Below are 144,179 nucleotides of genomic sequence, written 5' to 3'. Positions count from 1 at the left end.
ATATTTAGGCCTAGCACACAGGCAGAGGAGAGGTTCATTCAACTTTGGGTAGCCTTGCAATATAATGGTAAAATGAAAATAAAAATAGGATTGAATGAGGAAGTGCCCTGGAGTCCAATAATATATGGTTATGGGGAGGTAGTTAATGTCTAATCTGGACAAGGGACGGACAGGTCCTGTGGGATCCATGCCTGGTTCATTTTTATGAACGTCAGCTTGTCCACATTGGCTGTAGACAGGCGGCTGCGTTTGTCTGTAATGACGCCCCCTGCCGTGCTGAATACACGTTCAGACAAAACGCTGGCTGCCGGGCAGGCCAGCACCTCCAAGGCATAAAAGGCTAGCTCTGGCCACGTGGACAATTTAGAGACCCAGAAGTTGAATGGGGCCGAACCATCAGTCAGTACGTGGAGGGGTGTGCACACGTACTGTTCCACCATGTTAGTGAAATGTTGCCTCCTGCTAACACGTTGCGTATCAGGTGGTGGTGCAGTTAGCTGTGGCGTGTTGACAAAAGTTTTCCACATCTCTGCCATGCTAACCCTGCCCTCAGAGGAGCTGGCCGTGACACAGCTGCCTTGGCAACCTCTTGCTCCTCCTCTGCCTTGGCCTTGGGCTTCCACTTGTTCCCCTGTGACATTTGGGAATGCTCTCAGTAGCGCGTCTACCAACGTGCGCTTGTACTCGCGCATCTTCCTATCACGCTCCAGTGCAGGAAGTAAGGTGGGCACATTGTCTTTGTAGCGTGGATCCAGCAGGGTGGCAACCCAGTAGTCCGCACAGGTTAAAATGTGGGCAACTCTGCTGTCGTTGCGCAGGCACTGCAGCATGTAGTCGCTCATGTGTGCCAGGCTGCCCAGGGGTAAGGACAAGCTGTCCTCTGTGGGAGGCGTATCGTCATCGTCCTGCCTTTCCCCCCAGCCACGCACCAGTGATGGACCCGAGCTGCGTTGGGTGCCACCCCGCTGTGACCATGCTTCATCCTCATCCTCCTCCACCTCCTCCTCATCCTCGTCCTCCTCGTCCTCCAGTAGTGGGCCCTGGCTGGCCACATTTGTACCTGGCCTCTGCTGTTGCCAAAAACCTCCCTCTGAGTCACTTCGAAGAGACTGGCCTGAAAGTGCTAAAAATGACCCCTCTTCCTCCTCCTCCTCCTCCTCCTCCTGGGCCACCTCCTCTTCCATCATCGCCCTAAGTGTTTTCTCAAGGAGACATAGAAGTGGTATTGTAACGCTGATAACGGTGTCATCGCCACTGGCCATGTTGGTGGAGTACTCGAAACAGCGCAACAGGGCACACAGGTCTCGCATGGAGGCCCAGTCATTGGTGGTGAAGTGGTGCTGTTCTGTAGTGCGACTGACCCGTGCGTGCTGCAGCTGAAACTCCACTATGGCCTGCTGCTGCTCGCACAGTCTGTCCAGCATGTGCAAGGTGGAGTTCCACCTGGTGGGCACGTCGCATATGAGGCGGTGAGCGGGAAGGCCGAAGTTACGCTGTAGCGCAGACAGGCGAGCAGCAGCAGGATGTGAACGCCGGAAGCGCGAACAGACGGCCCGCACTTTATGCAGCAGCTCTGACATGTCGGGGTAGTTGTGAATGAACTTCTGCACCACCAAATTCAGCACATGCGCCAAGCAAGGGATGTGCGTCAAATTGGCTAGTCCCAGAGCTGCAACGAGATTTCGCCCATTATCACACACCACCAGGCCGGGCTTGAGGCTCACCGGCAGCAACCACTCGTCGGTCTGTTGTTCAATACCCCGCCACAACTCCTGTGCGGTGTGGGGCCTGTCCCCCAAACATATGAGTTTCAGAATGGCCTGCTGACGTTTACCCCGGGCTGTGCTGAAGTTGGTGGTGAAGGTGTGTGGCTGACTGGATGAGCAGGTGGAAGAAGAGGAGGAGGAAGCCGAGAAGGAGGAGGTGGCAACAGGAGGCAAAGAATGTTGCCCTGCGATCCTTGGCGGCGGAAGGACGTGCGCCAAACAGCTCTCCGCCTGGGGCCCAGCTGCCACTACATTTACCCAGTGTGCAGTTAGGGAGATATAGCGTCCCTGGCCGTGCTTACTGGTCCACGTATCTGTGGTTAGGTGGACCTTGCTACAGATGGCGTTGCGCAGTGCACACTTGATTTTATCGGATACTTGGTTGTGCAGGGAAGGCACGGCTCTCTTGGAGAAGTAGTGCCGGCTGGGAACAACATACTGTGGGACAGCAAGCGACATGAGCTGTTTGAAGCTGTCTGTGTCCACCAGCCTAAATGACAGCATTTCATAGGCCAGTAGTTTAGAAATGCTGGCATTCAGGGCCAGGGATCGAGGGTGGCTAGGTGGGAATTTACGCTTTCTATCAAATGTTTGTGAGATGGAGAGCTGAACGCTGGCGTGTGACATGGTTGAGACGCTTGGTGACGGAGGTGGTGGTGGTGGTGTTGGTGGTACATCCCCTGTTTGCTGGGCGGCAGGTGCCAACGTTCCTCCAGAGGCGGAGGAAGAGGCCGAGGCGGCAGCAGCAGAATAGGCCGAGGCGGCAGCAGCAGAAGAGGTAGCAGGGGGAGCCTGAGTGACTTCCTTGGTTTTAAGGTGTTTACTCCACTGCAGTTCATGCTTTGCATGCAGGTGCCTGGTCATGCAGGTTGTGCTCAGGTTCAGAACGTTAATGCCTCGCTTCAGGCTCTGATGGCACAGCGTGCAAACCACTCGGGTCTTGTCGTCAGCACATTGTTTGAAGAAGTGCCATGCCAGGGAACTCCTTGAAGCTGCCTTTGGGGTGCTCGGTCCCAGATGGCGGCGGTCAGTAGCAGGCGGAGTCTCTTGGCGGCGGGTGTTCTGCTTTTGCCCACTGCTCCCTCTTTTGCTACGCTGTTGGCTCGGTCTCACCACTGCCTCTTCCTCCGAACTGTGAAAGTCAGTGGCACGACCTTCATTCCATGTGGGGTCTAGGACCTCATCGTCCCCTGCATCGTCTTCCACCCAGTCTTGATCCCTGACCTCCTGTTCAGTCTGCACACTGCAGAAAGACGCAGCAGTTGGCACCTGTGTTTCGTCATCATCAGAGACATGCTGAGGTGGTATTCCCATGTCCTCATCATCAGGAAACATAAGTGGTTGTGCGTCAGTGCATTCTATGTCTTTCACCGCTGGGGAAGGGCTAGGTGGATGCCCTTGGGAAACCCTGCCAGCGGAGTCTTCAAACAGCATAAGAGACTGCTGCATAACTTGAGGCTGAGACAGTTTCCCTGGTATGCATGGGGGTGATGTGACAGACTGATGGGGTTGGTTTTCAGGCGCCATCTGTGCGCTTTCTGCAGAAGACTGGGTGGGAGATAATGTGAACGTGCTGGATCCACTGTCGGCCACCCAATTGACTAATGCCTGTACCTGCTCAGGCCTTACCATCCTTAGAACGGCATTGGGCCCCACCATATATCGCTGTAAATTCTGGCGGCTACTGGGACCTGAGGTAGTTGGTACACTAGGACGTGTGGATGTGGCAGAACGGCCACGTCCTCTCCCAGCACCAGAGGGTCCACTAACACCACCACGACCATGTCCACGTCCGCGTCCCTTACTAGATGTTTTTCTCATTGTTATGGTTCACCACAACAACAAATATATTATTTGGCCCAATGTATTGTATTCAAATTCAGCGGGATATAAATTTGAGGCCTAGTATTTAGGCGCTGGGTGACCGGTATGGATTTAGTGACAGAATTAGACTTGGAAATGCACAGAAGCGTGTGTGTGAAGTTATTCTGAATGACCCTATGTGCACCTTGAATATTATATACCCTTTTTGGGATAGATTTCAAATAGCTCTGATATAGCAGGAACCACTAAATTATGAAATTGCTAAATTGGGAATTGTATTTCAACCCAGAACAAAAAATGTGCTTTGACGGACACTAAATATCTTGCCCAGCAACAACAGGACAGCGGTAACGAGAGATTTAGCAGGATATAAATTTGAGGCCTAGTATTTAGGCGCTGGGTGACAGGTATGGGTTTAGTGACAGAATTAGACTTGAAAATACACAGTAGCGGGTGTGTGTGAAGTTATTCTGAATGACCCAATGTGCACCTTGAATATTATATACCCTTTTAGGGATAGATTTCAAATAGCTCTGATATAGCAGAAACCACTAAATTATGAAATTGCTAAATTGGGAATTGTACTTCAACCCAGAACAAAAAATGTGCTTTGACGGACACTAAATATCTTTCCAAGCAACAACAGTACAGCGGTAACGAGAGATTTAGCAGGATATAAATTTGAGGCCTAGTATTTAGGCGCTGGGTGACAGGTATGGGTTTAGTGACAGAATTAGGCCTCTTTCACACTACAGTATGTTGAATTCAGTGTTTTGCGTTCCGTTTTTCACGGATCCGTTGTTCCGTTTTTTGCTTCCGTTGTGGTTCCGTTTCCGTTCCGTTGTTCCGTTCCGTTTTTCCGTATGGCAAATACAGTATACAGTAATTTCATATAAGAAATTGGGCTGGGCATAACATTTTCAATAGATGGTTCCGCAAAAAACGGAACGGAAACGGAAGACATACGGATGCATTTCCGTATGTGTTCCGTTTTTTTTGCGGACCCATTGACTTGAATGGAGCCACGGACTGTGATTTGCAGCCAAATATAGGACATGTTCTATCTTTTCAACGGAACGGAAAAACGGAAATACGGAAACGGAATGCATACGGAACACATTCCGTTTTTTTGCGGAACCATTGAAATGAATGGTTCCGTATACGGACCGTATACGGAACGCAAAAAACGGACCGTATACGGAACGCAAAAAACTGTAGTGTGAAAGAGGCCTTAGACTTGGAAATACACAGTAGCGGGTGTGTGTGAAGTTATTCTGAATGACCCAATGTGCACCTTGAATATTATATACCCTTTTAGGGATAGATTTCAAATAGCTCTGATATAGCAGAAACCACTAAATTATGAAATTGCTAAATTGGGAATTGTATTTCAACCCAGAACAAAAAATGTGCTTTGACGGACACTAAATATCTTGCCCAGCAACAACAGTACAGCGGTAACGAGAGATTTAGCAGGATATAAATTTGAGGCCTAGTATTTAGGCGCTGGGTGACAGGTATGGGTTTAGTGACAGAATTAGACTTGAAAATACACAGTAGCGGGTGTGTGTGAAGTTATTCTGAATGACCCAATGTGCACCTTGAATATTATATACCCTTTTAGGGATAGATTTCAAATAGCTCTGATATAGCAGAAACCACTAAATTATGAAATTGCTAAATTGGGAATTGTACTTCAACCCAGAACAAAAAATGTGCTTTGACGGACACTAAATATCTTTCCAAGCAACAACAGTACAGCGGTAACGAGAGATTTAGCAGGATATAAATTTGAGGCCTAGTATTTAGGCGCTGGGTGACAGGTATGGGTTTAGTGACAGAATTAGACTTGGAAATACACAGTAGCGGGTGTGTGTGAAGTTATTCTGAATGACCCAATGTGCACCTTGAATATTATATACCCTTTTAGGGATAGATTTCAAATAGCTCTGATATAGCAGAAACCACTAAATTATGAAATTGCTAAATTGGGAATTGTACTTCAACCCAGAACAAAAAATGTGCTTTGACGGACACTAAATAACTTTCCCAGCTACAACAGGACAGCGGTAACGAGAGATTTAGCGGGATATAAATTTGAGGCCTAGTATTTAGGCGCTGGGTGACAGGTATGGGTTTAGTGACAGAATTAGACTTGGAAATACACAGTAGCGGGTGTGTGTGAAGTTATTCTGAATGACCCTATGTGCACCTTCAATATGATCTACCCTTTTAGGGATAGATTTCAAATAGCTCTGATATAGCAGAAACCACTAAATTATGAAATTGCTAAATTGGGAATTGTATTTCAACCCAGAACAAAAAATGTGCTTTGACGGACACTAAATAACTTTCCCAGCTACAACAGGACAGCGGTAACGAGAGATTTAGCAGGATATAAATTTGAGGCCTAGTATTTAGGCGCTGGGTGACAGGTATGGGTTTAGTGACAGAATTAGACTTGAAAATACACAGTAGCGGGTGTGTGTGAAGTTATTCTGAATGACCCAATGTGCACCTTGAATATTATATACCCTTTTAGGGATAGATTTCAAATAGCTCTGATATAGCAGAAACCACTAAATTATGAAATTGCTAAATTGGGAATTGTACTTCAACCCAGAACAAAAAATGTGCTTTGACGGACACTAAATAACTTTCCCAGCTACAACAGGACAGCGGTAACGAGAGATTTAGCAGGATATAAATTTGAGGCCTAGTATTTAGGCGCTGGGTGACAGGTATGGGTTTAGTGACAGAATTAGACTTGAAAATACACAGTAGCGGGTGTGTGTGAAGTTATTCTGAATGACCCAATGTGCACCTTGAATATTATATACCCTTTTAGGGATAGATTTCAAATAGCTCTGATATAGCAGAAACCACTAAATTATGAAATTGCTAAATTGGGAATTGTACTTCAACCCAGAACAAAAAATGTGCTTTGACGGACACTAAATAACTTTCCCAGCTACAACAGGACAGCGGTAACGAGAGATTTAGCGGGATATAAATTTGAGGCCTAGTATTTAGGCGCTGGGTGACCGGTATGGATTTAGTGACAGAATTAGACTGGGATATGGCCAAAAAATAACCACACTATTGCTGGTTAAATGCACTTGGTGACGGGCGCAGCTTGCCCCTGATGTAGTATATGGCCAAAAAATGAACAGACTATTGCTGGTTAAATGCACTTGGTGTCACAGCTTGACCAACCACACTACTGAGGGTTAAATGCACTTGGTGACGGGCGCAGCTTGCCCCTGATGTAGTATATGGCCAAAAAATAAACAGACTATTGCTGGTTAAATGCACTTGGTGTGACAGCTTCACCCTGATGTAGGCTTTAGCCAGAAAACAACCACACCATTGAGGGTTAAATGCACTTGGTGACAGGCGCAGCTTGCCCCTGATTTTGTATATGGCCAGAAAATGAACAGACTATTGCTGGTTAAATGCACTTGGTGTGACAGCTTCACCCTGATGTAGGCTTTAGCCAAAAAACAACCACACCATTGAGGGTTAAATGCACTTGGTGACAGGCGCAGCTTGCCCCTGATTTTGTATATGGCCAAAAAATGAACAGACTATTGCTGGTTAAATGCACTTGGTGTGACAGCTTCACCCTGATGTAGGCTTTAGCCAAAAAACAACCACACCATTGAGGGTTAAATGCACTTGGTGACAGGCGCAGCTTGCCCCTGATTTTGTATATGGCCAAAAAATGAACAGACTATTGCTGGTTAAATGCACTTGGTGTGACAGCTTCACCCTGATGTAGGCTTTAGCCAAAAAACAACCACACCATTGAGGGTTAAATGCACTTGGTGACAGGCGCAGCTTGCCCCTGATTTTGTATATGGCCAAAAAATGAACAGACTATTGCTGGTTAAATGCACTTGGTGTGACAGCTTCACCCTGATGTAGGCTTTAGCCAAAAAACAACCACACCATTGAGGGTTAAATGCACTTGGTCGCAGCTTGTGCTGGCGCACCACAAGACACAAAATGGCCGCCGATCACCCCAGAAAAATGTGACTGACAAACGGTCTGGGCAGCCTAAAAACAGTGAGCAATTGAGGATCAGCAGCTCAATGATCCACAGCTGCAGATCGATCAGTTAATCAAGTCCTTTGGAGGAGTTAATCTGCCTAATCTCGCCCTACTGTCGCAGCCGCAACCTCTCCCTACGCTAATCAGAGCAGAGTGACGGGCGGCGCTATGTGACTCCAGCTTAAATAGAGGCTGGGTCACATGGTGCTCTGGCCAATCACAGCCATGCCAATAGTAGGCATGGCTGTGATGGCCTCTTGGGGCAAGTAGTATGACGCTTGTTGATTGGCTGCTTTGCAGCCTTTCAAAAAGCGCCAAGAAAGCGTCACAAAAGCGCCAAGAAAGCGACGAACACCGAACCCGAACCCGGACTTTTACGAAAATGTCCGGGTTCGGGTCCGTGTCACGGACACCCCAAAATTCGGTACGAACCCGAACTATACAGTTCGAGTTCGCTCATCCCTAGTCCCTAGTTCTATTTTTTTAAATCTAAAGACGTTGTAAAGACGATATTTTTAATCGTGATGCGTTCCACTGTGAAACGCACCGCCATTTACTTCTGGTTGTTAGATGTAGACAGGGGAGCTCGATCTAAGAAATTAATGTGTAAATATGGGCCTTTGGGGGAAAAAAGAGAGGGGAGAGAAGGGCCAAGTCTACTGTGATTCAGTGGCTCAGTTTATCCCCACAATTGGTGTGCCGGCACAATCAGTAGTTGCGATGCGTTCCACTGTGGAACGCACCGCCATCTTCTTCCGGTTGCAGGACGAAGTGAGCGAAAGTGAGGCCGGCATCCGTATGGTGGGTGGGTACATGTGCAATGCGTTTCACCCTGGAACGCAACCACCTCCTAGATGGCTGTGTAATGTGGATATCTACTTGGTAGGGGGGATGTATCTTAAATAAATAATTAATTAAATAATTGGGTGAATAGATACTAATAATGAAACATTGGATTTAGGAAGTTTATGTTCCTACTGTAAAAAAATTATAAGTAAAGGGTGGATCTAAATGAAAGCATGATCAGTTTGGGAAGGGGGAGGGGGGGTTAAATGGCAATAGTGCTAATAATCATGTGTATAGACACATTGATGGACATATATCTATATATGCAGTACATCCATATATAGAAGGCAGATACATGAACTATATACACCATAGGGAATTGTGCTACATATGGAATACATGAAACCAGATATTTGTTATATTAAGAAGTTCAGATGTTATTTTCAGTAGTTTATATATTCAAGTGATTCATTCAAACCGAATGGTGTTAAAGTGCTGAGACGAAAGATCCAATACATCTCCCTGCGGCATAGAGATTGGTAGGATTTCATGTCCTTTTCTAATAGTGTGACTGTTAGGCCTGATGGGTCTCCCTCATGGAACATCGCAAAGTGCCTGGATACACTGTGAGTTGTGACCTTCCTTGCAATGTTCGACCGGTGTTCGTTCATCCTTTCACGTGCAGATTGAATGGTAAGTCCTACATAGAAAAGGTTGCAGGGACAGCGTAGGAGGTAGATGACATTAGTTGACCCACAATCTAACCTGTGTTTAATGTTAAAAACTTAATTGTTGGAGGGAATGGTTACTTCTTTTCTACCGTTCGTTAACATATTGCAGCAGTTACATCTTATGTTGTTGCATTTGAAATTTCCCGAATTTTTTTTTGAAATTTTTACGATGGTTTTTTTGCAATGGGAGGGGCTTCTCTCTATTTTGGGACAAGAAGGGGCTAACAAATTCTTCAGGGTTTTTGCCCTTCTGAATATCAGAATTTTCCCAATATGGGGTCCTTTAGTAGGATTGGCCAATTTTTTAATAGGGTCTGCCTGATAAGAGAGTGTTGGGAACGAGTAATTAGACTTGAACCCTGAAACTTATCATTATTTTTTTATTTTTTCCAGTGTGGAGAATTTGGGTTTGGGTTTAAGACTCTCCTTTTGTAAAATTTGGTATATTCTTTTGCTGGAATCCATTAGCAGTTTTTTTGGGTAGCCTTTTTCTTTGTACCTTTCCTTTAATTCCCTAACCTGGGTCTTCATAGTTCGGTCATCTGTGCAGTTTCTCCTGATCCTTTTCATTTGACTATAGGGGATGTTGCGTTTCCATTTGGAATGGTGGCAGCTCCTATAGTCAAGAAAACTATTGGCATCTACACTTTTGAAGTGGGTTTTACTAATGATTTTCTTATTTCTAATACTTAGATGTAGATCAAGAAACATCACCTCCACTGGATTTTGTTCCATAGTGAATGAGAGATTCCAATGGTTGGAATTGATATGTTCAATAAATTGGACTAAGTCGTTACTGTCTCCTTGCCAGATGAAGATGATGTCGTCTATGAATCGACGGTAGAACTTTATTTGTGGATGTGTCAGCAAGCCAAATCTCTGTTCGAACACCCCCATAAAAAGGTTTGCATAGGATGGGGCAAACGTAGTGCCCATCGCTGTTCCCTGTGTTTGGATATAAAATGTATCATTGAATGTAAAATAGTTGTGTTGGAGTATAAATTCGATTGATTTAAGAAGGAATTCTTTTTGATGATCTGGCATATAGGGATCCTGAAGTAAGGTCTGGGAAATGGCAGCAATACCTAAAGTATGTTGCTATACAGAGCTGAAACATCAAGGGTAACCTAGATATAGTTCTCCTCCCACTGAAAAGATTATAAAGAATCTATGAGGTGTGATGTATCTCTTATATTCAATGGGAGTAGGGGTACATACTTCTGTAAATAACTATCTACATATGTAGAAAAATTAGCTGTCAAACAGCCCACTCCTGAAATGATCGGTCTTCCGGGTGGGTTTTGGAGATTTTTATGGATTTTGGGTAGAAAGTAAAACCTAGATATTGACGGATGTGCAGTTTTTAAAAAGGATCTTAGTTTTTTGTCGATAATTCCCCCGGAGTATCCTGAGTCTATTAGATCAAATAAAGATTTCTTGAAGGGTTTTGTTGGATCTTCTTTTAATGGTTTATAGTAGTCAGAGTCTGATAAGATTCTTAGGGATTCTGTCAGATAATAGTCAGAATTCATAACTACCACCCCTCCTCCTTTATTCGCACTCTTTGTAACAATTTCTTTATTGGCCTTAAGGCTTTTTAGTGCTTTCTGTTCATTTGAATCTAGGTTTTTTCAAGGTGTTTTTGAATATGGGTCAGAGGGACCTTTCTTACTGTCTCATTTTTGTTCAGTGAGTGCAGTCTTGTTCCATAGCTGCAGACGAGCATAACTCCTATACATATATATATATATATATATATATATATATTGTTCTCTATAGAACTCACCTCCAACCCCTGGCGCCTCTGATAGCCTCTATTCTAGGTACCTATTTCGCGATTCCTGGTCCGCTCCTAGGACCAGAGAGTTCAAATTGTACCGTAATCCTCTTTTTGTATTTCTACATTTTGCTTTAATGGAACAAGAGCACAGGGGGCCCCCTGGTCAGACCTGCAAGAGGGTGGACAACGGAGCAGATAGGCAGCGGCCAAATGACTACATAGGATGTCTCTATAGTAGTTCAGTTTGTCCTTTCTCTCAGCGGGTGTATAAAAGGCCCACAAGGTAGCGAGGACCCAACAAGGTGGAAAGCCAGAAGTCATACCTCTGCCGGATGGTATCTATTCGCCTGTCACTACCCAAGCAAGTGAGCATGCAGCGGGCCATATGCACAAGTGACTAGGAGGGACTCCCTGCCTCCATCTTCACTGCATACTGCCACGGTGTGCCTGGATTATCTGTGTCGACTTCCTCATATCCTCTTCCTCATATCCCTCTTGCTCCTCCATCTGCTCGTGCTCCTCCTCTCCTGTCACCTGTGTAGAAAAACCACCTATTTTGCTAGACATTGCTTGTGCTCCAATGTCATCCTCCTCCTCCAGTTCAGCCCCCACAGTGCTCTTGTGGCCGTGAGATATAGGAACCTTGTCTCCAGTACCCTGACCAGCCAAATTTACCAGCATCTGTACCAGGATATGAAGCAGTGGAATGACGTTGTTAATCCCGTAGTCCTGGTGACTGACAAATTCTGTGGCATTCTCAATGGGCCTGAGCAAATGGCAGGGTGTCACACATGAGCTGCCACTAGTTGACAACAAAGTTACACAGGGGAGTACTCCTGGCCGCTTGGTTCATTAATAAATTGTTTATGACCTTTCTCTGTTCGTATAGTTGTTCCAAGATATGGAGGGTGTAATTCCAACGGGTGTAAACGTCGCATATCAGCCTATGTTGGGGGATGCCGTTCTGCCGCTGCAGCTCAAGAAGGCTGTGCTGGGCGGTGTACGAGTGGCTGAAGTGCATGTAAAGTTTCCTGGCCATTTTTAGGATGTCTTGCAGATGGGTGGAAGACTTCAGGAACCGCTTGACAACCAGATTGAACACGTGCGCCATGCAGGGCGCATGGCTCAGCTCTCCTTGGCGCAGCATCGACACCATGTTCTTCCCGTTGTCGTTCACCATGGTTCCGATTTTTAGTTGTCGCTGAAAAAGCCAGAATTTGATTTCTTGATGAAGGACACGGAGCAGTTCCTCCCCTGTGTGACTCAGTTTACCCAGGCAAACGAGGTATAGAACAGCTTGACACCGCTGTGCTCTGCACATGTGGTATGGTGGAGGAGCATTGTCCCTGCAGTGGAGCCTGAGTACACAGTGGTGGATGGACATTGTCGCAGGACCAATGGTGTGATAATATGGTGGCAGAAGTGGCGTCACCACTTCAAATTGCTGGTTTGGCTAGGAAGTAACCACATTTACTGTCCTCTAGTAGCTCATCTTCGCTACATAGTGGAGCTGAGCCCACAGCATATAATACTTGTCTGGCTAAGGGAACAGAAAATGACAGAGGCAGGTTTAGGACAGGTGAGGGCACAGGGCTTGCTCCTGGGCCATGCCAACTAAGGTTGTGTCTGACGAACCCACAGACTCTTGTCACTTGGGACAAAGTGGATGACCAAGTCAACCATTCAAGAACCGCTAGGTTGCTGGTCAAGACACAACCGCTAGATGACACCGGGAGCTCAGGCCTCTCGAAGTGACCCCTGCTGCTACAACCCCTTACTCTGCTGTGACCTATGTCTGCGCCAGAAACATTTAGGCCTCTGCCCCTCCCCTGTGCAGGGCCTGTCTGACATACTGTTAGATCAAATAAATAAATAAAAAGAAAATTTATACACCCCAAAAAAGTATTTTCTCACTTCACCACACAACAAAAGGGCTTTAGAAAATATATCTGTAGCGCTGAAGGACTAATAATCCCTTTTCCCCACTAATACACACCAAAAAAGGCTTTAGAATATATAACTGCACCTCTGAACGACTAATAAGAACTTTTTTCGACTATTCCAACCCAAAAAAAGGGTTTAGAACATATAACTGCACCGCTGAATGGCAAAGAATACTTTTTGTTTTCCACTAATACACCCCAAAAAAGGCTGTAATTTTCTCACTTCACCACACAATGGATAATCCCTTTTTTGCACTAATACACCCCAAAAAAGGCTTTAGAACAGACACTGTAACTGCACAGCTGAACGGCTAATAATCCCTTTTTTTTTCTACTAATATACCCCAAAAAACTCTTTAGAACATGTAACTGTATTGCTGAATGGCTAATAGGCCCTTTATTCCCACTAATAAACCCCAAAAAAGGCTTTAGAACATATAACTGCACCGCTGATTGGCTAATACTTTTAGTTTTTCACTAATACACGCCAAAAAGGCTGTAATTTTCTCACTTCAACACACAACGGCTAACAAGCCCCTTTTTCCCATTAATGAACCCCAAAAAAGGCTTTAGAACATAGAACTTCACCACTGAATGGCTAATAAGCTCTTTTTTGCACTAATATACCCCCAAAAAGGCTTTAGAACATATAACTGCACCGCACAAGGGCTAAAAAGACAGAGAAATTCCTAGTAATACACCCTGTTAATGGCTGTATCACACAGCACTTACACCCCAATAAAGAGTAGAGATGGCCTTGCAGTTCACCCGGCGGTCGTTTTGCAGCGAACTTTGCATGTTCGCTATTCGCCGAACATGCGAACATATGGAGATAATCGCACCCATCATATTCTTTTACATTGTGAAGAACTTTGACTCATGACACATCCATCAGGTGGTACAGGACAGCCAATTGAGATGTTTCAGCACAAAAACATACCCTCTACCTTATAAATAAACCTGATCTGGCCACCATTTTGCATTCAGTGTTTTGCCAGTGTAGGGAGAGGTTGCTGTGTGGAGCAGGGACAGGCTATTAGGGACACCAAACGCTAGCTAATAGGGCCACAAAAGTCCTTTTAAGGACTGGTATAGGTGTGCTATCGATAGGTGTGATACACAGAGGGGTGCAATATACTTATAATATACTTTTATAATGAGTCAAAAACACATAGATCTATATAGTGATCACCTGGAAGTCAGGGGCCTAGGGGCTTACTAGGGCCATTTTTATATAGGGAAAGGTTCCGGACGGGGTCGCTGTTATCAGGGCGAGTGGTCTGTGGTACGCGCTTTGCGTACAAGAATAGGCAGTTATATTAAAGGCTGTCCATGCCATTCCTCAAATTGCGGAACGCACACGGATGCCTTCCATGTTTTGCCGATCCGCAATTTGCGGACCGCAAAACACAAAACGGTCGTGTGCATATAGCCTAAGAGTCAGTCACTCACACACATTGTGATCACGATTGCTGCAGTAGACCTCCAGCCTTTGCTACTCACTGAGTTCGAGCAGTCCGAGCATTCTCATTTTTTATACTAACCTTTTATGCGGTACAGTGTGAAATGCTTTGGAGAAGTCCAGATATACGACATCCATTGATTCGCCGCTGTCAAGTCTAGAACTTACCTCCTCATAGAAACTGATTAAATTAGTTTGACATTACCGATCCCTTAAGAAGCCATGCTGATATGACATTATTTGATTATTTTCATTGAGGTGCTCCAGGATAGCATCTCTTAGAAAACCTTCAGTTTACCCACAACGGATGTTAAACTTACTGGCCTATAGTTTCTGGGCTCTGTTTTTGGAATATTGGCACTACATTTGCTATTCACCAATCCTGTGGAACACTCCCTATCAGTATAAAGTCCTTAAATATCAGAAATAAGGGTCTGGCTATGACATTACCTAATTCTCTTAGAATACTGGGGTGTATGTCATCTGGACCTGGCGATTTGCATATTTTAATCTTTTTTAAGATGCTTCTGTACGCCTTCCTGGGTCAGACAGCTCACTTTTAATGGGGAATTTACTTTTACATTCTGAATTTCATCTGACAGTTTATTCTCTTCAGTGAATACAGTGGAGAATTTTTTTTTTTATAATTTAATTTCTCCTCATTGCTCTCTGCAACTCCTCCCTCATCACTCTGTAAAGGGCCGACACCTTCATATATATACTTTTTACTATTTATATAATTGAAGAACATTTTAGGGTTAGTTTTGTTCTCTGGCAATTAATCTCTTGGTCTCTAGTTTGGCTGCTTTTTTTTTTTTTTTTACATATTCTATTTTTTTCCTTAGTTTTTCAGTGCTTTTAGTGTTTTAAATTCTTTCTTTTTGTCATGTATTGCTTTCTTTACAGTTCTATTTATCCACATTGCTTTCTTCTTGTTCCGTAACCTTTTATTCCCATAAGGTATGCATCTCTCACAATTAGATTTTAGGATGCTTTTAAAAATATCCCATTTTGTGGCTGTATTTATATTTTTGAGGACTTTGTCCCAGTCAGTTAGGCCTCTTAGTTGGCAAAATGTAGCTTTTTTGAAGTTAGTTATTTTTGTTCCTCCCTGAAGAGACACTCTTCTGGATGATAATTGGAAGATTATTACGTTATTGTTAGTATTTCCCAGATGTCCCCCAACCGACACAGGTCTATTGGTTAATATTAAGTCTAGTATGGCCATCCCTCTAGTCGGGTCCTGAAACAGCATAAGACATCAACTTAACATCAAGGATACGGTTTTATGACCGCAAGGGTGGCCCTTACTGGAAGGATGGTAACAGGATACCAGTAGAACGACTCCAGCAACATGCCTGGAGAACCCATCAAGCTTCTGCCATCCAGCAGGAAGCTAACTTGCCTAAGCGGCCACACCCACACACACACTAGGAAAGGAGTTTAACCCTTCCATCACCAAACCAGGTGAGTGTCACTTAAAGGGGAAGTGTACAGACATCAAACTCCCTTTCACCAAACATAAAAAGTGAACACTAAAACCACACGTTGCCAGAGGCAACCGCATGCCGTGACAGCGAGCGCCTAGCAACCGCTCAGGCCGCTCCACTGCCAACAACCTTATGTTGCCAGCGGCAACCACATGTGAGGCAGGATACAGAGCCCACACCTGTAGAAGACAACATAAGACAAACTGCTGACAACAGCATGCGGACCAAGGAGTCACGACCACAACCATGGTCGTGACACCTCCTCACACATCACTAATTCCAGTTCCCCATTTTTAGTCACTGGCTTCTGACCTTAGTATACATACATTTAAGAGGTTTATGTATATTTTTTTACCCTACACCTTTCCTTCTGAACTGTTCTAGTCCCTCCTTCCATTCCTCCCCCAGTTCCATTACCTTGCCCCAGGTTTCTATCTGCACTATCTTCCCCTCCTATAACGTAATTACCCCCCCCCCCAGTCCTCATGCTCTTTTATACTTTATAAATAACAAGTAGTTATAAAATATCTGCATCATTTTGATGAAAACTGAATAATGTACATTTTAGAGACGAGTCAATCAATTCTAAACTAATTTGATTAGTTACAAATTTCACAAAAATTCTGTTGCTAATCAAATCAAACGTTTTGACAATTTTCTTTAGTACAATCGCACATGTCTACGCCATTTTACTGTGAAAATTCATGGGCTAAATGGCAGGATGAAGATAGGGATCACATTATCTTGGCAGGGACAGGGGTAGCCCTGATTGGCTCAGAAGTTGACAGACGGGATGTGAGCCCATCAGAGGGAAGATTTTGGCAGGTCCTTCAGTCTCTGGCTTGATCTGAAGCCTTATTTAAAAATCAAAAGAAAATAAACAAAATTTTCTATAGTTCATAAGTGATTTATGCTTTTTCTTTCCAAGCACCACCTTTTGATGCAAATGCTGCTTGATCGCCTCTTTAGTTCACTGGTTACAGATTCCCTTTGAATGCAATACCAGAAGCCTCTATAAAACTGAAATACAAGGTGTGAAAATGCCAAAGTCAAAGGTGGAGATTTATCAAAACTGGTGAATAGGAAAACTGGCTTAGCTACCTATAGCAACCAATCAGATTCCACCTTTTATTTTCCAAATGAGCACTGAAAAATTAAAGGTGATTGGCTGCTATGCACAACTAAGCCAGTTTTCCTTTACAAATTTTGATAAATCTGCCCCAAAAACTACACTAGTTATCATTAGTCACTGCTTATTACACAGGAGCTAGATGAAGTAAGAAATAGCACCCGCTGCTATTGACAGGTGGTGTTTGGTACTTCAGATCAAAATTTTCAAGAGAATGATTGAAAATCATTCATTTATCATTCTTTGTTTATTCAGTCATTGATATAAACATACTACTTAAATCCAGTTACCTTCTTGTTCGTAGTCATGTTTGGTTATGAATATTCCATAGATAGAACTTTTTTTTTTTTTGCTAAGTAAACAAAATAAACTAAAAGCAGCAATTCTTATTAGAACAAACGGGAAGAAAAATAATTTAAATGACAAGGAAAATATGTAACAGATGCTTTTGAAGAGTGGCTTACACGTTAACTACAAGAAGTCTGTTGGTTCAGTGCTGCAGAACATATTGTACACATTTGACCTTTTCTGCTCTCTCCAGAAAATAAAGATGTTATAATCAGTTTTTGCGATACATGGCTAAGTACACAATGTTAGTGATTTGTTCGCCTCTTGGTGCTTCAGACAAAAAATAATAGATATGCTCTGAAACACTTATGTTGCCATAAGTCAGGAAACAGAGCTTATGAGAGCTACTGGCTAATGTTCTATATAATAAACATTTCAGTGCTAAACCCGACTTAGAACAAAATCTCCAATGATTTAGAAATCTGCAATTAAATCTGATATGCACAGTATGTATATACACCTGATAATAATTTTATAACAAATGGTTAGCAATAGGCTGCTTAGAATGACACAGAGATATAGACTGAGGCTTATAGGCTCTGAATTCTCTTTCCCAACCGATGCAAGCAAATGATGTAGCTAAAGTATTCCAGCTCATCTGTCTAAACACATGTCAGATTTGTTGTGGATATTTTGGCCTAATGCCTTATTTCCAGTGGGGCCACGTGTATCTCATAGGCTTATTATGCGCGATTCCTCTTTTCCCATCTCTGTGATTTCCACTATAGCCTGAGATAAGAACCCAGGTTGTTACCTGGTAACAACAGTTTTTTTGCTGGGGGCGACTTTGCCAACTCTTACCCTCCTCAACTTCAGTGACTCCAAAATAAAACGCTGCAGAGTGAAGATCTGAACTGCCCACCAAAAGTCAGCTGTTAAAGTCTGAGTTAAAAAAAAATAATGGCTGTGCTTCTTAGTACCATCATATTTGTAAATGAACACTTACGGTATGTTTTGGGCTTCCATAATATTCTTTTTTCAGCCATAGTATTCCCTTTTTCAGCTGAACAGCTAGATGCATTTCATTCAGAAGCAGGGGGCTTCTCTCTTCTGCCAACACTGTACGACTGTGAATTATTTTCTCTTCCCACTATGTTTGTTTTCAGCTCCAGAGCTCACAGAACAGATTGGGAAGCATGAATCACGCAGAAAGGCAGGAGGCTCCTGTGATGTTCAGAAGCAGTGTAGAAGTAGTTATTTTATCAGGCTCAGGATCTCAGCTAGCTTTTTGTGATGAGCGGCAGGGGCAATATTAGAATTTGTGATATTTCGCAAATATTTTGTAGAATATTCGTCATATATTCGTGAATTTGAGAATTAGAGATTATATTCTTGATTGTGAATATGGGCAATGTATTTTTTGCGTAATGCGCGTGAAATACTGGCATGAGTCACTTATGCTACATTTTTCAAGCTGGTATACGTTTCCTGAGACTGGAGAAAATGGTTGACATGGCAGAACATTAGAATAGCTTTATATGCAGATAAAGTGCTCCAATATATTTGCGCTTGCAATTTTTCAGCAATTAATGATGCACATATTTTTTTGAATTTGTGAAACTTGTATAGTAAGGGGCAGGCAACTTTTGTATTGGTTGCTAGGGATGTTGCTAAGCTGTGACAAAGCCTTCTCATTGGCCCACAAGCTAGAAGAAGGGAGGGATGACCACCTGATGTGTACTCTGTTAAAATAAAAAATGAATATTTGTCATTACGAATATATAGCACTATATTCTAAATATTTGCAAATTCTCAAAGTGCCGATATTCGCCATAAAATTCACTTTTTGAATATTTGTGCTGAACACTACTAGCTTTAACATGACCCCACTTAAGATCTTCTGTGTCTCTGTTACCAAGGACGGATCTTGCAACAGATCCTGAACTGCAAAGTAGGTGGAAGCGAAATTTGCTAGTTACTCCCTTTTCCATTAAGTTGCACTGTTTCTAGCACAAATGATACCATTTTCATAATTTTTTGCTTCCACATATTCCACATATCCCCCCTTGGAAGTACTACTAATCTGTGTAACTGGGAACAGAGAGTCTCCTTCACTCTCTGGCATCTGACTTTCTCCTTTCCTACTTAGGCTGCTTTCACACTAGCGTTCGTTGGTCCGCTCGTGAGCTCCGTTTGAAGGAGCTCACGAGCGGACCCGAACGCTTCCGTCCAGCCCTGATGCAGTCTGAATGGAGCGGATCCGCTCAGACTGCATCAGTCTGGCGGCGTTCAGCCTCCGCTCCGCTCGCCTCCGCACGGACAGGCGGACAGCTGAACGCTGCTTGCAGCGTTCGGGTGTCCGCCTGGCCGTGCGGAGGCGTGCGGATCCGCCCAGACTTACAATGTAAGTCAATGGGGACGGATCCGTTTGAAGATGCCACAATATGGCTCAATCTTCAAGCGGATCCGTCCCCCATTGACTTTACATTGAAAGTCTGGACGGATCCGTCCGAGGCTATTTTCACACTTAGCTTTTATATGCCAAAATAATGCAGACGGATCCGTTCTGAACGGAGCCTCCGTCTGCATTAATATGATCGGATCCGTTCAGAACGGATCCGATCGAACGCTAGTGTGAAAGTAGCCTTATCCTGCAGCTATACTGTTATGTTACTAGAGAGGCTCTGCTGCTTTCCTGATAAGCCGAAAAAAATTCTATTGGTTACTTTTCAGCAATAATCAGAGGAGCACTTTGAAGAGACCTTATTGTGGTCAAAGTGACTAGCATGCGTCCACCAGAACACAGCTCAGTAGATAGGTATGTGCATTGCTGTGCAGAGTGAATACCAGATGTAAGAATATGTCATAACTCTTAACAAATAATAATAATGATAATAATAATAATTAGGGTTAAGCTAACACCTGAAAGTTTGGGTTCGCAGGGTTCGGCATTACTTCGGCCAAACTTTGATGTAAAGTTCGGGTTCAGGACTCAAACTTGACCCCGAACCGGAACCCCATTAAAGTCAATAGGGACCTAAACTTTGGGGCACTAAATGGCTTTAAAAAGTCATAGAAAGCGCTAGAGGGCTTCAAAAGGAAGCAAAATAGGGGTAAGAGCAGGGCAATTACCCTACAAACAAATGTGGATAGGGAAATTAATTAAAATAACAGAATAAAAAAAAATGTTTAAAATAATGATCTTGAACTAGGAGGCAGAGGTGAAAGTGGAGTAGACAGTGGACGTGGTGGTGTAGGTGGAAGCAGTGGTGGAGGAGGAGGAGGAGGTAGCCAACACTATTTTTTTATTTTTTTTAAAAGATTATTATTTTTTTTAATAAATTTGGAAAGACCCCAAAACATTGGGAAATATAAAAAGAAAACAAAGATAAAGTGCGCTGGAGTATAACAATGGCTGGTTGCGGCCAGTATACTTGTCTATTCTGCACAAGCTACGGACAAGTCCTGTGGGATACATGCCTGGTTCATTTAAATGAACGCGAGCTTGTCCACATTGACTGTGGACAGGCGGCTGCGCTTGTCTGTAATCATACCCCCGCTGTGACGAACACACGTTCGGACAAATCACTGGCTGCAGGGCAGGCCAGCACCTCCAAGGCGTGAAGGGCAAGCTTAGGCCATGTGCCCAATTTGGAGACCCAAAAGTTGAATGGGGCAGACCCATCAGTCAGTACGTGTAGGCATGTGCACATGTACTGTTCCACCATGTTGCTAAAATGCTGCCTCCTGCTAAGACGTTCCATATCAGCTGGTGGTGCTGGTTGTTGTGGCGTGCTGACAAAGCTTTTCCTAACCCTCCCTTTGGAGGTGCTGGTTGTGCCCCAGCTGCATTGGCGACTTCTTTCTTCTCCTCTGCCTTCGCCTTGTGCTTCCACTGAGCCCACGGTGTCAGGTGGGAATGCAATCAGCAGCGTGTCTACCAGCGTGTGCTTGTACTCATGCATCTTTCGATCATGCTCCAGTGATGGAATTAGGGATGGCACGTTGTCCTTGTAGCAGGGATCCAGCAGGGTGGCTACCCAGTAATCAGCACTGGTTAGAATGTGGGCAACTCGGCAGTCGTTGCGCAGGCAATGCAGCATGTAGTCGCTCATGTGTGCCAGGCTGCCTAGAGGTAACGACAAGCTGTCCTCTGTGGAAGGTGTATCGTCTGTGTCCTTTGTATCCCCCCAGCCACGCTCCAGTAATGCCCGTGAGCTGCTTTGGGTGCCACCCTGCAGTGAACTCGGTTCCTCCTCCTTATCATCCTCCTCATCCTCCAGAACTGTGCCTGGCTGGACAACTGTGTACCTGGCCTATGTTGGTGCAGGAGGCCACCCTCTGAGCCACTTGTGTATGACTGGCCTGATAACCGTGGAAATGATCCCTCTTCCTCCTGTGCCACATCCTCTTCCATCATCACCCGAATTGTTCATTCAAGGAGACATAGAAGTGGGATAGTATAGCTGAGGATGGCGTCATCGACACTGATCATGTTGGTGGAGTACTCAAAACAGCGCAACACGGCACACACGTCCCGCATGGAGGCCCACTCGTTAGTGGTGAAGTAGTGGTGTTCCGCAGAGTGACTCACCCATGCTTGCTTCAGCTGAAACGTCACTATTGCCTGCTGCTGCTCGCACAGCCTCTCCAGCATGTGCAATGTGGAGTTCCAACTTGTGAGCACGTCACATATGAGGTGGTGAGCGGGAAGGCCGAAGTTACGCCGCAGCGCTGACAGGCAAGCAGCAGCAGGATGAGAACGCTGAAAGAGCGCACACACGGACCGAACTTTCTGCAGTAGCTCTTACATATCGAGTTTTTTTTTTAGGAACCTCTGCAACACCAAATTCAGCACATGCACCAGGCAAGGAATGTGCGTCAATCTCTTCCACTTCTGGAGCAGGGCTATATGGACGGCCATCTGAAACCCTGCCAACAGAGTAATCAAAAAGTATAAGAGACTGCTGCATGACTTGGGGCTCAGACTGTTTGGCTGATTTGCAAGGGGGTGAGGTGAAAGACAGATGCCCATAGGCTCCAGGTGCCAATTCTGTGCTTTCAGCAGGGGACCAGGTGGGAAACAATGTGAAGGAACTGGAGGCACTGTCAACCACCCAATCTACAACCGCCTCTACTTGTTCTGGCCTCACCATTCGTACACTGGTATTCAGGCCTACAAAATAACGCTGAATGTTCTGTTGCCTACGTGTGTAACGGATCTCCTGGCACCCTGACTGGGTACCTCCATTGATGGATGCTCCCAGTGCCTTCCAAGGACTCCAAGCACTCCGCTCGAGACCGATACCACCTCAGGAACAAGGAACAGGAACAGCTCTTACAAGAGCTAGGGGTTATAGCCAGGGGAGTATAGCAAATCTTCAGCGTATAGCAATCCCCACACACATGAGACGAGACTCTATGTTGAATGTAAAACAGGAACTCTTTAATGGATTGGTTGTCAGCCCTTTATTCAGGTCTCCCCCTGGGGCCCTTGTAGAAGACTGTGACAGTTTATATTTTAGCCAATCACATGCATTTACAGTATTGAAAATTTCCCAGCAATTGTACACAAAACCCCCTTTCCTCTGTCTGTAACACAATTAACAAAATGCAATGAGCATTGTCTTAGACGCAATCAACAAAATACAATGGGCATTGTCTTTGATGCAATCAACAAAATAAAACACACTGGGCTCTGCCTGTGATACAGTTACCAAACATAATGGGCTAAATTAATCACTCACAGGCAGAAAACACAGAAAACACCTCAAAACCCCACCTATCCCCATAATTTTATACATCCATGGATAGCTCTGATCTGGGTGAACAACATATCCAAAAATCACCCAGATCCGAGCAGGGGTTCCCGAATTCCATGGAAGTCACATTTGGCCGACCGCAAGCATGGCTTTCCTGCCCAAAACAGTTCCACAGATTTAAGCTGTGTGGCCGGTCTGTCTTCTCCTTCAAAGTTGGTATATGGGCCATAATCCTCAGGCAAGAGGCTGGCAAACAGGCCACTCCATAACCCAGTAGCGAGGTTATTTTCGCCACAACGTGCACCTGAGGAAGGTGTTTCATTTGGGCTTGTAGCTGGCACAGATAGAACATGTCCTCTCCCTGCACCCCTGTGCTCCACCAACCCCATCAGCACCACGACCACGGCCACATTCCTTATTTAATGCTCTCCTCATTCCTTGAGGTCACCCACTGAATTAACAGACAGATTAACTATATTATTTTCCCTGTCACGGATGCAGTGCAGGTGTACTTTACGCAATAAATTGATATATGGCACGCACCTAACAGACGGATTAACTATATCAATTTTCCTGTCATGTATGCAGTGCAGGTGTACTTCACGCAATAAATGGGTATGTGACGTGCACCTAACTAACAGATGGATTAACTCTATTATTTTCCCTGTCAAATATGCAGTGCAGGTGTACTTCACGCAATAAATGGGTATATGACGTGCACCTAACTAACAGATTAACTACATCAATTTCCCTGTCGCTTATGCAGTACAGGTATACTTCGCACAATAAATGGGTATATGACATCCACCTAACTAAGGGTCCATTCACACGTCCATAGTGTATTGTGGATCCGCAAATTGCAGATCCGCAATACACCTGGCCGGCACCCCTATAGAACTGCCTATTCTTGTCCGCAATAGGATATGCTTCGACAGCACACTGTGTGCTGTTCGCATCCATTCCTGCCCCATAGAGAATGAATGGGTCCGCAAATTGCGGAACGGATGCGGACCCATTCTGCGGATGTGTGAATGGACCCTAACAGATGGATTAACTATATTATTTTCCCTGTCACGTATGCAGTGCAGGTGTATTTCACGCAATAAATGGGTATATGACGTGCACCTAACTAACAGACGGAATAACTATATTTGTGTGTCAGGAGTACAAAGTTCAATGTTGTATTGTACCCACAAGAAAATCGCTGTAGGTCACCCACAGAATTAACAGCCATATTTATGATTAGCTTACTATGTCAGGGATGCAAAGATGGTGTATTTCACCCACAAAAAAATCGCTGTAGGTCACCCACAGAATTAACGGCCAGATTTATGATTATCTTTCTGTGTCAGGGGTGCAAAGATGGTGTATTTCACCCACAAAAAAAATCTCACTACTCACTAACACTGTCCCTCACTTCAGCTGCCTGCTTTCTGTCCCTTCACTACTGAGAGCGGATGGGCAGTACTACACATGATCCAGCTTATATACACTACGTGCAGAATTATTAAGCAAATGAGTATTTTGACCACATCATCCTCTTTATGTATGTCCTTTATGCATGTTCTTTATGCATGTTGTCTTACTCCAAGCTGTATAGGCTCGAAAGCCTACTACCAATTAAGCATATTAGGTGATGTGCATCTCTGTAATGAGAAGGGGTGTGGTCTAATGACATCAACACCCTATATCAGGTGTGCATAATTATTAGGCAACTTCCTTTCCTTTGGCAAAATGGGTCAAAAGAAGGACTTGACAGGCTCAGAAAAGTCAAAAATAGTGAGATATCTTGCAGAGGGATGCAGCACTCTTAAAATTGGAAAGCTTCTGAAGCGTGATCATCGAACAATCAAGCGTTTTCATTCAAAATAGTCAACAGGGTCGCAAGAAGCGTGTGGAAAAACCAAGGCGCAAAATAACTGCCCATGAACTGAGAAAAGTCAAGCATGCAGCTGCCAAGATGCCACTTGCCACCAGTTTGGCCATATTTCAGAGCTGCAACATCACTGGAGTGCCCAAAAGCACAAGGTGTGCAATACTCAGAGACATGGCCAAGGTAAGAAAGGCTGAAAGACGACCACCACTGAACAAGACACACAAGCTGAAACGTCAAGACTGGGCCAAGAAATATCTCAAGACTGATTTTTCTAAGGTTTTATGGACTGATGAAATGAGAGTGAGTCTTGATGGGCCAGATGGATGGATTGGTAAAGGGCAGAGAGCTCCAGTCCGACTCAGACGCCAGCAAGGTGGAGGTGGAGTACTGGTTTGGGCTGGTATAATCAAAGATGAGCTTGTGGGGCCTTTTTGGGTTGAGGATGGAGTCAAGCTCAACTCCCAGTCCTACTGCCAGTTTTCTGGAAGACACCTTCTTCAAGCAGTGGTACAGGAAGAAGTCTGCAAGGTAAGAAAAACATGATTTTCATGCAGGACAATGCTCCATCACACGCGTCCAAGTATTCCACAACGTGGCTGGCAAGAAAGGGTATAAAAGAAGAAAATCTAATGACATGGCCTCCTTGTTCACCTGATCTGAACCCCATTGAGAACCTGTGGTCCATCATCAAATGTGAGATTTACAAGGAGGGAAAACAGTACACCTCTCTGAACAGTGTCTGGGAGGCTGTGGTTGCTGCTGCACGCAATGTTGATGGTGAACAGATCAAAACACTGACAGAATCCATGGATGGCAGGCTTTTGAGTGTCCTTGCAAAGAAAGGTGGCTATATTGGTCACTGATTTGTTTTGTTTTTGAATGTCAGAAATGTATATTTGTGAATGTTGAGATGTTATATTGGTTTCACTGGTAAAAATAAATAATTGAAATGGGTATATATTTGTTTTTTGTTAAGTTGCCTAATAATTATGTACAGTAATAGTCACCTGCACACACAGATATCCCCCTAAAATAGCTAAAACTAAAAACAAACTAAAAACTACTTCCAAAAATATTCAGCTTTGATATTAATGTTTTTTGGGTTCATTGAGAACATGGTTGTTGTTCAATAATAAAATTAATTCTCAAAAATACAACTTGCCTAATAATTCTGCACTCCCTGTAGAGGCCGGGTCATATGATGCACCGGCCAATCACAACCATGCCATTAGTAGGCATGGCTATGATGGCTTCTAAGGGCACACAGCTTAAAAGCTTGTTGATTGGCTGCCCTGCAGCCTTTCAATAAGCTTTATTAAATTCCAGAGCACCGAACTCAAACCCAAACTTTTCTGGCAAAGTTCGGGTTCAGGTCCGGGTACCAAAAATTTAAAAGTTCAGTAAAGAGAACCTGTCATCAACTTTATCACCTTTGGGACCTGCACCTACAAGGAGAACGGAGCCGGGGAGAGAGTTGTGGCTGGAGGACCCCGGGTTTCCCGGTGTCCATCCACCACCAGGTGTAGCTCTCCACCTCTCCCATTGAAGTGAATGGGAGCGCACTGCACAAGCGCGGCCACCGCTCCCATTAATTTCTATGGGGCCGACGTAAATAGCCGAGCTGGATCGGCTATTTTTGGTGGCCCCATAGAAATCATTGGAGGGTGGCTGCGTATGCGCAGTGCACCCTCCTTAACTTTCTACGCTCTGTTCTACTTGTAGGTGCCGGTCCCAGAGGTGGGACCTGCACCTATCAGACAATGGGGGCATATCCTAGCGATATGCCCCCATTGTTTAAGATGAAATAACCCCTTTAAGCTGATATTTCCTGTTTCTGCTGTTCACCTTTTAGCTTTACCGTGTAGACTTGAACATGATTTTCATAAGGGAGAGAATTTAATTACAGTTCTATTGTACTGCTGGAGGCCCAAAACAACACTACACACAGTGAAAGAATCCCTCTTGCTATGCCCTGGTCTCTATGGGAGAGGGCAGTGATCTAAGTCTAAGCATAAGGTTTCTTATGCTGCCAAAGGTTCATGATAATGAGTAAGCTTTAGAAGATTTAGACCTGAAAATGTACTTTGGCATCTATTTTAATAATTTGTAGGTCTCAAAAAGGAATTGGGTGTTCAGTCCTGTAGGAGCAATGAGCCTTTAGGAGCAACAAAGTTGTTGCCATTAATCCTAGAAACTCAGCTCTCTCTCTCTCTCTCTCTCTCTCTCTCTCTGCAACTCTTCCCTTTTATTGGCTTTATGAGAAGTGAGGTCCAGGTGTAATCAAGTTAACACCACCTGCCTTTGTCAATCAAAGTGGAGAAGATGCGGCAGTTGCAGAGAGAGCAGATCCTCTAGGTATAACAAAAACTTCATTTTTCTCAGCAATGCGGGCCATATGAACATGGGACCAACACAGATGCCTTCAGCTGTCATATGCACATGTAACAGGTCAGCAAGGTACAAATCTGGTGACAGATGCCCTTTAAGGGGACACCATCATACATGACACTGTTATTGAGCAAATGAGGTTGGCAGTGCTATGGGAGCAATGTGTTTGGCATTTGTTTCTGTGTGTGAGGATGCTCAGGTTTGCTCATCAATGGCTATACTCCAGACCTTGACAAAATTCTACATATGGCAACACCTGTCAGCATTAATTACATCTAATTCAGAAAGATTTCACTCTTGCCTTCTTTTGGGTTGATACATTAAAAACGTTAAGCAATTTTTTTTGTAAGGACTCGGTTTTGAACCGTAAAACTGCTTACAGCACTATTTAGGTGATTGGGAAAGCAGTGCAGGTGTATCTACAGCGATGGTCGTGCAAGTTGCATGACTGTAATGTTTTCTTCTCTTTGGCTCCTTGATGCAAGTGTCCAGGAGGTGGTCCATTCATGTTCAGAACCCTAGGCTTTCTGCAGTAAATTCTTCCAAGACCCTCCCCTCTGCTCCGAGTGACAGCTATATTAGTACTCTCAATGCCTGCTAGAGCTGTCACTCAGAAAAGAGTGGAATGGCTGGGACCCATTCAGAGTGGAGATTGCTGAAAGTGAAGGGACTGTCACCTGGGCACTTGCAGGTAGAGCACTAGAGGGATATAAACTTTGATTTCTTTGTCATGCAACTTGAATGCCCATCACTCTAAATATGTCTATACTGCTCTCCCTGTCATTTGAGAGCTCAAAAGCTGACAAACTCCCTTTTCAATATAGTACTTAAGAAATTAATAGTCTACAGGAGACAGTATAATGCAACGATTCTGTATGATTTTGACATCCACAGTCCATTAGTCTATAGTACTAGTCTAAACAAAGATAATTTAATACAATGTGCGATAAGAGCCACAGGAGTAAATGACCTGACTTCCCATAGCCTTTTATATTCGTTATGAAGAAGGGGACAGGGGCAGCTTGAACACTAATGGAGTTCATGTTGTACTAAACAGAAACCCCTCTTGACTATGGCTGGTTTAGATTTACATAATCTAAGTGCTGCTCTAGAGGGCACTAAAATGTTCACGATCACTTAAACATTTATGAGAATGGCACACAAGGAACCTGATGGCTGTTCTAAAGAATAAAACCTGAATTCATGAACTGTCCTTAAAGTACATTGAAAGATTGGTAAGGGGGGATATGAAGTGTGGAAGTGAGCTCTCAGCAGGCATTGCAAATTGTGAGCTAAATATAAAAAGAGTGACAGCAGTTTACCACGCTTGCCTTTAGCACAGGATGTGTAGTCAATGATCCCAGTGGAAAAAATAACAAGCAGGTAGTAGTTATCAGTATTCTGTGCAACTCAGAGAGACTCATTGAACTACAAGAAATCACTGCAAAAAGTAATAATGATCTACACCACCTAATCTATCTGATATATAATATCTATCTATCTATCTATTATGTCACATATGACTGGCACACTGATGCAGTAGCTGACCACAACACTAGTAGTGACTGCAGCATCTAAGTGGTTTCACAGAGAGAGAAGGCAGCCTCTATACACCCATTGACCCTCCTGCAGCATGATCTGATTTGTTGCTATGGTATTTGAAGGTCTAACAATGGCTTCCAGGTTTGCAGTGTTCCCTAGCCCATTAGGCTTTGCCTATGGCAGTATCTTAGGCTTGTTTCACATTTGCCAATCCAGCAAGTTGTTCCAGCTGGGAGCAGCCTACCGGATCCAGATGCAACCGGAATGCTGCCCTATTAACTATTATGGGGTTTGGCAGTGATCCAGCCGCAATCAGGAAAATATACCGAGAATTGGGCGGACAAATATCACTGCACGCATTCTATGCTGGACAGCCCGCAGGCAGTGTGAAACAAGCCTAATAGGCTGATTGTCAATTTAACACTGACAATCATAATCAATAAAGAAGTTTTGTAGTGTATTTGAATAGAAAAAAAAAAGTTTTAAAAATATCCTAACCCAATGGTCCACATTTGATGCACTTACATTATTTGCATAAATTGTGCCCAAAAAGTGGCAGCATTTTGCATCAAAATTACACCACAATTTTAGCATAAAATTATGTGTTAAACAATGCCAGCCAATGGACCACAGTGTCTCTAGCTACACCAGATTTATCATCCAGCCTGAGCCTCTGTGATAAATCCGGTGCAGGTCTAAACAGCCTTTCTACGGGGGTAATGTATCAGGTGTGCTAAAGAATATGCTGGCACTACAGTCCCTGACAAAAGTCTTGTCGCTTCTCTATTTTGTAGAAACTCCTGCTATTAACCTGACTTTTAATTAATCAATTGGTGTTGATATGAAAAGCTAAAGCCCTCCCAAATGATGTTTAATGCACTGAAATAAATTAGTTTCACAGAATTTTTTGAAATCATTTAATCAAGACAGAAAGGTCAAATTTTGGCAAGACAAAAGTTTTGTCGCCTATACAGAAATTGAACAACTTTACTGCAAATCCAAAAATATATCAGCAAATTAAGTAGTGGTGCTGTGAGATCCAAATTTAATATCTTGCATGACTTCCATGAGCTTGAAGGAAAGCATTCATTCGGTTTGGCAAGGATTCATACAATTTATTGATGAAGTCATCAGGAATAGCAAAGAAAACAGTCTTGCATGCCTCCCAGAGTTCATCAATATTCTTTGGTTTTGTCTTCCATGCTTCCTCTTTCATCTTACGCTCAAAGATGTTCATGTCTGGAGACTGGGCTGGCCAATCCTGGAGCATCTTGATCTTCTTCGCCTTATGGTTGGGAATATAAGAGGTAGCTAAGATTTCTTGGTATTTTAGACTATTGATGTTGCCTTCCACCCTGCAGATCCCTTGCACACCCCCATACTGGATGCAACCCCAGACCATGATTTTGCCTCCACCAAACTTCACTGTTTTCTGGGTAAATCTCGGCTCCATGCGGGTTCCAGTAGGTCTCCTGCAATATTTGCGGCGACGGTGGTGTAATTCAACAGAAGATTCATCTTAAAAATCCACCTTCTGCCACTTTTCCAGAGTCCATCCTTTTAGCAGGCTGTGGGCCTTGGCAAATGCCACACGGTTTTTCAATAGTCTTTTGTTTAGTGCTGGCTTATGGGCACTGATTCGACCATGGAGGCCATTTCGAGACAGAATCCGACAAACTGTTCTGGTTGACACAGGGACTTCAGGTGACCAGGTCTCGTGGAGCTCTGCTGAAGTGGAAAATGGCCTGGCCTTGGATTTTAGAGCCAACAAACGGTCCTCTCGTGCAGTTGTTTTGCGAGGTCGGCCTGACCTGGCCTTGTCCAAAACGTCTCCAGTCTCTTCAAATCTTTTTTTTTTATCCTCTGAACTTGACGCTGAGACACATTGAAGGTGTCTTCCACATCAGCAGTGGATCTGGTCTTCAGCCTCTTGATAATCAACACTTTAGTCTCTGGGTGAATCTTAAGCATGTTTGCAGAGGTCTAGTTGCAGTTGGTGTGAAGGTCTAGTGTACAGAGGTTCTTTTTATACACACCTGATACCTTATTGATCCATTATTAGTCACAGGAGAAGCTCATATGACAAGGCGACAACACTTATGTCTTGGCAAAAATTGACTCAATGGGCTTTACCAAGCTGTGAATAGTAGAATACTTTTTGTCAGTTTTGTTTTGCACTGAAACATTATTATAAAAGCTGTTGGGATTAAAATGACCCATTCCTTGTAACAAAATCTTGAATAGAAATATATTTTAGCGGCACTTCAGGTCAATTTGTACACAAGCGACAAGACTTTTCACAAGGACTGTATGTAAATAAAGATTATTATTATTATTACTTTAAGTGAAGTGATTTTGACTGTATTATCGGTGAAATAGACATTTGCACCAAATGTATCATATATTTGTGTTTTAGGGCAGTGTGAGGAATATGGATTAATATTTACTGTCAGCCATGTCCTTACACCCCCCCATTTGCTGACAGACAGCAGAGGTAGGGATTTCCCTGCTTCAAAGCCCCCCAGCCCTGATTGTAATTTTATGCACCTCTTGACATGCTTCAGTGGATATGCAAAATAAGTTTCCAGGAAGCAAAATAATTGGCCAGGAAGACACCCCTCAGGGGGTCCCAGCTTCAAGGAGAAGTTCGCACCTCTGTGCAGCAGTTGAGAGCCACCTGAATCAGCAGGATAACCCCCTGCTGTGGGTATCTGCTTTTGCCTGGATCAATGAGATTTCCTAGACATATTGGCACCTACCTCTCATAAGGAATTATGAATCACCTGGCCATCGCAGGTGCAAACCGGATACATATTTGTGTCACGGTGGCCACGAGGTAAGGTCCCATGGTCTTTGTTTGCTCGTACCCAGTCGGGGTAGGGAGATACCCATATCTCCCCATAGAAGCCACCTACCGGTACCAGGTTTGGGCTCTACTTGTAGCCGGAACCCAGGCAGGTCCATTAGTCCCAGAACCATCTCCCTGTGACCCTCTGGTCTGGAGCTATGACCCCTAAAGGGTTTTGTGGGTCATTCACCGTCAGCCCAGAAGAGGGGGAGTTGACCCCTCCCTGAGGCAGGGAGGGGATGGGCCAGCTACAGGTTAAAAGCCTGGTGCCAGCAAGTAGGCGGCGTCTTTTCTCTGAAGAGGGGTCACATTCTACACATGTGTTTAGAGGGACCCAGGAATTAGCAGGAGATCACAGCCCCTCGTGTGGCCTCCGGCTCAGGACATCGCCAAGGAACTTTCATCATACTTGGTAACTTACTTTCACACTGCTTAATCCTATTGTAACCATATACCCTGTAATCTGTAACCTCAGACCACTGTATATATATTGTCTGTGTATAGTGTGCTATATCTAGTGTGCTCTTATAGCGATTAAATCTATAATTTAATCTTGTGCTATCTTGTATCTCGATTACGAATCCCCACGTCCGTGTTTTGGCCTAGTTATAAGCTACCGTGGGTTGGTTTCTGACCCTATATAATCCCGTTAGCGGACCGGGCTTATATCAAACGAGAAACTGGTGGCAGTTACCCGGGCTGAGTGTGGGCTGTTTTCACTGCGGCAGTGAAAAGGCCCTTCCAGCTTGTTGCCTCTCGGTGCCCGCGTGGACAGGAGGTGTGTGTGTAAACTATACCAGCCTGACCTTACGTGCTCCTCTGGAGGGCGTAACTTCACGTTTTGGTAAACCCCGTGATCATACCAGGTCTCGTGAGCTCGACGTGGTTGACGTCAGCGGACACGAGGGGTGGTATTCATCACAGGCAGTTTATGCTAAACTTGGTAGTTTGCATTTATTAAGGGGCGGCCAGATGTTTTGTGGCGGGACTATATTTAGAGCCAGATTTATTAATGTAACTCTTTGCAAACTGATGGAACCATTGAAATAAATATTATTAGAGTTCAGGCTGAACAATCCGTAAATAATTTGTGCAACAAATGAGCTGCAGAATTTTCTTGTTACAAATATTGACTTGACAGGTCAAACCAAGCAGACATTGCAAAAAATTGGCAAAAAGTAAAATTTTCATACATCACCCACTACATTTTGCTATCTGTAAGTTTAATAAATCTGTCCCAATGTTTTCCTTAAAAAAAAAAAATTAATAGAATAAAGACTCATTGGGTTTGCCAAATTTGTAACGACTCATGCTATAGCAGTAATGTAACTCATTATTTATCCCACATGTTAAATGCTGAAAGTTTATGAAACTACACCACCAGAATTGCTGTTTTCTGTTCATCACGCCTCCCAAAAACAGTAGTAAGGGTATGAAACCTCACTGCTCGTCAAATCCAGAAAGAATCTCGGCCGCAGTTGGGCTAAAAAGCAATGGCCTGATGTAGTCAATCACTGATGAAATGGGCAGATTCCACCCTCCTCCTGTTTCCACATCCTATACACTACCGGAAAAGAGGAGCACAAATTGTAAAGCACCGCAGATAAGAAGCAAACCTCCAGCATTTAATATACTTACAAAATCCTTAAAAATCAACAGTATATCATGATTAAAAGCGGTCTCCCGTCTCTTGCCCAACCTAGGTTTCACCTTCGCTTTTTCAGGGGTATATGGGACCTAGGTTGGGCAAGAGACGGGAGGCCGCTTTTAATCATGATATACTGTTGATTTTTAAGGATTTTGTAAGTATATTAAATGCTGGATGTTTGCTTCTTATCTGCGGTGCTTTACAATTTTGCATCTCTTTCCCGGTAGTCTATAGGACGTGGGAACAGAAAGGAGGGGGGAATCTGGCTATTTAATCAGTGATTGACTAAATCCGCCATTGCTCTTAGCCCAACTGCTGCCGAGATTCTTTCTGGATTTGAAGAGCAGAGCGGATTTATTTTGTGTCTTTGTCTAACATTTGGTGCGAATTGGACCTAACTCACCCTGCGACCTGCAGCACTCACAGTAGAAACTACAATTGGGAATTTGACTGTGTTTTTCTAGTAGTAAGGGTATGCTCACATCTGCGGCAGGTAAATCTGATAATTATTCCGGCAGAGGAGCAGACTACGGAAGTTACAGTATCCAGCTTAGGTGGACACCACCAGTCACTGCTGGATCCCCATTTACTATAATGGGATCTTGCAAGTTTCCAGCATAAATACAAGCATTCTGCCAAAAAAATACAGCTGCATACAGCGCTGTTTTTCTGCCAGAAACCCACCAGATCCCAGACGCCATTATAGTAAAAGGGAATCCGACTGTGTCACTACCCTAAAATAAAGCAAAAAGTCCTATAAACTAAAAAATTGCACCAATGTAAACTATTCAGATGTATATAAAAAATGTTGTGTTTATTCATTTGTTTATTCACTTATAGTATTTTTTAGGAGCCTGATTACCATTTTTAGCAAAATTAAATTAAACTTTTACCTTTGAAATATACTGGTGAATACTGATTTTATTGTACTTTTGCAAATTGGATGTACAGGTGAAACTCGAAAAATTAGAATATTGTGCATATTCTAGAATAAAGTTCATTTATTTCAGTAATGCAACTTAAAAGGTGAAACTAATAAATGAGATAGACTCATTTCATGCAAAGTGAGGTATTTCAAGCCTTTATTTGTTATAATTTGGATGATTATGGCTTACAGCTTATGAAACCCCAAAGTCACAATTTTGAGGTCCCCTTTGCTCCGGGGATATGGATTAATTTGCTGACTAGAGTATGACACTTTGAGCCTAGAATATTGAATCTTTTCACAAAATTCTAATTTTAAGCTGCATTAATGCAATTCCTTTTAATTTGAATAACTGAAATAAATGGACCTTTGCACGATATTCAAATTTTTCGAGTTTCACCAGTATATTGTTATATTCCCCACTAATATGTATTTCCATCAGGTAAATTCTAATGAGCAGGAAATTCAGACTATTGATATTCTTTTCGTTGCAGTTTGCACAGGTTGGAGGCTTTCCCTAAAGGGAGTCAAGAAAAATAATTATGTTCTTCAACTTGCATAATACATACACATTTGAAACCGGTGACTCTGCATGCGATTTATAGCTCAGCTAGTAATTTTTTAGGATGTATTCAATATTAATGATCATTGGGACCGATCCTGAATTTTCTTCTCCTAAGTGTGCAGAGTGTACCACTTTGTTGCTCCTGTTAAACAGCCAGACTGCCATAAAGAATCGGCGAGCGCAATCAGATAACTTGATTAAACGCACACAATGGCATACAGATAGATTGTAAGTCAATATCTGCAAAACCAGTGCAGATCCCACAGCATTTAATGCTGAGCTAAGACCTTGTTACCAACTTACACAATTAATCAAGCAAATCAATCCACTTGAATCAAATGAATATCTTACTAGCAATAATATGTTAATGTAATGTGCTTGTGAACAGTGGTATTGTTTGGTACAATCAAATAGTCTCTAGAGAAATAGCATAAACTAACAATTAGAACAAATAGACAATAATGGTGAGACTTTCCTTCACCCAGGGTCAAGATCAAATTTACTGCATTATCCCTGCATCTAAATAATCAAGGTAAAGAAGTTTGTTGGTTGTTTCCATGCACCCAGCACATGTTCAAACGCCCCCCCATGCTACACCAAGATGATGTGCTAAATACATTTGATTTTTAGCAATATAAAAACCAAATGTTCAAGGCTTTGTGGACATCAGATTCCTATTGTTCATTTAGCATTAGTGATGGACGAACATCTGCCGAGACAGTTCGCAAACGCGATCAAATGTTCGTGAACTGCAAGTTCGCGGTGGGTCTTATTCATTTTAATGGCAGGCGAACCTGAAAAACCTTCAGCTCATATTTGCAGCCAAGAAATTATTACTAGGAGTGCACAAATAGTCCCACAACATGGACAGTAACATACCAAAAATCGGCAATATAATTTTCGTGCACACACATGCTCAAATGCACTATACAGTACCCAAATGCACTATAAAGAAAGTATATTGGTATATAACACCCTGCTTTAATCAGTTTTATGGGGGGGTGACTGGTATATTACACCAGTAAAAAATTATTTGTTCCAATAACTCTTGTCCCTCTATATACCTGCAGTATCGCAGCAGAACCGCACACAACTGCCGCACAATTCAAATGCACTATAATATACTTTCTAACATAGAAAGTATATTATAACATTGTACAAGGAAGGCAATCCATTAGAATATACATTAAGATAAAACGTAACCTTTAATAATGTTACTTTGAGGGTCCATTCATACGTCCTTAAGTGTTTTGCGGATCCGCAAAACACGGACACCGGCAACATGCATTCCGCAATTTGCGGACCGCACATCGCCGGCACTATAATAGAAAATGCCTAATCTTGTCTGCAATTGTAGACAAGAATAGGACATGTTCTATTTTTTTGCGGAAACGGAAGCACAGATGCGGAAGTGCGGATCTGCAAATACAGATGCGGACAGCACATTCCGCCCCATTGAAAATGAATGGGTCTGCACCCGTTCCGCAAAATTGCATAACGGATGTGGACCCATTTTGCAGACGTGTGAATTGAAAAGATATCCCTTAAAATGAAAATTATTAAATTATTAAAGTTAGGCAAAAAGCATAGATGTGGTAGGCAATAACAAGTGCTCGGCCGCACTAAATCAGGTGCTCGGCGGCACCAAATTAGAAATTATGTCCTACCACAATCCGGGGGGTTCCAGTGCACATCGAAGAATCCCGGAGGGAAAGCAAAAAAACATCCATCCCTGGGCTAGATGATAATGTGGTGGGCAAAGAACTGTCCCTGATATTGCCCTACAGGGGGTGCTATTCTGGCTCTGATAGCCTAACCACAGACCAGCCGCCCTGATAAGAGCGACTCTGTCCGGAACCTTACCCTATATAAAAATGGCCCTAGTAAGCCCCTAGCCCCCTGACTTCCAGGTGATCACTATATAAATCTATGTGTTTTTGACTCATTATAAAATTATACTATAAGTATATCGAACCCATCTACACCTATACCAGTCCTTAAAAGGACTTTTGTGGCCCTATTAGCTAGCTTTTGGTGTCCCTAACAGCCTGTCCCTGCTCCACACAGAAACCTCCCCCTACACTGGCAAAACACTGAATGTAAAATGGCGGCCAGATCAGGTTTATTTATAAGGTAGGGGGTATGTCCTATGTGCTTAAGCGTCTCAATTGGCAGTCCTGTACCACCTGATGGATGTGTCATGGGACAAAGTTCTTCACAATGTAAAAGAATATGGCGGGAGCGAATGTCTCCATATGTTCGCATGTTCGGCGAATCGCGAACACGCAAAGTTTGCCATGAAACGACCGCCGGGCGAACCGCAAGGCCATCTCTATTTAGCATATACCATAGGGGCACTATCATTAGCCTTAGGGTTGTATTATAATAAAAGACAGAGCAGAAGTTTGTTGGGAAGGAAACCTTTTTTTATTTTTTATTGCACCTTGACAGCAACACCTTGATAATTGTGCTTGGTCCTGCAGGTGAGCCTATTTAAGTTTGCCAACTGCCCCTTTGTTTCGCTAAACAGTGAGGGTCGCAAGGACTGGACCACCACTGATCATACAGAGATGACCTATCATAAGGATACAACCATCAACATTAAAGATGACGCTTCCAGCTTACCTGACATGTCTACATTGGAAGATATCCTCTTCATAATATTAGAATTCTGGAGCTTCTTGTGTTATGCCTCTTCTTTGTTAATAAGTTGACAATGGGTTGTGACCAGTTGGAGATGTGTCCTTGCTAAAGATACGCAGATTAATTCTAAGTGAAATCAAATTCAAGCCAGATTTTCGAAAACATTGTGCAAATTCCAAACCTAAATTTTTGACGATTCTATTTGGGGAACTACTAAAAATGACCTCAGCCATTTTTAAGATCAGAAGACAGAAAAGATGAAGAAGGAGGATAACAAAACCCCAGACCATTTGTGTGTATGCACGCCGGAAGGCATTTGCCACCAGAAAGCAAACATTTTTATGACCATGTTTTTTCAAAGGTAAAACTCCTACAGGGCATTTTGTTTGTAAATAGTCTGTTTGTTACTAGAGTTGAGCGAACACCTGGATGTTCGGGTTCGAGAAGTTCGGCCGAACATCCCGGAAATGTTCGGGTTCGGGATCCGAACCCGATCCGAACTTCGTCCCGAACCCGAACCCCATTGAAGTCAATGGGGACCCGAACTTTTCGGCACTAAAAAGGCTGTAAAACAGCCCAGGAAAGAGCTAGAGGGCTGCAAAAGGCAGCAACATGTAGGTAAATCCCCTGCAAACAAATGTGGATAGGGAAATGAATTAAATTAAAAATTAAATAAATAAAAATTAACCAAAATCAATTGGAGAGAGGTTCCATAGCAGAGAATCTGGCTTCCCGTCACCCACCACTGGAACAGTCCATTCTCAGATATTTAGGCCCCGGCACCCAGGCAGAGGAGAGAGGTCCCGTAACAGAGAATCTGTCTTCATGTCAGCAGAGAATTAGTCTGCATGTCATAGCAGAGAATGAGGCTTCACGTCAGCCACCACTGCAACAGTCCATTGGCATATATTTAGGCCCAGCACACACACAGGCAGAGGAGAGAGGTCCCGTAACAGAGGATCTGGCTTCATGTCAGCAGAGAATCAGTCTGCATGTCATAGCAGAGAATCAGGCTTCACGTCAGCCACCACTGCAACAGTCCATTGTCATAAATTTAGGCCCAGCACCCAGGCAGAGGAGAGAGGTCCCGTAACAGACAATCTGGCTTCATGTCAGCAGAGAATTAGTCTGCATGTCATAGCAGAGAATGAGGCTTCACGTCAGCCACCACTGCAACAGTCCATTGGCATATATTTAGGCCTAGCACACAGGCAGAGGAGAGAGGTCCCGTAACAGACAATCTGGCTTCATGTCAGCAGAGAATCAGTCTGCATGTCATAGCAGAGAATGAGGCTTCACGTCACCCACCACTGCAACAGTCCATTGGCATATATTTAGGCCTAGCACACAGGCAGAGCAGAGAGGTCCCGTAACAGACAATCTGGCTTCATGACAGCAGAGAATCAGTCTGCATGTCATAGCAGAGAATGAGGCTTCACGTCACCCACCACTGCAACAGTCCATTGGCATATATTTAGGCCTAGCACACAGGCAGAGCAGAGAGGTCCCGTAACAGACGATCTGGCTTCATGTCAGCAGAGAATCAGTCTGCATGTCATAGCAGAGAATGAGGCTTCACGTCAGCCACCACTGCAACAGTCCATTGGCATATATTTAGGCCCAGCACCCAGGCAGAGGAGGGAGGTCCCGTAACAGAGAATCTGTCTTCATGTCAGCAGAGAATTAGTCTGCATGTCATAGCAGAGAATCAGGCTTCACGTCACCCACCACTGCAACAGTCCATTGGCATATATTTAGGCCCAGCACCCAGGCAGAGGAGAGAGGTCCCGTAACAGAGAATCTGTCTTCATGTCAGCAGAGAATTAGTCTGCATGTCATAGCAGAGAATGAGGCTTCACGTCAGCCACCACTGCAACAGTCCATTGGCATATATTTAGGCCCAGCACACACACAGGCAGAGGAGAGAGGTCCCGTAACAGAGAATCTGTCTTCATGTCAGCAGAGAATTAGTCTGCATGTCATAGCAGAGAATGAGGCTTCACGTCAGCCACCACTGCAACAGTCCATTGGCATATATTTAGGCCCAGCACACACACAGGCAGAGGAGAGAGGTCCCGTAACAGAGGATCTGGCTTCATGTCAGCAGAGAATCAGTCTGCATGTCATAGCAGAGAATCAGGCTTCACGTCAGCCACCACTGCAACAGTCCATTGGCATATATTTAGGCCTAGCACACAGGCAGAGGAGAGAGGTCCCGTAACAGACAATCTGGCTTCATGTCAGCAGAGAATCAGTCTGCATGTCATAGCAGAGAATGAGGCTTCACGTCAGCCACCACTGCAACAGTCCATTGTCATAAATTTAGGCCCAGCACCCAGGCAGAGGAGGGAGGTCCCGTAACAGACAATCTGGCTTCATGTCAGCAGAGAATTAGTCTGCATGTCATAGCAGAGAATCAGGCTTCATGTCAGCCACCACTGCAACAGTCCATTGGCATATATTTAGGCCTAGCACACAGGCAGAGGAGAGGTTCATTCAACTTTGGGTAGCATCGCAATATAATGGTAAAATGAAAATAAAAATAGGATTGAATGAGGAAGTGCCCTGGAGTCCAATAATATATGGTTATGGGGAGGTAGTTAATGTCTAATCTGGACAAGGGACGGACAGGTCCTGTGGGATCCATGCCTGGTTCATTTTTATGAACGTCAGCTTGTCCACATTGGCTGTAGACAGGCGGCTGCGTTTGTCTGTAATGACGCCCCCTGCCGTGCTGAATACACGTTCAGACAAAACGCTGGCTGCCGGGCAGGCCAGCACCTCCAAGGCATAAAAGGCTAGCTCTGGCCACGTGGACAATTTAGAGACCCAGAAGTTGAATGGGGCCGAACCATCAGTCAGTACGTGGAGGGGTGTGCACACGTACTGTTCCACCATGTTAGTGAAATGTTGCCTCCTGCTAACACGTTGCGTATCAGGTGGTGGTGCAGTTAGCTGTGGCGTGTTGACAAAAGTTTTCCACATCTCTGCCATGCTAACCCTGCCCTCAGAGGAGCTGGCCGTGACACAGCTGCCTTGGCGACCTCTTGCTCCTCCTCTGCCTTGGCCTTGGGCTTCCACTTGTTCCCCTGTGACATTTGGGAATGCTCTCAGTAGCGCGTCTACCAACGTGCGCTTGTACTCGCGCATCTTCCTATCACGCTCCAGTGCAGGAAGTAAGGTGGGCACATTGTCTTTGTAGCGTGGATCCAGCAGGGTGGCAACCCAGTAGTCCGCACAGGTTAAAATGTGGGCAACTCTGCTGTCGTTGCGCAGGCACTGCAGCATGTAGTCGCTCATGTGTGCCAGGCTGCCCAGGGGTAAGGACAAGCTGTCCTCTGTGGGAGGCGTATCGTCATCGTCCTGCCTTTCCCCCCAGCCACGCACCAGTGATGGACCCGAGCTGCGTTGGGTGCCACCCCGCTGTGACCATGCTTCATCCTCATCCTCCTCCACCTCCTCCTCATCCTCGTCCTCCTCGTCCTCCAGTAGTGGGCCCTGGCTGGCCACATTTGTACCTGGCCTCTGCTGTTGCCAAAAACCTCCCTCTGAGTCACTTCGAAGAGACTGGCCTGAAAGTGCTAAAAATGACCCCTCTTCCTCCTCCTCCTCCTCCTCCTGGGCCACCTCCTCTTCCATCATCGCCCTAAGTGTTTTCTCAAGGAGACATAGAAGTGGTATTGTAACGCTGATAACGGTGTCATCGCCACTGGCCATGTTGGTGGAGTACTCGAAACAGCGCAACAGGGCACACAGGTCTCGCATGGAGGCCCAGTCATTGGTGGTGAAGTGGTGCTGTTCTGTAGTGCGACTGACCCGTGCGTGCTGCAGCTGAAACTCCACTATGGCCTGCTGCTGCTCGCACAGTCTGTCCAGCATGTGCAAGGTGGAGTTCCACCTGGTGGGCACGTCGCATATGAGGCGGTGAGCGGGAAGGCCGAAGTTACGCTGTAGCGCAGACAGGCGAGCAGCGGCAGGATGTGAACGCCGGAAGCGCGAACAGACGGCCCGCACTTTATGCAGCAGCTCTGACATGTCGGGGTAGTTGTGAATGAACTTCTGCACCACCAAATTCAGCACATGCGCCAAGCAAGGGATGTGCGTCAAATTGGCTAGTCCCAGAGCTGCAACGAGATTTCGCCCATTATCACACACCACCAGGCCGGGCTTGAGGCTCACCGGCAGCAACCACTCGTCGGTCTGTTGTTCAATACCCCGCCACAACTCCTGTGCGGTGTGGGGCCTGTCCCCCAAACATATGAGTTTCAGAATGGCCTGCTGACGTTTACCCCGGGCTGTGCTGAAGTTGGTGGTGAAGGTGTGTGGCTGACTGGATGAGCAGGTGGAAGAAGAGGAGGAGGAAGCCGAGAAGGAGGAGGTGGCAACAGGAGGCAAAGAATGTTGCCCTGCGATCCTTGGCGGCGGAAGGACGTGCGCCAAACAGCTCTCCGCCTGGGGCCCAGCTGCCACTACATTTACCCAGTGTGCAGTTAGGGAGATATAGCGTCCCTGGCCGTGCTTACTGGTCCACGTATCTGTGGTTAGGTGGACCTTGCTACAGATGGCGTTGCGCAGTGCACACTTGATTTTATCGGATACTTGGTTGTGCAGGGAAGGCACGGCTCTCTTGGAGAAGTAGTGCCGGCTGGGAACAACATACTGTGGGACAGCAAGCGACATGAGCTGTTTGAAGCTGTCTGTGTCCACCAGCCTAAATGACAGCATTTCATAGGCCAGTAGTTTAGAAATGCTGGCATTCAGGGCCAGGGATCGAGGGTGGCTAGGTGGGAATTTACGCTTTCTATCAAATGTTTGTGAGATGGAGAGCTGAACGCTGGCGTGTGACATGGTTGAGACGCTTGGTGACGGAGGTGGTGGTGGTGGTGTTGGTGGTACATCCCCTGTTTGCTGGGCGGCAGGTGCCAACGTTCCTCCAGAGGCGGAGGAAGAGGCCGAGGCGGCAGCAGCAGAATAGGCCGAGGCGGCAGCAGCAGAAGAGGTAGCAGGGGGAGCCTGAGTGACTTCCTTGGTTTTAAGGTGTTTACTCCACTGCAGTTCATGCTTTGCATGCAGGTGCCTGGTCATGCAGGTTGTGCTCAGGTTCAGAACGTTAATGCCTCGCTTCAGGCTCTGATGGCACAGCGTGCAAACCACTCGGGTCTTGTCGTCAGCACATTGTTTGAAGAAGTGCCATGCCAGGGAACTCCTTGAAGCTGCCTTTGGGGTGCTCGGTCCCAGATGGCGGCGGTCAGTAGCAGGCGGAGTCTCTTGGCGGCGGGTGTTCTGCTTTTGCCCACTGCTCCCTCTTTTGCTACGCTGTTGGCTCGGTCTCACCACTGCCTCTTCCTCCGAACTGTGAAAGTCAGTGGCACGACCTTCATTCCATGTGGGGTCTAGGACCTCATCGTCCCCTGCATCGTCTTCCACCCAGTCTTGATCCCTGACCTCCTGTTCAGTCTGCACACTGCAGAAAGACGCAGCAGTTGGCACCTGTGTTTCGTCATCATCAGAGACATGCTGAGGTGGTATTCCCATGTCCTCATCATCAGGAAACATAAGTGGTTGTGCGTCAGTGCATTCTATGTCTTTCACCGCTGGGGAAGGGCTAGGTGGATGCCCTTGGGAAACCCTGCCAGCGGAGTCTTCAAACAGCATAAGAGACTGCTGCATAACTTGAGGCTGAGACAGTTTCCCTGGTATGCATGGGGGTGATGTGACAGACTGATGGGGTTGGTTTTCAGGCGCCATCTGTGCGCTTTCTGCAGAAGACTGGGTGGGAGATAATGTGAACGTGCTGGATCCACTGTCGGCCACCCAATTGACTAATGCCTGTACCTGCTCAGGCCTTACCATCCTTAGAACGGCATTGGGCCCCACCATATATCGCTGTAAATTCTGGCGGCTACTGGGACCTGAGGTAGTTGGTACACTAGGACGTGTGGATGTGGCAGAACGGCCACGTCCTCTCCCAGCACCAGAGGGTCCACTAACACCACCACGACCATGTCCACGTCCGCGTCCCTTACTAGATGTTTTTCTCATTGTTATGGTTCACCACAACAACAAATATATTATTTGGCCCAATGTATTGTATTCAAATTCAGCGGGATATAAATTTGAGGCCTAGTATTTAGGCGCTGGGTGACCGGTATGGATTTAGTGACAGAATTAGACTTGGAAATGCACAGAAGCGTGTGTGTGAAGGTATTCTGAATGACCCTATGTGCACCTTCAATATGATCTACCCTTTTAGGGATAGATTTCAAATAGCTCTGATATAGCAGAAACCACTAAATTATGAAATTGCTAAATTGGGAATTGTATTTCAACCCAGAACAAGAAATGTGCTTTGACGGACACTAAATATCTTGCCCAGCAACAACAGTACAGCGGTAACGAGAGATTTAGCAGGATATAAATTTGAGGCCTAGTATTTAGGCGCTGGGTGACAGGTATGGGTTTAGTGACAGAATTAGACTTGGAAATACACAGTAGCGGGTGTGTGTGAAGTTATTCTGAATGACCCAATGTGCACCTTGAATATTATATACCCTTTTAGGGATAGATTTCAAATAGCTCTGATATAGCAGAAACCACTAAATTATGAAATTGCTAAATTGGGAATTGTATTTCAACCCAGAACAAAAAATGTGCTTTGACGGACACTAAATAACTTTCCCAGCTACAACAGGACAGCGGTAACGAGAGATTTAGCGGGATATAAATTTGAGGCCTAGTATTTAGGCGCTGGGTGACAGGTATGGGTTTAGTGACAGAATTAGACTTGGAAATACACAGTAGCGGGTGTGTGTGAAGTTATTCTGAATGACCCTATGTGCACCTTCAATATGATCTACCCTTTTAGGGATAGATTTCAAATAGCTCTGATATAGCAGAAACCACTAAATTATGAAATTGCTAAATTGGGAATTGTATTTCAACCCAGAAGAAAAAATGTGCTTTGACGGACACTAAATAACTTTCCCAGCTACAACAGGACAGCGGTAACGAGAGATTTAGCAGGATATAAATTTGAGGCCTAGTATTTAGGCGCTGGGTGACAGGTATGGGTTTAGTGACAGAATTAGACTTGAAAATACACAGTAGCGGGTGTGTGTGAAGTTATTCTGAATGACCCAATAAGCACCTTGAATATTATATACCCTTTTAGGGATAGATTTCAAATAGCTCTGATATAGCAGAAACCACTAAATTATGAAATTGCTAAATTGGGAATTGTACTTCAACCCAGAACAAAAAATGTGCTTTGACGGACACTAAATATCTTTCCAAGCAACAACAGTACAGCGGTAACGAGAGATTTAGCAGGATATAAATTTGAGGCCTAGTATTTAGGCGCTGGGTGACAGGTATGGGTTTAGTGACAGAATTAGACTTGGAAATACACAGTAGCGGGTGTGTGTGAAGTTATTCTGAATGACCCAATGTGCACCTTGAATATTATATACCCTTTTAGGGATAGATTTCAAATAGCTCTGATATAGCAGAAACCACTAAATTATGAAATTGCTAAATTGGGAATTGTACTTCAACCCAGAACAAAAAATGTGCTTTGACGGACACTAAATAACTTTCCCAGCTACAACAGGACAGCGGTAACGAGAGATTTAGCGGGATATAAATTTGAGGCCTAGTATTTAGGCGCTGGGTGACAGGTATGGGTTTAGTGACAGAATTAGACTTGGAAATACACAGTAGCGGGTGTGTGTGAAGTTATTCTGAATGACCCTATGTGCACCTTCAATATGATCTACCCTTTTAGGGATAGATTTCAAATAGCTCTGATATAGCAGAAACCACTAAATTATGAAATTGCTAAATTGGGAATTGTATTTCAACCCAGAAGAAAAAATGTGCTTTGACGGACACTAAATAACTTTCCCAGCTACAACAGGACAGCGGTAACGAGAGATTTAGCAGGATATAAATTTGAGGCCTAGTATTTAGGCGCTGGGTGACAGGTATGGGTTTAGTGACAGAATTAGACTTGAAAATACACAGTAGCGGGTGTGTGTGAAGTTATTCTGAATGACCCAATGTGCACCTTGAATATTATATACCCTTTTAGGGATAGATTTCAAATAGCTCTGATATAGCAGAAACCACTAAATTATGAAATTGCTAAATTGGGAATTGTACTTCAACCCAGAACAAAAAATGTGCTTTGACGGACACTAAATAACTTTCCCAGCTACAACAGGACAGCGGTAACGAGAGATTTAGCAGGATATAAATTTGAGGCCTAGTATTTAGGCGCTGGGTGACAGGTATGGGTTTAGTGACAGAATTAGACTTGAAAATACACAGTAGCGGGTGTGTGTGAAGTTATTCTGAATGACCCAATGTGCACCTTGAATATTATATACCCTTTTAGGGATAGATTTCAAATAGCTCTGATATAGCAGAAACCACTAAATTATGAAATTGCTAAATTGGGAATTGTACTTCAACCCAGAACAAAAAATGTGCTTTGACGGACACTAAATAACTTTCCCAGCTACAACAGGACAGCGGTAACGAGAGATTTAGCGGGATATAAATTTGAGGCCTAGTATTTAGGCGCTGGGTGACCGGTATGGATTTAGTGACAGAATTAGACTGGGATATGGCCAAAAAATAACCACACTATTGCTGGTTAAATGCACTTGGTGACGGGCGCAGCTTGCCCCTGATGTAGTATATGGCCAAAAAATGAACAGACTATTGCTGGTTAAATGCACTTGGTGTCACAGCTTGACCAACCACACTACTGAGGGTTAAATGCACTTGGTGACGGGCGCAGCTTGCCCCTGATGTAGTATATGGCCAAAAAATAAACAGACTATTGCTGGTTAAATGCACTTGGTGTGACAGCTTCACCCTGATGTAGGCTTTAGCCTGAAAACAACCACACCATTGAGGGTTAAATGCACTTGGTGACAGGCGCAGCTTGCCCCTGATTTTGTATATGGCCAAAAAATGAACAGACTATTGCTGGTTAAATGCACTTGGTGTGACAGCTTCACCCTGATGTAGGCTTTAGCCAAAAAACAACCACACCATTGAGGGTTAAATGCACTTGGTCGCAGCTTGTGCTGGCGCACCACAAGACACAAAATGGCCGCCGATCACCCCAGAAAAATGTGACTGACAAACGGTCTGGGCAGCCTAAAAACAGTGAGCAATTGAGGATCAGCAGCTCAATGATCCACAGCTGCAGATCGATCAGTTAATCAAGTCCTTTGGAGGAGTTAATCTGCCTAATCTCGCCCTACTGTCGCAGCCGCAACCTCTCCCTACGCTAATCAGAGCAGAGTGACGGGCGGCGCTATGTGACTCCAGCTTAAATAGAGGCTGGGTCACATGGTGCTCTGGCCAATCACAGCCATGCCAATAGTAGGCATGGCTGTGATGGCCTCTTGGGGCAAGTAGTATGACGCTTGTTGATTGGCTGCTTTGCAGCCTTTCAAAAAGCGCCAAGAAAGCGTCACAAAAGCGCCAAGAAAGCGACGAACACCGAACCCGAACCCGGACTTTTACGAAAATGTCCGGGTTCGGGTCCGTGTCACGGACACCCCAAAATTCGGTACGAACCCGAACTATACAGTTCGAGTTCGCTCATCCCTATTTGTTACCACAGCAGCCGATTGTCTACCCATAGCCATATATGTCAGTGTCACTTAAAGATTATTAAAGATGGATTGGCATTAAAGAGCTTGAAATGAGTTGCATCCAGTCCTAGGGGACACCAGGACATCATCCACAACTTTCGAGGGCAATTGGAGCTCTTTCAATTTGGATTGAATTTATTCGGACTGTGTAGATATGAACATTAGCTCTTTAAAGCTTCTCACATCTACTTGGCGCTCTCCACAAAGAGAAGTAGAATACCCCCTCTCACCACCCTCCCAGAGACTGTGTGGAGAGACACAATTTATTGGCAAGGGAAATGGTAATATTTGGTTGTGGAGGAGTAGCAGATGAATGAAACAATGGTTCTAAAATATTTACTAGAAAATACAACTAAGCCCGATATGTAAGGAGAGGTGACAGGCATTCTTTAAAGGGGCTGTTCACCTTTGGTGATGGTTTTTACAGACCCCACAGTGTGGCCAGACCCACGGTGGTAATCATTCTTAATGACTCCTGCCACTGGGTTCCAGCTTCATCGCTGCTACAGTGGCTCTGCAGGTCCTGGGTATTCCCATGCCAACATCCAGTTTGATGCTGAGTCACATGAGTGCTCAGTGACATGACACTCATGCATCATCTGACCCAGTGAAATTACGCATAGGTGACAAGTTACCTCTGAGGTCAGTCATTGGCTGCAGCACTCATGTCACTCGGTGTGACTAGTGTCAATCACGAATATTTGAATTGCAAATTTTAATCGCAAATATCGGCACTTCGAGAATTTGCGAATATTTAGAATATCGCTAAATATATTCGTAATTGTGAATTAGATTTTTTTTGTAAATACCACTTCATGCAAATTTGTATGCAAAAAATATTCGCGAAATATCGCAAATTTGAATATTGCCCCTGCTGCTCATCACTAGGTGTGACATCAGATGTTGATGTGGGGAGATTAAGGACCTGCAAAGCCAACAAATTAGATGTTGATGCTGGGAAACCCAAAACCTGAAAAGCCAGTGCGGCAGCAATAGAGCCAGAATCTAGTGGAGGGGATCAGGTAAGTATGATAACCAACTTTGGTCCGGCCAAGCTGTGAAGTCTGTAGAAATCGTCACCAAAGGTGAGCAACCCCTTTAAATAAGCATATACACTCACCTAAAGAATTATTAGGAACACCTGTTCTATTTCTCCTTAATGCGATTATCTAGTCAACCAATCACATGGCAGTTGCTTCAATGCATGTAGGGTTGTGGTCCTGGTCAAGACAATCTCCTGAACTCCAAACTGAATGTCAGAATGGGAAAGAAAGGTGGGCTACAACAGCAGAAGACCCCACCGGGTACCACTCATCTCCACTACAAATAGGAAAAAGAGGCTACAATTTGCACAAGCTCACCAAAATTGGACTGTTGAAGACTGGAAAAATGTTGCCTGGTCTGATGAGTCTCTATTTCTGTTGAGACTTTCAAATGGTAGAGTCCGAATTTGGCGTAAACAGAATGAGAACATGTATCCATCATGCCTTGTTAGCACTGTGCAGGCTGGTGGTGTAATGGTGTTGGGGATGTTTTCTGGGCACACTTTAGGCCCCTTAGTGCCAATTGGCCATCGTTAAAATGCCACAGGCTAACGGAGCATTGTTTCTGACCAAGTCCATCCCTTCATGACCACCATGTACCCATTGTAACGGGGTTCCGAAGGTGCACTCGGTCTCCCATTAGCCGCAGACCTGCTGCTGTAGCTTTGGCAGCGAGGATCTGTGCTTGACCTCGTTCCCAGGGCGGCTTTGCTAGCTGGGAGATTCCCTGCTCCTAAGTCTGCCTTGAGCGCGGAGCTGATCACTCGGTGCTCGACTGGTTGGTCTGTCGGTCATGTTACGCTGGCCACGTCACATGACCCTCACTCCCCACTATAAATACAGGCAGCCTGCTGGCCACAGGTTGCCTGTTAATTTAGGTTCCACCTGTGATGTTGTATTTCCTGGCGTACTTACCTCCTGCTGTTTCCTGACGATCTTCTGCCTGCTCCTTGTGTACTTTGCTGCTCTCCTGGTATTCTGACCCCGGCCTCCCCCTGACGATCCTCTGCTTAATCCTTTGGTACTTCACGACTCTCCTGGTATTTATGACCCCGGCTTCTCCTGACTATTCTCTGCTTGCTCCATTTGTACTTTGTAGCTTTCCTGGTATTGACTCGGTCCGTTCACATTCTGTTGTTTGTCTGTCTGTCATCCCTGCACTTAGTTAAAGCTAGGGATTGCCGTCCAGTTGTCCCCTGTCATTAGGACTCACGAGGCAAGTAGGCAGGGCCAGGGGTAAGGGTGGAGCGCAGTGGTCACTTCCCTCCCCCCTGTGTGTGTGTGTGTGTGTGTGTGTACGCGACCGTTACACCCATCCTCTGATGGCTACTACCAGCAGGATAATGCACCATGTCACAAAGCTCGAATCATTTCAAATTGGTTTCTTGAACATGACAATGAGTTCACTGTACTAAAATGGCCCCCACAGTCACCAGATCTCAACCCAATAGAGCATCTTTGGGATGTGGTGGAACGGGAGCTTCTTGCCCTGGATGTGCATCCCTCAAATCTCCATCAACTGCAAGATGATATCCTATCAATATGGGCCAACATTTCTAAAGAATGCTATCAGCGCCTTGTTGAATCAATGCCACTTAGAATTAAGGCAGTTCTGAAGGCAAAAGGGGGTCCAACACAGTATTAGTATGGGGTCCCTAATAATTCTTTAGGTGAGTGTATAATATATAACTTACTAGCTATTCTATATTATTAAGCAGCATTTTATAGCAAGCAAACTAATAAGTGTGCAAATTAATAATGAAGCAAAATCACACTAGCGATACAATTCATAATTCACTTGTACTTTGTTCTGTTACCCTTTGGTCCTCTGGTAATTTGCCAGTCATATGCTATGTAGTTTGAGTGCTCAGTTCGTGACTGGACACAACAGATTTTTCTTTGCTCAACAAACTCTTAATTAGACTTTCTATTATTTAGAGGAAAATACCAGCCGCATCAGACATATTATTTCTGTCAAGCAGAATACCCCATTGCTTTATCACAATTACAGATATGTTTTTGCATTATAACACCTAGGGATTCAATTTAAATGTCGAATTGGATTTGGCACTAGAAACACGACGTCTATCACTGTCCTTGGAGAGAACCTGACAACTGCATAATGTATTTGCTTGATATTGAGCAGTGCTGTAAAATAAATTACGACTTAGCATATTTGTAAACTTGGCTTGGCATTTTTTCCCCCAAAATTATTTTATGCATATTACTACGAAAAGTGAAACCAAGTTATTAGTTATTAAACTTAAGTCACAAACTTATACGCTTAAATTCATTTTAATGAAGTAGTTGGCTTAGTAATAGCTGAGTTTAGTGAAGAGTCGTCCTGCTCAGACTAGTTCTTAAAGAACATTTAGACATTATTGTCACACTGAATTGTTGAACCTGCAGCAGTTTTTGGATTTCTCTTATTCCTTTCTGTCAAGGAACCATGAACCAGACGTACAACAAGAGATACGTGGAAATAAGAAGGCTTTATTGCAAATCAAGCTGTAAGCAAAAGTCCAAACGGATGGCTAAACCGGAGCAGGGTCTTGCAAAGCCAGAAGTCAGGAACCAGAAGGGTAGTCAGACGAAGCCAGGATCAGGAACCAGAAGGGTAGTCAGACGAAGCCAGGATCAGGAACCAGCGGGGTAGTCAGACGAGGCCAGGATCAGGAACCAGAAGCAGCAGCAGTCTTAGAAGCATGTGCACACAGGAGGACCAAGCAAGGAACTGAAGCCACAGACCTCCTATATATATGAGCTAGGCATCCAGCTCCTCCCAGTGGGAAGGAGAAGCCGCAGGGTGGAGATCCGCATGCCAGGAGGAAGCGCAAGGGCATAGGCTACCGGGTTTACCCTGCGAAGCACTCGGAAGGGACCAACAAAGCGAGGCGCCAGCTTGGGAGTGGGCACACGAAGGTTGAGGTTGCGGTTGGACAACCATACACGGTCTCCGACCTGGTAGGAAGGAGCGGGCGCTCGTCTGCGATCAGCCTGGAGTCTCTGGCGCTGCGCAGAGACCTCAAGGGACCTCTGGATCTGTCCCTAAGAAGCACGTAGGACGGAAAGGTGATCCTCCACAGCCGGAATATCCTGGGGAGAGAATACCTCCGGTAACACGGCAGGTTGGAACCCATAATTGGCCATGAAGGGAGACGTCCCAGAGGAAGAGTTCACCGCCGTGTTCCTGGCAAACTCAGCCCAAGGCAGGAGGTCAACCCAATTGTCTTGGTGATCGGAGACATAGCAACGAAGGAATTGCTCCAAGGCCTGATTGGATCGTTCTGCGGCCCCATTGGACTGAGGGTGGTAGGCCGAGGAGAAAGAGAGATGAATCCCCAACTGGGAGCAAAAGGCGCGCCAGAACCTGGACACAAACTGACTCCCCCGATCCGACACAATCTCCTTGGGCAAACCGTGCAACCAGAAGACCTCCCTGGCGAAAATCGTGGCCAACTCTTGTGCAGAGGGTAACTTCTTGAGAGGAACACAGTGGCACATTTTGGAAAACCGATCCACAATCATGAGAATGACCGTATGGCCTCGGGATGCAGGGAGGTCCACAATGAAATCCATCCCCAGGTGTGACCATGGGCGCTCCCCGGTGGCTATGGGTTTCAAAAGGCCCAACGGAAGGTGCCGAGAGGACTTACTCTGGGCACAAACGGAGCATGCCGCTACATATGCGGCGATGTCGGAACGTAGAGAAGGCCACCAGAACAGACGTGAAACAGCCCAGGACAGCTGATTCTTTCCAGGATGCCCCGCGGCCTTGGAGTTATGGTAGGTTCGCAACAACCGAGTGCGCAACTCCTCAGGCACAAAACATCTGCCGTTGGGTCTCCCAGAGGGAGCACCTGATTGAGCCGCCAAAATCTGCTCACCCAGGGGAGAGGTCAGGCTGGTGCGAATGGCGGCCAGGATCTGATTCGGAGGTATGACCGAAGTCGGAATCGACTCCTCCCCGGACAGCTCGGAGTACTGCCGTGATAAGGCATCCACTCTGATGTTCTTGGAACCGGGTAGGTAGGAGACCACGTAATTAAAACGTGACAAGAACAGAGCCCATCTGGCCTGACGTGGTGTCAATCTCTTGGCCTCAGAAAGGTAGGTCAGATTCTTGTGGTCCGTCAGGATGAGAACCGGAACCACCGAACCCTCGAGCAAGTGCCTCCATTCTTTAAGGGCCTGCACGATGGCCAATAACTCCCTGTCACCAATCTGATAGTTGCACTCCGCGGAAGACAGTTTCCGGGAGTAAAACCCACAAGGAAGCAGAGGACCCTCTGGTGTTCTACGCTGAGACAGAAGGGCGCCTACTCCCGTCTCAGACGCGTCCACCTCGAGGACAAAGGGCAACCCAGGGTTGGGATGCGACAGAATCGGAGCCGACACAAAGGCGGACTTTAGAGCCTCAAAAGCTCGGATGGCCTCGAGCGGCCAGACCTGGAAATTACTGCCCTTCCTGGTCAGATCCGTGAGAGGCGTGGCTAGCATAGAAAAGTCCCTGATGAACTTCCGATAATATTTGGCAAAGCCCAAAAAGCGCTGCAGGGCACGAAGACCACTGGGCTGGGGCCACTGTAAGACAGCCGAAACCTTCTCAGGATCCATGGAGAACCCCTCAGCGGAAATGATGTAACCTAAGAAGGTTACCTGGGATCGGTGAAATTCGCATTTCTCAAGCTTACCGAACAGCCTGTTCTCTCGTAACCGTTGCAACACTCGTCTGACATCCATAATGTGGGCCTCCATGGATTCAGAATATACCAAGATGTCATCCAAATAGACCACCACACACTGCTGCAACAGGTCACGGAAAACATCGTTGATGAATTCCTGGAAGACTGCGGGCGCATTGCACAACCCAAAGGGCATAACCAAGGATTCATAATGACCGGTCCTGGTGTTAAACGCGGTCTTCCACTCATCGCCCGCCTTGATCCTTACCAGGTTATATGCCGCCCTCAGGTCGAGTTTGGTAAAGACCGTGGCCCCTTTGAGGTGATCGAACAGCTCGGAAATCAAGGGTATCGGGTAAGCGTTCTTGATCGTGATGCGATTGAGACCCCTGTAATCGATGCAAGGCCTCAACTCACCGCCCTTCTTTTTCACAAAGAAAAATCCAGCCCCTGCCGGGGACGAGGATTTGCGGATGTGTCCACGTGAAAGCGCCTCCCTCACGTACTCCTCCATGGCCTCATTCTCCGCTACCGACAGTGGATAGACCTTGCCACGAGGAGGAACGGCACCAGATTGTAACTCTATGGCACAATCGTATGGGCGGTGCGGAGGTAGGGCAACCGCGCGCACCTTATCGAATACATCCCGGTACTCTTTGTATTCAGGAGGCAACAGAGAGTCCGAGGAAGTACACAGCAACTTGACAGGCCCATGGATGCAACTAGCCCCACACTGCGGTGACCACGAGAGGATCTCGGCCGATCTCCAATCGAAAGTCGGATTATGCTTCTGGAGCCAGGGGTACCCCAAGACCACCGAGTAGTGTGGAGACGAAATAACCTGGAGACAGACCGACTCTATGTGAACGGCACCGATGGCTATCCCCACTGGAAGGGTCTCATGAGTCACGTGTGGCGGCAGAAGGGGTCTGCCGTCTATCGCCTCAAGACCCAGTGGGGAACCTCGAGGCTGCAGAGGAATGGAATTGGCGGCAGCGAACACACTATCAATGAACAAACCACCAGCACCAGAGTCCACCAATGCCTGGGTCGTCACCGAGCCCCCGACCCAGGAGAGGACAACAGTGATCAGTGGTTTGTCAACACGGGAAACCGGGGATGAGGAGACTCCACCCAAGATCTGCCCCCGACAGGATCTCAGGTGCGAGCGTTTCCCGGACGGTTCGGACATGCCAACCGAAAATGCCCACCGAGACCACAGTACATGCATCGGCCCTCGCGTCTCCGGAGTACCCTCTCCCCCTCGGACAGGCGAGCAAACCCCAGCTGCATGGGTTCACCCCCAGACAAGTCATCCCCAGGATGCGTGGGAGGAGAGGGAGGCACGGGTGGGACAGCAAACGTAGGCGCCAATCTGTTAGAAGACCTCCGCAGGCTCTCCTTAAAGGAAGGTCTCTCCCTGAGTCTGGTGTCAATCAAAATCAGGAAAGAAATAAGAGACTCGAGCTCCACTGGGAGGTCCTTAGCTGCAACCTCATCCTTCAAGGCATCCGAGAGACCATGAGAGAAAGCAGCGACCAGAGCCTCATTATTCCAGCCCACCTCTGCTGCCAGGGTACGAAACTCAATGACGTATTCAGCTACGGATCGTGAACCCTGTCTGATGGACATAAGGAGCTTCGCAGCAGAGGCAGCACGAGCCGGCACATCGAATACCTTCCGAAGAGAAGCAACAAAACCGGAAAACTCGGCAACCACCGGATTGTTGTTCTCCCATAAAGGGCTGGCCCAGGCCAAGGCCTTGTCCGAGAGCAGCGAGATCAAGAAGCCCACCTTTGATCTCTCAGTAGGAAAGGCATGTGGCAGCAACTCGAAATAAATGCCCACCTGGTTAAGGAAACCTCGGCACTGAGTTGGCTCTCCCCCAAAGCGCTGTGGAAGGGGGGCAGAACCGGTCATACCCCGAGACACCGCAGGCGCAGCAACAGGTGTCGGGGTAGACTCTGGCGCAACAACCGGAGCGGCAGTAGGAGCGGGCCCAGGAGCGACAACCGACCCATCGGCAACGGAAGCGAAATGAGCCGTGCGTTCAAGCAGGGTTTGCAACGCCACAGCGAACCGACCCAACAGGTGATCCTGCTGATCAAGTCTGGCAACCAGCGTAGGTAGCGAGGATGGCCCTGTACCGTCAGAATTCATGGCTTGGTCCTAATGTCAAGGAACCATGAACCAGACGTACAACAAGAGATACGTGGAAATAAGAAGGCTTTATTGCAAATCAAGCTGTAAGCAAAAGTCCAAACGGATGGCTAAACCGGAGCAGGGTCTTGCAAAGCCAGAAGTCAGGAACCAGAAGGGTAGTCAGACGAAGCCAGGATCAGGAACCAGAAGGGTAGTCAGACGAAGCCAGGATCAGGAACCAGCGGGGTAGTCAGACGAGGCCAGGATCAGGAACCAGAAGCAGCAGCAGTCTTAGAAGCATGTGCACACAGGAGGACCAAGCAAGGAACTGAAGCCACAGACCTCCTATATATATGAGCTAGGCATCCAGCTCCTCCCAGTGGGAAGGAGAAGCCGCAGGGTGGGAGGCTACAAGAAACCCAGAAACCAAGATGGCCGCCAGCACATGTCAAACGAAGGAGAACAGCAAGAAGGTAAGACCATGACACTTTCCTCCAATGGGAATGTTTCCAAAACTTTATAAGAGACCCGACATTATCACTTTTGGACTGTTCAAAGGTTTTTATTTGTCGTTATCAACCCAGATTTTATATTTGACCATGTCTACTCATTTGCTTCCTTCCTGACCTCTACTTGTCTACCATGTATGACTGAACACTAGCAGTTCTGACTAGTCCATCGTCAGATGGTCAGATAGATAAATAATGGGGTATAGAAAAGACTATATATCACAAACTAACACCACTAAAATGTAACTTTTAATTCCACAATCAAAAAATCCTATACTATAGCCTTCAGTGAAAGAACAGGGACTCAATGTTTAATGAAGAAAAAAGGATATCCCTATTTCTCTCCCTATTACTAATGAGACCCTGCCTAAAAATGGAATAGCTGCCTCCAAGTCACCCTAGTGCAGTGATGGCTAACCTTGGCACTCCAGCTGTGGTGAAACTACGACTTCCAGCATGCTCCATTTATTTCTATAGAGTTCTGAGAGCAGCCAAGCAAGTGGGGCATCTTGGGAGTTGTAGTTTTACCACAGCTAGAGTGCCAAGGTTAGCCATCACTGCCCTAGTGTGTCTCTAACACAGAAAAGAAGTGCCATCACCAAAGTATAAAACAATAATAGAAACTCAATCAGTAGTTGAGCATCAGATCACAAAGTATATATTAGTCACACGTAGTTGTGTTATAGATATCTAAAATATATTATAGATGCCTCTAATAATTACAGATTACAAATAAATAACTTTGTGTCCCATTAAGTCCCAACGGGTTTTGCTGTGCCCAAAAATGCACCAGCTCATCAGGGGACCAAGCTAAAGTGGGAATATATAAATAATCTCAGATAAATATAAAAGCTGTATATAAAAAGAGAACGGAACCGAGTGTGACAATTTGTTAGACTCTATGTTAAGTATCAAGTATCAACTGAAGGACTGCCATCAATGGGGGAATCCTATGCTTAGTAAGAATATATGGAGATATATCCCAATTAATAAGTGTCTTAGACCCACAAATAAATAAATATATATATATATATATATATATATATATATATATAAAAAGATCTACCACTTATATATTATTAGGCCTGGTCCATAGGGACCTGTACTTGCGCATTTACAACGTCACTTCTATGTGGTAAGGAGAGGAGTTTCCTCGTCAATACAGTGGCTTTGACAGCAAGACGGCCGCTCGGTCAGATGGGATGACAGCTCCTAAACCCAGGATGGAGTCCCACAGCTCGCTTCCGATGGGCCACAACGCGGCTATATTTGATGCACACAGCGGTCTCATGCCATCCATTGCTAATGGAGACTAATTGATGTGCAATGCACTGGGGATTTCTTGTGGGAAGGTCCATATTCCCTTGTAGAGGTTTAGGGTAATGACCCCTCTGCCAGGTTTAGCCCTAAGTCCAATCTATTAAAGACCTCAATGAGTCCACATCTTATTTCATAAATATACTTTAAAATATTTGGTTCAATGTGGGATGCAACATGCTTTTATGAACCTATTGTATCATGGATGTCAGCTGAACCCAGTAATATCACGATCTTATACATGAGTTATGATCCCAAAGGCCGCTTTTACACGAGCGAGTTAAATGCATTGAACTGACCTCCCTAGCACTGATGGGGTCGCATAGCATGATATTGATTTATGATGCTATGTAACCCATTGAGTTCTGAAATGTACTGTGCAACACTGACATAATGCTGTCTTTGTTATATAATACATTCCAGAACTCTAAGGGTTACATAGCATCATAAATCAATATCATGTAAAGCAACCCCATCAGTGCTAGGGAGGTCAGTGCGGGATCTTCCATAGACATACGCTGCAAGTCCAATACATTGAACTCGCTCGTGTGAAAGCGGCCAAAAGGTTCCTTCTTATATCACTAATAAAATGCACACACTCAAACTGATGGTATCATACACACAGATAAAAGATGGCATCAAATGCTATATGTTTTTACAACTACTCCACCCAGTTTCATGGCTCGTGGGCTAAACACTTGGCTAGGGCTGTATTACACAAACAGATTATCTGATCAATATCTGTCCAATCAGACCAATAATTATAGTGAATGGGGCTGGATGGACTTTCGGCAGCACATGGCTGCACAAAGCTGCACATGGTAGTTACAGATCCAGCAGGCTGTTCCCCTGTTGGAACAGCCTGCTGGAGCCATTAACACCAGTGTGAAAAAGGCCTTAATTGCTATCAATCATTTCTTCTTTACATCCTTCTTTCCATTCAAATTAGGCTGAGTTCACACTTCAGTTATTTGATCAGTTGTTTCCATTAGTTAGGCCTAATGCACATAGCCATTGCTTGGCTGTTCTGTGCATTGGGCAACATGCATGCGCTCCGTGATCCATCCGTACTGCAAAAAAAATAAAACATGTTCTATTTTCTGGGATGTGGAGGCACGCCGAGAAACCCCACAGGAGCCCTCATTAATGCCTCCATTCCGCACACCACACCTTCCAGATTGCAGACCCATTATAGTGAATAGATCCACATCCATGATGCGGTGTGCACACAGCCGGGCCCGCATATTGCGGACTGCAATACGGGCACGGCCATGTGCATGCGGCCTTATTAGAGCCAAAAACCATAGTGTTTCTGACTAGACTCCTGATTACTCGGGTCTGGTTTACACGATATGTCCCAGAGCTGAACACATGGAAAAACTTGTAAAAAACTATGAAAATATTCTTTACAAGCAAAGAAATGCTCAAGAAAAGTGGACGAAGATATTGGAGGCGTGGAGGTGTTAAACCTCTTCCCCTCATTTCTATGTTTGACTCTTCTTGGCTTTACTTTTCTTTCTTTTCTTCTCTCCATTTTAGTTTTTTCTTTTCTTCTCTCTTTCTTTTTTCTAAGTGATAGAGGTATAGAGGTATTTGGGATGCATCACAAGGGTAGGGGGTGGGAGTTAGGTGGTGTATGGGGGAAAAAAAAGCATAATAATGTCCAATTGTAATTTTGTAATAAAATGGACTGTATTCGTCTTATTCTAATAAAGATAATGTATAAAAAAAAAGTCAGAGGGGAAAGTGATGAGCAATATCTATGTATAGGATAATTGTAATATGCGGTTATAATTAAGGAATTCAGCTACAATCCCAGCCTACCATGGTTACCACTGCCAGTCATACCAACCAAAGAAGACAGAGACAGGAGGTTCTCAGCATGAGCCTAACTGTGTATGAGGATGGTCATACTGTATGTCTAGTATCTCATTATGCACCAAAGGGGGAATTTATCATCCTGGGTGCATTGTAAGAGTGGAGCTGCTGTGCTAACCTGAGACAAATCTACAAATATGGTGTACTGTTTTTATAAGTTCGGCACAAGGGCAATGTTGTTGCGCCGGGCGTTACCTGAAATGGAATTGTGACTGGCTGTGATTTTTTTTTTTTTTTACATTTTTAAAAGTTGCACTTCATAAATGTGACTTCAAAGTGATAAACTGACAAAACCTGACTGACTTTTCACACCACTTCTGAAAGTAGTGTGGGAAAGATCAGCTCACGAAAAGTCACAAAGTTCTGCACATGTCACAAAACAGGTGTAGTAAATTTGATAAATGTCCCCACAAGTGTAAGTTTGCAATTAGCCTACATAAATGACATAGATAAAAGATAGATAGACTATACCATGATTGATGTAAAAAATAATAATCAGATAGTACATGACAATCTCTTTCTAACAAAGCTAGAACCAGCCCTGTACCTCACATGGATCCAGAGATCTCCACATTTATTGCTCTGCTAGATGTATATCAAGCTGTCTGATCAGGGCAGTGTCTTTTCTCCTGCAGCTCAGGGGGTGTGTCTTTTCTGCTACAGCTCAGGGGCGTGTCTTTTCTGCTACAGCTCAGGGGTGTGTCTTTTCTGCTGGAGCTCCCACCCTATCACAGCTCAGGAGGCATTTGAAGTATGAAACGGAGCATGTGCGGCCATCTCAGTGAGCCGGACAATGAAGGACTAAGAAAAAGAACAAACAGCAGGTGGCACTATACATAAATATTTTATTGAATAACTCAATGGATGTACAAAATGTCTAATTATATGTAATTACGAAAGTATTCAGATCCAGGTTCTGGTTTGAAAAATAGAATATTTTTTGTGGGACAACCCCTTTAAGGATTGTTTTTGTAATACAAGTTTAATAGTGGAATGCATTTAGATGCAGAGTTCTTTATTATACATTAGCTGGATTGTGATCCCATACCTAACCAGTAAACAATTGTTAACCATGTAACTGCCATTAGGAACTTGAACTAACGCTCTCAATAGTAACTAACCCTTTGCAGTGCCCCACTGGAGTACTGTACTTGGTCATAATTAGACTAAAGTAAAACTGTGACTTTACCAGTAATAATATCAGTGGCTTACAGCTGTGTAATGGATGCAGATATAGACAAACCTAGATCATGAGTTGTATCTGAAATACAAATAAAAAATCTTGTTGCATGTCTATTACATAGAATCTGCAAGAAAATGGGCTTTATTTATGTAAGGCATGCCAATAATCCCTTCTGACAGATCTTGCCTTGCTACCACAGTTATTTTCTGTCTCTCACTAGAATTGATCTGGTTTTGTGTAACTCAAGTTCCTCTGTATTGGTTACTCTTTCTAAAAGTCTTATGAAACATAACAAGTAGAGTTCAGAAATACATTTCAATCATGATGAGCTATCGACAATAAATAATCATAATAAAATTTTTAGGGAAATTTCAATGCTTTTTAATATTAATATTCATTCAGTTTTTTCAAGAGATGTTACAGTGGGAGCCCATGGGCGCTGCTGTTCTGCTTACCCTGCCTGAGGGCCAAAACTCACCTCATATATTTTCAGTCCTTCTGGCCAAGAGGTCTGCTCTGTTTCTTCACGCAGGCTATGACCTGCTTGCAGGCAAAGCCTCTCCACCTCTGCCCATAGAGTGCACACATGCTCTCCCTCCAGCTCTAAAAAGGCCTCCATGCATACAGCCTAATCTTCAAAAGCCATTGACGGGCAACTCTGAGGTACTTTTAAAGCACCTTCCTCTGTAGAATGGTGCCAAAGCAATAAGTTGTTTAGCTTGCTAGTTTCCTGCAAAAGTGTGCTGTATTCTGTTGTCTGCCTGTCTACCAACTTCTGGCTGCATGACCTGATCTGTGTCTGACCTCCATAGTGACCCTTTGCTGTGTGTCCTGACCTCAGCCTATTTAATGTATAACACATACTCTGCCAGCCCTTACCTTGCCCTTAATATGTATAGTTTTGAGTGAATGGGACATTAGGGGCAACTATTTTGCTTGGCATGGGATTTATTTTTTTGTATATTTTTGTTACTTATGCTTTATTATATTTATTTATTTATTTATTTGTGGCATATAATATGTCCCCCAAGAGGTGAATAAAAAACAACAACTTTGGACTACATTTACACTTTTTTTGCATTTTGGACTATTTTCACTGTACTTGGGTCCCTAAAAGAGCCCCAGTTACAGAGGAAAAACAGCCCTTGTTGGGACATTGCACAGTACATAGGCAGAGCTGAACAGAATCTGCTAAGACCCAGCAGACCTCGTATGCCCAAGACACCGGAGACCATGGTCCAATAAATAGCAGAGGAATAGCTGCTTTCTTTATTCACTGCATAGTGATGGTTGAGCAATGTAACTGAAATGAGAATACAGAAATGGTAATAAACTGCTCTGTGTTCTCCTTAGGGTCCCTGGGTGTCAGCAGGACCAGGAGATTTAATTCCTATTACCTGTTCTCAAAGGTCTCTTTTGCACATTAAAGTACTCTATTTTTTTGTCCTACAGTCCTGATCAAAAGTTTAAGACTACTTGAAAAATGGCAAGAAATCATATTTAGCATGGCTGGATCTTAACAAGGTTCCAAGTAGAGCTTCAACATGCAACCAGAAGAAATGGGAGTGAGACAAAACATTTTTTGAGCATTTAATTTAATGAAAACAACAAATAAACTGAAACAGGCTGTTTTTCAACTGATCAAATAGGACCACACCTCCCAAAAAAAACTAAACCCCCCAAAACATAAATCCAACTTCCAAACATGAAATCAGTAATGAGTAGCTCTGCCGTTATTGTTTATCACTTCCAAAATTAGTTTCGGCATGCTTAAAGCAAGCGTTTCCATGAGGTGAGTGGGAACTGTTTTCCAAGTGGTGAAGACGGCCGCATGAAGGCCATCTACTGTCTGGAACTATTGTCCATTTTTGTAAACTTCCCTTGTCATCCATCCCCAAAGGTTCTCAATTGGATTTTGATCAGGGGAACACGCAGGATGGGCCAAAAGAGTGATGTTATTCTCCTGGAAGAAATCCCTTGTCCTGCGGGCATTGTGTACTGTAGCGTTGTCCTGTTGAAAAACCCAGTCGTTACCACACAGGCGAGGGCCCTCAGTCATGAGGAATGCTCTCTGCAACATCTGGACATAGCAAGCGACCGTTTGACACCCCTGCACTTCCTGGAGCTTCATTGTTCCACTGAAGGAAAAAGCACCTCAGACCAGTATGGCGCCCCCTCCACTGTGGCGCATAGAAAACATCTCAGGTGGGATCTGCTTGTCATGCCAGTAACGTTGGAAACCATCAGGACCATCAAGGTTAAATTTTTTCTCATCAGAGAATAAAACTTTCTTCCACCTTTGAATGTCCAATGTTTGGTGCTCTCTTGCAAAGTCCAAATTAACAGTTCTGTGGCGTTTAAGGAGACAAGGTCTTTGAAGCCGTTTTTTGTTTTTGAAGCCCTTCAGTCTCAGATGCCGTCTGATGGTTATGGGGCTGCAGTCAGCACGAGTAAGGGCCTTAATTTGGGTCGAGGATCGTCCAGTGTCTTGACGGACAGCCAATTGGATTCTCTGGCTCAGTGCTGATGACATTTTTTTGGGTCTTCCACTTCTTGACTTTTTTGTTCCATAACCCTCAGGATCATTTAAGAAATTCCAAATGACTGTCTTATTGCGTCCTACCTCAGCAGCGATGGCACGCTGTGAGAGACCCTGATTATGCAGTTCAACATCCCGACCACGTTCAAAAAGGGAGCGTTTTTTTGCCTTTGCCATCACAACGTGTGACTACTTGACAGAAAATGACAATGAATCCACATCTTTGCACAGATTTGGCCTTTTAAAGGCATGTGGTCCTAAACTTTTGATCAGCTGAAAAACAGCCTGTTTCAGTTTATTCGTTGTTTTCATTAAATTGAATGCTCAAAAAATGTTTTGTCTCACTCCCATTTCTTCTTGTTGCATGTTGAAGCTCTACTTGTAACCTTGTTAAGATCCAGCCATAATAAATATGTTTTTTTGACATTTTTCAAGTGGTCTTAAACTTTTGATCAGGACTGTAATTATTGTGTCACAGTAAAAAAAAATAAAAAATAGGGTGGAGGAGTCAGAGCGTGTGGACCTCAAAAGAGGGGAATGTGAGTGAAATTCTGAAAGAATGGCCTGGAAGGGGCATTGTGGGGGCCATGCTTGTTCTCATGTCTGTGCTATGAGAGAAATGTAGACTAACGTAAGTTATAACAACAAGTTAATTGAGCTTGACGGGGGAGGGGGGGTTGTCAATTTTTTTTCTTTTTATGCAGGTTTCACTCAGTTCCAAGATTTAAATACAGATGAACTATCATTAGTATCTGATGAGTGTGGGAATCCAATAGCCGGTGCTGCCGTTATTCAGCTGTTTAAGAAGGCAGCGGCACTCTCAGTAGGCGTTCTCCAGCTTTCCCTAAGTCATGTGACATGACATTCATCGGTCACATAGCCTGGGCGCAGCTCAGCCCCATATAAGTGAATGTGGGTGAACTACGATACCGAGCACAGCCGCTATACAATGTACAGTGCTGTGCTTGGTGGACACCGAGAAGGCTGCAAAACTCATAGGAGCACCAGTGCCTCCTCAAAAAGATGATCAGCGGTGGCCATGGGTGTCGGACCCCCACCAATCAGATACAGATGACCTAATCAGAGCATAGATCATCAGTATTTGTCTCAAAAATAGTGATGAGCGGGAGGTGCCATATTCTATTTTGCAATATTTCGCGAATATTCGATTAAATATTCGTCTTATAGTCGTCGAAATCGAATATTCATTGTTCTATTTATCGCTAATAATATGCGATTTAATTATTCGCGGATTGCAATTTTTAACTGAATAAGGCAACTTTCCTAACTGTGCTAGGCTATATGTGTATTTTACGAATATTCGCTATATTGCTATATATTCTTGTTTTAGAATATGACGAATATTCTAAAAAACTAAGTTATAGCAATATAGCGAATATTCGTAAAATACACATATAGACTGCAATTTAGCTAATATAGTGCTATCATCTTTTTTTATAGTCTAATTTTTTTTTTCTCTTCTGAACTTCAGATTTGGAAAAAATGTACACTATTAAAAAAAATACTATAGCACTATATTAGCTTAATTGCTGTCTATATGTGTATTTTACGAATATTCGCTATATTGCTATAACTTTGTTTTTTAGAATATTTGTCATATTCTAAAACAAGAATATATAGCAATATAGCGAATATATTTGTTATTTAGAATATATATATATATAAATTTATTTTATCTGTACTGTTATTCCACTTTGGGAACGCCTGTGAGTTAGAATATACCAGATCTGAGTTTTCACGATCTCAGGGAAAACTCAGATCCAATGGTATTTTCTAACCCACAGGTGTTCCCATGGTGACGGGGACGCTTGTCGGGGAGGAGTATGCAAACAACTGTATAGATTGGAAAAAAATATGCAAATATTCTAAATAACGAATATATTCGCTATATTGCTATATATTAGTTTTTTAGAATATTCATCTTTTTTTCCACATGAAAACTTGATTCCTCCCTGCTTAAGTTGCTCGTGGGCCAATGATTAATTGACCCACAAGAACAAAGGAGGGAGGAATCATGTTTTCAAATGTAAAAAAATTATGAATATTTGATATAGCGAATATACACTCACCTAAAGAATTATTAGGAATACCATACTAATAGGATGTTGGGCCCTCTTTTGCCTTCAGAACTGCCTTAATTCTACATGGCATTGATTCAACAAGGTGCTGATAGCATTCTTTAGAAATGTTGGCCCATATTGATAGGATAGCATCTTGCAGTTGATGAAGATCTGAGGGATGCACATCCAGGGCACGAAGCTCCCGTTCCACCACATTCCAAAGATGCTCTATTGGGTTGAGATCTGGTGACTGTGGGGGCCATTTTAGTACAGTGAACTCATTGTCATGTTCAAGAAACCAATTTGAAATGATTCAAGCTTTGTGACATGGTGCATTATTCTGCTGGAAGTAGCCATCATAGGATGGGTACATGGTGGTCATGAAGGGATGGACATGGTCAGAAACAATGCTCAGGTAGCCTGTGGCATTTAAACGATGGCCAATTGGCACTAAGGGGCCTAAAGTGTTCCCAGAAAACATCCCCCACACAATTACACCACCACCACCAGCCTGCACAGTGGTAACAAGGCATGATGGATACATGTTCTCATACTGTTTACTCCAAATTCGGACTCTACCATTTGAATGTCTCAACAGAAATCGAGACTCATCAGACCAGGCAACATTTTTCCAGTCTTCAACAGACCAATTTTTGTGAGCTTGTGCAAATTGTAGCCTCTTTTTCCTATTTGTAGTGGAGATGAGTGATACCCGGTGGGGTCTTCTGCTGTTGTAGCCCATCCGCCTCAAGGTTGTGCGTGTTGTGGCTTCACAAATGCTTTGCTGCATACCTCGGTTGTAACGAGTGGTTATTTCAGTCAACGTTGCTCTTCTATCAGCTTGAATCAGTTGGCCCATTCTCCTCTGACCTCTAGCATCAACAAGGCATTTTCGCCCACAGGACTTGCCGCATACTGGATGTTTTTCCCTTTTCACACCATTCTTTGTAAACCCTAGAAATGGTTGTGCGTGAAAATCCTAGTAACTGAGCAGATTGTGAAATACTCAGACTGGCCCATCTGGCACCAACAACCATGCCACGCTCAAAATTGCTTAAATCACCTTTCTTTCCCATTCTGACATTCAGTTTGGAGTTTAAGAGATTGTCTTGAACAGGACCACAACCCTACATGCATTGAAGCAACTGCCATGTGATTGGTTGACTAGATAATCGCATTAATGAGAAATAGAACAGGTGTTCCTAATAATTCTTTAGGTGAGTGTATAGCACTATATTCAAAATATTCGTAAATTAGCGAAGTTGCGATATTCGAGATTAATATTCGCTATTAAAATATTCGCCCTCAACACTACTCAAAAGGTAAATTTAAGGTAAACTCCATTTTTATTAATTACCATACTGCTACAGTACTTTTTACTTGCCTTAACATTATTTGGCGTACTACAGCAATCATATGTTTCATAAATAATCTTCAGGGACCATTGTAAAAATTCTAGAGGTTTCTAGTTAGATCTATACATGAAAACTTTGGCTACAGGAAGAAAACATAAAATAAAAGCTGTTTATGATACTCATTTGCAGTAAGGTAGAAGTGAAAAATTAAACTATTTGTTAAAAATATGTTGGTTTTTATACCAGCAACAAATACAAATAAACTAAAAAGCTGTGTAAACCATGCCATTACTCAAAAAAAACATTACTTATTTAAGATCTATTTTATAATTTATGCTGGATTTGTTGTCGAATACTTAGATAAAGCATAACATGGCATCCATATTTTATTAGGTGGCACAACTGGTTTGTTCCTGTATTGACTTTATTTCTCAATGCAATTTTTTATTACTAACTTAGATTTTAGCCTTTAATTACAAATTCTAGCATATTTTTTGTGTGACGAGTATTTTTCTGCACTATATTGCGATTTTGCTTGACAAGCAGTAAACAGTTTACTGTAATTAAAAATGTAACAAACAGAAATTATAGGTCCCATATGGATTCTATTATCTAGGAATTTTAATAATGGAAAAAACATGGTTGCTTATTTCTAGAAACAGTGACACATAGCGTTGGGCGAGCATGCTCAGCCGAATATTGCATGTGCTCGAGCGCGATGCTCGAGTCAATGTATTTAAATCTAATTTAGCCTATATTTTTGAAAAGTTCCTGGCAGGATTTTAACTCACAACCATCTACATTACAGCCAAACATGTTAACCACGAAACTATACAGCTGCATGGCAAGCTACTTAAAAAAAAAAAAATGCGAGACTTTATACAGCAGAAGTCTCTCTTTTTTTATTTTTTTTAAGTAACTGGCCATGCAGCTGTGTAGTGTAGTGTAGTGGTTAACATTCTGGGCTGTAATGTAAAAGGTTGTGAGTTTGAGTCCCATCAGAAACGTAAATTTAATTGAAATATATATATATATTTATATATATATTTTTTTGCCATAATATATTAACATATATTATATAAGGCTTATCCACAGCAACACACCACACAGCTTTACTCCCAGTCTGTTACACTTCCAGACTAGGAACCACACCCCCAGCACTTCTGGGATTCCTGGCTTAAATAGGCCAGCCAACACCTGGCCTGGATACGTGGGAGTAGTCATCCCACCCTGCTCTTTGACTACTCCAATGAAACCCGTCCTGGATCAGCTGCAGCTAGCAGCTAAACTACCTCTAGCAACTGTCAGTAAACTAGGGTTACTGACAAAACAATACCGGTTCATTTCACTGAGGCCATGCACCTCGGTGACACGTATCTATCATCTATTATGGCATCTTGTGCCTTCTCACAACATATATATATACTGTATATACACAAATCAAAAAAGCAGCACAGAAACAGGTGCAATCCTTTTCAAGAACCAGAGACTCAGGTCCGCTTAATACAACCTTAGTAAACAAAGGCATCACTCCAAATCAAAGTGAACAGGGTTTATTGGCCCATGTGACAGCAACATTTCAGCTCACTCCTTGGAGCCTTTGTCAAGCTGTATATATATATATATATATATATATATATATATCTCACCTAAAGAATTATTAGGAACACCTGTTCTATTTCTTATTAATGCGATTATCCAGCCAACCAATCACATGGCAGTTGCTTCAATGCATGTAGGGTTGTGGTCCTGGTCAAGACAATCTCCTGAACTCCAAACTGAATGTCAGAATGGGAAAGAAAGATGGGCTACAACAGCAGAAGACCCCACCAGGTACCACTCATCTCCACTACAAATAGGAAAAAGAGGCTACAATTTGCACGAGCTCACCATAATTGGACTGTTGAAGACTGGAAAAATTTTGCCTGGTCTGATGAGTCTCGATTTCTGTTGAGACATTCAAATGGTAGAGTCCGAATTTGGCGTAAACAGAATGAGAACATGTATCCATCATGCCTTGTTACCACTGTGTAGGCTGGTGGTGGTGGTGTAATGGTGTGGGGGATGTTTTCTGGGCACACTTTAGGCCCCTTAGTGCCAATTGGCCATCATTTAAATGCCACAGGCTACCTGAGCATTGTTTCTGACCATGTCCATCCCTTCATGACCACCATGTACCCATCCTCTGATGGCTACTTCCAGCAGGATAATGCACCATGTCACAAAGCTCGAATCATTTCAAATTGGTTTCTTGAACATGAAAATGAATTCACTGTACTAAAATGGCCCCCACAGTCACCAGATCTCAACCCAATAGAGCATCTTTGGCATGTGGTGTAACGGGAGCTTCGTGCCCTGGATGTGCATCCCTCAAATCTCCATCAACTGCAAGATGCTATCCTATCAATATGGGCCAACATTTCTAAAGAATGCTATCAGCACCTTGTTGAATCAATGCGGCGTAGAATTAAGGCAGTTCTGAAGGCAAAAGAGGGTCCAACTGGTACATCCTGTGTCCTTAAATATCGGGACATCAGGGAGTACTGGTACGCCCTGTGTCTAGAAGAGGTTATTACATTTGTTATAAGTTATCCCCTATCTCCTCAGAGCCCTTGAAACAAGCAGCTTGAGTATTCACACTGTGGTTCATGCAGCTCTATGAAAGTTCTGGAAACATTTTAGCAAAGAGCTTAGCTATTTCCGAAACTTCAATAGAGAGGAATGGAGCGGCACACTAAAACTAGGATATAAATAATAATAATTTTTTTAGACGTTTTAACTGATGACTAGGGTTGAGCTAAAACAAACTGTAAAGTTCAGGTTTGTACCGAACTTTAGGATTTTTGGACCCCGGACCCGAACCCAAACATTTCAGTAAAAGTTCAGGTTCAGGGTCGGTGTTCGGCGATTTGATGTTCTTTTCTGTTATAAAAAAAATACCCATTTTGGGCAAGATCCTAAATTTGAAAATATTAGGAGAGCATCAAATAAGGGACGTGGTCCCGTTCGTGGTGCTGCTGGTGGAGCTTATGTTGCAGGGAGAGGACGTGGTCGATCTGTGCCAGCTACATGCACAAGTAAAATGCCTTCCTCAGGTGCGAGTAGGCGACAGAACCTTCAGTGGTATTTGGACGGGCCTAATGTGGCTTTACGAATGGTGAGGTCAGAACAAGTGCAGACGATAGTAGATTGGGTTGCTGGCAGTGCCTCCAGTTCCTTCACATTGTCTCCCACCCAGTCTCCTGCTGAAAGATCAGAGTTGGCACCTGCAGCCAATGTCCATCAGTCTTTAACATCACACCCTTGCAAATCAGCCAAGCAGTCTGAGCCCAAAGTCATGCAGCAGTCTCTTCTGCTTTTTGATGACTCTGTTAGCAGGGTTTCCCAGGGCCATCCACCTAGCCCTGCCGCAAAAGTGGAAGAGATGCCCAACCACTTATCTATCAAGATGAGTACATGGGAGGACCATCGCAGCACGTCTTGGATGATGACGAAACACAGGATGCCAACTGCTGGGGCTTTAAAAAGTGTGCAGACCGACAAGGAGGCTAGGGGTGAAGACTGGGTGGAAGATGATGTGGAGGTTGATGAGGTCCTCGACCCCACATGGAATCAAGGTCATGCGAGTGACCTGTTCAGTTCGGAGGAAAAGGTGGTGGTCGCACAGAGCCATCAGCACAGCAGAAGAGGGAGCAGGGTGCAAAAGCGGAGTGGCCATACCCTAGACAGTACGCCTGCTACTGCCCACCGCAGCAAGGGACAGAGCACACCAAAGCCAGCTCCAAGGAGTTCCCTGGCGTGGCTGTTCTTCAGACAATGTGCTGACGACAAGACACGAGTGATTTGCACGCTGTGCAATCAGAGCCTGAAGCAAGGCATAAACGTTCTCAACCTGAGCCCAACCTGCATGACCAGGCATCTAATTGCAAAGCACGAGCTGCAGTGGAGTAGACACCTTAAAAACCCAAAAAGTCTTATGGCTCCTCCTGCTTCCTCTTCTTCTGCAGTCTCGGCCTCTTCATCCACCTCTGGAGTGACAGTGCCACCTGACACCCCGCAAATAGAGGATCTTCCAGCAATACAATCATTTGGGTCACCAAGCATCTCTACAATGTCCCACTGAAGCATTCAGCTCTCCATCTCCCAAACAAAAGAGTTGAAGAGGAAGTACACCCCTACCCACATGCAATCCCTAGCCCTGAATGCCAGCATTTCAAAATGACTGGCCTTTGAAATGCTGTAATTCCGTCTGGTGGAGACTGAGAGTTTTAAAAGCCTTATGGCGGTGGCTGTACCACAGTACGTTATGCACAGCCACCACTACTTTTCCAGGTATGCCATCCCTTCCCTGCACAACCAAGTGGGACACAAAAACAGGTGTGCACTGTGCAATGACATCTGTGGCAAGGTGCACATCACTACAGATACGTGGACCAATAAGTATGGTCAGGGACGTTATATCTCCCTAACAGCACACTGGGTAAATGCAGTGGTGGCTGGGCCTGAGGCGGATAGCAGTTTGCCGCATGTCCTTCCACCACTAAGAATTGCAGGGCGCTTCAGTTTGCCTCCTGTTGCTTCCTCCTCCTACTCCGCTTCCTCATCCTCTAACGACTTCTCATCATAACACCTTCACCACCAACTTCAGCACAGCCAGGGGTAAGCGACAGCAGGCAGTTTTAAAACTTATCTGTTTAGGGGACAACCCCCTACCCCCACCGCGCAGGAGCTGTGGATGGGTCTTGAACAACAGACCGACGAGTGGTTGGTGCCAGTGAGCCTCAAGCCTAGCCTGGTGGTGTGCGATAATGGGAAAAATCTTGTAGCAGCTCTAGGACTAGCCGGTTTGACGCACATCCCTTGCCTGGCGCATGTGCTGAATTTGGGTGGTGCAGAGATTCCTTAAAAATTCCCCCGATATGTCAGAGCTGCTGCATAAAGTGCGGGCCGCCTGTGCGCGCTTTCGGCGTTCTCACCCTGCTGGAACTCCACCTTGCACATGCTGGCCAGACTGTGCGAGCAGCAGCAGGCGATAATGGAGTTTCAGCTGCAGCACACACGGGTGAGTCGCTTGGCGGAACAGCACCACTTCACCACCAATGACTGGGCCTCCATGCGAGACCTGTGTTCCTTGTTGCGCTATTTCGACTACTCCACCAACATGGCCAGTGCAGATAATGCTGTTCTCAGCATTAATATCCCACTTCTATGCCTCCTTGAAAAAACGCTGCTGATGATGATGGAAGAGGATGTGGCAAAGGAGGAGGAGGAGGAGGAGGAAGAGTGATCATTTCATAGGGCTTCCGGCCAGTCATTCACAAGTGGCTCTGAGGGTGGGTTTCTGCACCCACAAATGCTAGGTACACAATTGTCCAGCCAGGGCACAGTTCTGGAGGATGATGAGGTGGAGGAGGAGGAAATGGAGGAGGAGGAACCGTGTTCACAGCAGGGTGGCACCCAGACCAGCTTATGGCCATCACTGGTGCGTGGCTGGGGTGATACAGAGAACACAGACAATTTACCTCCCAAAGAGAACAGCTGTTTGTTGCCTCTAGGCAGCCTGGCAGACATGAGCGATTACATGATAAAGTGTTTCCACAATGACCACTGAGTTGCACACATACTAACTTGTGCTGATTACTGGGCAGCCATGCTGCTGGATCCCCCTTAAGAGGACAACTTATTGTCCTTAATTCCCTCACTGGACCGTGATCGTAAGATGCGCGAGTACAAGCGCATGCTGGTAGACGCGCTGCTGGTGGCATTCCCACCTGACAGCGGGGGCACAGTGGAATCACAAGGCAAAGGCAGAGGAGGAGGAGGTCGCCAACGCAGCTGGGGCACCGCCAGCACCTCAGAAGGCATGGTCGAAATGTGGAAAAGCTTTGTCAGCACGCCACAACAACCATCACCACCAGCTAATATGGAACGTCTTAGCAGGAGGCAGCATTTCACCAACATGATGGAGCAGTATGTGTGCACACGCCTACACGTACTGAATGACGGGTCTGCCCCCTTCACCTTCTGGGTCTCCAAATTGGGCACATGGCCTGAGCTTGCCCTGTATGCCTTGGAGGTGCTGGCCTGCCCTGCAGCCAGTGTATTATCTGAACGTGTGTTTAGCACAGCAGAGGGCGTTATCACAGACAAGCGCAGCCGCCTGTCCACAGCCAATGTGGACAAGCTCACATTCATTAAAATGAACCAGGCATGGATCCCACAGGACTTGTCTGTACCTTGTGCAGAATAGACACGTATACCGGCCTTAACCAGCCATTGTTATACTACAGCGCAATTGCTCGTTCTTTATTTTGGATAATTCCCCAAAAAATAAAAAATGTAAACCAAAAACCAGTTTTGGCTACCTCGTCCTCCACCACTACTGCTTCCACCTACACCTCTACGTCCACCGCCTCCTTAAACTCCTACTTCATATGGACCTCCACCTCATAAATAATTTATTTTTTATTTTTATTTGTACGTATTTTATTTTTAGTCATTTCACTAATTTGTCTGTTACATTTTTGAGTGAAATTCACAAATTTTTGGGTGTGACATACCACTGCTATACCTAGTAGACATGTAAAAAAAATCTATAATTTGTCTGTTACATTTTCGGGTGAAATTCACCAATTTTTGGCTGTGAAATGCCCCTGCTCTGCATAGATGATAGTTGACGGCTTAATAAATTTCACAATTACATTCTTGGGTTGACATTTTAAAATTTTTGCCTTGAATAAACCCCTGCTCTGCATAGGTGATAGGGACAAAAGGTTTTAAAAATAATCTGTTCCATTGGTGGGTGACATTAACCCATTTCTGGCGATGAAAATTTCATACTCTGCATAGGTGACAGGGACTTAAAGGGCTTCTGTCACCCCCCAAACAGCAATTTTCAGTATTCGACTTAATATAATTGCTAATGTACGCATTGTCCATATATACCCCTCTTACATCTGGCTGTTCTTTCACTTCTTTAAAAATAGTACTTTTGTGATTTGCAAATTTCTTCACTATCAGCAAGTTGGGCGGTTACTTGCTGGTAGCCGCCGCATCCTCGGTCTAAAAAAATGTCCCCTTCTCCACTTGATTGGCAGGGCCAGCGAATGCTCTCCTCCTTCCGCTGGCCCTGTCTGCAGCTGAAATCCCGTGCCTGCGCCGTACAGGTCCTCATTCGGCTCAGGCGCTCTAAGAGAAGGACGCTCGCTTGACTGCTCCTTCCTCCGTGCGCCTGTGCCGATGACGTCGTCGTCAGCCCTACACCCGGAAGAGAAGACGCCGAGACCGCTGGTAAGGAGGTGGAGAGTCTGGTGACGTCACTGGATGCTTTATTCAGGTAAGTATTTAGACACACTATACCACCAACGCTTATAAATAATATACCCATAATTATTAAATATATATAAATATACTTTTTGCAAAATAATGGCACCCCATTTCATTGGTGGTTGTAGTGGCCGCATGCTTATTAGGCAAACACATACCTGAATCAAGCATTCAGCGACGTCACCAGACTCTCCGCCTCCTTACCAGCGATGCCGGCGTCTTCTCTTCCGGGTGTAGGGCTGACGTCATCGGCACAGGCGCACTGAGGAAGGAGCATCCAAGCAAGCATCCTTCTCCCAGTGCGCCTGCGCTGAATGAGGACCGATATGGCGCAGGCGCGGGGTTTCAGCTGCAAACAGGGTCAGCGGAAAGAGGAGAGCACTGGCTGGCCCTGTCAATCAATTGGAGGAGGGGGCGCTTTTTTAGACTGAGGATGTGGCGGCTACCAGCAAGTAACCACCCAACTTGCTGGTAGTGAAGAAATTTGCATATCACAAAAGTACTATTTTTAAAGAATTTAAAGCACAGCCAGAGGTAAGAGGGGTATATATGGACTCTGCATACATTAGCAATTGTATTAAGTCCAATACTGAAAATTACTGTTTGGGGGGTGACAGAAGCCCTTTAATTTTATAAATTTGTCTTTAATTATCACTTTTATTCGATCCTTCTGCTTTAATAACTTGTCCCACATTCTGCTTCAATGCAGCCATTGACCTCCCTTGGATGAGGTCTCCCTTTCTCACGCTTCTTCTCTGGCGTGGAACCCTGATTCGCCGATAAACTTGATCAACATGGTAGGCTCAGAAAAGAACATCGAAAGTGTATAGAGAAGATATCCAAATGGATCGTGGACGTTACAGGGATGTGCGATCAGGCAGAAGTTATCTAGAGTTAACAAAGCAGCAGCAGGGCCTCTCCTGGCTAACGTTTCAAAATCCAAAATACCCCAGTGACATTCCCTATAATTTTTTATTAAACATTCCAATAACAGGGCATCTTAAGAGTCCTGTATTGTTATTTATCGTCACTACCTCCCCGAGTTGGGAGTGGGTAATTGCCGCGCGCCCATTCCTTAACTTGGAAGCTTATGCTTCAATACTTTGTCCCACATTTCTGCTTGATTACATTTCATTTCATCCATTGACCTCCCTTTGATGTGGTATCCCTTTCTCAGGCTCCCTTTCCGGCCTGGAACTCTGGATTCCCCGACACCCGTTATCACCATGGTAGGCGCATAAAAGAACATCGAAAGTTGATAGAGCAGATATCAAATTGGATCATGAACATCACGGGGACGTGCAACATGGTGGAGCAGTGTGCACATGCCTACACGAACTGACTGACAGGTGTCGGCCCCTGCAACTTCTGGGTCTCCAAATTGGGCACATGGCCTGAGCTTGCCCTTTACCCCTTGAAGGTGCTGGCCTGCCCTGCAGCCAGTGTATTGTCTAAACGTGTGTTTAGCACGACTGGAGGGAGTTATCACAGGTTATTTTTCCCATTGTTTTGGGTGTACCCTAATTTAATTAAATTAAATAAATGTAAAACCAAAAAGAAGTGTAGGCTACCTCCTCCTCATCCACTGCCTCTTTCACCTACACCGCCACATCCACCGCCTCCTCAACCTTCTAATCCATATGGACCTCGTCCTCATAGATCAAGATGATACTTTTTATTTGTACGTATTTTATGTTATTTGAAGTCATTTCCCTATCCATATTTGCTTGCAGAGCATATGCCATGCTCTTAACCACATTTTTATGCAATTTGCAGCCCTCTAGCCCTTTACATGACATTTTTTACAGCCATTTTAGTGCTCAAAAGTTCGGGTCCCCATTGACTTTAATGGGGTTCGGGTTTGGGGTCAAGAGTGGGTCAAGTTCGGGTCCCAAACTCAAACTTTTTTGTCAAGTTCAACCGAACCCGTCAAACTCGAACATCCAGGTGTCCACTCAACTCTACTGATGACGTATCTTCTGGAGAGGTCATCCGTATCTTATTGGTGGGGTCCAACACTCGAGACACTGACGATCAGCTGTTTGAGAAGGCATCAGTGCTCGCCCCAAAATCATGCATCCATTGGTCTCGGTGGGAGGGTAGAGGTAGGTGGGAGAGTAATTTTGTAAATTACCAATTTCATGGAGCAATGGTTTAACCCCTTCCAGCTCTGCATCATAATTGGTGTTGAGCGAAACAAGCTTTGGCTGCTTCGTTCAAAACATCGGAATAATACTGTACAGAGAATCATCTCTGTACAGTATTAGAATGTATGGGCTCCAATGAGCCAAAGTTAGTTATTCATGAAGTCGCGAGTGACTTCATTGGATAACTTCGGTAGTTAATTTTTAAAGTGGAAAATCATGCACGACTTAGCGAATAACTTACATTTGCTCATCGGAGTCCATACATTTTAATACTGATTGTAAAAATAAATTCCCCATTAAAAGTGCCCTGTCTGGCCGAGGAAGAAGTACTAACAGCGACTTAAAAAGATTAAAATAGACAAATCGCCAGGACCGGATGGCATACACCCCCGTATCCTAAGGGAATGTCATAGCCAGAACCTTATTTCTGATATTTGCGGACTTTATACTGACAGGGAATGTTCCACAGGATTGGCACATAGCAAATGTTGTGCCAATATTCAAAAAGGGTCCAAAAACAGAGCCTGGAAACTATAGGCCGATAAGTTTAACATCTGTTGCGGGTAAACAGTTTGAAGGTTTTCTAAGAGATGCTATCTTAGAGCATCTCAACGGAAATAAGCAAATAACGCCATATCAGCATGGCTTCGTGAGGGATCGGTCATGCCAAACTAATTTAATCATTTTCTTTGAGGAGGTAAGTTTTAGACTTGATAGCGGCGTATTAATGGATGTCGTATATCTGGACTTCTCCAAAGCATTTGACACTGTACCAAATAAAGGGTTAGTATATAAAATAAGAATGCTCGGACTGGGAAATAATGTCTGTATGTGGGTAAGTAACTGGCTGAGTGATAGAAAACAGAGGGTGGTTATTAACGGTACACACTGTCACTAGTGGGGTACCTCAGGGGTCAGTATTGGGCCCTATTCTCTTCAATATATTTATTAATGATCTTGTAGAAAGCTTGCAGAGTAAAATATACATTTTTGCAGATGACTAGAGTTGAGCGAACACCTGGATGTTCGGGTTCGAGAAGTTTGGCCGAACTTCCCGGAAATGTTCGGGTTCGGGATCCGAACTCGACCCGAACTTCGACCCGAACCCGAACCCCATTGAAGTCAATGGGGACCCGAACTTTTCGGCACTAAAAAGGCTGTAAAACAGCCCAGGAAAGGGCTAGAGGGCTGCAAAAGGCAGCAAAATGTAGGTAAATCCCATGCAAACAAATGTCGATATGGAAATGAATCAAAATAAAAATAAAATAAATAAAAATGAACCAATATCAATTGGAGAGAGGTCCCATAGCAGAGAATCAGGCTTCATGTCACCCACCACTGGAACAGGCCACTGTCAGATATTTAGGCCCCGGCACCCAGACAGAGGAGAGAGGTCCCATTGCAGAGAATCAGGCTTCATGTCACCCACCAGTGGAACAGGCCACTGTCAGATATTTAGGCCCCGGCACCCAGACAGAGGAGAGAGGTCCCATTGCAGAAAATTAGGCTTCATGTCATAGCAGAGAGTCAGGCTTCACGTCACCCACCACTGGAACAGGCCATTGTAAGATATTTAGGCCCCGGCACCCAGACAGAGGAGAGAGGTCCCATTGCACAGAATCAGGCTTCATGTAATAGCAGAGAATCAGGCTTCACGTCACCCACCACTGGAACAGGCCATTGTCAGATATTTAGGCCCCGGCACCCAGACAGAAGAGAGAGGTCCCATAGCAGAGAATCAGGCTTCATGTCATAGCAGAGAATCAGGCTTCACGTCACCCACCACTGGAACAGGCCATTGTCAGATATTTAGGCCCGGCAGCCAGACAGAGGAGAGAGGTCCCATTGCAGAGAATCTGGCTTCATGACATAGCAGAGAATCAGGCATCACGTCACCCACCATTGGAACAGGCCATTGTCAGATATTTAGGCCCCGGCACCCAGACAGAAGAGAGAGGTCCCATAGCAGAGAATCAGGCTTCATGTCATAGCAGAAAATCAGGCTTCATGTCACCCACCACTGGAACAGGCCACTGTCAGATATTTTTAGGCCCAGGCACCCAGACAGAGGAGAGAGGTCCCATAGCAGAGAATCAGGCTTCATGTCATAGCAGAGAATCATGCTTCATGTCACCCAACACTGGAACAGGCCACTGTCAGATATTTTTAGGCCCTGGCACCCAGACAGAGGAGAGAGGTCCCATAGCAGAGATTCAGGCTTCATGTCATAGCAGAGAATCAGGCTTCATGTCACCCAACACAGGAACAGGCCACTGTCAGATATTTTTAGGCTCCGACACCCAGACAGAGGAGAGGTTCATTCAACTTTGGGTTGCCCCGCAATATAATGGTAAAATGAAAATAAAAAGAGGATTTAATGAGGAAGTGCCCTAGAGTACAATAATATATAGTTAAGGGGAGGTAGTTATAAATGTCTAATCTGCACAAGGGATAGACAGGTCCTGTAGGATCCATGCCTGGTTCATTTTTATGAACGTCAGCTTGTCCACATTGGCTGTAGACAGGCGGCTGCGTTTGTCTGTAATGACGCCCCCCTGTCGTGCTGAATACACGTTCAGACAAAACGCTGGCCGCCGGGCAGGCCAGCACCTCCAAGGCATAAAAGGCTAGCTGTGGCCACGTGGACAATTTGGAGACCCAGAAGTTGAATGGGGCCGAACCATCAGTCAGTACGTGGAGGAGTGTGCACGCGTACTGTTCCACCATGTTAGTGAAATGTTGCCTCCGGCTAGTCCCAGAGCTGCAACGAGATTTCGCCCATTATCGCACACCACCAGGCTGGGCTTGAGGCTCACCGGCAGCAACCACTCGTCAGTCTGTTGTTCTATACCCCGCCACAACTCCTGTGCGGTATGGGACCTGTCCCCCAAACATATGAGTTTCAGAATGGCCTGCTGACGTTTACCCCGGGCTGTGCTGAAGTTGGTGGTGAAGGTGTGTGGCTGACTGGATGAGCAGGTGGAAGAAGAGGAGGAGGAAGCCAAGTAGGAGGAGGAGTCAACAGGAGGCAAAGAATGTTGCCCTGCGATCCTTGGCGGCGGAAGGACGTGCGCCAAACAGCTCTCCGCCTGGGGCCCAGCCGCCACAACATTTACCCAGTGTGCAGTTAGGGAGATATAACGTCCCTGGCCGTGCTTACTGGTCCACGTATCTGTGGTTAGGTGGACCTTGCCACAGATGGCGCTGCGCGGTGCACACTTGATTTTATCGGATACTTGGTTGTGCAGGGAAGGCACGGCTCTCTTGGAGAAGTAGTGCCGGCTGGGAACAACATACTGTGGGACAGCAAGCGACATGAGCTGTTTGAAGCTGTCTGTGTCCACCAGCCTGAATGACAGCATTTCATAGGCCAGTAGTTTAGAAATGCTGGCATTCAGGGCCAGGGATCGAGGGTGGCTAGGTGGGAATTTACGCTTTCTCTCAAATGTTTGTGAGATGGAGAGCTTAACGCTGCCGTGTGACATGGTTGAGATGCTTGGTGACGGAGGTGGTGGTGTTGGTGGTACATCCTCTGTTTGCTGGGCGGCAGGTGCCAACATTCCTCCAGAGGCAGAGGAAGAGGCCGAGGCGGCAGCAGCAGAAGAGGTAGCAGGGGGAGCCTGAGTGAGATCCTTGTTTTTAAGGTGTTTACTCCACTGCAGTTCATGCTTTGCATGCAGGAGCCTGGTCATGCAGGTTGTGCTAAGGTTCAGAACATTAATGCCTCGCTTCAGGCTCTGATGGCACAGCGTGCAAACCACTCGGGTCTTGTCGTCAGCACATTGTTTGAAGAAGTGCCATGCCAGGGAACTCCTTGAAGCTGCCTTTGGGGTGCTCAGTCCGAGATGGCGGCGGTCAGTAGCAGGCGGACTCTCTTGGCGGCGGGTGTTCTGCTTTTGCCCACTGCTCCCTCTTTTGCTATGCTGTTGGCTCGGTCTCACCACTGCCTCTTCCTCTGAACTGTGAAAGTCAGTGGCACGACCTTCATTCCATGTGGGGTCTAGGACCTCATCGTCCCCTGCATCGTATTCCACCCAGTCTTCCTCCCTGACCTCCTGTTTAGTCTGAACACTGCAGAAAGACGCAGCAGTTGGCACCTGTGTTTCGTCATCATCAGAGACGTGCTGAGGTGGTATTCCCATGTCCTCATCATCAGGAAACATAAGTGGTTGTGCGTCAGTGCATTCTATGTCTTCCATGGCTGGGGAAGGGCTAGGTGGATGCCCTTGGGAAACCTTGCCAGCAGAGTCTTCAAACAGCATAAGAGACTGCTGCATAACTTGAGGCTCAGACAGTTTCCCTGATATGCATGGGGGTGATGTGACAGACTGATGGGCTTGGTTTTCAGGCGCAATCTGTGTGCTTTCTGCAGAAGACTGGGTGGGAGATAATGTGAAGGTGCTGGATCCACTGTCGGCCACCCAATTGACTAATGCCTGTACCTGCTCAGGCCTTACCATCCTTAGAACGGCATTGGGCCCCACCAAATATCGCTGTAAATTCTGGCGGCTACTGGGACCGGAGGTAGTTTGTTCACTAGGACGTGTGGCTGTGGCAGAACGGCCACATCCTCTCCCAGCACCAGAGGGTCCACTAACACCACCACGACCATGTCCGTGTCCGCGCCCCTTACTAGATGTTTTCCTCATTGTTACCATTCACCACAATAAGAAAATAATTATTTGGCCCAATGTATTGAATTCAAATCCAGGCCTTTTTTTACAGGCACCTAACACTATCTGGCTATCTATTTAGGTACCATATTACACTAACACAGGCACAGCAGTAACGACAGATTTAGCTGAATATAATTTGTAGGCCTAGTATTTAGGCCCTGGATGACAGGTATCCCTTTTACGAACAGAATTAGACTTGGAAATGCACGGTAGCGTGTGAAGTTATTGAGGATGACCCTATCCGCACCTTCAATCTAATATACCCTTTTATGGATAGATTTAAACTTGGCCTGATACAGCAGAAACCACTGATTTATGGAATTGCTAAGTTGGGAATTGTATTTCAACCCTGAACAAAAAATGCTGCTTTGGCGGACACTAAATAAATTGACCAGCCACAGAAATAACAACAGATTTAGCTGGATATAAATTGTAGGCCTATTATTTAGGCGCTGGATGACAGGTATGCGTTTACGGACAGAATTAGACTTGGAAATGCACGGTAGCGTGTGAAGTTATTGAGGATGACCCTATTAGCACCTTCAATGTAATATACCCTTTTATGGATAGATTTAAACTTGGCCTGATACAGCAGAAACCACTGATTTAGGGAATTGGTAAGTTGGGAATTGTATTTCAACCCAGAACAAAAATATATCCTTTGCCAGACAGCAAACAGTATTACAATTGGCTAGCCACAGCTGAAACGCCAGATTTAGGTTACTGCTATTTTGGCAATTGTATTTCACCCCTCAATAAAATAGCAAGCACAGCCAAGCACCTGATGTAGGATATAGCAAAAAAAAAAAAAAAAACACTATTGATGGTTAAATGCATTTGGTGGCAGCTTGTGCTGGCGCACCACAATACATAAAATGGCCACCGATCACCCCAGAAAAAAGTGACAGAAAAACGCTCTGGGCAGCCTAAAAACAGTGAGCATTTAAATAGCAGAGGTTGAATGATTCACAGCTGTAGATCGATCACTTCATTAAGTGTTTTGGAAGAGTAAATCCCTGCCTAATCTCGCCCTAACAGCAGCAGCTGCATCCTATCCCTACACTGATCAGAGCAGAGTGACGTGCGGCGCTACGTGACTCCAGCTTAAATAGAAGCTGGTTCACATGCTGCACTGGCCAATCACAGCCATGCCAATAGTAGGCATGACTGTGATGGCCTCTTGGGGCAAGTAGTATGACGCTTGTTGATTGGCTGCTTTGCAGCCTTTCAAAAAGCGCCAAGAAAGCGCCGAACCCGAACTTTTACGAAAATGTTCGGGTTCGGGTCCGTGTCACGAACACCCCAAAATTCAGTACGAACCCGAACTATACAGTTCGGGTTCGCTCATCCCTGCCGATGGGACTAAACTGTGTAAAGTAATTAACACTGAAGAGGACAGTATACTGCTGCAGATGGATCTGGATAGATTGGAGGATTGGGCAGATAAGTGGCAGATGAGGTTTAACACTGACAAATGTAAAGTTATGCCCATGGGAAGGAATAATGCAAGACATCCGTACATACTAAATGGTAAAACACTCGGTAACACTGACATGAAAAAGGATCTAGGAATTTTAATAAACAGCAAATTAAGTTGCAAAAACCAGTGTCAGGCAGCTCCTGCCAAGGCCAAGAAGATAATGGGTTGCATCAAAAGGGGCATAAATGCCCCTGATGAGAACATAGTCCCACTTTACAAATCGCTTATCGGACCATACATGGACTACTGTGTACAGTTCTGGGCTCCTCTGAACAAGTCAGACATAGCAGAGCTGTAGAGCGTCTAGAGGAGGGCAACTAAAGTAATAACTGGAATGGGACAACTACAGTACCCTGAAAGATTATCAAAATTAGGGTTATTCACTTTAAAAAAAAAGACGACTGAGGGGAGATCTTATTACTATGTATAAATATATCAGGGGTCAGTACAGAGATCTATCCCATCATCTATTTATCCCCAGGACTGTGACTGTGATGAGGGGACATCCACTGCGTCTGGAGAAAAGAAGGTTTGTACACAAACATAGAAGAGGATTCTTTACGGTAAGAGCTTTGAGACTATGGAACTCTCTGCCTGAGGAGGTGGTGATGGTGAGTACAAAAAGGAATTCAAGAGGGGCCTGGGTGTATTTCTGGAGTGTAATAATATTACAGGCTATAGCTACTAGAGAGGGGTCATTAATCCAGGGAGTAGTGATGGCCTTGCGGTTCGCCCTGCGGTCGGTTCGTGGCGAACTTTGCTCTTTCGTGATTCGATGAACATGCAAACATATGGCGATATTCGCGCCCGCCATATTCTTTTACATTGTGAAGAACTTTGACCAATGACACATCCATCAGGTGGTACAGGACAGCCAATTGAAAAGTTTCAGCACATGGACATACCCCCTACCTTTTAAATAGACCCGATCTGGCAGCAACTTTTCTTTCAGTCTTTTGTCAGTGTAGGAAAAGGTTGCTGTGTGGAGCAGGGACAGACTGTTAGGGACAAAAACACTACCAAATAGGTGCCGCACGTGTCGAAAGGCGTCCAAGCGGTGGCATTCTCAGGCTCAGTGACGCCTATTGGCGTCATCTTGTGAGAGCCGAGATTTTGCGTGAACGTGCGTGCGCATTCACAGCGACGCACAGCTGAGAAGTTGAACTACAGCCTGCCAGTGATGATCATTCGCTGGCAGGCTGTAGATGTGATTTTTTTTAACATTAGAAAGGTATATTAGATGCTGTTTTGTTAAGTGTCTAATATACCTGCTCATCTGGTGGTCCCTTTTGCTTGGATCGACCACCAGAGGATACAGGCAGCTCTGTAAGTAGCATAAATCACCACACTACACTACACCCCCCCCCCGTCACTTATTAACCCCTTATTTACCCTGATCACCCCATATAGACTCCCTGATCACCCTCCTTGTAAGGCTCTATTCAGACATCCGTTTTTAATTTTGCGGATCCACGGATCCGCGGCTGTGCGGATCCGCAAAACACGGACACCGGCAATGTACTTTCCACATTTTGCAGATCCACACATTGCCAGAACTATATAGAAAATGCCTTTTCTTATCCGCAATTGCGGACAAGAATAGTACATGTTCTATATTCTTGTGGAACGGAAGTGCAAACCCGGAATTGCAGATTCGGATCCGAGTGGAGACAAAAGTCTGTCCCCATAGAAATGAATGGGTCCGCAATTCCGTTCCGCAAAATGCGGAACAGAATTGCGGACGTGTGAATGGGGCCTAAGGGTCCCTTATTACCGCCAGTTAGTTAGCTACTTTTTGCCACAAGTTAGCGGAAATTGATTTATTTTTGTTTTTTCTTACAAAGTCTTATATTCCACTAACTTGTGCCAAAAAATTAAATCTTACATGAACTCACCATACCCCTCACCGAATCCAAATGCGTAAAAATGCCCTGTGAAAATCCTAAAGGTATTTATTAGAATTTGGGCCCCTTTGCGCATCTTGGCTGCAAAAAAGTGTCACACATGTGGTATTGCCGTACTCCGGAGAAGTAGGGCAATGTGTTTTGGGTTGTATTTTTACATATACCCATGCTGGGTGAGAGAAATATCTCTGTAAATTGACAACTTTGTTTAAAAAAATGGAAAAAGTTGTCATTTACAGAGATATTTCTCACACACAGTATGGGTATGTGTAAAAATACACCCCAAACCACATTGCCCTACTTCTCCTGAGTACGGCAATACAACATGTGTGACCTTTTTTGCAGCCTAGGTGCGCAAAGGGGCTCAAATTCCAATGAGTACCTTTTAGGAGGGCATTTTGAGACATTTGGATTCCAGACTTCTTCTCACGCTTTAGGGCCCCTAAAATGCCAGGGCAGTATAAATACCCCACAAATGACCCTATTTTGGAAAGAAGACACCCCAAGGTATTCCGTGAGGGGCATGGCGAGTTCATGTTAAATTAGATTTTTTGTCACAAGTTAGTGGTATATTAGACTTTGTAAGAAAAAAAAAAAATAATCATTTTCCACTAACTTGTGCTAAAAAATAAATAAAACATTCTATGAACTCGCCATGCCCCTCACGGAATACCTTGGGGAGTCTTCTTTCCAAAATGGGGTCACTTGTGGGGTATTTATACTGCCCTGGCATTTTAGGGGCCCTAAAGTGTGAGAAGTAGTTTGGAATCCAAATGTCAAAAAATGCCCTCCTAAAAGGTACTTATTGGAATTTGAGCCCCTTTGCGCACCTAGGCTGCAAAAAAGTGTCACACATGTCGTATCGCTGTATTCAGGAGAAGTAGGGCAATGTGGTTTGGGGTGTATTTTTACATATACCCATACTGTGTGTGAGAAATATCTCTGTAAATGACAATTACATTTCTTTTTATACAAAATTGTCAATTTCTCTCACCAGGCAAGGGTATATGTAAAAATGCACCCCAAAACACATTGCCCTACTTCTCCTGAGTACGGCAATACAACATGTGTGACCTTTTTTGCAGCCTAGGTGCGCAAAGGGGCTCAAATTCCAATGAGTACCTTTTAGGAGGGCATTTTGAGACATTTGGATTCCAGACTTCTTCTCACGCTTTAGGGCCCCTAAAATGCCAGGGCAGTATAAATACCCCACAAATGACCCTATTTTGGAAAGAAGACACCCCAAGGTATTCCGTGAGGGGCATGGCGAGTTCATGTTAAATTAGATTTTTTGTCACAAGTTAGTGGTATATTAGACTTTGTAAGAAAAAAAATATATATCATTTTCCACTAACTTGTGCCAAAAAATAAATAAAACATTCTATGAACTCGCCATGCCCCTCACGGAATACCTTGGGGAGTCTTCTTTCCAAAATGGGGTCACTTGTGGGGTATTTATACTGCCCTGGCATTTTAGGGGCCCTAAAGTGTGAGAAGTAGTTTGGAATCCAAATGTCAAAAAATGCCCTCCTAAAAGGTACTTATTGGAATTTGAGCCCCTTTGCGCACCTAGGCTGCAAAAAAGTGTCACACATGTCGTATCGCTGTATTCAGGAGAAGTAGGGCAATGTGGTTTGGGGTGTATTTTTACATATACCCATACTGTGTGTGAGAAATATCTCTGTAAATGACAATTACATTTCTTTTTATACAAAATTGTCAATTTCTCTCACCCAGCAAGGGTATATGTAAAAATGCACCCCAAAACACATTGCCCTACTTCCAACGAGTCCAACGAGTACCTTTAGGCTTTACAGGGTTGCTCACAATTTAGCAACGCTCAAAATGGCAGAACAGTAAACACACCCCACAAATGACCCCATTTCGGAAAGTAGACACCCCAAGGTATTCACTGAGGGGCATAGTGAGTCCGTGGGAGATTTATTATTTATTTTTTTTCCAGAAGTTAGCAGAAATGGAAACTTTATTATTATTTTTTTTCCGCAGAAAGTGTCATTTTCCGCTAACTTGTGAAAAAAAATTAAATCATACATGAACTCACCATGCCCCTCCACGAATACTTTGGGGTGTCTTCATTCTAAAATGGGGTCATTTGGGGGGTATTTATACTATCCTGGCATTCTAGCACCTCAAGAAACATGACAGGTGCTCAGAAAGTCAGAGCTGCTTCAAAATGCGGAAATTCTAATTTTTGTACCATAGTTTGTAAACGCTATAACTTTTGCACAAACCAATAAGTATTCACTTATTGGATTTTTTTTTTATCAAAGACATGTAGCACAATAAATTCTGACACAAACTTGTATAGAAATGTAATTATATTTGAACAATTTTACCAGAAAAAGTTAAAAATACACTTTTTTTTTTAGAAAATTGCTGTCTATTTTGATTAATATCAGAAAAACTAAAAATCTCAGCAGCAATCAAATGCCACCAAAAGAAAGCTCTATTTGTGAGAAGAAAAGGAGGTAAAATTCATTTGGGTGCCAAGTTGCATGACCGAGCAATAAACCGTAAAAAAGGGCCTTGTCACTAGGAGGGTATAAACCTGTGGTCCTTAAGTGGTTAAGGACTGGTATATTTGTGCTATTGATATGTGTGCAGTACAGAGCGGTGTGATATACTCTAACATAGAAAGTATATTATAGTGGATTTGCATTGTTCAGCAGTGGTGAGCGGTTCTGCAGCGATACTGAAGCTACACGGAGTGACAAATGCAATTAGAAAAAATTATTATAACTGGTGTGATATACCAGTCGCCTTTCTAAAAAACTGATAGAAGTGAGTTGTTATATACCAATAATATACTTTCTATATAGTGCATTTGGGTACAGCAGCATTTCTTTGTCGTTTTGCTGCATTGCCTCAGCTACACACGGTGACAAACAGTATTGCAAAAATAATTATAACTGGTAATATACCAGTCACCCCCCAAAAAAACTGAAGCAGGGTATTATATAGCAATAATATACTTTCTTTATAGCGCATTTGGGTACTGCAGCATTTGTTCGCAGTTTTGCTGTGTTCACTCTGCTACACTTAGTGACAAACGGTATGGGAAAAAATTATTATAACTGGCGTGTGCATGCGCGTACATGAAAATTATATCGCTGATATTTCGCATTTAAAAAAATTATGAATGGAGATCACAAATTCGAATAATACATCTGGTATGTCACTGTCCATGTTGTGGGACTATTTGTGCACTTCTAGTAATTATTTCTTGGCTGCAAATATGAGCTGAAGGTCTTTCAGGTTTGCCTGCCCTTAAAATAAATGGGACCCGCCGCGAACTTGCGGTTCGTGAACATTTGATCGCGTTCGCTAACCGTCCTGGCAGATGTTCATCCATCACTACCTGGGAGTTATTCTGATGGTCTGGTAGGAGTCGGGAAGGAATTATTTATTCCCCTAAAGTGGGAAAAAATGGCTTCTACCTCAGTTTTTTTTTTGCCTTTCTCTTGATCAACTTGCAGGATGACAGGCTGAACTGGATGGACAAATGTATTTTCTCGGCCTTATGTACTAAGTTACTATGTTACTGTATGGAGACGGATATCTGTGAAGTATTATTCTGAAGTTTTGAAAGATGCAACTTTAAATGAAGCATCCAAAGCTTGCTTTGCACAACACCAATCATAATAGTATTTTGTGACTGGCAGGTAATTAACAGGTAATTAACAGTTGCTGACATACAAAAATGGAGCCGCGATGACGCAAACTCCGGTGCTATGGCTGCCTCAACACTTTTGGGTGTCAGCTATGCTACATAGCTGTCACCCAGCTGTAGTGTCCAGAATCAGAGAAAACTCCAATCCAGATGGTGTACAGTGGCGTACAGGTCTCGCATGGTGGCCCAGTCATTGGTGGGGAAGTGGTGCTGTTCCGCCGAGCGACTCACCAGTGCGTGCTGCAGCTGAAACTCCACTAGCCAGCATGTGCAAGGTGGAGTTCCACCTTGTGGGCACGTCGCATATGAGGCGGTGAGTGGGAAGGCCGAAGTTACGCTGCAGCGCTGACAGGCGAGCAGCAGCAGGGTGAGGACACCGAAAGCTCGCACAGACGGCCCGCACTTTATGCAGCAGCTCTGACATATCGGAGTAATTTTTAAGGGATCTCTGCACCACCAAATTCAGCACATGCGCCAAGCAAGGGATGTGCTTCAAACCGGCTAGTCCCAAATCTGCTACGAGATTTCGTCCATTATCGCACACCACCAGGCCGGACTTGAGGCTCACTGGCACCAACCACTCATCGTTCTGTTGTTCAAGTCCCGTCCACAGCTCCTGCGTGGTGTGGGGGTTTGTTCCCCAAACAGATAAGTTTTAAAACTGCCTGCTGTCGTTTACCCCTGGCTCTGCTGAAGTTGGTGGTGAAGGTGTTACGCTGACCGGATGAGGAGCCGGTATAGGATAAGGAAGCGGAGTAGTAGAAGGAAGAAACAGGAAGCAAACTGAAGTGCCTTGCAATCGTCGGTGGTGGAAGGACATGCGCCAAACTGCAATCCGCCTGAGGCCCAGCCGCCACTGTATTTACCCATTGTGCTGTTATGGAGATATAACGTCCCTGACCGTGCTTACTGGACCACGTATCTGTAGTGAGGTGCACCTTGCCACAGTTGGTGTTGCGCAGTGCACACCTGATTTTTTCCCCCACTTGGTTGTGCAGGGAAGGGATGGCATTTCTGGAAAAGTAGTGGTGACTGGGAACGATGTACAGTGGGACAGCCCCCGCCATAAAGCTTTTAAAACTCTCCATCTCCACCAGATGGAATGACAGCATTTCAAAGGCCTTTAAATTTCAAATGCTGGCATTCAGGGCCAAGAATCGAGGGTGGGTATTGGTGTACTTCCTCTTTATCTCCAGTGTAGGGAGATGGAGAGCTGAACGCTTCCGTGGGACAATGTGGAGATGCTTGGTCACCCAGGTGGTGGTGTTGCTGGAAGATCCTCTGTTTGCGGGGTGGCAGGTGGCACTGTCACTCCAGAGGTGGATGAAGAGGCCGAGACTGCAGCAGAAGAGGAAGCAGGAGGAGCCAGAGACCTTTCTTGATTTTTGAGGTATAATTAAAAAAGAACAGTCTCCAATTTTTGTGTACTTATCGGCGCTGCAGATCCACCAAGCGACGTGAGTATAGATCGCTTCACAGTAACAAAATGTCCAGAATTTGTTGATCGCACTGCCTTCTGAGTGCGAAGTACCAGTCCCAGACCCTTCTTTCCAATGCTCAGGTTGTTCCACCTCAGGTTGTTCCAAACAATCGGTTACCAGAGGCTAAGTGCAAAATTAAAGGAGAAATGTCATGCAAGACCATGGGGGTTGTCTACATGCTGGAGTGCCCTAGTGGGCTCCAGTATGTGGGCAGAACCCTTCGCAAATTAAAGACCCGACTGCAGAGCACATAGCAAATATTAGGAAAAGTAAGGAGGATCATAGTGTTCCAAAGCACGTCAAGCTTGTGCATGGAAAGAATCCGGTGGGTTTGAGGTTCAGTGGTTTGGAAAAGGTGGAGAGGAATTGGAGGGGAGGTAGTAACGGTCACGTACACACACACACAGGGGGGAGAATAGTGACCACTGCGCTCCACCCTCACCCCTGGCCCTGCCTACTTGCCTCACGATTCCTGATGACAGGGGACAACTGGACGGCAGTCCCTAACTTAGGATACGTGCGGCAAAGACAGACAAGACAAATAATGGATAGTGAACGGACCGGGTCAAAACCAAGAGGACAACACACTACAGAGGGATAAGCAAAGAATGGTCAGGAGAAGCCGGGGTCATAAATACCAGGAAAGTCGAGAAGCACCAAAGGAGTCCTGAAAGAATAGTCAGGTGGAAGCCGAGGTCAATATACCAGGAAGGATGCGCAGTACAGGAGGAGCAGGCAAAGGATCGTCAGGGAAGAGGATCAGGTAAGTAAACAGGTATCCAACAACTGCCAGGAACCTAAATTAACAGGCAACCTGTGGCCAGCAGGCTGCCTGTATTTATAGTGGGGAGTGAGGGTCATGTGACATGGCCAGCGTCACATGACCGACAGACCGACCAGTCGGGCACCGAGTGATCAGCTCGGCGCTCAAGGCAGGCCTAGGAGCAGGGAGCCTCCCAGCTAGCAAAGCCGCCCTGGGAACGAGGTCAAACACAGATCCTCACTCCCGAAGCCAAGCAGCAGGTCTGCGACTGATGGGAGACCGAGTGTGCCTTCGGCACCCCGTTACAGTACCCCCCCCCCCTTTTACGAGGGGCCACCAGACCCAAGATTTCAGGCGATGGCCTTTCAGGGTGTTCTAAAATAAATTTTCAAACAAGTCTAGGAGCATAAACCTCCCTGGCAGGTACCCAAGATCTCTCTTCAGGTCCATACCCCTTCCAGTGAATCAGGTACTGCAAGGAATTACGCACCTTCCTGACATCCACTATTTTAGACACCACATACTCGACAGCATCATTAACAAGAACCGGCAGAGGCGAGGCTTTTGATGGTACTACCGGTTCAAAATATTTTAAGAGTAGAGATTTATGGAACACATTATGAATGTGGAATGACTCGGGCAGCTCCAACCTAAATGATACCGGGTTAATCACCTCCGTGATCTTATATGGTCCAATAAAACGAGGAGCAAACATTTTTGAATCTACCTTAAGAGAGAGATTCTTGGAGGATAACCATACCTTATCCCCAACCAGAAAATTCACCCCCCTTGAACGTCTCCTATCAACCTTGAGTTTCTGAGAACTTTGAGCCTTTTCTAAGTTCGATTGAACCCAGGCCCAAACTGTGCACAGTTTGGAGGATAGCCTATCCACCTCAGGGTTAGAGGAGGAGACGGATGACCTAGAATGAAAACGGGGATGGAAACCATGGTTACAAAAGAAAGGTGAAAACCCAGCAGAAGAATTGACACGGTTATTTAAAGCAAATTCAGCCAATGGAAGAAATTTCACCCATAATTGCTGGTCATCAGCAACATACAACCTCAAAAATTGTTCCACAGACTGATTAAGGTGTTCAGTCTGCCCATTACTCTCAGGGTGGTAGGCAGAGGAAAAAGACAATGAAATTTGACATTTTTGACAGAAGGCCCTCCAGAATTTGGACACAAACTTCACACCCCTGTCAGAAACAATATTTTCCAGGATACAATGCAATCGAACAATTTCTTTCACAAAAATAGATGCCAGGGTTTTGGCATTCGGACGTTTAGACAGGGGAATGAAATGGACCATCTTGCTAAACCTATCGACCACTACCCAAACTACATTCTTACCCTCCGCCGGCGGTAGGTCAGTTATAAAGTCCATTGAGATATGGAACCAGGGTCTACTTGGAATGGGTAGGGGTTATAGGTTACCAGCAGGGCGAGTCCTAGGTGTCTTGGACCTGGCACAAACCTCACAGGCTGACACATAGGACTTGACATCCCTAGTTAGAGTGGGCCACCAATAAGATCTAGAAACCAGATCCTTAGTGCCCTCAACACCCGGATGTCCACAAAAGGCAGAATCGTGACACTCACCCAACAGCTGGAGACGAAATTGTACGGGAACAAACAACTTATCTGTTGGGGTGGATACCGGTGCCAGATGTTGTTCAGACCTAATGCGAGCCGAGATATCCTAGGTTAGAGCTGCTATGAAGATTTTTGTTGGTAGGATGGATTCAGGTGGTACCTCAGTAGGTTAAAAAGCATGGAAGCTCCAAGATAATGCATCCGCCTTCACATTTTTACTTCCCGGCCTGAACGTAATGGAAAAATCAAAACGAGTAAAAAACAGAGCCCATCTGGCTTGACGGGGATTCAACCTCTTAGCAGACTCGAGAAACATAAGGTTTTTATGGTCAGTGACAACAGTTACACAATGCCTTGCCCCCTCTAGAAAATGCCTCCACTCCTCAAATGCCCATTTAATGGCCAGCAGCTCCCTATTCCCTATATCGTAGTTTCTCTCCGTGGGAGAGAATTTCCTGGAAAAGAAGGCACATGGTCTCAGGTTAGTAAGGCTAGCAGGACCTTGTGAAAGGACTGCTCCTGCGCCGTCCTCAGACGCATCCACATCCACAATAAAAGGTCTCTCCTTATCAGGTTGGATCAGAATGGGAGCGCTACTGAATGCCTTTTTTAATTTTTCAAATGAAGAAATGGCCTCAGTAGACCAATTCTCCAAATCCACCCCTTTCTTAGTAAGGTCGGTCAATGGTTTAGCAATTACAGAACAATTCATAATAAATTTACGATAGTAATTGTGAAACCTAAGAACCATTGTAAGGCCTTTAAGGATAAAGGTCTTACCCATTCCTTAATTGGTAGTACCTTACCAGGATCCATCTTGAAGGCATGAGGAGTCAGAACATGCCCTAGAAACAGAATCTCCTGTACACCAAAGACACATTTCTCTTGCTTAGCGGATAGCTGATTCTCCCTCAACACCTCTAATACTTGGAATTCGAAGTCAGGAGAGAATATCAAAATATCGTCAAGATAGACAATAGCAAATTTACTTAAGAACTCCCTAAGAATGTCATTCATGAAGTTTTGGAACACAGCTGGAACTCCTGCCGGAGTATTGAACGCCGTCTTCCATTAGTCTCCCTCCTTGATTCGGATTAGATTGTATGCCCCTTTCAGGTCAATCTTGGAAAACCAGGTTGCCCCCAGAACCTGGTTAAATAAATCCGGAATCAATGGGAGGGAGTATCTATTCTGGACAGTGATTTTATTTAATCTCCGGTAATCGATACATGGCCTAAGACCACCATCTTTTTTCTTAACGAAGAAAAACCCCGCCCCATAGGAGAGACAGAAGGTCTAATATGCCCTTTACCAAGGCTCTCCTTAATATAATCTTCCATGGCCTTACGTTCGGGCTTAGAAAGATTATAAATTCGCCCCTTAGGAAACTTGGCCCCCTCTACTAGCTCTATAGTACAATCATAAGGTCTATGGGGGGGTAGAACCTCCAGGGTTGGTGATGAGAATACATCAGAATATTCCCTAACAACAGTGGGTAAAGTTTCAGACTTTACTGAGACCCCAGCCTGTACCATGGACAAGCACGAGTCACACTTGGTCCCCCATCTCACCAACTCCCCCTTGGACCAATCTATAGTGTGGTTATGTAGTCGGAGCCAAGGCAACCCTAGTACCACCTCAGCCAGTAGGTTCTCCAGGACTAAAAGGGAACATCTCCTCTGAGTGGCACACACCCACGGTAGAGAAATCTCTGAGGTACATGAGCTCACTGCACCACCAATAAGAGGAGTAGCATCAATAGCCATGACATGGATAAGAGTTGGTAAAGCAGACATTGGAATACCCAATCTTACAGCGTACTCAGTCAATAAAGCTGGCCGCTGAGCCAGAATCAATGAAGGCCTTACCCGGCCATTTATCTACCTCCAGAGAAATCGTAATGGGTACCAAAAGCATACATTTAGAAAAATCAGGGTGTACCTGGTCTTTAGGTTGCCCTGCCTTTGGAGACTTGACAGAGAGGACATTCTTAGGAACTGGTTGATCCAATGGTCAGGATCTCCACAGTAAAAGCATTCTCCACGTCTGCGGCAAAGATTCCCTCGGGTCATGCCAACCTGCATGGGTTCCTCGGTGAAGACCTCAGCATTGTCTCTGGGATAGGCCTCTGGCTGGACCACCATCTGGGAAGAGAACTGTTGTTCCGGTCGTCTCTCTCTAACCCGTCGGTCAAGTCGGACAACAAGGGTCCTCATCTCCTCTAAAGTCTCTGGAAGTTCATAACTGACCAGAAGATCCTTTAAATTATCAGACAGACCTGACCTGAACTGACTCTTCAGGGCTGGTTCGTTCCATCCTGAGGGGACACACCACCTTCTGAATTGGGTGCAATAATCCTCCGCAGATAGATTGCCCTGAACCAGTGCCTTTAGAGCCGTCTCGGCTACTAGAGCCCTGTCTGTTTCATCATAGAGGGTACCCAGGGCCTGAAAGAACCCCTCCACAGAAGTTAAACAACTGACGCCAGCAGGTAAAGAGAACGCCCAGTCCTGGGGATCACCCTGTAGTCGGGAAATGATAATGCCCACGCGTTGACTCTCGGGGCCAGAGGACACGGGGCGCAAACGGAAGTAAAGTCTGTAACTCTCCTTAAAAGAGAGAAATTTCTTCCGATCTCCAGAAAAGGTTTCTGGGAGCTTAATATGGGGCTCAAAATGCGGACTGGAGGCCTGAGGAGTGGAAGAACCTTGCCCTAACTCAATAGAACAGAGTTTACCCCCTAACTTCTGCACCATCTGCGTCAGATTAGAGACATGGATAGTCAGGGTTACCAGAGGATTCATTATACAGTGGTTATTGGGCCTGTTAATCTGTAACGGTCACATACACACACATACAGGGGGGAGGATAGTGACCACTGCGCTCCACCCTCACCCCTGGCCCTGCCTACTTGCCTCACGAGTCCTGATGACAGGGGGCAACTGGACGGCAGTCCCTAACTTAGGATACGTGCGGGAAAGACAGACAAGACAAATGGTCAAAACCAAGAGGACAACGCACTACAGAGGGATAAGCAAAGAATGGTCAGGAGAAGCCGGGGTCATAAATACTAGGAGAGTCAAGAAGTACCAAAGGAGTCCGGAAAGAATAGTCAGGTGGAAGCCGAGGTCAATATACCAGGAAGGATGCGCAGTACAGGAGGAGCAGGCAAAGGATCGTCAGGGAACAAGATCAGGTAAGTACACAGGTATCCAACAACTGCCAGGAACCTAAATTAACAGGCAACCTGTGGCCAGCAGGCTGCCTGTATTTATAGTGGGGAGTGAGGGTCATGTGACGTGGCCAGCGTCACATGACTGACAGACCGACCAGTCGAGCACCGAGTGATCAGCTTGGCGCTCAAGGCAGGCCTAGGAGCAGGGAGCCTCCCAGCTAGCAAAGCCGCCCTGGGAACGAGGTCAAACACAGATCCTCACTCCCGAAGCCAAGCAGCAGGTCTGCGACTGATGGGAGACCGAGTGTGCCTTCGTCACCCCGTTACAGAGGGGATCCTGTCGCCAACATCAATCGCAAGGAGGTCGGTTGGATATATAGACTGGGGACCTTAAAACCAGCAGGGCATAATGTGGAGTTCGATTTAAAACCGTGTCTGATAGAGTGAAGAGGAAGCCAGGGGGTGGATCGTTACTGAGGTGGATTTATGCAGGATAGCGGGAGCCATTTTTTGTAGTGTGATGCCATCGGGTGGTGTATTGCCGCTGGCCTTGGATGCTCGACTATTAATGAAGCTATTGCAGTGGGATGTCATTGGCTCGAGGTGAGTCATGTGATTTGAGTGTTTGCCACCTCTTGCTTTATGAATGAGGAAGGAGGGAGGTTGATTTTTTGTGTTGTATGCTCTGTTCATTGATGTTTTGTTGTTATTTTATATGCAAATGTCTTGAGCCTGAAAGGGTTTGGAGTTTTCTGTTTTTATTGTATTATGTGAACATCCAAAAGGAGAAAAATAAATAAAAAATAAGTATATGTATACTAGTGGGCGGTCCGTGGGAGGGACTATGGCTCAATAAGTACTGTACCTGTGAGGCAGAACATCATCGCCCCTGACGAAGCTGGACTGGTGAAACCCCGGGTCGGGTGGATCTGTGATGAAAAAAGACTTGTTTTTATGAGTGAAATTTTAGATCTGTTGTAAGTAGAATAAAACCTGCTGAATGCGATATTACCTGGTGGAACTTCACTATTTGTACTAATACTTCCCTCTAAGGTGCAGGTGTACGTGAGTGCACCTAGCCTCTGGTAGCCAATTGATTTTTGAGGTGTCTACTCCACTGCAGCTCGTGCTTTCCATTTTCATGCCTGGTCATGCAGGTTGTGCTCAGGTTGAGAATGTTTATGCCTCGCTTCAGGCTCTGATTGCACAGCGTGCAAACCACTTGTGTCTTGTCGTCAACACATTGTCTGAAGAACTGCCACGCCTCCTTGGAGCTGGCTTTGGTGTGCTCGGTCCCTTGCTGCTGTGGGCAGTAGCAGGCATACTGTATAGGGGACGGCCGCTCTGCTTTTGCACCTTGCTCCCTCTTCTGCTGTGCTGGTGGCTCTGTGCGACCACCGCCTCTTCCTTCAAACTATACAGGTCACTCGCATGACCTTGATTCCATGTGGGGTCAAGGACCTCATCGTCCTCCACATTATCTTCCACCCAGTCTTCAACCCTGCCCTCCTTGTCGGTCTGCACACTTTCGAAAGCCCCAGCAGTTGGCACCCGTGTTTCGTCATCATCCGAGACGTGCTGCGATGGTCCTCCCATGTACTCATCTTGAAACATAAGTGGTTGGGCATCGGTGCATCTCTTCCACTTCTGGGGCAGGGCTAGGTGGATGGCCCTGGGAAACCCTGCTAACAGAGTCATCAAAAAGCAGAAGAGACTGTTGCATGACTTAGGGCTCAGACTACTTGGCTGATTTGTGAGGGCTGAGTTGAAAGACTGATGGACATCGGCTGCAGGTGCCAACTCTGATCTTTCAGCAGGAGACTGGGTGGGAGACAATGTGAAGGAACTGGAGGAACTGTCAGCAACCCAATCTACTATCGCCTGTACTTGTTCAGGCCTCACCATTCGTAGAGCCGCATTAGGCCTGACCAAATACCGCTGCAGGTTCTGTTGCCTACTCGCTACGAGTGTAGCTGGCACTGATCGACCACGTCCTCTCCCTGCAACAGGAGCTCCACCAGCAGCACCACGACCTGGGCCACATCCCTTTTTTAACGCTCTCCTCATATTTCTGAAATTTAGGCTCTTGCCCTAAATGGGCTTTTTATTAATAGTTTAATAGTACGAAAGTATGTAAAGGGTGTATCTCACATGTACAGATGCAAACTAGGCTGCAATTAAAGATTTCTGCCCAAAATTAGTGTTTTTCTAATAGCAGAATAGAACCACAGTATGTAAAGTGTGTAAAGTGTGTATCTCACACGTACAGATCCAGACTTGGCCGCAATTAAAGATTTTTGGCCAAAATGGGTGTTTTATTAACAGCAGAAAAAAAACACAGTATCTAAAGGGTGTATCTCACAATGACATATGCAGCAAAGGCTGCAAAGCCAAAAGTTTTTTGTCCAAAATGGGTGTTTTTTTAATAACATAATATGACAGCAGTATATAACGCTTGAATTTCACACGTGCAGATGCAGCAAGGGCTGTAAAATTGTGTATTTTGCCCCAAAAGGGTGTTTTTTAAAACCCAGAAAATTATAGCTGTATTTCTAGCTGAAATTGCACACTGACTAATGCGGCAGAGGCCCAAAATTAAGGTTATTTTTTTAAAGCCAGAAAATTATTGAAGTTTTTAAAACTTGTTTTTAACAATCACAGATACGGCAAGGGCTGCAATATTAAGTATTTTGAATATTTAACAGAATATAAAAGCTGTATATAACGCTTGAATTTTTCACATGCAGATGAAGCAAGGGTTGTAAAATTGTGTATTTTAAAAAATATTTTAAAAAATATGTTTTTAAAAACCCAGAAAATGATGGCTGTATTTCTAGCTTAAATTGCACACTGATTAATCCTGTCACCAGATGTTGGATATTGCCAAAAAAGGGTGTTTTAAAAAAATACTGATTATTATTGCGGTATTTCAAGCTTGGATTTGAATGTGCACCACGAGCACAGATGCAGTGCTCGTGCACTGAGCTTGCATAAAATGGCCACCGCCGCCCACCTAACTAACAGATGGATAAAAGTTATTTTTCTCTTTCAGTGGGCTCAGGGCAGGGTAAAAAGATTGTGCACTGAACCCACACAACTAAATCTATGTAGATCGCTGAGTTCAATTGGAGTTCTGATTAAAGATTCTTTCCTATTCTCTCCCTCACAGCAGCAGCATCCTCTCTCTACACTAAGCACAGCAGAGTGACGTGCAGCGCTACGTGACTCCAGCTTATATAGAGGCTGGGTCACATGCTGCACTGGCCGATGACAGCCATGCCATTAGTAGGCATTGCTGTGATGGCCTCTAATGTCACACAGTTAAAGGCTTGTTGATTGGCTGCTCTGCAGCCTTTCAAAAAGCGCCAAGAAGCGCCTTTTACTGAAATGTTCGGGTTCGGGTCCGAGGTCCAAAAATCCTAAACTTTGGTACGAACCTGAACTTTACAGTTCGGGTTCGCTTAACCCTAGTACTGGGGGATGTTATGGCAGCTTTAAGACTTACAATGGCCCTAGGTATGCCATATGAGGATGCCTAATATTTCTTTTCTCTGGCAGTATCCAAAAATGATTCTGTCAGTTTTACTGTAACGGACATTATACACTGCAATATAAAATAATTACAGTTTACTAATGTACGTTAAAATGTCCTATTGGATGTTAAAAAAGTAATATTTTTTTTTCTTTTTTTCACCTTTTATACACATATGTAGAAAATTGAAAACAAAAAATGATATATTATTGATATTGTTATGTCTGTAATAACCAGCACAATGAAATTAATCAGAGTAATTATCCAGGACAGTAAACATTGTTAAAAAATGCAGCTTATTCATTCTGCCTCCAAAAAAAAAGTTATAAAAAAACTTACCCCAAAATGTAGCCCTCTCACAGCTTGCTGCGGTTTTATCTTTTGCCTGATCAGTCAAAATGACTGAACTGAATGCATGGGGATAAAACTGATCTGTTCTTTGCCGGTACAGAGCCCCTAGGACGGAACTCTATGCTGAAAAAAAAATCCAAGTGTGAAAGTACCCTAAGGCCTCATGCTCACGACCGTTGTGTGCATCCGTGGCCGTTGTTCCGTTTTCCGTGATTTTCTGCAGACCCATTGACTTTTAATGGGTCAGTTGAAAACTCCTATTTTTTTGACGGACAACGGTTCACGGACCCATTCGTGAAAACTCATATCCAACAGTATATACTAACACAGAGGCGTTCCCATAGTGATGGGGACGCTTCAAGTTAGTATATACTGAGAACTGTGTACATGACTGCCCCCTGCTGCCTGGCAGCACCCGATCTTTCACAGGGGGCTGTGATCCACACAATTAACCCCTCAGGTGCCGCACCTAAAGGGTTAATTGTGCGTATCATAGCCCCCTGTAAGAGATCAGGTGCTGCCAGGCAGGAGGGGCAGACCCCCTCCCTCCCCAATATTAGATTCATTGGTGGCCAGTGCGGCCTCCCCTCTCTCCCCCCCCCAGTAAAAATCACGTTCCGAATCCCCCATCATTGGTGGCCAGTGCGGCCTCACATCTCCCCCCCATGTTAAAATCACGTTCCGAATCCTCCATCAATGGTGGCCAGTGCAGCCTCCCCTCTCTCCCCCCAGTTAAAATCACGTACCGAATCCCCCATCATTAGTGGCCAGTGCGGCCTTACCTCTCCCCCCCTTGTTAAAATCACGTTCCAAATCCCCCATCATTGGTGGCCAGTGCGGCCTCACATCTCCCCCCCTTCTAGTTAAAATCACGTTCCCCCATAATTGGTGGCAGTGGAGAGTTCCTATCTGAGTCCCAGTTTAATCGCTGGTGCTCCGATCGGTAACCATGGCAACCAGGACGCTACTGCTGTCCTGGTTGCCTTGGTTACTAAGCAATTTTTAGAAGCATTATATTTACCTGTGAGCTGCGATGTCTGTCACTGGCCGGCCCTCCTCCTACTGGTAAGTGACAGGTCTGTGCTATAAGCAATGCGCCGCACAGACCTTTCACTTACCAGTAGGAGGAGCACCCGGCCGGTCACAGACATTGCAGCTCGCAGGTAAGTATTATGCTTCTAAAAATTGCCAAGTAACCATGGCAACCAGGACTGCAGTACCGTAGCGATCGGAGCCCCAGCGATTAAACTGGGACTCCGATAGGAACTCTCCACTGCCACCAATGATGGAGGAACGTGATTTTAACTAGGGGGGGGGGGAGATGTGAGACCGCACTGTCCACCAATGATGGGGGATTCGGAATGTGATTTTAACAAGGGGGGGAGATGTAAGGCCGCACTGGCCACCAATGATGGGGGATTCGGAACGTGATTTTAACAAGGGGGACAAATGTGAGGCCGCACTGGCCACCAATGATGGGGGATTCGGAACCTGATTTTAACTGGGGGGGGGAGGTGAGGCCGCATTGGCCACCAATGATGGGGGATTTGGAACGTGATTTTAATTAGGGGGGGGAGAGGGGAGGCCGCACTGGCCACCAATGAATGTAATACAGGGGAGGGAGGGGGGTCTTCCCCCTTCTGCCGGGCAGCACCTGATCTCTTACAGGGGGCCAATATACACACAATTAATTGTGCTGATCACAGCCCCCTGTAAGAGATCGGGTGCTGCCAGGCAGCAGGGGGCAGTCACGTACACAGTTCGTAGGATATTCTAACTTGAAGCGTCCCTATCACTATGGGAACGCCTTTGTGTTCGAATATACTGTCAGATATGAGTTTCACGATCTAACTCAAATCCGATGGTATATTCTAACATAGAGGCATTCCCAGAAAACTCCAATGGTATATTAACTCCTGACTTTACATTGAAAGTCAATGGGGGACGGATCCGTTTGCAATTGCACCATATTGTGTCAACGTCAAACGGATCCATCCACATTGACTAGCATTGTAAGTCAGGACGGATGCGTTTGGCTCCTCCTAAAATCAAGGAAGACCCACGGATGAAAAAACGGTCACGGATCACGGACCAACGGAACACCGTTTTGCGGACCGTGAAAAAATACTGTCGTGTGCTTAAGGCCTAAGTCTGACTCTTCACTGTACAAGTTCATTTTTCTTTTTAGCAGTTTAAATTTTGTAGTTGTTCTTGACAAGTAAATGATTAGGTAAAATAGAAAAGTCTTTCTCAAAATGTAAAATCCTAAAATATATATTTAACAACATAATTAATCCTCGGCAAAATTCATAATCCTTGTTTTTCATTTCTCTTTATTAATAGCCCTATTACAATAGTTGTTGCACACATATAATTTGCTGTCAGACTTGAGTCAGCCAATGCTTTTTTCCTTTCTACTTGAACAAGATCCTCTCATGTCCTTGAAATCATGCTGAGTTCAAAAGTAAAAAAAATAATATATAATAATTAATAAATCAGTAAGAAAAAAGTGTGTCTAAAATGTAGGGATATTATATGCAATACTGCATTAGCATTTTTTATTCTATGAATATTACATATGTATTTTAGAAGTACAATTAAGAGGTACATCATTATGGTCCAATGTGAATTCTACTAAATATATTATGTGATAAAACTCATTTTTTTTAAAAGTTTTATTAAAATCTTTAACTTTAAAGAGCCTGTTATTTCAGATTCAAAAATATGTCACTGCTACAATATTGTAAATGGCCCATAGGCAAGAGTGGTGCTGTTTCTAGGAGGGAAGTGTTTTTCTTAGGGCTCATACAAATGAACATTTTTTTTGTCCACATTCGATCCATATTTTTTATGGGTGGGATGCAGACCCATTCACTTCAATGGGCCTCAAAAGATGTGGACAACACACCGTGTATTGTCTGCATATGTATGTCTGTTCCTCAGCACCCGCAAAAAAAGTAGAACATGTCCTATTTTTGTCCACATTATGGACAAGGATAGGACAGTTCTATAGAGGGTCAGACGTTCCGATCCACAAAATACAGACCCACACGGCCAGTCTCTGTGTTTTGAAGATCCACTTTTTAAAATAATGTTAGCTCAGTAAGATGTTGGTGTAAAGTGTGGCTCAATTCCATGCATCTAGTTTTAGAGAAATGATCTGCACTTAACAGGAAAGATGTGTGACTTTGATAGAAAGGGCCATTGCTTAAAATGCTACATTTTGTTCCAATTCTGATACAAAATGTTGTCTCAAACTAAGCCAGCCAATGATTGGTATAAAGGTAGACAAAAGTGTTTAACCCTTTACCAAATTTATCATCCAACTTGAGCCACTGTGTTAAACATGGTGTTTACCTGTCTAAGGCCTCATGCACACGGCCGTTGTGCGGCCATTCTGTGCATTGTGGACCGCAATTTGTGGTCCCCAATGCACAGGCAGAGTCCGTGTGGCGGCCAGGATAGATCGAGACCCATTCAACTTGAATGGGTCCGTGATCCGTCCACACTGTAAAAAAAAAATTAACATGAGGTCGTTTGCATGAGGCCTAAGTTTATTCTGTTTACAGGATTAGTAAATCTGCTACACAGTCTCAGAAATAGTTGTTCTTTGAACACTGCTTATTCTCACATTCCCACTGCTTGATAGCTATCTGTAGAAAGAAAGATTACATATGTGTCATTCTCATACAGCAAGTACTTCATAAAACTACATCAAAGCTTTCTTTTCGATGACTTCCATCTCATCTTGTATTCGTGCTGCTTTGTTTCCTCTCGGGGTTGTAAGCTTTAAAACCACCACCTTTTTAAAAGGCTTGAGTTTCAGAGGAAAAGAACATGAATTTTCCAAGAGAAGAAGTCTTTGCTTTCCTCAGGTAAAATCTAAAGTTAAAAAGACTGCGTTGACCAAGGATACTCCGAAAAGTCTTCCAAGCCCTGCAGCGAGAAAGGTCTCTGTAATTGTTTGTGAATTTCTGGCTTCAGTCGTAGAAAAAAAATTATTACTGATTAGAGCAATTGTCTCATCTTGGTGACTAAAGTAAGTAAAAATTGGATGTGAGGTAGTAAAGTCTTCATAAGTGTTCTAGAAATGCTCGAGTCTACAATATTATTTAAACAATAAGTACCTGTCCTTTATTTCTTCATATTGCATCCACTTTTATTACCTTTTCTTGCTAGAATTAGAATACTATGAATTTGAAAGCTGATTTTTGTTTATTTTTTTCACAGATAATATATCGTAAAACTCCAAGCCTCTGCTATGGTGCACATACTGGAGAGTAACATCCATGAACATCTGCTGCAACCCAATTGGCAGTTGCTAATTCTAATGTATTCTCTGATATTTACTCTTTAACTGCTGACCAGGGAAATTAATTTAAATGCTTAAAATCATAAAGTTCTGATACCAGAAGAAGTCTCAGATTGGCAACTGATTCAGAGACAGTAGTGAGGTCAGGTACAAAGCCAGGGTACATTAATAGGAAGGCAAGTGGTGTCAAGCTTAACGGTAATCAAGAAGAACAGTCATGGTAAACCAGAAATCAGGACAATGGGAACATGAGCCTGGCATGCAATCTAAGGTACTAGAGAGGAGAAATTTGAGGGACGAGGCCAAGGCCAGAATCGAGGAAATATCAAAAATAACAACAAGCAGAACTAGCAAAAAGATGAGATCAGGAAATGAATCAAGGAAACAACACAAGTATCAAGCAAACTAAACAGGAATATTAGGCAAAAGTTTGGTCAGGAAAAAGGGCAAGGTCAGGAGACTGTCACGATCACCCTCGCTGGAGTTCATGTGGTGTGGCTGGGTGATCAATACAAAACCTTACCTATGTAAATAAATAATATTCCTTAGTAATACTTCACTATTGACATCCTAAAACTACCAACATTAAGGTTTGTTTCAAGAGTTTGTTTCTCACACTTTGATAGGAAGCATTTAGTTACTCCCTCATATATCCATATCATTTCAGTTTGTATTACTTAACCACTTCACATCTGGGCCATTTGCTCCCTTCCTGACCAGGCCTAATTTAGCAAATCTGACATATCTCAGTTTATGTGGCAATAACTTTGGAACGCTTTAACTTATCCAAGCCATTCACAGATTCTTTTCTCGTGACACATTGTACTTCATGCTAGTCATAAATTTGAGTCAATATAGTTCACCTTTATTTATGGAAAAATCCCAAGTTTAGCAAAAATTTAGAAAAATTCTAAATTTTCAAAATGTCAATGTTTCTGCTTTTAAAACAAAAAGTGATACCTCATAAAAAATTTACTACTTAACATTCCCCATATGTCTACTTTATGTTGGCATCATTTTGGAAATGTCATTTTATTTTTTTAGGACGTTAGAAGGCTTAGAAACAATTCTTAAAATGTTTAAGAAAATTGGCAAAATCCACTTTTTAAGGGCCAGTTCAGGTCTGAAGTCACTTTGTGGAGCCTACATAGCGGATACCCCCATAAATGATCCATTGTAGACACTACACCCATCAAGTTAAGTAAAACCAATTTTACAAACTTTGTTAACCCTTTAGGCGTTTCACAAGAATTAAGGGAAAATGGAGATAAAAATCTTAAATTTCACTTTTTTGGCAGATTTTCAATTTTAATCCAATTTTTTCTTTAACACATCGATGGTTAACAGCCAAACAAAACTCAATTACTCACTTTATTACCCAGATTCTGTGGTTTACAGAAACACCCCACTATGTGGTCATAAACTGCTGTATGGGCACACGGCAGGGCGCAGAAGAAAAGGAGCGCCACATGGATTTTAGATACCATATACCATTTGAAGCCCCCCTGATGCATCTTTACAGTAAAAAATCCCAAGAAGTGACCCTATTTTGGAAACTAGGGGATAAGGTGCCAGTTTTATTGGTACTATTTTTGGGTACATTTGATTTTTTTGATCATTCATTAGAACACTTTATGGGGCAAGGTGACCCAAAAATTTGTTGTTTTAGCACAGTTTTAATTTATTTTTATTTTATTCCATAGTTCATCTGAGGGATTCGGTCAAGTGACATATTTATAGAGCAGATCGTTACAGACGTGGCAATACCAAATATGTATACTTTCTTATTTATTTCAGTTTTGCACAATAATATAATTTTTTTAACAAAAAAATTATGTTTTAATGTGTCCATGTTTTTATTTTTTGAGTGATTTTCTTATGTAGGGGCAAATTTTTTCCGGGATGAGGTGAGCATCATGGTTTGGGGCTGCTTTGCTGCATCAGGGCCTGGACGGATTGCTATCACCAAAGGAAAAATGAATTCTCAAGTTTATCAAGACATTTTGCAGGAGAACTTAAGGCCATCTGTCCACCAGCTGAATCTCAACAGAAGATGGGTGTTGCAACAGGACAACAACCCAAAGCATAGAAGTAAATCAACAACAGAATGGCTTAAACAGAAGAAAATACACCTTCTGGAGTGGCCCAGTCAGAGTCCTGACCTCAACCAAATTGAGATGCTGTGGCATACCTTCAAGAAAACGATTCACACCAGACATCCCAAGAATATTGCTGAACTGAAACAGTTCTGTAAAGAGGAATGGTCAAGAATTACTCCTGACCGTTGTGCACGTCTGATCTGCAACTACAGGAAACGTTTAGGTTGAAGTTATTGCTGCCAAAGGAGGTTCAACCAGTTATTAAATCCAAGGATTCACATACTTTTTCCACCTGCACTGTGAATGCTTACATGGTGTGTTTAATAAAAACATGGAAACATTTAATTCTTTGTGTGTTATTAGTTTAAGCAGACTGTGATTGTCTATTGTTGTGACTTAAAGGATAACTGTCACATTTAGACCCAAATTTCAATTTTCATATGTGTAGTTACTAATAACATGATATTCCAGGATCAGTTACTATTAGAATGACTTACCCCATATTTAATAAGATTCAGCCCTTAGCAACCAGTCTGCATAAAATTTCACTATTCATTTAAGATGGCCGCCACTGCCCTCATCCTGAGGCTAATCCCGCCTGCCCTCACTAGCCAGTAACAATAGTCCCCCAAAAGTGTCAGTAACCAGAGCTCTTCCCCCTAAAGGTATAATCTCCTGCAGCACAAAGGGGTCCTCTTACCACATGTTGCTTTCATTTATACACTGAGCAGATGGCAGATCTCCCTTCCCTGGTCTGCGCTGCACCAACTCTGCATTCTGCATTCAAAGTCTGCTGAGTGAGGGAGTGTCTGCCAAGCGCAGGGACAGGGAGAAGTGCACACAGCCCAGGCACCGTTATCAGCTGCTGGGTAGGACCTGGCTTTAATCATTTACTTACAGTCCCTGGCTGTCAGTAATGTGACCTTGCACAGCCAGCTTCTGCATGCTCCGTCCTTCAACAGATAGACAGACCATGCCTAGCAATCCTATTTTAAGCACAGGTAAAAGTAGGCAGTACAGGCAACAAAAATGTGGAATTAAGGGGTAATTGAATACACAGTGAAAAGTTGAAATATGGCCACCAAGGTGATAATAATCACCACAATCCAATACTTAGTAAAAATACGACAGTTACACTTTAAATGAAGATCAGATCACATTTTAGGGCCAATTTGTGCAGAAATCCATATTATTCCAAAGGGTTCACATACTTTTTCTTGCATACTTTCTTGTGGATATAAAAATTCTACAGACTCCGGTTAAAATGTCAGGTTTCTTTGCTGTAAAAAAATTAGACAAAGATAAATCATTTCAGAACTTTTTCCACCTTTAATGTGACCTATAAACTGTACCACTCAATTGCAAAAATGAAATCTTTTAGGTGGAAAGAAGAAAAAAAAAAAAAAACAAACACTAAAATGTGGTTGCATAAGTCTAAACACCCTCTTTTAACTGGGGATGTAGCTGTGTTCAGAATTAAGCACATTCAAAATCATGTTAAATAGGAATCAACAAACACCTGCCATCATTTAAAGTGCCTCCGATTAACCCCAAATAAAGTTCAGCTTCTCTAGTTGGTCTTTACAGAAATTTTCTTAGTCGCATCCCACAGCAAAAGCCATGGTCCACAGAGAGCTTCCAAAGTATCAGAGGTATCTCATTGTTAAAAGGTATTAGTCAGGAGAAGGGTACAAAAGAATCATCAGAATCATCATCAAGTAGAGAAAATATAGCACATCAGTGACATTACCAAGAACTGGACGTCCCTCCAAAATTGATGAAAAGACAAGAAGAAAACTGGTCTGGGAAGCTACCAAGAGGCCTACAGCAACATTAATGGAGCTGCAGAAATATCTGGCAAGTACTGGCTGTGTAGTACGTGACAACAATCTCCCGTATTCTTCATATGTCTGGGCTGTGGGGTAGAGTGGCAAGACGAAAGCCTTTTCTTACGAAGACAAACATCCAAGCCAGGCTACATTTTGAAAAAACACATATGAAGTCTTCCAAAAGCATGTAGGAAAAGGTGTTATGGTCTGATGAAACCAAGGTTAAACTTTTTGGCCAATTCTTCCAAAAGATATGTTTGGCGCAAAAACAACACTGCACATCGCCAAAAGAACACCATACCCACAGTGAAGCATGGTGGTGGCAGCATCATGCTTTGGGGCTGTTTTTATTCAGCTGGAACTGGGGCCTTAGATTAAGCTAGAGGAAATTATGAACAGTTCCAAACACCAGTCAATATTGGCACAAAACCTTCAGGCTTCTGCTTGAAAGCTGAACATGAAGAGGAACTTCATCTTTTAGCATGACAACGACCCAAAGCATACATCCAATCAAAGGAATGGCTTCACCAGAAGAAAATTCTAGTTTTGGAATGGCCCAGCCAGAGCGCAGACCTGAATCTGATTGAAAATCTATGGGGTGATCTGAAGAGGGCTGTGCACAGGTGATGCCCTCGCAATCTGACAAGCATTGCTTTACTGCAGCCTACGTTTGCTATACCGACCAGATCATGGTGAAAATTGGCAACCCGAGACAAGGGGATTCTCTGCATCACCAGAAGCCATCCGTTACTTCAGGAGATATGGATAAATTAATTTAAAAAGCGGCCGCCGTACACGTCGCTAAAGAATCCAAAATGGTGCTCGTGGCTGCTCCTGAGGATGAGTTCCAGAACTCAGAGGGAAGAGACAGCGACTCAGAAGATACCAGATACTCAGAATCACCTAAATTACATGCATGCTGCCCTTGAGGACCAAGAGAATCGGGGCAGAAGGAACAATCTGAGGTTCCGAGGCCTGCCCAAATCTATTCTCAACTCAGAAATTCCGGAGGCTATGAAGGCCCTATGCGAACAGTTACTGTGTCCCGACTACCCTAGCCCGATCATTGAAAGGGCCCACAGGGCTCTCCGCCCTAAACCTAAACCAGCCGTGCCGCCTAGAGATATAATCTGCCGGTTTTTAAACTTCCAGAACAAGGAAGCCATACTGGAGTGTGCCAGAAAAAAATCAGAAGTACTGTTCAGGGATTATCGCATCCATGTTTACCAGGACTTAGCACCGATTACCCTGAAAAAATGCAAGGTACTTAAGCCCCTGACAGAGTGGCTCATCCAAAGGAAAATTATCTATAGATGGACTTTCCCCTTTGGCATTTCGTTCCTTTACAATGGGAGCAGGATCACGATCAGAACCCACGCTGACATTGAACAAGTGTTTCAGCACCTGGAGATTCCCAGCATGGAGATTGAAAATTGGGACTTCATCCAGGATGTCGCCTCCTTGCCTGCTGTTCCTAAGCCGCAACCCTTTGAACCTAGGAGGACCCCTAAAGCCCATCGTCAGAAGAAGATGACCAACTCGATTACACCTAGACGTCTCTCCATAGACTCTTTTTGATTCACCCCGTATCTATCTTATCTGTTAATTGCTAAAGCAAGAGTTATTCTCCCTGGAAGAAGTTGAAGATATGATTCCAACCTTCCTCTCATAAGTATTCTTGCATTGATCACATGTTCTGTCTCCAGATCTATGTCCCCTTTGTCCCCCACTTTCCCAAATCCCCCCCCCCCCCCTCCTGTTCACCTCCCTGCCTCTTTTCTCTGCACGGAGACTTATAACAGTCTGGGCCCTGGAAAAGGAGCTACCCTTAGCCTTTCTTATAATAAAGCTAGGGCTACCTTTTCTCCCCTGACCCCTTGTCCCAAGTCTCGTGACTCCCCCTACTTTTCGGTCAGTAGACTCAGAGCGGGAAGTGATCCCCTGGTTCGCTCCCAACCTCTGGTGTTATGTTAATTGCCTCCTTGGTAAAGCTCTGCTATTATAAGGGTTTACCCAATTTCCCCCTTATTGAGTGATGACTTTGCAGATATACTTGCTTATGTTTTTTGTTTCTCTCTTATTATTTTAGTTATTATGTTCTTTTTGTTTCCACGTCACCAGAAGACTCCAGAAGAATGGTTTTGGTATGGGCTGCACATCGAAGGTTAGACCTTTCCTTAATACTGGATATTAATTTCTTTTCCCAGAAGCTTAAAGATTACCATCTTTCCATAATTTGCATGAAACTTACTTCTCTTACGTTAGAGGCTTTAACTCCCCATCTAAAAGAGGTCAGGTATTTGGGATGCTGAGGAGAGAAGGGGTAACAGTGGTGTTTCTTCAGGAAACGCACCTGAAGCTTGGCCATTTCCCCAATCTTACACATTCATACTTTTCCCAATGGTTCCACAGTGGCTCCAACTCATCAAACTCTAGAGGTGTTAGCATAGGGTTTTAGAAAGGAGTTCAGTTCCAGCTTCTGGACTAATGTTTAGACCCGGAAGGGAGGTATCTAATGCTGAAAGGAAAAATCTTCCAACATATATATACACCTTTGTCAACGTGTATGTTCCTAATAGGAAACAAATTCCCTGGTTGAAAAACATTTTGGACAAAGTTAGCAAGTTTAGGGAAGGTACCTTAGTGCTGGGAGGAGACTTTAATCTGGTATTGAATCCCCTGATGGATTCTTCCTCTGGTAAATCTGCACATTCTCAGTCAGCTATTCGCTCCCTGACGTCTAAACTATGGAAGGCCCAACTTATTGATGTTTGGCGCACTTTCCACCCAGACACTAAGGACTACTCTTTCTACTCAACAGTCCATGGCTCATACCAGCGTCTGGACTACCTCTTTGTCTCCAGAAATCATCTGCAGAACTGTAAAGAAACAAGCATTAGGAAACATCCTCCTATCCGACCACTCCCCTATATACCTGTCCCTCACTCCACCAAGAAAGAATAAAACCTTTATATCTTGGAGGTTGAATGAGCAACTATTAGGGAATGCTGACTCTAGATTGAAAATAAAAACGGTTCCAAATGATTACTTTCATCTAAATGCCTTCTCAGAAATATCTCCTCAAACCTTATGGGATGCCCACAAGGCTGTCATCAGAGGACACTGCATTAGCATTGGTGCCCATCTTAAAAAATCTAGGAACCAACAAATAGACGAGTTACATGAGAAAATCACCAGATTAGAACAATCCCATAAAGTTTCCCTACTCATGGCTCACCTAGAAGAATTAAATGGCTATAGGCGCTCCCTTAAAGACCTACTTAACACCCTTTCAGCGAAATACTACCTTAACTCACAAAACAAGGTCTTTGCTCATGGTAACAAAGCATCCAGATTTGTTATGAATAGGGTCAAGATGAGGAAGTCAAATAATTTTGTTCACAAACTCACAACTGCGTCAGGTTCATACATTTTTGACTCAGATTTAATCGCATCGCAATTTAGAGGCTTTTATGAATCCCTATACAATCTAGATGCTCCCACCCCTCCTCTCTCCTCCCCTGAGCTCTCGTCTACTCTTGCTGCTTACCTGGAAAATTCACACCTTCCTTCTCTATCTGAGGAGAATAGAATACTGCTGGCTTCCCCTTTCACACCAACAGAACTTCTAGAGGTTATCCGTAGCTCCCCCAAAGGGAAAATCCCTGGCCCAGATGGCCTACCCATCTCATACTACTCTACATTCCACGATATCCTCATTCCTCACCTAATTCCACTTTACAACCTAACCCTGTCCAACACCCTCTTGTCCAATGACATGACCAAAGCTCATATTGTTTTAATTCCCAAAGAGGGTAAGGACCCTACACTCTGCCCCAGCTACAGGCCTATCTCTCTCCTTAACATTGACCTTAAATTGCTAGCCAAAATGCTGGCAAACCGCTTAGCATCCATTCTGCCTTCTCTGATTCATAGGGATCAGACTGGCTTTGTTAGGGGGAGAGAGGGCAAAGACAATACCGCTAGAGTCCTCAATATTCTTTATCATACAAAGAAAAAGGCGTTGCATTAGTCCTTCTCAGCACAGATGCTGAGAAGGCTTTCGATAGGGTTAAATGGTCCTTTATGAAATCTGTCCTTTCCTCACAAAAGTTTCCAGCCCCTTTCCTATCAGCTATAGATGCCATGTACTCTAAGGCCTCCGCCTCTATATCGGTTAATAACACCATCTCCTCCACCTTTCTGATTAGCAACGGTACTCGGCAAGGTTGCCCCCTTTCCCTCCTCTTGCAAACCATCAGATCCGATAGAGACATCAAGGGAATAGATCTTGGCGATCAGGAACACAAGACGGCGGCCTTTGCTGACGATCTGCTGATAATGATTAGTAACCCTAGTAACCCAACCGTTGCTCTCCCCAAGATCTATCACCATTTAGAAACGTTTGGCAAATTCTCCAATTTCAAGGTTAATCATAGTAAATCTCTAATTATACACACTGGCCTTTCTACTTCCTTGAAAAAACGTCTAGAACAAAAATTTCCCTTTAATTGGTCAAGCCCACACCTAACATACTTAGGTGTTAAAGGGAACCTGTCACCCAAAAATCGCCTATTAAGCTGTTTACAGTACCTTATAGTGCTGTATAGTCGTTTCCTGATGCACTTTTTGTTAGTTTTGCCGCATGTATGCTCAGTCAGAAATCGATGTTATATTCAGCTGCTGCCCCGTGCTTCAAGTCAGGCTTGAAGTCACGGGGGCAGCGGCCTCGGCGTCTTACATGGCCCTCTCCCCGCCCCCTGCCTCTGTGACTGACAGCCGAAATCCGATTCCGGGACCGCGCTCAACGGCCGCATGCGCAGTAAAGGGCGGCAGGAGCGCGGTCCCGGCTGCCGCGCGTACTACGCGCCGTCTTACTTTCGCCGCACTGCGCATGCGCCCGACATCCTGTATCAAACGCGCCCGCGCCCAGATGCCGGGCGCGGGCGCGTTTGATACAGGATGTCGGGCGCATGCGCAGTGCGGCGAAAGTAAGACGGCGCGTAGTACGCGCGGCAGCCGGGACCGCGCTCCTGCCGCCCTTTACTGCGCATGCGGCCGTTGAGCGCGGTCCCGGAATCGGATTTCGGCTGTCAGTCACAGAGGCAGGGGGCGGGGAGAGGGCCATGTAAGACGCCGAGGCCGCTGCCCCCGTGACTTCAAGCCTGACTTGAAGCACGGGGCAGCAGCTGAATATAACATCGATTTCTGACTGAGCATACATGCGGCAAAACTAACAAAAAGTGCATCAGGAAACGACTATACAGCACTATAAGGTACTGTAAACAGCTTAATAGGCGATTTTTGGGTGACAGGTTCCCTTTAAGATTAGCAACGACCCCTCCCAACTGTTTGCTTTAAATTATACACCCCTCTTGAACCACATCTCTACCACCCTAAAAAACTTTGACTTGCCAATATTATCCTGGTTCGGTAGAAAGAACCTACTTATGTCCCTAGTTTTACCTAAACTGACTTATCTACTCCAGGTTCTTCCTATCCCCATCCCTTCTTCATAGTACGCTTCTCTTCGATCACTATTTGGTTCCTTCATTTGGAATAAGAAAAAAGCCAGACTCTCATATAAAACCCTAAACAGACCCAAGGCCCTGGGAGGAATTACCCTTCCAGATCCGGAACTGTATGGGAAGGCTGTCCTCCTCTCCAGACTTGTAGACTGGTTGAGAGCCCCTCCTCACAAATCCTGGGTCCAGATAGAACAGTCATTAACCAAATCATCTTTTAAAGCTCTTCTGTTAGGCCACAAATGCTTTCCTCCTATTCTCTCAGATGTAACTCCCCTGATTAAAGCCACTTACAACGCCTGGAAATGGTTCCAATCCACTCACCTTCAAGTCCCATTCCCTTCGCCACTCCTCCGAGTTTGCGATATTCTACAAATTGCTCCCAAAGTGCTACAAGACAGTCTACCCACGTACCTTAGAGACTCCGATATTAGTTTGAGGGACTTACTCATTGATAATACTCCTCTATCATTAAGTAGATTGAAGGAAAGCCTCGCAATTCCTCCTTCTCTTACGCTTAATAATCCAGTATACTTCATCAAAACCTACTTATCTCTGCACATATCTCTTGGTGACCTTATAAGACCACTAACCTGGTTTGAGAGCTTGATAGCCCGCAAGGTTTCAAAAAGGTGATATCACAGCTGTACAGTAGATTTAGATCTACCTTCTACCTTCTTTCATTGGCCTATGGGAGAAAGATCTAAAACATACCTTTACAGCTAAAGAAATTGACACTATCCTACAGTCTCCACATAAATCGTCCAGATGCGTACGTATCCAAGAGAACGGATACAAGATTATTACTAGGTGGTACAAGACGCCGGATATTGTCTCTAGATACTCGTCATCTGGATGTGACAGATGCTGGAGATGCCTATCAGGCAGGGGCTCCTTCATACATATATGGTGGGAATGTCCCAACCTCTTATTGTGGTGGGAGAAAATATTTCATATAGTCAACCTTATCTGTGGGGCAGATTTAGTTCCTTCTCCAGAGATAGCACTTCTGAACGTTTTCCCATCTGAACATAGAATCTCTAACCTGGGTCTTTTTAAACATTTGATAGCTGCAGCCAGATTTCTCATCCCGAGACTTTGGCTATCTACAGAAACCCCTTCTACTGAACAATGGCTTTCAAAAGTTGACCAAATCACCAGATTGGATGAAATTTCCTCCTGGGAATTGAGAAACTTCCAAAATTTCATGAGAACGTGGAAAGATTGGAAAGCGTTCAGGAATCTTAATGTTATGCCTCAAGATCATCTTTAAATTTGAGGCCCTTATTCTTTAGATTTGAGGCCCTAACTATCACCTTTTAAAGGCCTCTTTCGTCTGTTTAGGCTCTATACCCCCAAACCTCGCAAGCTGTTTGCCTATTGCACCCATGCCAAACCATTTCTTTATACTCTATCACCCTGTTTTGGCCATTCGGCCATATCTGACAGGATATGCCATTATGTAATGTTACTATTGCTCATACTTGTAAATGTATACACTGTGACGTCATTGTTACTGTTACCTGTTACTTCAATCTGGAGGTTGCATCCTCCAATTGTACTGATTCACTTATTTCTCAATAAAGAAATAAAAAATAAAATAAAAAATGTGCCATGCTGATAGATCATACCCAAAAAGACTGAGTGCTGTCATAAAATCAAAAGGTTCTTCAACAAAGTATTAGTTTAAGGGTGTGCACACGTATGCAACCATATTATTATTTTTTTATATTTTTTATTCCCTCCACCTAAAAGATTTCAGTTTATTTTTCAATTGAGTTGTACAGTTTATAGGTCACATTAATAGGTCCACAAGGTGGAAAAAGTTCTGAAATTATTTATCTTTCTCTCATATTTTTACATCACAGAAACCTTACATTTTGACAGGAGTGTGTAGACTTTTTATATCCACTGTGTGTGTGTGTGTGTGTGTGTGTGTGTGTATATATATATATATATATATATATATATATATTTAATCAGGAATCACTAAGGGGGAGCTGGACCCAAAATATTTGCAACAGAGACAATATCAGTAGTGTATGGTTCAATAACCAATAGCAAATACACAGGAGCCAGGAAGGGATTGTACCTTCACCACCAGCTAATGGATATAAGGCTCTTCTGGGCTTAAATAGCAAGTCTTAATATCATAGGTGAATAATGAAAATAATAAGATACAGTGTGTTAGTATAAGCAGGGCAGGGGCACTGATCTGTCATGATTTTTTATCGCTTGGTCCCAACAGGCCACTCTATTTTCCCATCACACCGTGTTAGTTTAACCCCTTGGAGATACAAGACAAAAGAATACTCATCCTAAACAGAGGGTCCTTCCCGCATTAGGATGAGCATTCTCACCCTGCAGTTTTCCACCTTCCCCATATGTACCTGGGCACAGCTATATTGTCAGCCAGGCCCCTGCTGTATCTACCAGCATAAATGAAAACACCAATACCAGTAAATTAACCGCCAATATGCCACTATCTATGCAGACCGTGGCATATAGGAGGTTTGCAGAGGGAGGGGACTCTATATCTTACCTCATTGGGTCCCTGCACTGCGATGGCAATGTCTTAATGGTTGCCATGGCAGCCCCAGGCCTTGCAAAGACCTTGGAGCCGGGCAGCTATAGAGGCCTATGAGGTCCCGCCCCCAGGCATGTATTGTACTGTATTGAAACAGGTATCAGACCCTGAAATGTTGAAGTCCCATAATGGGACATAAATAAAAAAATATAAAAAAGTGTTTTGTTAACTATAAAAAAAAAAATAAGTTTCAAGTAAAGAAAGCCCTTTCCCATAATCAATCCATGTAAAGTAAAAAAATAAATAAATTTGACATATTAGGTATCACCGTGGCTCTATTAAAAATATCATATGATCTACCCTGTCAGATGAACAGTGTCAAATTGTTTGGTCACATTGCCTTACAAATAGTGATCAAAATGTACTATGCACCTCAAAATGGCACCAATGAAAGCGTCAACTCATTCCACAAAAAACAATCCCTCATACAAGATGATCAGCAGAAAAATATGGCTCTAAGAAAATAGCAACACAAAAACAAATGCTTTTATTGAAAAAAAAAAAAAAAAGACATTGGGTATTACTGTCTTCATAAAAAACGGCTCTATCAAAATAGTACATGATCTACCCCATCAGGTGAACCTAATAAAAAAAATAAAAAAAAACTGTCAAAATGGTACCAATAAAAGCAGAAACTCATCCCACCAAAAATCAAGCCCCCACATAAGACGATCAGAAAAAAAATAATAATAATATGGCTTACAGAAATGATTTGCGTAAAAGTGGAAAAACATAAAAAAAATACATAAAGCTGGTATTTCTGTAATCATACTGACCGCCAGAATAAAGATAATGTGTCATTTTTTCTGAACTGTGTTTGCCGCAATAGTAAAACTCAAAAAGCATTGACGGAATTGCTGCCGTTTGTTTACCTTGCTTCCAAAAAGCTAAATAAAAATTGATAAAATGTTGTATGTGCCCAAAATAGAACCAATGATGATGGCAATTCATCACACAAAATATAAGCCCTCACACAACCCTGTTGAGAGAAAATGTAAAAAACATATGGTTGTCAGACAATGGTTGTCATGGTTCCCAGAGTCTGTTCAATAGCAACGCCCGTAAACCATTCCACCAAATCTGTGTTTCAAAAGTCAAATGGTGGTCTTTCCCTTCTGAACCCTGCAGTGTATCCAAACAGCAGTTTACAGCCACATTTATGGCATTTCAATGCCCAGTATAACCTGCCTAACATCTTAACGGGCACAATTTGTCTCAGATGGCACAGGATGGGCACAACATATTGGGCAGTGAAGTGCCATGTCGGTATAAAACTTGCAATTTTAACTCAGTCCACTGTGCATTAATTTCTGCAAAATATCTGTGGTGTGAAAATGCTTACCCCACACCAAAATGTAGTTTCCAAAATGGGGTCACTTCTCAGGGTTTCCATTTATTATTTTACGCCAGAGCCTTACAGTTGTCAGCACAACATGCGTAAATCATTAGATGGGGCCTAAAATCTGCATGATGCTCTTTTATTACTGGGCAAAAAATGAGGGCCACATGTAGGGTGGTCCGAAAACCAGGAAGAATGGCATAATAATATAAGGGGCTTGAATTTCACACTGTCACACAATGGGCACAACATATCGGACACTAAAATGCCATATCTGTATAAAAATGGCAATTTTTAACTGCAAAGTTAGGGTCCGTAAGGAACTTTGTGAGTTCGGGTACCCGGACCTGAACCCGAACTTTGCAGCAAAAGTTTGTGTTCGAGTTCGGTGTTCGGGCATTTAATAAAGCTTGTTGAAAGGATGCACGGCAGTCAATCAACAAGCTTTTAAGCTGTGGGCACTTAGAAGCCATGTCTAGTAATGGCATGGTTGTGATTGGCCGGTGCATCATGTAACCCAGTCTCTATACAAGCTGGATCACGTGTAGCACCGTCCATCAGCTCTGAGAAGTGCAGTCACAGGAAGCAGACAGGTTAAGTGATGGAGAGTATTAGGAATCTCATCTGGCTATTTATTCAGTTTGTGACCTATAGTGACTTTTTTGTGGGTGCAATAGACCAGCTTTGCACCCCTGACACAGAAATATAATAATTCATCTGGCTGTTAATTCTCTGGGTGACCAATGCACCATCTTTTTACCCCTGACGCAAAGATACACTTACCTAAAGAATTATTAGGAACACCTGTTCTATTTCTCATTAATGCAATTATCTAGTCAACCAATCACATGGCAGTTGCTTCAATGCATGTAGGGTTGTGGTCCTGGTCAAGACAATCTCCTGAACTACAAACTGAATTTCAGAATGGGAAAGAAAGGTGGGCTACAACAGCAGAAGACCCCACCGGGTACCACTCATCTCCACTACAAATAGAAAAAAGAGGCTACAATTTGCACGAGCTCACCAAAAATGGACTGTTGAAGACTGGAAAAATGTTGCCTGGTCTGATAAATCTCGATTTCTGTTGAGACATTCAAATGGTAGAGTCCGAATTTGGCGTAAACAGATTGAGAACATGTATCCATCATGCCTTGTTACCACTGTGCAGGCTGGTGGTGGTGGTGTAATGGTGTGGGGGATGTTTTCTGGGCACACTTTAGGCCCCTTAGTGCCAATTGGCCATCGTTTAAATGCCACAGGCTACCTGAGCATTGTTTATGACAATGTCCATCCCTTCATGACCACCATGTACCCATCCTCCGATGGCTACTTCCAGCAGGATAATGCACCATGTCACAAAGCTTGAATAATTTCAAATTGGTTTCTTGAACATGACAATGAGTTCACTGTAATAAAATGGCCCCCACAGTCACCAAATCTCAACCCAATAGAGCATCTTTCAGATGTGGTGGAACGGGAGCTTTGTGCCCTGGATGTGCATCCCTCAATCTCCATCAACTGCAAGATGCTATCCTATCAATATGGGCCAACATTTCTAAAGAATGCTATCAGCACCTTGTTGAATCAATGCCACGTAGAATTAAGGCAGTTCTGAAGGCAAAAGGGGGTCCAACACCGCATTAGTATGGTGTTCCTAATAATTCTTTAGGTGAGTGTATAATAGTTAATCTATATGTTAGTTCGGTGGGTGACGTATACCCATTTTTGGTGTGAGATACACCTGCACTGCATATGTGACAGGGAAATGAATATAGTTAATCCGTCTGTTATGTTGGTGGGTGACATATACCCATTTTTGGTGTGAGGTACATCTGTACTGCATCAGTGACAGGGAAATTAATATAGTTAAACCGTCTGTTAGATGGGTGGGTGACATATACCCATTTTTGGTGTGAGGTACACCTGCACTGCATACGTGAAAGGAAAATTAATATAGTTAACGTGTCTGTTACTTCAGTAGGTGACTCCAAAGAATGAGGAGAGCATCAAATAAGGGACGTGTCCCTGGTCGTGGTGCTGTTGGTTTTGGTGGAGCTCCTGTTGAAGGGAGAGGATGTGGTCGGTCTATGCCAGCTACATGCCCAAATGAAACACCTTCCTCAGGTGCACTTAGGCGACAGAACGTTCAGCGTTATTTTGTAGGCCCGAATATCGGTGTACGAATGGTGAGGCCAGAACAAGTAGAGGCTGTGGTAGATTGGGTGGCTGACAGTGCCTCCAGTTCCTTCACAATTTCTCCCACCTGGTCCCCTGCTGAAAGCTCAGAGTTAGCACATGCAGCCCATGGACATCTGTCTTTCACCTCACCCCCTTGCAAATCAGTAAAGCAGTCTGAGCCCCAAGTCATGCAGCAGTCTTTTTTTGATGACTCTGCTGGCATGTTTTTAATGAGCCATCCACCTAGCCCTTCACCAGAAGTGGAAGAGATTGAGTGCACTGTAGCCCAACCACTTATGTTTCAGGATGTGGACATGGGAGGACCATCGCAGCACGTCTCTTACCGATACGTGGACAAGTAATCACAGGCAGGGACATTATATATCCCTAACTGCACACTGGGTAAATGCAGTGGCGGCTGGTCCTGATGTTTCTAATTGTCTCCTGTTGCCTCCTCCTCCTACCCTGCTTCCTCCTCTACCGCCTCCTCATCCGGTCAGCGTAACACCTGCACCAACAACTTCAGCACAGTCAGGGGGAAACGACAGCAGGCTGTTTTAAAACTTATCTGTTTGGGGGAAAAAACCCACACCACGCCGAAGCTGTGGATGGGCATGGAACAACAGACCGATGAGTGGTTGGTGCCACTGAGCCTGAAGCCCGGCCTGGTGGGGTGTGATAACGGGTGAAATCTCGTAGCAGCTCTTGGCCTAGCCAGTTTGACACACATCCCTTGTCTGGCGCGTGTGCTGAATTTGGTGGTGCAAAGGCTCCTGAAAAATGACCCCAATATGTATGAGCTTCTGCAGAAAGTGCGGTCCATCTCTGCTTACTTTCTCACCCTGCTGCTGGTCACCGGCAGTGGCAGATCCAGGGGGGGGGGGCAACGGGGCAATTGCTCCCCCCCGAGCTGGCGGCGGGCGGCGGCTGGGCACAGGGAGATGAGCACTTCCATTGTGGAAGCGCTCATCTCCAGTCATCTGTATCGCCGTCCTCAGGACAGCGATACAGATGCCTGCCTGTGCTGTGGCAGGGAAGGGAGAGGCGTGTCCCTTTCCCTTCCTCTGATAGGCTGCCGGCCTAGTGCCTGCAGCCTATCAGAGGCCGGCGCAGGCGGCGCGATGACATCATCGCGCTGCCTGAGCCATACAGCGTGGGACACAGGCCAGAAGAGGCTGCATCGCATCGCTGACATGGAGGTAAGTATGTGTGTTTTTTTTTTTCATTATATACAATACTTTTACTGGCACCTGGGGGCGGTTATTACTGGCAAAGGGGGGCTATTACTGGCAAAGGGGGGGCTATTACCTGCAAAGGGGGGGCTATTACTGGCAAAGGGGGGGCTATTACTGGCAAAGGGGGGCTATTACTGGCAAAGGGGGGCTAATACTGGCAAAGGGGGGCTATTACTGGCAAAGGGGGGGCTCTTATTATTGGCAAAGGGGGGGCTCTTATTACTGGCAAAGGGGGGCTGTTATTACTGGGGCTGTTATTACTGGAGGCTCTTATTACTGGCTCAGAGGGGCTGTTATTACTGGGGGCTGTTATTACTGGCACAGAGGGGCTCTTATTACTGGGGGCTGTTATTACTGGCACAGGGGGGCTGTTATTACTGGCACAGGGGGGGTTGTTATTACTGGGGGCTGTTATTACTGGCACAGAGGGGCTCTTATTACTGGGGGCTGTTATTAGTGGCACAGGGGGGGGGCTGTTATTACTGGCACAGGGGGGGCTGTTATTACTGGGGGCTGCTATTACTGGCACAGGGGGGCTGCTATTACTGGCACAGGGGGGCTATTATTACTGGTACAGGGGGGGCTGTTATTACTGGGGGCTGCTATTACTGGCACAGGGGGGCTGCTATTACTGGCACAGGGGGGCTATTATTACTGGCACATGATTGGGGGCACTATAGGGGCATCTACTGAGGCCACAAAGAAGGGGTATTTTATATGGGCTCTTTGTACAGTACAATTTTATACTGGGACACATTATGGTGGGTACTATGGGGAAGGGGGGAGAGGAGTACTATGGGGTCATCTACGGGGGGCACTAAGAAGGGGTATTTTATACTTGCAAATTATGGGGGACACTGAGGGCATCTACTGGAGCATTTTATACTGGTACATTATGGGGGGCACTAGGAGGAAGGAGGGTGTGGAGCACTATGGGGTCATTTACTAGGGGCACTATATAGGGGTATTTTATACTGGCACATTATGGGGGCACTATGGGGACATTAGCTCAACTGGGGGCATTACAAGGGGGTATTTTTTGCACTGTCAAATTATAAGGAGAATTATTACTACTGGGGGGGGGGGCATTATGGTGGGCTTTATTACTCCCCCATGGTATGACCCCCTAGTAGCAGCACCAGCCTCTCCCTGCTCTGCTCTCCCTCTGCCCCTTCTCCAAATACTTATTATGAAATCTTTCTCATTAGGATAAAACACATCAGCTCAGCCGAGCCCCCGGCCAAAGTGTGGAAGTGGCGTCCGAGATCCCCAAGGGCCAAGTGACTGTAAGTTTTCATGTGGAATATGTTTGTTATACACATATAGCCTACACTGTGTAGTCTGTTCTATAAGCACCATTGTTTTGTGGCGGCGGACAGAAAATAATCTGAAAGTGCCCCTCCCGAGACCAGGCTCTGGATCCGCCACTGGTCACCGGTCTGCGCTGCAGCATAAATTTGGCCTTCCCCCTCACCGGTTTATATGCTACGTACCCACAATGTGGAACTCCACCTTGCGCATGCTGGAGAGACGCGATTGTCACGGTCACTCCCAGGCTAGGAGTTAGAAGATCGGAGAGGCTGTCTGCACGTGATGTCGTCTGACAGCTTCTTTTAATTGCACTTTGTTGTTGATGGTAATGACCACACCTCTAGTCAGGTGCAGCATAGTGGTGATTACTATTTAAGTCTGGCTACTCCCTTCACTCCTTGCGGTGTATAGCTTAATTTGCAAGTGGAAGAGCTGGTGTGTGCTGTCTCCTCTGGTGTTCCTGCTCTTTCTTCTACTTCAGGATGTAAGTGTCTCATTCCTTTGTATTTGTTTTGTGTTGTTTCACCTGCCTTCTGGTATCTGGTCTGAGTCAAGACCCCTGTTCCTTCTGCTTAAGGAACGGGTCGTATTTGGGCCCTATACTACCTCAGGGCATTACAGGGTAGTCAGGCTTTAGGTTCCAGTGAATGAATGGTCCTACCACTGAGGTCCGTTTATTCGGTTAGCAGTCAGAGCTAGGGTTAGGATTCATTAGGTGGTGACTTTTCCCTAGCTTCTAGGCCACATATCCCCCCCCTCTTGTGTTTGGTGCGGTGTTCCCTCCCAAGCCTCGCCGTGACAGTAATAGGGGAGTTTCAGCTGCAGCACGCACGAGTGAGTCGCTCTGTGGAACAGCACCCCTTTACCAGCGAGTGGGCCTCCATGCCGGACGTGTGTGCCCTGTTACGCTGTTTTGAGTACTTCACCAACATGGCCAGTGCCGATGACACTGTCCTCAGCGTTACTATCCCACTTCTATGTCTCCTTGACAAATTGCTTCGGACGATGATGGAAGAGGATGTGGCAAAGGAGGAAGAGGAGGAGGAAGAGGGATCATTTTCACAGTTATCAGGCCAGTCATTCACAAGTGGCTCCGAAGGTGAGTTCCTGCACCAACAGAGGCCAGGTACACAACTGTCCAGCCAGGGCACAGTTCTGCAGGATGAGGAGGAGGATGATGATGATGATGAGGAAACGTGTTCACAGCAGGGTGGCATCCAAAGCATCTCATGGGCATCACTTGAGCATGGTTGGGGGGGATACAGAGGACACAGATGATACACCTCCCACAGAGGACAGCTTGTTGTTGCCTCTGGGCAGCCTGGCACACATCAGCGATTACATGCTGCATTGCCTGCGCAATGACTGCCGAGTTGCCCACATTCTAACCAGTGCTGATTACTGGGGGGCCACCCTGCTGTATCCCATCTACAAGGACAATGTGCTGTCCATAATTCCGTCACTGAAGCATGATCGGAAGATGTGCGAGTACAAGAGCATGCTGGTAGACATGCTGCTGATGGCATTGCCACCTGACAGCGGGGGGTGAGTAGAAGTACAAGGCGAAGGCAGAGGAGGAGGAAGAAGTCACCAACGCAGCTGGGGCACCGCCAGCACCTCAGAAGGAAGGGTTAGCATGGCCGAAATGTGGAAAAGCTTTGTCAGCACGCCACAACAACCAGCACTACTATTTAATATGGAACATCTTAGCAGGAGGCAGCATTTTAACAACATGGTGGAACAGTACGTGTGCACACGCCTACGCGTGCTGATTGATGGGTCTGCCTCATTCAACTTCTGGGTCTCCAAATTGGGTGATTACATCAGAATGACCGGACTAAGGTCCGGTCATCCTGATGACTACAAAGGACTCAGGTTCAATTGAATCTGAGCCCTTTGTTGTAATTATCTCCAGCTCGGCTGGAGATAATTACGCATGATAGAAGAAGGGGAGAAGCCTACCCTCCTTCTATTATGTGCATTTTGGCAGCGAAATTAACATCTCGCTGGCTGGAATGCAGAGTGCCACAGGCGGGAGATCAAAGGCTTCTCCCGCCTGTTGGCGTACAGCGCGTCCCTGATGTGCGGGCGCACGCCCCTTGGTGGGCGGCGCAGGAGTGCGGGCCGCCGGGGATAAATATCCGGCGGCCCCTACACTCAGGTGAATAGGGTCGGGACCCCCATCTGGAAGGTGAGTGCATCCTGCGCTCAGGAGGCCGGACAGCCCCACTGATAGGAGAGCTCGATTGGCGCTCAGAGAAGAGCCGTGCCGCCCCCCGCAATCAGAAGGAGCTGACCCCCTGGACGCAGATAGGTGCAGTTCCCATCTCTGGGACACACACTTATTTCCAGAACGGGAACCCCTGGACTAAATGAAAAGACACCACTATTTTCAGAACTCCCAAAGCAGTAAATGGAGGGTGGCTTCAGTGTGAAATGAGACAACCCCTTTAAGTGATTTTTTTTTTAGATGTTACACAGCTCATAATTGGACTTTTATTTGCCTTAAATCCAGTCTTCGAGAATGCCACTGGATTCAAATATTCATTTTGGGATCCAAATTGACTTCATTCCAGGACAGATGAATGTCGTCAGTTTTATTGCAAAGTAATTGACCTTTACCATTCCTTTTTAAGGGATGAATGATGTTGTCTATATCAGGAAATAGTTAACTTATTAAACGTAACTGCAATAAAAGTGATTTAAGATAAGTGACAACTTTTTGAATTACAATATCACTAATAACAATATATGTCAATCAATAAGCAAGAGGAAGAGTGTTATCTCACATAACATTAGACAGGAAAATAAGTTAAGGGGTTTTATTAGCTCTACATTGAGATTTGTTATTGATATAATCCATTGTGTCTGTCAGATTTAATGCACAGGGAAAGAAATTAGATCTCTTAGGAATATGATTTTGGAACATGTCTGATGTATGAAGCCAGCCTTGACTTGGAATATAAGGAGCTGTGGAGAGAAAATTATCTTGAATTTCTATCATTTGTATAAAGGAACATTTTCATTTGCACATATTTTAAAACTAAAAACAAATGAATGTTTGCTTTTTTGGACAATTCTAATGAATGCTATTTTAGATTCATATTTTAATAACATCAATTATTGAACTGTATGTATTCATTTTAATCCAAGCCATGTAAATAGTCTAATACAGTTACACAGTCTAGAACCATGGAGAGATATAAGTCTGCATAGGAGCTGTAGACACAAAACAAAAGGTGATTTTTAATCAATTCTGTTTGCAAAGTTGATTCATTTTGTATTCTAGAAACATTTGTAGCAGTAAAAGAATTTGTTGGAAATTAGCACATTGCCTTAATGCCTATGTACACCTTTGGGGGCATTTTTTATTTATTTTTTTATGATTGCTTTCTATTGATTTTGGGCTACATATATATATTTTTTCGATTGGTCAAGTTTAGGGATGAGCGAACTCGAACTGTATAGTTCGGGTTCGTACCGAATTTTGGGGTGTCCGTGACACGGACCCGAACCCGGACATTTTCGTAAAAGTCCGGGTTCGGGTTCGGTGTTCGTCGCTTTCTTCGCGCTTTTGTGACGCTTTCTTGGCGCTTTTTGAAAGGCTGCAAAGCAGCCAATCAACAAGCGTCATACTACTTGCCCCAAGAGGCCATCACAGCCATGCCTACTATTGGCATGGCTGTGATTGGCCAGAGCACCATGTGACCCAGCCTCTATTTAAGCTGGAGTCACATAGCGCCGCCCGTCACTCTGCTCTGATTAGCGTAGGGAGAGGTTGCGGCTGCGACAGTAGGGCGAGATTAGGCAGATTAACTCCTCCAAAGGACTTGATTAACTGATCGATCTGCAGCTGTGGATCATTGAGCTGCTGATCCTCAATTGCTCACTGTTTTTAGGCTGCCCAGACCGTTTGTCAGTCACATTTTTCTGGGGTGATCGGCGGCCATTTTGTGTCTTGTGGTGCGCCAGCACAAGCTGCGACCAAGTGCATTTAACCCTCAATGGTGTGGTTGTTTTTTGGCTAAAGCCTACATCAGGGTGAAGCTGTCACACCAAGTGCATTTAACCAGCAATAGTCTGTTCATTTTTTGGCCATATACTACATCAGGGGCAAGCTGCGCCCGTCACCAAGTGCATTTAACCCTCAGTAGTGTGGTTGGTCAAGCTATCACACCAAGTGCATTTAACCAGCAATAGTCTGTTCATTTTTTGGCCATATACTAAATCAGGGGCAAGCTGCGCCCGTCACCAAGTGCATTTAACCAGCAATAGTCTGTTCATTTTTTGGCCATATACTACATCAGGGGCAAGCTGCGCCCATCACCAAGTGCATTTAACCAGCAATAGTGTGGTTATTTTTTGGCCATATCCCAGTCTAATTCTGTCACTAAATCCATACCGGTCACCCAGCGCCTAAATACTAGGCCTCAAATTTATATCCCGCTAAATCTCTCGTTACCGCTGTCCTGTTGTGGCTGGGAAAGTTATTTAGTGTCCGTCAAAGCACATTTTTTGTTCTGGGTTGAAATACAATTCCCAATTTAGCAATTTAAAAATTTAGTGGTTTCTGCTGTATCAGAGCTATTTGAAATCTATCCCTAAAAGGGTATATAATATTCAAGGTGCACATAGGGACATTCAGAATAACTTCACACACCCGCTACTGTGCATTTCCAAGTCTAATTCTGTCACTAAACCCATACCTGTCACCCAGCGCCTAAATACTAGGCCTCAAATTCATATCCAGCTAAATCTGTCGTTAGTGCTGTAGCTGGGCGAGTTATTTAGTGTCCGTTCAAGCACATTTCTTGTTCTGGGTTGAAATACAATTCCCAATTTAGCAATTTCATAATTTAGTGGTTTCTGCTATATCAGAGCTATTTGAAATCTATCCCTAAAAGGGTAGATCATATTGAAGGTGCACATAGGGACATTCAGAATAACTTCACACACCCGCTACTGTGCATTTCCAAGTCTAATTCTGTCACTAAACCCATACCTGTCACCCAGCGCCTAAATACTAGGCCTCAAATTTATATCCAGCTAAATCTGTCCTTAGTGCTGTAGCTGGGCGAGTTATTTAGTGTCCGTTCAAGCACATTTCTTGTTCTGGGTTGAAATACAATTCCCAATTTAGCAATTTCATAATTTAGTGGTTTCTGCTATATCAGAGCTATTTGAAATCTATCCCTAAAAGGGTAGATCATATTGAAGGTGCACATAGGGACATTCAGAATAACTTCACACACCCGCTACTGTGCATTTCCAAGTCTAATTCTGTCACTAAACCCATACCTGTCACCCAGCGCCTAAATACTAGGCCTCAAATTTATATCCAGCTAAATCTGTCCTTAGTGCTGTAGCTGGGCGAGTTATTTAGTGTCCGTTCAAGCACATTTCTTGTTCTGGGTTGAAATACAATTCCCAATTTAGCAATTTCATAATTTAGTGGTTTCTGCTATATCAGAGCTATTTGAAATCTATCCCTAAAAGGGTAGATCATATTGAAGGTGCACATAGGGACATTCAGAATAACTTCACACACCCGCTACTGTGCATTTCCAAGTCTAATTCTGTCACTAAACCCATACCTGTCACCCAGCGCCTAAATACTAGGCCTCAAATTTATATCCAGCTAAATCTGTCCTTAGTGCTGTAGCTGGGCGAGTTATTTAGTGTCCGTTCAAGCACATTTCTTGTTCTGGGTTGAAATACAATTCCCAATTTAGCAATTTCATAATTTAGTGGTTTCTGCTATATCAGAGCTATTTGAAATCTATCCCTAAAAGGATATATAATATTCAAGGTGCACATTGGGTCATTCAGAATAACTTCACACACACCCGCTACTGTGTATTTCTAAGTCTAATTCTGTCACTAAACCCATACCTGTCACCCAGCGCCTAAATACTAGGCCTCAAATTTATATCCTGCTAAATCTCTCGTTAACGCTGTCCTGTTGTGGCTGGGAAAGTTATTTAGTGTCCGTCAAAGCACATTTTTTGTTCTGGGTTGAAATACAATTCCCAATTTAGCAATTTCATAATTTAGTGGTTTCTGCTATATCAGAGCTATTTGAAATCTATCCCTAAAAGGGTATATAATATTCAAGGTGCACATTGGGTCATTCAGAATAACTTCACACACACCCGCTACTGTGTATTTCTAAGTCTAATTCTGTCACTAAACCCATACCTGTCACCCAGCGCCTAAATACTAGGCCTCAAATTTATATCCTGCTAAATCTCTCGTTAACGCTGTCCTGTTGTGGCTGGGAAAGTTATTTAGTGTCCGTCAAAGCACATTTTTTGTTCTGGGTTGAAATACAATTCCCAATTTAGCAATTTCATAATTTAGTGGTTTCTGCTATATCAGAGCTATTTGAAATCTATCCCTAAAAGGGTATATAATATTCAAGGTGCACATTGGGTCATTCAGAATAACTTCACACACACCCGCTACTGTGTATTTCTAAGTCTAATTCTGTCACTAAACCCATACCTGTCACCCAGCGCCTAAATACTAGGCCTCAAATTTATATCCTGCTAAATCTCTCGTTAACGCTGTCCTGTTGTGGCTGGGAAAGTTATTTAGTGTCCGTCAAAGCACATTTTTTGTTCTGGGTTGAAATACAATTCCCAATTTAGCAATTTCATAATTTAGTGGTTTCTGCTATATCAGAGCTATTTGAAATCTATCCCTAAAAGGGTATATAATATTCAAGGTGCACATTGGGTCATTCAGAATAACTTCACACACACCCGCTACTGTGTATTTCTAAGTCTAATTCTGTCACTAAACCCATACCTGTCACCCAGCGCCTAAATACTAGGCCTCAAATTTATATCCTGCTAAATCTCTCGTTAACGCTGTCCTGTTGTGGCTGGGAAAGTTATTTAGTGTCCGTCAAAGCACATTTTTTGTTCTGGGTTGAAATACAATTCCCAATTTAGCAATTTCATAATTTAGTGGTTTCTGCTATATCAGAGCTATTTGAAATCTATCCCTAAAAGGGTATATAATATTCAAGGTGCACATTGGGTCATTCAGAATAACTTCACACACACCCGCTACTGTGTATTTCTAAGTCTAATTCTGTCACTAAACCCATACCTGTCACCCAGCGCCTAAATACTAGGCCTCAAATTTATATCCTGCTAAATCTCTCGTTAACGCTGTCCTGTTGTGGCTGGGAAAGTTATTTAGTGTCCGTCAAAGCACATTTTTTGTTCTGGGTTGAAATACAATTCCCAATTTAGCAATTTCATAATTTAGTGGTTTCTGCTATATCAGAGCTATTTGAAATCTATCCCTAAAAGGATATATAATATTCAAGGTGCACATTGGGTCATTCAGAATAACTTCACACACACCCGCTACTGTGTATTTCTAAGTCTAATTCTGTCACTAAACCCATACCTGTCACCCAGCGCCTAAATACTAGGCCTCAAATTTATATCCTGCTAAATCTCTCGTTAACGCTGTCCTGTTGTGGCTGGGAAAGTTATTTAGTGTCCGTCAAAGCACATTTTTTGTTCTGGGTTGAAATACAATTCCCAATTTAGCAATTTCATAATTTAGTGGTTTCTGCTATATCAGAGCTATTTGAAATCTATCCCTAAAAGGGTATATAATATTCAAGGTGCACATTGGGTCATTCAGAATAACTTCACACACACCCGCTACTGTGTATTTCTAAGTCTAATTCTGTCACTAAACCCATACCTGTCACCCAGCGCCTAAATACTAGGCCTCAAATTTATATCCTGCTAAATCTCTCGTTAACGCTGTCCTGTTGTGGCTGGGAAAGTTATTTAGTGTCCGTCAAAGCACATTTTTTGTTCTGGGTTGAAATACAATTCCCAATTTAGCAATTTCATAATTTAGTGGTTTCTGCTATATCAGAGCTATTTGAAATCTATCCCTAAAAGGGTATATAATATTCAAGGTGCACATTGGGTCATTCAGAATAACTTCACACACACCCGCTACTGTGTATTTCTAAGTCTAATTCTGTCACTAAACCCATACCTGTCACCCAGCGCCTAAATACTAGGCCTCAAATTTATATCCTGCTAAATCTCTCGTTAACGCTGTCCTGTTGTGGCTGGGAAAGTTATTTAGTGTCCGTCAAAGCACATTTTTTGTTCTGGGTTGAAATACAATTCCCAATTTAGCAATTTCATAATTTAGTGGTTTCTGCTATATCAGAGCTATTTGAAATCTATCCCTAAAAGGGTATATAATATTCAAGGTGCACATTGGGTCATTCAGAATAACTTCACACACACCCGCTACTGTGTATTTCTAAGTCTAATTCTGTCACTAAACCCATACCTGTCACCCAGCGCCTAAATACTAGGCCTCAAATTTATATCCTGCTAAATCTCTCGTTAACGCTGTCCTGTTGTGGCTGGGAAAGTTATTTAGTGTCCGTCAAAGCACATTTTTTGTTCTGGGTTGAAATACAATTCCCAATTTAGCAATTTCATAATTTAGTGGTTTCTGCTATATCAGAGCTATTTGAAATCTATCCCTAAAAGGGTATATAATATTCAAGGTGCACATTGGGTCATTCAGAATAACTTCACACACACCCGCTACTGTGTATTTCTAAGTCTAATTCTGTCACTAAACCCATACCTGTCACCCAGCGCCTAAATACTAGGCCTCAAATTTATATCCTGCTAAATCTCTCGTTAACGCTGTCCTGTTGTGGCTGGGAAAGTTATTTAGTGTCCGTCAAAGCACATTTTTTGTTCTGGGTTGAAATACAATTCCCAATTTAGCAATTTCATAATTTAGTGGTTTCTGCTATATCAGAGCTATTTGAAATCTATCCCTAAAAGGGTATATAATATTCAAGGTGCACATTGGGTCATTCAGAATAACTTCACACACACCCGCTACTGTGTATTTCTAAGTCTAATTCTGTCACTAAACCCATACCTGTCACCCAGCGCCTAAATACTAGGCCTCAAATTTATATCCTGCTAAATCTCTCGTTAACGCTGTCCTGTTGTGGCTGGGAAAGTTATTTAGTGTCCGTCAAAGCACATTTTTTGTTCTGGGTTGAAATACAATTCCCAATTTAGCAATTTCATAATTTAGTGGTTTCTGCTATATCAGAGCTATTTGAAATCTATCCCTAAAAGGGTATATAATATTCAAGGTGCACATTGGGTCATTCAGAATAACTTCACACACACCCGCTACTGTGTATTTCTAAGTCTAATTCTGTCACTAAACCCATACCTGTCACCCAGCGCCTAAATACTAGGCCTCAAATTTATATCCTGCTAAATCTCTCGTTAACGCTGTCCTGTTGTGGCTGGGAAAGTTATTTAGTGTCCGTCAAAGCACATTTTTTGTTCTGGGTTGAAATACAATTCCCAATTTAGCAATTTCATAATTTAGTGGTTTCTGCTATATCAGAGCTATTTGAAATCTATCCCTAAAAGGGTATATAATATTCAAGGTGCACATTGGGTCATTCAGAATAACTTCACACACACACGCTTCTGTGCATTTCCAAGTCTAATTCTGTCACTAAATCCATACCGGTCACCCAGCGCCTAAATACTAGGCCTCAAATTTATATCCCGCTGAATTTGAATACAATACATTGGGCCAAATAATATATTTGTTGTTGTGGTGAACCATAACAATGAGAAAAACATCTAGTAAGGGACGCGGACGTGGACATGGTCGTGGTGGTGTTAGTGGACCCTCTGGTGCTGGGAGAGGACGTGGCCGTTCTGCCACATCCACACGTCCTAGTGTACCAACTACCTCAGGTCCCAGTAGCCGCCAGAATTTACAGCGATATATGGTGGGGCCCAATGCCGTTCTAAGGATGGTAAGGCCTGAGCAGGTACAGGCATTAGTCAATTGGGTGGCCGACAGTGGATCCAGCACGTTCACATTATCTCCCACTCAGTCTTCTGCAGAAAGCGCACAGATGGCGCCTGAAAACCAACCCCATCAGTCTGTCACATCACCCCCATGCATACCAGGGAAACTGTCTCAGCCTCAAATTATGCAGCAGTCTCTTATGCTGTTTGAAGACTCCGCTGGCAGGGTTTCCCAAGGGCATCCACCTAGCCCTTCCCCAGCGGTGAAAGACATAGAATGCACTGACGCACAACCACTTATGTTTCCTGATGATGAGGACATGGGAATACCACCTCAGCATGTCTCTGATGATGACGAAACACAGGTGCCAACTGCTGCGTCTTTCTGCAGTGTGCAGACTGAACAGGAGGTCAGGGATCAAGACTGGGTGGAAGACGATGCAGGGGACGATGAGGTCCTAGACCCCACATGGAATGAAGGTCGTGCCACTGACTTTCACAGTTCGGAGGAAGAGGCAGTGGTGAGACCGAGCCAACAGCGTAGCAAAAGAGGGAGCAGTGGGCAAAAGCAGAACACCCGCCGCCAAGAGACTCCGCCTGCTACTGACCGCCGCCATCTGGGACCGAGCACCCCAAAGGCAGCTTCAAGGAGTTCCCTGGCATGGCACTTCTTCAAACAATGTGCTGACGACAAGACCCGAGTGGTTTGCACGCTGTGCCATCAGAGCCTGAAGCGAGGCATTAACGTTCTGAACCTGAGCACAACCTGCATGACCAGGCACCTGCATGCAAAGCATGAACTGCAGTGGAGTAAACACCTTAAAACCAAGGAAGTCACTCAGGCTCCCCCTGCTACCTCTTCTGCTGCTGCCGCCTCGGCCTATTCTGCTGCTGCCGCCTCGGCCTCTTCCTCCGCCTCTGGAGGAACGTTGGCACCTGCCGCCCAGCAAACAGGGGATGTACCACCAACACCACCACCACCACCTCCGTCACCAAGCGTCTCAACCATGTCACACGCCAGCGTTCAGCTCTCCATCTCACAAACATTTGATAGAAAGCGTAAATTCCCACCTAGCCACCCTCGATCCCTGGCCCTGAATGCCAGCATTTCTAAACTACTGGCCTATGAAATGCTGTCATTTAGGCTGGTGGACACAGACAGCTTCAAACAGCTCATGTCGCTTGCTGTCCCACAGTATGTTGTTCCCAGCCGGCACTACTTCTCCAAGAGAGCCGTGCCTTCCCTGCACAACCAAGTATCCGATAAAATCAAGTGTGCACTGCGCAACGCCATCTGTAGCAAGGTCCACCTAACCACAGATACGTGGACCAGTAAGCACGGCCAGGGACGCTATATCTCCCTAACTGCACACTGGGTAAATGTAGTGGCAGCTGGGCCCCAGGCGGAGAGCTGTTTGGCGCACGTCCTTCCGCCGCCAAGGATCGCAGGGCAACATTCTTTGCCTCCTGTTGCCACCTCCTCCTTCTCGGCTTCCTCCTCCTCTTCTTCCACCTGCTCATCCAGTCAGCCACACACCTTCACCACCAACTTCAGCACAGCCCGGGGTAAACGTCAGCAGGCCATTCTGAAACTCATATGTTTGGGGGACAGGCCCCACACCGCACAGGAGTTGTGGCGGGGTATTGAACAACAGACCGACGAGTGGTTGCTGCCGGTGAGCCTCAAGCCCGGCCTGGTGGTGTGTGATAATGGGCGAAATCTCGTTGCAGCTCTGGGACTAGCCAATTTGACGCACATCCCTTGCTTGGCGCATGTGCTGAATTTGGTGGTGCAGAAGTTCATTCACAACTACCCCGACATGTCAGAGCTGCTGCATAAAGTGCGGGCCGTCTGTTCGCGCTTCCGGCGTTCACATCCTGCTGCTGCTCGCCTGTCTGCGCTACAGCGTAACTTCGGCCTTCCCGCTCACCGCCTCATATGCGACGTGCCCACCAGGTGGAACTCCACCTTGCACATGCTGGACAGACTGTGCGAGCAGCAGCAGGCCATAGTGGAGTTTCAGCTGCAGCACGCACGGGTCAGTCGCACTACAGAACAGCACCACTTCACCACCAATGACTGGGCCTCCATGCGAGACCTGTGTGCCCTGTTGCGCTGTTTCGAGTACTCCACCAACATGGCCAGTGGCGATGACACCGTTATCAGCGTTACAATACCACTTCTATGTCTCCTTGAGAAAACACTTAGGGCGATGATGGAAGAGGAGGTGGCCCAGGAGGAGGAGGAGGAGGAGGAGGAAGAGGGGTCATTTTTAGCACTTTCAGGCCAGTCTCTTCGAAGTGACTCAGAGGGAGGTTTTTGGCAACAGCAGAGGCCAGGTACAAATGTGGCCAGCCAGGGCCCACTACTGGAGGACGAGGAGGACGAGGATGAGGAGGAGGTGGAGGAGGATGAGGATGAAGCATGGTCACAGCGGGGTGGCACCCAACGCAGCTCGGGTCCATCACTGGTGCGTGGCTGGGGGGAAAGGCAGGACGATGACGATACGCCTCCCACAGAGGACAGCTTGTCCTTACCCCTGGGCAGCCTGGCACACATGAGCGACTACATGCTGCAGTGCCTGCGCAACGACAGCAGAGTTGCCCACATTTTAACCTGTGCGGACTACTGGGTTGCCACCCTGCTGGATCCACGCTACAAAGACAATGTGCCCACCTTACTTCCTGCACTGGAGCGTGATAGGAAGATGCGCGAGTACAAGCGCACGTTGGTAGACGCGCTACTGAGAGCATTCCCAAATGTCACAGGGGAACAAGTGGAAGCCCAAGGCCAAGGCAGAGGAGGAGCAAGAGGTCGCCAAGGCAGCTGTGTCACGGCCAGCTCCTCTGAGGGCAGGGTTAGCATGGCAGAGATGTGGAAAACTTTTGTCAACACGCCACAGCTAACTGCACCACCACCTGATACGCAACGTGTTAGCAGGAGGCAACATTTCACTAACATGGTGGAACAGTACGTGTGCACACCCCTCCACGTACTGACTGATGGTTCGGCCCCATTCAACTTCTGGGTCTCTAAATTGTCCACGTGGCCAGAGCTAGCCTTTTATGCCTTGGAGGTGCTGGCCTGCCCGGCAGCCAGCGTTTTGTCTGAACGTGTATTCAGCACGGCAGGGGGCGTCATTACAGACAAACGCAGCCGCCTGTCTACAGCCAATGTGGACAAGCTGACGTTCATAAAATGAACCAGGCATGGATCCCACAGGACCTGTCCGTCCCTTGTCCAGATTAGACATTAACTACCTCCCCATAACCATATATTATTGGACTCCAGGGCACTTCCTCATTCAATCCTATTTTTATTTTCATTTTACCATTATATTGCGAGGCTACCCAAAGTTGAATGAACCTCTCCTCTGCCTGTGTGCTAGGCCTAAATATATGCCAATGGACTGTTGCAGTGGTGGCTGACATGAAGCCTGATTCTCTGCTATGACATGCAGACTAATTCTCTGCTGACATGAAGCCAGATTGTCTGTTACGGGACCTCTCTCCTCTGCCTGGGTGCTGGGCCTAAATTTATGACAATGGACTGTTGCAGTGGTGGCTGACGTGAAGCCTGATTCTCTGCTATGACATGCAGACTGATTCTCTGCTGACATGAAGCCAGATTGTCTGTTACGGGACCTCTCTGCTCTGCCTGTGTGCTAGGCCTAAATATATGCCAATGGACTGTTGCAGTGGTGGGTGACGTGAAGCCTCATTCTCTGCTATGACATGCAGACTGATTCTCTGCTGACATGAAGCCAGATCGTCTGTTACGGGACCTCTCTGCTCTGCCTGTGTGCTAGGCCTAAATATATGCCAATGGACTGTTGCAGTGGTGGGTGACGTGAAGCCTCATTCTCTGCTATGACATGCAGACTGATTCTCTGCTGTCATGAAGCCAGATTGTCTGTTACGGGACCTCTCTGCTCTGCCTGTGTGCTAGGCCTAAATATATGCCAATGGACTGTTGCAGTGGTGGGTGACGTGAAGCCTCATTCTCTGCTATGACATGCAGACTGATTCTCTGCTGACATGAAGCCAGATTGTCTGTTACGGGACCTCTCTCCTCTGCCTGTGTGCTAGGCCTAAATATATGCCAATGGACTGTTGCAGTGGTGGCTGACGTGAAGCCTCATTCTCTGCTATGACATGCAGACTGATTCTCTGCTGACATGAAGCCAGATCGTCTGTTACGGGACCTCTCTGCTCTGCCTGTGTGCTAGGCCTAAATATATGCCAATGGACTGTTGCAGTGGTGGGTGACGTGAAGCCTCATTCTCTGCTATGACATGCAGACTGATTCTCTGCTGTCATGAAGCCAGATTGTCTGTTACGGGACCTCTCTGCTCTGCCTGTGTGCTAGGCCTAAATATATGCCAATGGACTGTTCCAGTGGTGGGTGACGTGAAGCCTCATTCTCTGCTATGACATGCAGACTGATTCTCTGCTGACATGAAGCCAGATTGTCTGTTACGGGACCTCTCTCCTCTGCCTGTGTGCTAGGCCTAAATATATGCCAATGGACTGTTGCAGTGGTGGCTGACGTGAAGCCTCATTCTCTGCTATGACATGCAGACTAATTCTCTGCTGACATGAAGCCAGATTGTCTGTTACGGGACCTCTCTCCTCTGCCTGGGTGCTGGGCCTAAATTTATGACAATGGACTGTTGCAGTGGTGGCTGACGTGAAGCCTGATTCTCTGCTATGACATGCAGACTGATTCTCTGCTGACATGAAGCCAGATCCTCTGTTACGGGACCTCTCTCCTCTGCCTGGGTGCTGGGCCTAAATTTATGACAATGGACTGTTGCAGTGGTGGCTGACGTGAAGCCTGATTCTCTGCTATGACATGCAGACTGATTCTCTGCTGTCATGAAGCCAGATTGTCTGTTACGGGACCTCTCTGCTCTGCCTGTGTGCTAGGCCTAAATATATGCCAATGGACTGTTGCAGTGGTGGGTGACGTGAAGCCTTATTCTCTGCTATGACATGCAGACTGATTCTCTGCTGACATGAAGCCAGATTGTCTGTTACGGGACCTCTCTCCTCTGCCTGTGTGTGTGCTGGGCCTAAATATATGCCAATGGACTGTTGCAGTGGTGGCTGACGTGAAGCCTCATTCTCTGCTATGACATGCAGACTAATTCTCTGCTGACATGAAGACAGATTCTCTGTTACGGGACCTCCCTCCTCTGCCTGGGTGCTGGGCCTAAATATATGCCAATGGACTGTTGCAGTGGTGGCTGACGTGAAGCCTCATTCTCTGCTATGACATGCAGACTAATTCTCTGCTGACATGAAGACAGATTCTCTGTTACGGGACCTCCCTCCTCTGCCTGGGTGCTGGGCCTAAATATATGCCAATGGACTGTTGCAGTGGTGGCTGACGTGAAGCCTCATTCTCTGCTATGACATGCAGACTGATTCTCTGCTGACATGAAGACAGATTCTCTGTTACGGGACCTCTCTCCTCTGCCTGTGTGTGTGCTGGGCCTAAATATATGCCAATGGACTGTTGCAGTGGTGGCTGACGTGAAGCCTCATTCTCTGCTATGACATGCAGACTGATTCTCTGCTGACATGAAGCCAGATTCTCTGTTACGGGACCTCTCTCCTCTGCCTGTGTGTGTGCTGGGCCTAAATATATGCCAATGGACTGTTGCAGTGGTGGCTGACGTGAAGCCTCATTCTCTGCTATGACATGCAGACTGATTCTCTGCTGACATGAAGCCAGATTCTCTGTTACGGGACCTCTCTCCTCTGCCTGTGTGTGTGCTTGGCCTAAATATATGCCAATGGACTGTTGCAGTGGTGGCTGACGTGAAGCCTCATTCTCTGCTATGACATGCAGACTAATTCTCTGCTGACATGAAGACAGATTCTCTGTAACGGGACCTCTCTCCTCTGCCTGTGTGTGTGCTGGGCCTAAATATATGCCAATGGACTGTTGCAGTGGTGGCTGACGTGAAGCCTCATTCTCTGCTATGACATGCAGACTGATTCTCTGCTGACATGAAGCCAGATTCTCTGTTACGGGACCTCTCTCCTCTGCCTGTGTGTGTGCTGGGCCTAAATATATGCCAATGGACTGTTGCAGTGGTGGCTGACGTGAAGCCTCATTCTCTGCTATGACATGCAGACTGATTCTCTGCTGACATGAAGCCAGATTCTCTGTTACGGGACCTCTCTCCTCTGCCTGTGTGTGTGCTGGGCCTAAATATATGCCAATGGACTGTTGCAGTGGTGGCTGACGTGAAGCCTCATTCTCTGCTATGACATGCAGACTAATTCTCTGCTGACATGAAGACAGATTCTCTGTTACGGGACCTCCCTCCTCTGCCTGGGTGCTGGGCCTAAATACAGACGTGGACAAAATTGTTGGTACCCTTTGGTCAATGAAAGAAAAAGTCACAATGGTCACAGAAATAACTTTAATCTGACAAAAGTAATAATAAATTAAAATTCTATAAATGTTAACCAATGAAAGTCAGACATTGTTTTTCAACCATGCTTCAACAGAATTATGTAAAAAAATAATCTCATGAAACAGGCATGGACAAAAATGATGGTACCCCTAACTTAATATTTTGTTGCGCAACCTTTTGAGGCAATCACTGCAATCAAACGCTTCCTGTAACTGTCAATGAGACATCTGCACCTCTCAGCAGGTATTTTGGCCCACTCCTCATGAGCAAACTGCTCCAGTTGTGTCCGGTTTGAAGGGTGCCTTTTCCAGACTGCATGTTTCAGCTCCTTCCAAAGATGCTCAATAGGATTGAGGTCAGGGCTCATAGAAGGCCACTTTAGAATAGTCCAATTTTTTCCTCTTAGCCATTCTTGGGTGTTTTTAGCGGTGTGTTTTGGGTCATTGTCCTGTTGCAAGACCCATGACCTGCGACTGAGACCAAGCTTTCTGACACTGGCTAGTACATTTCTCTCTAGAATTCCTTGATAGTCTTGAGATTTCATTGTACCCTGCACAGATTCAAGACACCCTGTGCCAGACGCAGCAAAGCAGCCCCAGAACATAACAGAGCCTCCTCCATGTTTCACAGTAGGGACAGTGTTCTTTTCTTGATATGCTTCATTTTTTCGTCTGTGAACATACAGCTGATGTGCCTTGGCAAAAACTTCGATTTTTGTCTCATCTGTCCACAGGACATTCTCCCAGAAGCTTTGTGGCTTGTCAACATGTAGTTTGGCATATTCCAGTCTTGCTTTTTTATGATTCGTTTTCAACAATGGTGTCCTCCTTGGTCGTCTCCCATGTAGTCCACTTTGGCTCAAACAACGACGGATGGTGCGATCTGACACTGATGTTCCTTGAGCATGAAGTTCACCTTGAATCTCTTTAGAAGTCTTTCTAGGCTCTTTTGTTACCATTCGGATTATCCGTCTCTTAGATTTGTCATCAATTTTCCTCCTGCGGCCACGTCCACTGAGGTTGGCTACAGTCCCATGGATCTTAAACTTATGAATAATATGTGCAACTGTACTCACAGGAACATCTAGTTGCTTGGAGATGGTCTTATAGCCTTTACCTTTAACATGCTTGTCTATAATTTTCTTTCTGATCTCTTGAGACAGCTCTTTCCTTTGCTTCCTCTGGTCCATGTCGAGTGTGGTACACACCATATCACCAAACAACACAGTGATTACCTGGAGCCATATATATAGGCCCAATGGCTGATTACAAGGTTGTAGACACCTGTGATGCTAATTAGTGGACACACCTTGAATTAACATGTCCCTTTGGTCACATTATGTTCTGTGTTTTCTAGGGGTACCATCATTTTTGTCCATGCCTGTTTCATGAGTTTATTTTTTTACATAATTCTGTTGAAGCATGGTTGAAAAACAATGTCTGACTTTCATTGGTTAACATTTATAGAATTTTAATTTATTATTACTTTTGTCAGATTAAAGTTATTTCTGTGACCATTGTGACTTTTTCTTTCATTGACCAAAGGGTACCAACAATTTTGTCCACGTCTGTATATGCCAATGGACTGTTGCAGTGGTGGCTGACGTGAAGCCTCATTCTCTGCTATGACATGCAGACTAATTCTCTGCTGACATGAAGACAGATTCTCTGTTACGGGACCTCTCTCCTCTGCCTGGGTGCCGGGGCCTAAATATCTGAGAATGGACTGTTCCAGTGGTGGGTGACGGGAAGCCAGATTCTCTGCTATGGAACCTCTCTCCAATTGATTTTGGTTAATTTTTATTTATTTAATTTTTATTTTAATTCATTTCCCTATCCACATTTGTTTGCAGGGGATTTACCTACATGTTGCTGCCTTTTGCAGCCCTCTAGCTCTTTCCTGGGCTGTTTTACAGCCTTTTTAGTGCCGAAAAGTTCGGGTCCCCATTGACTTCAATGGGGTTCGGGTTCGGGACGAAGTTCGGATCGGGTTCGGATCCCGAACCCGAACATTTCCGGGATGTTCGGCCGAACTTCTCGAACCCGAACATCCAGGTGTTCGCTCAACTCTAGTCAAGTTGCTAAAAATATTCAGCCATTCTGGGGTTAACCATTTGTCTAGCTATGTGACTCATACTTTCACTTCCACTTCGGTTCCGTCATCTAATAACCCTTATCTCTATGTTACTAAAAGGTCATAAATATTTAAGCCACATTTTTATCAGTAAGATAAGAACTGAGCTATAATGAGTGTTTATATGGTCAGAGAGCAGAGATAAGGAGCCGTCAGCTGAACTGCCTGACAGAGCAAAGTGAAAACAGACAGCATACTACTGGAGAATCTCAGTGCTATAATAAAGAAAAGGGCTCAAAATATTTAATAAAGACCAATTGAAAAAAAATATTTTAGCTCTAAATGACTACAGTGCAATAATAATAAAAAAAGGCACCAAAGGTGTACATAGCCTATAAAGATCTGCTATCCTGTATTGTTTAAATATAACTGTCTTATTCCCATCATAGCAAGGGCAGAAGTATCATAGATGCATCCAATGCAAGGGTAGAGGGCTTATTTTCCCCCCAGAAGATCAGTTGAAATAAAACAGGGCTGTCCTACTTTATAGGCTCTGCAGTATTAGAATAAAATGGTGGAGAAACCAGACCATAGGAGGCTCTCTCTAATCCTCACTTGTACATTAGATGAGCAATTCAGTGAGTGTAAAATAATTAGGCTAGTTTCACACTAGCGTTCTGCTGTCCGCTCGTGAGCTCCGTTCAAAGGCTCTCACAAGCGGACCCAAACGCTTCCGTCCAGCCCTGATGCAGTCTGAATGGATGCGGATCCGCTCAGAATGCATCAGTCTGGCGGCGTTCAGCCTCCGCTCCGCTCAGCAGGCGGACACCTGAACGCTGCTTGCAGCGTACGGGTGTCTGCCTGGCCGTGCGGAGGCGTGCGGATCCGTCCAGACTTACAATGTAAGTCAATGGGGACGGATCCGTTTGAAGATGCCACAATATGGCTCAATCTTTAAACGGATCCGTCCCCCATTGACTTTCAATGTAAAAGTCTGGACGGATCCACTCAGGCTAATTTCACACTTAGCTTTTTTTTGCCAATATAATGCAGACGGATCCGTTCTGAACGGAGCCTCCGTCTGCATTAATATGATCGGATCCGTTCAGAACGGATCCGCCCGAACGCTAGTGTGAAAGTAGCCTTAGGCAATATGTTGTAAGGTGAATTTAATGGTTCTATCCCTTTAATTATTACCTTGTAAGTTAGTGACCTGAAAACCTGATACCACAAGATCACATTTTATACCACAAGACCACATTTCTAAGGGCTAAATTCATGGTACATCCGTAATGCACACTGGACATTCTGAGAAGGTTTGGGCTACTGGACAAGAGTTTCAGCTCCAAGGAAACAAAGAAGAAACCACACCCCTTGCATTTCACAATTTCAGAGCAGTGGGGCGGGGGCAGCAGGAGCTTGCCCATTGATTGTAGGTATTGATGAGCAAAGTATTTAAAAATTGGATTCAGCTTCTTCACCGAATTTTACAAAAACATTTGCTTTGTGACAAATTACTTTGTCACAAAGTGCATTTCTCTGTAAGTAGTGGGTGCAATGACAGGGAGTGATGATTGCGCGGCTCCCGTCATTGTCCCCCTCAAATGCCCCCCCATTCAAGGCTTTGTCCTGGGATCCCTACTCTTATCCATTTATACTGGAATAGATCATAGATCAACATCCTGCTCTGTGGCCTCCCATCTAAAACACTTCTGCACCTCCAATATATCCTCTATTATGCTGCCCAGATAATGTAGCTCTTTCCTCATTTCTGTTCTGTCTCTCCCCTATGCCAATCCTTTTACGGATTCCGCATTGCTTAGAGAATTCAGTTTAAAATTCTAACAATAAAATACAAAGCTGTCCAAAATCTATCTCTGATAAGGGAAATCACATATCGTTCTGATACACAACGGACTGATTTTGGTCTTTATTGGCATTCGTAGTGAAAGGTGACAACACTGGCACCGAGAAGAAGTGCCGCTGGTCACGGCACTCTCTGTAAACTGTGCATACTCTAAGTGGACATCCCAAACTTCAACTCTTTGCATGATTTGGAATAATTAATGGACAGCAATTACTACGGGTATGGAGGATTTATCCCTCACTTCAAAGACAAGTGCAACTACTTTAATTTAACTACTTTCACATTACATTCTATATTTCACATTAATTGGTACTTCATACCTTGAGAAAGGTCTAGTGATAGAACAGAAACTTTGCTATCTTCATATACAGTTGCAAAAAAAAGTATGTGAACCCTTTGGAATGATATGGATTTCTGCACAAATTGGTCATAAAATATGATCTGATCTTCATCTAAGTCACAAGAATAGACAATCACAGTCTGCTTAAACTAATAACACACAAATAATTAAATGTTACCATGTTTTTATTGAACACACCATGTAAACATTCACAGTGCAGGTGGAAAAAGTATGTGAACCCCTAGACTAATGACATCTCCAAGAGCTAATTGGAGTGAGGTGTCAGCCAACTGGAGTCAAATCAATAAGATGAGATTGGAGGTGTTGGTTACAGCTGCCCTGCCCTATAAAAAAAACACACCAGTTCTGGGTTTGCTTTTCACAAGAAGCATTGCCTGATGTGAATGATGCCTCACACAAAAGTGCTCTCAGAAGACCTACGATTAAGAATTGTTGACTTGCATAAAGCTGGAAAGGGTTATAACAGTATCTCCAAAAGCCTTGCTGTTCATCAGTCCACGGTAAGACAAATTGTCTATAAATGGAGAAAGTTCAGCACTGCTGCTACTCTCCCTAGGAGTGGCCGTCCTGTAAAGATGACTGCAAGAGCAAAGCGCAGACTGCTCAATGAGGTGAAGAAGAATCATAGAGTGTCAGCTAAAGACTTACAAAAGTCTCTGGCATATGCTAACATCCCTGTTAGCGAATCTACAATACGTAAAACACTAAACAAGAATTAAATTAATGGGAGGATACCACAGAGGAAGCCACTGCTGTCCAAAAAAAAAAACATTGCTGCATGTTTACAGTTTGCACAAGAGCACCTGGATGTTCCACAGCAGTACTGGCAAAATATTCTGTGGACAGATGAAACCAAAGTTGAGTTGTTTGGACACTCTGTGTGGAGAAAAAGAGGCACAGCACACCAACATCAAAACCTCATCTCAACTGTGAAGTATGGTGGTGGGGGCATCATGGTTTGGGGCTGCTTTGCTGCGCCTGCTTTGGGGCCTGGACGGATTGCTATCATTGAAGGAAAAATGTATTCCCAAGTTTATCAAGACATTTTGCAGGAGAACTTAAGGCCATCTGTCCACCAGCTGAAGCTGGGTGTTGCAACAGGAAAACGACCCAAAGCATAGAAGTAAATCAACAACAGAATGGCTAAAACAGAAGAAAATACACCTTCTGGAGTGGCCCAGTCAGAGTCCTGACCTCAACCCGATTGAGATGCTGTGGCATTACCTCAAAAAAGCGATTCACACCAGACATCCCAAGAATATTGCTGAACTGAAAAAGTTCTGTAAAGAGGAATGGTCAAGAATTACTCCTGACCGTTGTGCACGTATGATCTGCAACTACAGGAAACGTTTGGTTCAAGTTATTGAGCGAAAGGTGGTTCAACCAGTTATTAAATCCAAGGGTTCACATACTTTTTCTACCTGCACTGTGAATGTTTACATGGTGTGTTCAATAATTATCTTTTCTCCGCCCACAGCATAAAAAGTGCCGATTGAGGTGGGCTAAAGCACATTTGGACAAGCCAGCTTCATTTTGGAATAAGGTGCTGTGGACTGATGAAAGTAAAATTGAGTTATTTGGCCATAACAAGGGTCGTTATGCATGGAGGAAAAATAACACAGCATTCCACAAAAAACACCTGGTACCTACAGTAAAATATGCTGGTGGTTCCATCATGCTGTGGGGCTGTGTGGCCAGTGCAGGGACTGGGAATCTTGTCAAAGTTGAGGGACGCATGGATTCCACTCAGTATCAGCAGATTCTGGAGACCAATGTTCAGGAATCATTGACAAAGCTGAAGCTGCGCCGGGGCTGGATCTTTCAACAAGACAACGACCCTAAACACTGCTCAAAATCCACTAAGGCATTTATGCAGAGGAACAAGTACAACGTTCTGGAATGGCCATCGCAGTCCCCAGACCTGAATATAATTGAAAATCTGTGGTGTGACTTAAAGAGAGCTGTCCATGCTCGGAAGCCATCAAACCTGAATGAACTAAAGATGTTTTGTAAAGAGGAATGGTCCAAAATACCTTCAACCAGAATCCAGACTCTCATTGGAACCTACAGGAAGTGTTTAGAGGCTGTAATTTCTGCAAAAGGAGGATCTACTAAATATTGATTTCATTTCTTTTTTGTGGTGCCCAAATTTATGCACCTGCCTAATTTTGTTTAAACAATTATAGCACACTTTCTGTAAATCCAATAAACTTCATTTCACTTCTCAAATATCACTGTGTGTGTCTCCTATATGATATATTTAACTGGCATTTTTTATCGTAACAATCAACGATTTATACAGGAAAATCATGACGATTAACAAGGTTGCCCAAACTTTCGCATCCCACTGTAATTGTTTCCACAAAATACTGATTAAGGGGTTTAATATAACTGCTTCAACAAAATATAGATTGAGGGTGCGATATACCTGCTTCCACAAAATACTGGTTAAGGGGTTTGATATGTCTGCTTCCACAAAATACTGATTGAGGGGTGCAATATTTCTGCTTCTACAAAATACTGATTAAGGGTTTCTATATGCCTGCTTCTACAAAAAAATGATTGTGGGGTACGATATACCTGCTTCCACCAAATATTGATTGAGGCCTGTGATACACTGGCTTCCACAAAATACAGATTGAGGGGTTTGATATACCTATTTCCATAAAATACTGATTAAGGGGTTTGATATACCAGCTTCCACAAAATACAGATGGAGCGGTACGATATACCTGCTTCCACCAAATATTGATTCACGTGTTCTATATACCTGTTTCCACAAAATACTGATTGAGAGGTGTGATATACCTGCTTCCACAAAATACTGATTGAGGGGTTTGATAACCTGCTTCCAGAAAATACTGATTGAGGGGTGCGATATACTTGCTTCCACCAAATAATGATTCAGGTGTTCTATATACCTTTTCCCACAAAATGCTGATTAAGGGATGCAATATACTTGCTTCTAAAAAATACTGATTGAGGCCTTTAATATGCCTGCTTCCACAAATACTGCTCTTCTCTTGGGACATTGGCACAGGGTCATTTTGAAAATGACAGGCAGAGGAAGAGGCAGGTCATTCCGCAGGGGTTGTAGGGGTCGTGCAGGTGCACCAGGCCGGAGCCTAAGTGGGAAGTTGGAGAAGGTGCGTGCGATTATGCCAAAGGACGCACCAGAGTTGGTTGAGTGGCTCACTC

Source organism: Bufo gargarizans, chromosome 6, assembly GCF_014858855.1.
Source record: "Bufo gargarizans isolate SCDJY-AF-19 chromosome 6, ASM1485885v1, whole genome shotgun sequence".
NCBI lineage: Eukaryota > Metazoa > Chordata > Amphibia > Anura > Bufonidae > Bufo > Bufo gargarizans.
This window is presented reverse-complemented; position numbering follows the sequence as displayed.